The 144,179-nt window shown below is 42.9% G+C and overlaps 2 protein-coding genes and 1 non-coding gene across 3 annotated transcripts; 2 read left to right on the top strand and 1 right to left on the bottom strand.

The window, feature by feature from the left end:
- Positions 1-23,692: 23,692 nt before the first annotated feature.
- On the top strand, positions 23,693-39,949 carry LOC141942371 (kyphoscoliosis peptidase-like). Its single transcript, XM_074865426.1, has 7 exons — positions 23,693-23,746; positions 26,802-27,478; positions 30,194-30,311; positions 30,983-31,100; positions 31,497-31,688; positions 32,982-33,172; positions 37,639-39,949. Exons 2-7 carry the CDS (start codon positions 26,840-26,842, stop codon positions 38,955-38,957), a joined length of 2,577 nt encoding a protein of 858 aa, XP_074721527.1. The 5' UTR covers positions 23,693-23,746; positions 26,802-26,839; the 3' UTR covers positions 38,958-39,949.
- Positions 39,950-57,868: 17,919 nt separating this feature from the next.
- Positions 57,869-142,493, bottom strand: DNAAF9 (dynein axonemal assembly factor 9). Its single transcript, XM_074865425.1, has 37 exons — positions 142,377-142,493; positions 130,757-130,836; positions 124,296-124,415; positions 122,541-122,665; positions 118,895-118,991; positions 117,559-117,665; positions 114,987-115,064; positions 112,693-112,791; positions 111,999-112,054; positions 110,752-110,887; positions 109,050-109,131; positions 107,996-108,032; positions 105,301-105,388; positions 104,835-104,911; positions 104,503-104,547; positions 103,988-104,033; positions 103,531-103,642; positions 102,570-102,640; positions 101,755-101,805; positions 100,847-100,934; positions 96,885-96,988; positions 93,321-93,467; positions 88,903-88,991; positions 88,571-88,669; positions 88,189-88,306; positions 82,865-82,953; positions 81,396-81,554; positions 76,232-76,357; positions 74,206-74,243; positions 69,171-69,306; positions 68,723-68,809; positions 67,495-67,601; positions 66,737-66,811; positions 66,376-66,578; positions 64,602-64,667; positions 63,916-64,009; positions 57,869-62,365 (listed from the first exon to the last, which is right to left on the bottom strand). Exons 1-37 carry the CDS (start codon positions 142,460-142,462, stop codon positions 62,253-62,255), a joined length of 3,531 nt encoding a protein of 1,176 aa, XP_074721526.1. The 5' UTR covers positions 142,463-142,493; the 3' UTR covers positions 57,869-62,252.
- On the top strand, positions 137,517-137,624 carry LOC141943637 (U11 spliceosomal RNA). Its single transcript, XR_012629019.1, has one exon. It is a non-coding gene; the product is annotated as a U11 spliceosomal RNA (small nuclear RNA).
- Positions 142,494-144,179: the final 1,686 nt, after the last annotated feature.

Below are 144,179 nucleotides of genomic sequence, written 5' to 3'. Positions count from 1 at the left end.
AAAGACTTTGAAGATCCTCCAGTCCAACCATTAACCTCACACTGACCATTCTCAACTCCACCAGATCCCTCAGCACTGGGTCAACCCGACTCTTCAACCCCTCCAGGGATGGGGACTCCCCCCTTGCCCTGGGCAGCCCATTCCAACACCCAACAACCCCTTCTGCAAAGAAATACTTCCCAAGAGCCAGTCTGACCCTGCCCTGGCGCAGCTTGAGGCCATTCCCTCTTGTCCTGCCGCTGGTTCCTTGGCTCAAGAGACTCATCCCCCCTCTCTGCACTCTCCTTTCAGGCAGTTGTAGAGGGCCATGAGGTCTCCCCTCAGCCTCCTCTTCTCCAGACTACCCCCCCCCAGTTCCCTCAGCCGCTCCCCATCAGACCTGAGCTCCAGACCCTGCACCAGCTTCGCTGCCCTTCTCTGGACACGCTCGAGTCATTCAATGGCCTTTTTGGAGTGAGGGGCCCAAAACTGAACCCAGACATCGAGGGGCAGCCTCACCAGTGCCAAGTCCAGGGGTAAGATCCCTTCCCTGTCCCTGCTGGCCACGCTAGTGCTGATACAAGCCAGGATACCATTGGCCTTCTTGGCCACCTGGGCACACTGCTGGCTCCTGTTCAGACAGCTATCAATCAACAATCAATGAACCCCACTGGAGGATGAACTGCAGTGCACTGCATCTAATCCCATACCCGCATACTCAGATCTCCCTTAGAAACTCAATGTGACAAGGCCCTGCTGTGTGACATGGAGTCAAAACACAACCAAGATGCACTGAGGAGCCTGGGGACTTTCATGGACCACTGCTGCCCCATAAAGACAATTCAGTTTCTGCTCACCCCTCCCAAGGAAGGAGGTCAGGACAGCCTGTTCTGTGAGAAAGAAACACATTTTGCAGAAATGGCATGATAATATCTGATTATTAGCAGAGATCCTGTCCACTCTAAATATCTAGTGTGGTTTGTGTGGTGTTTTCCTTCCCTTGGCTATTGGGGTCTGAGGATTAGGCTGACATGCTATTCTTAGCCTAGTTCAACATTTACTTTGGATTGGCGTTGTTTATTCAATGCATAGAGAGACACGTGTCCACAGCCCAACAGTTCATGGCACTGAACCTTGCATATTCCTCTGAAAAAGCCTGTGCCAATTTCTCATCCTTCCCTTGCTGGTTCAGCCCAACATCTGCTGCTGCTCTGTGGTCCAACTACCATCATCATCTTGCAGACTTCTGATCAGAAGCAAGACATAGAGCAGCTGTCAAATCACATCAGCATCATCAAATCTTGGCCTTTTCCTTTAGCCAGGGTCAACCACAGATCCTTGACTGAAAGGTGGTCCTTTGCCACTCCTGCAAAGTCGTTGGAATTCCTTGTGGTCATGAATACCGTGGGCTCATTACACAGTCTTGTGGTACTCATCACCTTTTGTCTGTCAACATAAAACTCAATCTCCTAGGAGTTATCCAGCACTAACACAAACACCTTATTCCTTCCCCAATGTCTTCAAAATTTTGAAGTGTGGAAAATTAAAAAAAAAAAAAGAGCCTGGGGTTTACTTCTTCTGCACACACACATGGGGTCTGGAGGGTGGTTGAGCTATGGGTTTGGGCAAGTAAGTGCCAAACAATTCAAGAGTCCATTGACATTCTCCTGGCTTTGGAGAAAATCTTCAGGAGAGGGAAGAAATAAGGTTGGCATAGTAGGAAGACCTGCTATGCACCAGAGCGAGTGCTATAGACCCAAGCAGAAAGGAAAATCTCTGCCCCAAGTGCACATGATTGCTCTCTCTAGCTCTTCAGTAGGAAAAGTATGGAGGCACCATGTCCACAACGTTTCTGCAGTGTTCAACCCATCCCTTCTCCCTACATCCTGTCTCATATTGGCCTTGTCAAAAGCAGACCCCCAGTTCCCTCCTTTTCCCACTCTCCCTTACCTTAGCCTTCTGCAGCAAACAGCCCTGCATGTTCCTCATCACTTCTCCTTCAGTCTCCACATTTATCTCTCATCCAGCCTCTCTCCTCTTCCCTGAGGACCTTTGCCCTCAGAGAAGGCCTCTCTCCTCTTCACTGTAACATCTGTTACTTTGACAGCACAGCCTCTCTCAAACCCTTCTCCTCTTGTCCCTCCTCTCATCTTCTCTGGATCCTGACTCAGCTCTTCTCACTCATTCCTCTTCACTTAACAAGCAGCCCTCCTTCTACTCTGCCTTTCACCATTTCACTCAGGATCTTGTCCCCTCTTCGTCTCCAGCCATCTCCATTGGAGTCCTTCTTGGTCACACCCAGGCACATTAATGACATCTCCTCCGCCACACACCTAAGCCCGTAGGTCGTTTGACAGCCTCAAGCATCACAATCATCTGCTCAGCTGGCCCTGGCTCCCATGCCATATCCATCTCTCTGCTGTTGCCATCATGCCACCCATATGTCCTTAATCCTGCTACCAGGATGGCTTTCTTCTCAGCAAATCCATCTTCCTTACTCCAGCTCTTCCACCTTCCTCACTAGACCGCTTCCAAAATTTCTTTTTCACAAGTCACACCCAAGCCTCACACTTCTTCACCAGCCTAAATAGCAACCACCTTTGCACTGCTCTTTCTCTGCTACCTCGTCTCTTCTGCGCACCCACCTCATCCATGGCCTTTTCAGTCTCAACTGGAACGTTCTTGCTGACAAGCAACACAAAGCCCTTTTACATCTCTCCATGTGGTGGCCAGGAGGGACTTGCTTGGGAGAAAGGCAACAAAGTCCTTCTCTATGGGATCTACATACACATGGTCCTCACTGCACTGCCAAACGAGTGATCTGAATGGAGATGCCCCTCGCTGAATTATAACGGCACTACCAACCCCAACCCACAATGTGTAATGTAGTATAAATGTAATCGTCTCTGCAGAATGAAAGGCACGTTGCCAGGCCACACACGGCTTGGCCCTGGACAATAAAGACGTAATTATGGCTTCAGTGGGTTTGCTTTGCTTTGAGGTTTCCACCAGTGGTGAAATGTTGTTCCATCCTAACCTTAGGGAAGCAGATGATCTCATGAGCTGAAACTGCACAGGCCACGCTTACCAGAGAGCCTACCGAAATGGGAGAGCTGGTAGCTCCAGTCCCCTTCCAGTGGGGTGGAGGAAGGCAGTCTGTGATACACCTTGGCCTCTGGAGCAGCCAGCTCTGTCCTGAATTTGTTTGCAAAGGCGCAGACTTCTGGCTTTGGTTTTTGATTCTCCTGTAACCAGGAAAGTCAACGTCCACTCTGTGGAGGAATAAAACCAGAGGATTGTTGCAGCTCACCAGTGGTGTCACTGCAAGGTATCACTTCAATCCCATGTGTGTTCCCATAACAGTGGTCCCCTGGGGCATGGCAGCACTGTGTTCCCATCAGACGTCTCCATTAAGCAGCAGGTCCACGCTCACACTGGGTCATCACCCAGCTCTTGTCTTCAAACCCTTTGGGTTTCTGTGCCCACGTTTCCCTTTTGCAAAATTTAGCACAGAAGGGAAGAAAATACACTCAGGATGGACCAAGAGTCAATCTTCATCTCCCAGGTTAAACAAAGACTGACTGCTCAAGGTCAAACCCTGCTGACAAGTGTAGGATGAGGAACAGCACTGCAAAGCTTTTCCCTTTGGAGAGACAGGGGAAAACACAGCAACGCATGCCTGTGTCCACTCCAGCTCATTCCAGCCACCACTCAGATCAGCCCCCTGTTCACCACCTCATGGTTGTGGTGTTAAAAAGCCACCTTCTAAACCTCATCCAAAACATACTCCTCCACAGTTCATACCACCAATGCTTGTGCAGACAGTCCGTTATCTTCTGTAACTCTTCTCCTTCCCTGTTATTCAACCCAAACATACCCTCTCATACCCAAGCTCTATAAAAACAATGTGCTAGGCAGGGCAAAATGTCAATTAGCAAATTAAACAGGGCCAGGGCCTCTTCTCTGGCCCTGAAGACAAGTGGAGCAGCATGACCTGTGGTCATAGTCTTCCACTTTACTGCAAAATAGGATAGGTTTTTCCATATTTCCTACAGGTGACAGCTCCTGTCCCCTGCAATATTTCCAGGCTTTGTTAGGGAGACAACTAGTTGGCACAGACCAGCCCAAAACCTACTGGGGAGATTAAACCATTTGTATTATCATTTGACAGTTTTTTAGCCCTTCCTCCATCCTATTTTATTAAGCCATTATGTCTACTTAGTGGTACAGCACACCTTGTAGACTAGCCGGCTGCTGGGATCTCTCTCATGGCTTTCTGTTGGCCAGCAAAGACCTTCATCTTTTCTCTTGCAGAGTTTTTTGGGTTTGTTTGGTGGTTTGGGTTTTTGGGTTTTTTTTTTTTGTAGAATAGGCTCCCTTTAGTGTCACCCTATTACTTCCTCTCTCTGCCTCTTTCCATTTCAGTTCATCTTCCTTGAACAAGGAGAGGAGGAAGAAAAAAGACAAAGTTGATAAATCTGTCTAGATGAAATTTCTCCAGGACCTTGCCAACTACTTGGCTTGGCCTGGTCAGCTATCATTATCACTTATTTCCTGGTAATTATTTATGATGAATTGCTACTCTCCACAGACCTACCAATGTTTCAGTGAGTCTCAACCTTTTTTCCCTGTGCCTTCCCTTAGGTTTGCAAAGGGGGATGATATGAACCTATGGCTTGGAGGGCTGTGAATTGTGCTGTTTGTCTCCATCACAGCCCAGTTTTGCACTGTCTCAACATGCCATGGGATTCAGCTGAGCTTGACTTCACCATATCACTGACACATTCTGCTTTCTGTCTTTGCAGCTGCTGTGACCTGCCTGCAGTGGTCTCTTGTTCTCCCTGAGGGGAAAATTGGAGAAATTAGTTGGATTACATTGCCTGATTGCTAAGGTATTGCATGGAGCCAGGGTTTTGAGTCCAGTTTCCTCTGCTGTGTAAGGATCCTGAAAAGCAGGACGGTGAGACATGCTGCATGACAAAAGTCATGGTTTTGCAACACAGTCCAGGCAACTCCAGTTTGCTTCTAGGCTCTACATTCATTTTCAACTCTGCCCTAAAATGTTTTGTTGTAAAGCTTTTTTCTTTATATGACATTCGGGGATTTTTACTAGACTACAATTAAACCCAGCTTTTAGCAACAACAAACTATTTCCAACAGCACGTTCATATACTCCAGCAAACATTCCCCAGCTCCAGTCTGCCTCTCTGGCTGTTTAACTTTACTCTGAAAACAATGTATTTGTCATGGTAAACCATTCCCAAGCTCTTCCCTTTCCATGGATTTGAATACTCAAAAAAACCCCCAATATAACAGCATCAAATCCCCCAGACACAAAGTGGGCTGAAGAGAACATTTTAAGACCATCAGTCTAAGTCTAATGAGTACATTTCCTAACAAGAAAATACTTTTTTTTTTTTTTTCCACAAACCCAAACTTCACATCTAAACTACCTAGGTTGGTGAGGAAGAAACCATGGTAACTGCACATTTTAATTGGATGTTTGTTGGCTAGAGAGAATGGGAAAGATTGCATAATTGGTGCTTGGGAGTCTACATAAAAATGACATGGTTTGGAGAGCCGAAGGATTCTGCTAAAGGGGAATGTGATATAGCACATCTGGCACTGGGGTGTATCTACTTTATGTAACACAAAATCAGAGGGTGTCAGGAGCTCCATACAGCTCCTGCGAAACAGCACAATGCCTGATGAGTCAGCCATCCCTCACAGCTCCATCAGTGACCCGAACCTGGGACCAGACCGGGAAGCAAAAAGCAGTGGTTCCTCCCAGGTCCCCCCCTCTCCTCTGAGACCCGATCACTTCCCAGCAAGGAGGAAAAGTGTACTGGGCAGACCCAGCACTCAAAACGCAGCTTTTTGGGGATTTGGATCTAACTGTGGCCAACAGATCTCAGATTTCCCAGCTGTGCAAGATGAACTGACAAGCTTTGGGCTGGCTTGGTGCTCTGCCCTTCCTTCCCTCACAAGTTTCAGGCTTCAGCCCCTATTTCTCAGATCTGGCCCCTGAATAATATCTCAATGCCCACTTGGCTAAAATACAACATTTACCCATCACTGTAACACTTCAGCTACAATTCTTCAGCTTTTTGTACACCACTATCTCACTTGCAGCTCACACCAAAACAGGGAATTGCCTTCAGCTCGGTCTTCACTTCTAAGTTGTGTCTAAATATTGTAGATTAAATGTGTATGAAAGATCTTAGAGATTATGTCTGCAGTGCTGGTTGAGCCATAAGTCCCAGTGCATGTACGGAGAAGCTGATATCTGTCTGTACCACTGCTGGAATTCTGCATGGAAGACCTTCCAGCCTAAAAGGGCATGTGGGACTTATTTAGGCAGTGAGCAGGTGAAGTCCAGCAGTAACAGCTCCTATTACTCTGGACGCTGTGTCCCTTCTTCCCATAGCTGATGACAAACCCACAAGGAGGAACAAGAGCACTTCCAAGCAGGGATCTGGTGCTGGAACAAGCAGCACAGCAAGGGTGGCTTTAGTGCACCACTCCAAATAACGTACAGCAGGAGACAGCAGCACGTGCAGCTCATGACGGATGAATGTAATCCACTCAAGCTGACCCTAAATGTCCATGTAGATCTTCTCCGAGCTACAGCTTTTCATCTCCACCTCCACAACTTGAGCTGCTGTTTGGGCTCTCAGGATCTTTACTACGACATTTAGGTTGGGCAAATGCAACCTAGTGTTGCTGATAGACCCAGAAAAGGTAGAGAGAAAGCCCAAATGAATTGAGGGTTACATGAATCAACAGACATCTCCAGAATCACAAGTGGAACTGAGAAAGGGGAGCTGATCACACCAAGAAGACGAACTACAGCACACCCCTGACCTTGACACCAGAATCAAGCCTGTTCTTGTCCAGGATGTCTCACAGGTGCTCAGCCACCCTTGAACCCACTTGTGACTCTCCTGTGGCACTCACTGTGCTCAAAGAGCCGTCGGAAATGAGCTGGCATGCTCGTAGCCAAGCCTTGCGTGTTTGGGGAGTGAGCAAACCCTGCTAAGTGGAATCTGGCTGTGCTGTTTGTGTTGCTAAAGAGCAGCACATGGGCATGGATTCGCTCGCCTCTGCCAGTTGGTGAGGGAAGGCTGGAACCCAGCTGCATTTCAAAACACAAGACGTAAACAATGATTTGCCAACGAGAGTAAAAGTAACTGCCTCCCAGCAGACGCTATAAACAGTCTTGCACATTGTATCCAGAACCGTAGGGCCATTAGCCTTGCTATCGATACCCCAATAATGTGAACCAGGGAGAAATCACTGCCAAACTGCTCTCCTCCACGGCTGTCCTTGTACATCCTCTTCTTGTAAAGGCCGCCCTTCTCTTCCTTGCCCTCAGCAGAAATTGCCTTTTTATGCTTTCTCTGGTGCCTGGGGTTAGCTTCTCCGATGCAGTTAAAAACTCATTGCAAGGTCTTATTAGATATAAACTGCAACTGAACCGAGCGGAGGCACCCAATATCTGTCAGTGGAGGATCTATCCTTTATTGGAGGGGAGGGGGCTGAACCCTCCAACAGTTCAGCAGATTTTAAGACAAATACTAGCTTTGCAAGCATGGCCAGGAGCCTCCTGGCTTTCCTGCAGCACTCGGACTGAAATCCCCACACTGCAGCCTTATTTATTCTTGTACTTGGCTGTACAGGACAGATGGGCTTCCCGAGACTCATCAATCTGCCCATGAGGGTGACAGCACAGGAGGGGATTTCACAATCAGGCGTTCGCCTCCACGCCAAGCCCGTGTGCTGAAACTGAGGATGACCCTGGGCTAAAGGGAGTTGCTGGCTAGCTCTGATTCCTCACAGCTCCCCTTTTGTTGGCTTCTTCTCCCCTGTTGAACCCTAGATCTTCCCATCCAAGTGTGGAAGCATCCTCCCTGCTGCTCACCTCTGTCTCCTTGTCAGTCTTTCTGCTTCATTTCATTACTTATCCTTGGCGTCTGGCCCCACGCTTCGAGGCAGGGTGCTGACAGCCACAGGTCACGGAGCGAAGAGTCAAGGGCTGCTGACAGGGAGATGTTTGTCTGATGGGAGACCACCAGCATAGTGCACCTCAAGGGATGCTGCAGTCCATCTCCAGCTCCCTCTTCAGCAGGTTCTCCATCAGACCTGGTGCATTTCCAAGCCTGGCAGAGACCACACAAAAGTGAAGGCTGCATATGCATCTAGGAGACAGAGGAGTGAAGACCAAATTTCTGTTAAAGCCCCTCAGTACAGAAAGACATATCAGTAAATTCCAGAGCTCCCAGCAGCTCTGAAAGGGGTGGGTAAAATTTGCACAGATTTACTTACAACCAAGTCTATCCCTTCTTCAGAAAAGTTTGGTTTTAATTCTTTACAGCAGGGCTTCAATTAAAGAAGAAAGACAAGTAAACAAGAAACCAGAAATGGCTGAGGATCATCATCCAAGAAGAGGGAGACCTGCACAAATGTTTCCCCTAACTGCAAGATGTAATGCTTTCTTTTACCTAGCTTAGAGGGCAAAACAAATCACAGAGAAAAGACACCTATTTCCTGTGATAGCAAGGCACTTACCCTTTGCTGAAATCCCACGGGTTTTGGTTGTCTCATTTCCCTTGCAGCTCCTTTAAAGTTCTGTTTAGTAACACAACATAATGTTGCATCAACTCTAAAGGATAGGCCCTGCATTTTTTTGGAATTTGTAACTCCAAATGAAGCTAACACAACTGTTGCACTCACAACTGATACTCCAGGGAGATATGGGCTGCATCTGCATGGGATGAAAAGAGTGGCCTTGAAGGCTGTTTGTGTGATGAAGATACTTTCTGTCTACATTACCTGGTCTACTCTATGGATCTGTCTTGACACAGCCATGTCATTCCCAGGAAGCTCTCGGGATGCCTGTGAAAGGTGCAGAGAATGCTGACAATGAGGGCCACATATATGAGAATCGCCTACAGAGATGGTTCTTCACATCTGAGCCATGTATCTCCTTGCCACAGGATTGTGCAGATGCTGACAGCTTATATGAGCTCATAGGGAGACCACACAAATTAACGAAGGAGAAATTAACTAAGAATTGCTAAATACAGAGAGGCCACATTCAGCCTAGGAAGTGTCTGAGACAACATGCCTGGAGGCTGGGAGGATCTGGCTCGGCAGGAGCAGTAGGCTTTCCTCTTCATCCTTCTCAAGGATCCTGCTTTTGGCCATGGTCAGGCACAAGGCATGGGGTTAGATGGATGTCCTGTCCAACCCAGCACTGCCCCTCGAGCTCCTGCATTACGCAGTCCTGCCCCATCCAGCCAGGATAAATGAAAGTACAGATCTGCCTCGGCTTTGCTTCTACAAGAACTTCAGAGATTTTAATGTATATAATAAACAGCAAGACAGAGAGAGGGCTGGGGACTGCGTGTAGCCAGTAGCACAAACACAACCCCTGGGATTATGGTACTGAGAGGCCTCAGAGACAAAAGACAATTGCAAACGATCAGTCTTAGGCTGCTGCTGCTCAGGAAGCAACACATTTGTCAACTCAGTGAAGGCAGGAGCAGGCTCGGTGCAGATCACTCTTTGCCTGACAGATATTTTGCAGTTAGAAGCGGCTGGGCCAGGGTGAAGAGTAAAGCAAGAGGTTGCTTTGGAAAATTGTGGAGTTTGCCAGCAGAATCCACACCCAAAGAGAACTCAGTGCACTTGGAGGGTCACGTTTGTGTCCACATCACAAAGCACCTTTTGTCCGCTCCCCTGCCCTGCCCCACCCCCTGTCTGTGCTCCCCCAGCCGCTGGCTCCCAGCAGAGCCATGGTCCTGACTTTGGGCAGTGGTCTTTGGTCTTCAAATAAGGAGGAGCCTTTAAAAATATTGATGCTGTATCTGAAAAATGCATTTTTAGACCTCCACTTCTTGAAATGAGGATGACTTCAGTGGCCCTAGGTCACCAGCCTCATCTCACCTCCCTACCTGAGCTGCCCCACCTCACACTTACAAAGCCTTGCCAGCTTTTTTGGTCATAGCATCACACTGGGCACTGGGACTCAACAGGTCAACCCCCAAATCCTTTTCAGTCACTGCTTCCCAGGCAGCGTTCCCCACCATACAAACATGGCTTACCTGATGTTTTTCTGGATGTCCAACATCACAGCTGATGGTGTGGAAATAAATGTGTTTCGGCCATGAACTTGTATTTCAGGCTTTTCTGAGATCTCTGAGGCCAGTCTTCTGCACAACATCATGTGCTGTTTTGTAGGACACCAAGCTCTTCATTGAGGAAACTTGTTTCACTCCCCCTGTAGCACTCACCTTCTTGGAATGACACAGAAACCTGTTGGGAATAGTAGGACCACTATACAACTGCTATGGAAAATCCAAAATTCTCATGATTATTATATATTTCTTCCGATTCTTTCTTTCTAGGGTAGAAGGAGGGAGAACAAGATAGATATATGCTCTTTGAGTGGAAGAATTTGAAGAATTAAGGGTTGGTTAAAAAAAAACACAAACAGCAATCGTTATTTTTATACCTGAACTCAGATTATTCTCTGCACATACAGAGCACGTGCTCACCTTTCCTTCCCCTTCCATGTGTTTTCTCTTCACTCATCCTTTAGCAGATGTACATCCTGCTCAGGAAGGGCTCAGTAAAGGGTTTTCAGTCCCCAAAACATTCAGCCAGAAAGAATTTTCCCCAAAGCCACATCTGCTCACTGTGAAGTCCTGCCTATCCTGCTGACAGTGGGCTTGTATTGCCAAACCCTGGGAGATGCTGCCCATTTTCAGTGAAACCCTGACCCTTGGGTTGAGCTCATTTTGGTACCCCAGAAGAGTGAAAGGATTGAGCAAGGAATAGTGATTGAAGAAAATTCATTCATTTATTTCTCCATCTGAAGTATTCAAACCTGGGAATGCAGGGCTTCACAGGAAAGGGAGGACTTCAGGTTCCACTTGCTGGAATTTTTCATCATTTGTTCACAGGAAAAAAATGAAAACAAAAAATATTATTTTCTTGCAAGTGTTCAGCCTGAATCAGGTGTAAGTGCAAGCCTTTCTGTCCTGGGTGGAGGCCATGGGGGCATCCTGCCCTGGATATTCTTTTTTTAAATTTAGAAATATCCATTACTTTGTGATATCTGGGAGTAGCAGCAGTGCTCGTCCTTGGTGGGGGGGTACAGACCTCGGGGGCCACTTGCTTGGCAGAACAGATGTTGCAGAAACTCTCTGTCCTCCACCTCCTGTTGACAGCAGGTGCCCAGGAGAGCTCTAACACCCTGCTGATAGTGGCACAAATTCATCAGCGGTCTGTTAATTAACTGACAACCAGCCAACTTATTCCCTTATCTCACAGCACACAAATGAGTCTGGTGAGGCAATGCTGCCTGGGAGTGGGCTTCGTTAATGCAGTGCTAAGAAGCCAGTCCTGGAAGAAAAGCATCCAACGAAATAGAAAATATAAATTCTTAGTGGTGTCCGCATCCTTTCCACCTGGGGTGACAAAATACACCTCAGTTTGTGTCTGAAAGATTTTATACAACAAGAGACCAGAGATTTAGCAAAGTTGCTCTGTCCTGGGAACCCTCACAAACATGTCAGCGTGGAAAAAATTCCAGTTAAAGAAAATTCAGTGCTCTGAGAAATTTAGCAAATCTTCCTTAACTCTCATCTCACCTTTAGCAAGGGGTTTCTGACCTATAAATTGGTTCATTCCCTAGGAAACATTTTATTTTCATTTGATGTACACACATTCAATATTTTCTTCTCTTTCTGGGGCTATGGTGCCTTGTGGGAAAGTTTATCTGGAGTGGAAGTCTAGAGTCACACTAGAAAGACAGAGGCAACATGCAGCTACATAACATTGAAATGCTGTGGGGATGCAGAAAACTGTAAAACTACAGTGCACATCTTATAGGCATTACATTCTTTTATAGTGGACATCAATAAAAACCTGCAGGGTTAAAACCCTCATTCAGAGGAGAGACTAGATGAAAAATCTGAAGAACTGGATGATATAATTAATTCTCTTAACCAATGAAATGGGAAATGCTTCATGTGAATAAACACCAAGGATACAGAGGAGGCTGAATTTTGACAGTGACACTGGATGGGCTAGGCTATGAATTTCTCTGCCTGTAACCTCACAATATTCTGATTCTTGGCTGTTTCAGTTCTACATTTTATTTGTTGAGCCCCCTGAGCTAACTGGCCACAGAGTCAACCCTCTGGGCTCGTGCATACCTTACAAGCTGCAGATGGTTGTGCTGGCCACCTCCCATCTCATGTCCTGCCAATCCGTAATGACTCTCTGGTCCTTGCATGGTTTGGGGGTTGGGTTTTTTTGGAGTTATTAAGTCATCTTTAAAATGCCAAGATATTTGCCAAGACTTGGCCTGGAGCAGTTCTCTCCAGCAGCTGCAGCTTTAGTGCTTACGATGCAGGGGATAGATTAATCTCTGGCATCGCATCAATAAAATCAGCAAGTGACACAGTGGGTCCAGACCTGGGCTCTCGAAGACTTTGCTCTTGGAAGATCTCTGAAAAGATGGATATCCTGCAGCTCATTGTCAGGTCTGCTGTGCAAAGCCAGGGTAGAAGTCTGCTGAGGAAGAAGGTGATTTCCATAGCCGGTTGAGGAGTTCACAAGCTAATCACAAAATTAAGGTTTATCATGACATTTCTTCCTTGCATGCAGCTCATCAGACCTACTGCTGCCCACCAGTACCTGCTCTCCCTTCTGAGCACAAGGGATTCAAAGTTGCTACAATGGATCTTGCGTCTGCACTGTGGACATCAAAAATGAGGTAGGATGAACCCCAGCTGTTATGGTAGGAAATCAGTTGTTGCTCAAGACAAGCATGTGCTACCTGAGAGCAGGAGCTGCCACAGTTGCTTTCCTCCTATACCTCCTTCCCTAATTCATTGCCATAAAACTGTTTTCCTAGAAAAGTGATATATGAGAGGTCTTCTGCCTCACTGATCTGTTTGCTGATGTCATGCCTGACATCTTATTTATTCAGTAATATCCTGAAAAAGAGGATATGTTTGGAATCTATGAAGATGAGTAAGCACCAAGCTGAGGACAGGGTGTAGACAACAGCAAGTTTTGATGGGAAGGGAACCAATGGATGGGCATATAGTTTCTAATGGAGTTAAAGGTGAGACATTAGGCCCCTTTTTAAAAATATATATTTTCATTAATAGTTTTGACTAAAGAAAGAACAGGGAGCTGATGATTGCTGTGGGTACAGAGATAAAGACTCTGCAGAGGGAAGAATTGGAAACTATCATAAAAGACAAAATGCCTGCGCCTGAGAGCTAAAAAGGGTGGAATTTAATAAGGTATGAGAGTGTGTACTGAGGGGATCAAACAAAAAGTTTGATTAAAAGGGAAAAAAATACAGTTTGGAAATAACGGAAGCAGAGAAAATGTGGAGATATGGGATATTTATAACCTATTGAGACACCTGTGAAAAATGTCATCCTAGGATGTACTGGACAAGGAGTTTCAGTGCTGGTAAGGAAACTTTGATGCCGTTGTATCAGACTTGTGAGATCACAACGAGAGCAACCTGAATAGTTCTGATTATACTTATTTTAAAAGGCTGAGCCCAAACTGCCATGCTTGGAGGAAAGAGATGCTGGAGTGGTACTAGAGTGAGCAGGAAAGGAAAACTCTAAGTTTGCAGCAAAGCTAGGGGACTTGGAGGAGCCAAAACATGTCCTCCCTCTATCTCAGTGTGTCTGGCATCCAGGTACATGCTGCTAGAAGAGAAGTGAAGTGCACTGGCTAGGAGAGGCTGCAAGGTGTCCAGGCTCCCAGCCTGGAATGGCCATGGGTCATCCCAAACCTCCTAAAGACTTAAAGGACTGGTTTTTACCCAAAACCATGAAGGGAGGCAGTTCTGTGTCAGCTAGGGTGAAGGCTTGTTTAGCTGGAGGCGGGCGGGAGTGCAGTGTGCTAGCAGGATGGGAATCTGCTCAAGGGTAGAATATAGGCAGGAATTTAATTGGCAGGAATTTAATTGGGATCAAGACGAGTGAGGATCCTCAGCTGCCCTCCAGGCTCAGTGACTGTGGCATGACCTGATTTGGTTTCAGCCATGGCACGATGCCTTCAAGTTTGTCCAGCACGTTTATTTATGACAGCAGGGTCTCATCCAGCCCTACATAATCCAGGGGTTCCTGTGTCAGGGCACGGATATAGGATTGTTCCCTGCTGCCTTGAATTACAAAGCTGTAACTCTGGCATGTGGCTGCACCCATTGCCTCCGTTACCTGCCTTGGTCACAGCTCTTTGGGGCAGCAACAACTTCTTTCTTGGACTTCATCTGCTCTGCTGATGGTTTGTAGGGATAGCTCCTGTAATAAGGCATTGCAGAAACTTATCCTCATTCCCAGTCGAACAGCACTGCTTCTAGCTGCTGTGTCTGTCTCTAGCACTACAAGGCTTTTTCCCCTGTCCCATAAGGTATGATTTTTCCAAACCAACGAAATGGAAGTGCAGCCCACACCTCAGTACCTGAACAGGGCACTGGTAACAAAGGTTAAGCAGTACCAAACTCTGCGGTTTAGGGTCCAGGCAGAGCTTTTTTTCCATCTGTGATCTACTGAAGAGGATGTGTTCTGGGAGAAAGACATCTCCAAGCACATAACAGCTGGGGAAGGGTCAGCAAGAAGACAGACCGTTGAGAAGTGGTAACACTGAGTTTTTGCAGGAGAGAAGCTGCCAGATCATCCCAACTCACAAAACAGATAGAAACTGAAGATCACTCAATTTTTTTCCTCCTGCTATAGAAGACAGATGCACAAAAGGGGAACCCTTTAAAAAACTCTGTGAAGATCTGGTCAAAGCTTAAATAATTCGTTTGTGTAGCAGTTCCCACAGGCAGAACCACAGCAGAGGACTCCACAGGAAAGGCAACAAGATAGCTCCCTAGGAGTGGCAGGGAACAGAGATTACAGATATTTCCTCTGTTTGTTACTCAAACAATATAAAGAGACTTGGTTTCATTCCTAGCAGCAATGCACAACTGCCCTCTATTTACGTGTGGTGTGCACCCCGCTGTCCCTGGGTCCCTGGCTGTCCCATGGGGACAACACCGAGCAGGGATGAAGATGACTGCAGTGGTTGCAGGATGACTTTCTGACCATTGCTGCTTCAGCAGAGGGGAACACAGAGCCCTCTGGTGATAACAGCTACCCCTCAGACACCAGCACTTGTGGGCTAAGCATCCTACAGCAAGTCTGTCTAGACCTGGAGGAGCTGTCAAAAACCCCCACTCCAGGGAGGTAGGAAAACTCCTCACCTCCTACAGCCAAGAGCTCTCCAGCTGGCTTCCCAGCTTCTCCCGTAACTCCCAGCCAACTAAAACATGCCTCTGCTGCTTCCTCCTACCTTTTTTTTCACCCAATCTGTGGTGACAAAATCCCTCTGACCCTTGCTGCCCACATCCCCTGCACAAGCAGGTAGAAACTGTCACAGGTTGGAGTAGATCAGGAATCCCTCAAATAATTTTTGTCAGAAAACCTCAGCTTGCCAAAAAAAAAAAAAAAAATAGGCTGGGAAAGTGTGGTGCTGACAGAAAGGTTGTCAGGCTGTGGGAGTGTTTCTGATCCATGCCAAAGGTCCACCCACACTCTCCCAACTCAACCCACGGCCACGTCTGATGGCTGGAGCAGTCACTGGACACCAAGGTTCAAACCCCACCTCCAGAGCAGAGCAGAAGGCCAGGTCCACCTTAGCAAATACACCTAAATTACTGTCTCAACACAGTTATATACTGTATTATCCTGGTTTTTAGACATTTTTCACAGCTGTGTCCCTGTAGGGTTGAGGTCCTGCTTGTCTCCTTAGGTGCTGCATGCAAGGCTTGGAGATCCACTGGCATACCTAATTCAGGAATACCCTTAGAGTCTCCATTCGTTTGAGTGCCCACAGGGAATAATTCTGCTTTGTACATACATCGCTCTTGTTTTAATCCCTGACTATGTTTAAACTTAAACTGGGATTTTTTTAAAAAAAAAGATTGTCCCCTGTGAATATTTAGACAGCTCATGTCCATAGCAGGAACTGCAGTTCCTCCAAGCCAGTGGTTAAACACGGATGAAGATTTGGACTAAGACACACCTGGCTTGCTTCTTTGTCTGTAAAATGGACAGAAAACAGATTGTCTTACCCATCTCCTGGGGGCCTGCAGAGGAGCTGCATGTACTTCACTACAAACGGAGTTTCCCTTTTGGCTGCAGGTTTATCAGGGCTGCAGCTGCTCAGGAAAATGAAGTTTTGGCAAGACGGAAATTTTCTCTTGGGAATCAATGGATTTGCCAGGGGAAAAAAAAAAAACCCAACAACAACAACAACAACAAAACCAAAAAAACCCCAAACAACAGAAAAAGAAAAGAAAAAGAGAAAAAATAATTGTACCTAATGGTCTGTCTGGGAAAACAGCTGGGTGCTAACTTCATCTAGGATTTCTCCTGCCTGCCTGCCAGTCCAGCTCCATATTATTCTGCTTTTATTTCAGCCTGCGATCAGTTTTCCACAATATTGAAAGCAGCTACTGCTCTAATGAAACATCTTATCTGCTTGTCTGAGGTGTGTCTTGCTGCTGGAAGGGAATTGTTTGACATTTTGAATTAGATGGTAGAAGAAGCTGTTTCACTCAATACTAATTAGAGTAGCAGCTGTTTTGTGGTGGTTTTTTTGTTTTTTTTTTTTTTTTTAATGTAACTCTAAGAGTAAATAAAAAGAAAAAGAGATGCTGATCTCTCTTAGAGAAGCTCAACATGCAGTTTTCAAAATAGCCAAGAAAGAGGATTTCTGAACTTTTATTTCAGAATCCCTATTCTCCTAAGACTTGGTAATTCTGAATCACTGTTTTCCAGAGAATTGGACTTTCCAGCAAAGAAGGAATTTCTGAGTTTTGCCTGGTGGTAATTGTAATACGTAGGCACTGCTATTAATTTTCATGTACTCCAGGGATCCTACAGATTACAATGGGGTTTAATGGGTCCGTGGAGATCCATGAAGAACAAGAGTTATGATTACAGAACTGCTTGTTACACCAGCAACAATAATTAGTCCAATGAAAATAGTCCTGGGGTGTGTATTTGATCCCTAGCTGATGCCAGCTGGAATTAGACTATTGCTTTCAAGCACCAAGTACACACATAGTCCTTCTAAAGGGGGCAAAACCCCTGGAAGACCCAAAGAACAACCATGGGTCCCCAGAAGCTCTGCATGACCCAAGAGGAAAAGAACAAGGCACTACAGTAAACAGAACCTTACAGTATGTATGAACAGTAAAAGCAGCCCTTTACTCAGCTTGTTGGCCAGAAGTTCTCTGTCCCAGATCTCCTGGACACTGATGGGACCATCAGGAGAACATGACTTTGGACACATCTCAGTCCTACACCTCAGTCCCACAATGTCAGTCGCGCATGTGCTGTCCTTGGTCGGCAAACCAGGAGAGGAGCAAATCTCTGGTTTCAGAGCAAACAACAGCCCCACAGCTGCTAAGCAGAACCAGCCAGCCATGGCCTTTGCTCTTCTTTGCCCAGATAGACCATCATCAAACCACTTGCTCCTAAGAAATGACTCTATTTCATTGCTCCATTCCCCAGGAGGGTTTGACTGAGATGATGTTTCTGTCGAACATCCTGTACTACAGACTGTACCTTTGCCTTATTGCTGTACAACAGAGACAAGATATTTTTTATTACCCACCCACGCCAGATGGAAGTGACTTTTTGACCCGTCAATCCATTTGTGGTGGTGTATCACCCACGCAGCTTATCTTCTCCCTTCCTACACCTCCCCAATAGATGGCATCCAAGGTCTCTTCTCTGTTATTTTGGGACCACCAGGCCAGGAAGGAAACTGTAAGTCAGCATTACAGTTCAAGCACAGCCAATGGCTGCTGTGTTGATGGCCAAGCTCCTGAGGAAGGTGAATCCCTTCTCTTAACTGTTGGAGAAGGGCTGGCTACTTCTGTCAGAGCTTTCTCCTGCCTCGCAGTTGTGCCAGGGACTGGAAGCTGTCCATTTTTCTTACAAAGTCACCTCTGAGCCCAGTCAAGGCCTAAAACCCAGGCTTACTGGTTTTCAAGCACAACCTTACTTTAAAATATTGCTTATTTTCTCCCTCCATATCAATCTGCAAGGATAGATCATTTGTTCTTCCCACACACTCCATCCTTGCAAAGCAGGGACGAGTAAAAATAAACAACAGCAGCACATTTCTGGGAGCGCATCTCTTGTAACAGCCTGCTCTGTCTGCTCTGACTCAGACATGACCCACAGCAGATGAAAAGGAGACAAGAACCAGTGCAAAACCAGAAGACACGGCATGGTGAGCATTGCTAGTGCAAGCTGGGAGGTGTATTTATCGTTACACACCTGGTGGCATTGTGTGGCCTCTTCTGCTGACAGATTTGCTGGTGGTCGTATAAGCAGTTTTGTTTTGCAGACTGTCACAGCCCAACACCGTGTCTCTAAACCTGCTGTGGGGGCCACATGGACCCCATGGACTCTTTGCCTTTGTCTGGCAAATAGACCTCAGGGACTTGGAGGTTTTGTCCATAATTTTCCCCACTTTTTCCCTGAGACTCGCATTTGGAAATTTTCCCAAAGCTGAGAGCCTTACTAGATGTCCAAAACGTCTGATAACTTTTGGGATACTGCATCATCGTTAAGTCTTTCATGGTGCACCAGTTCCTGGGATCTGCAACTGGAGATGAAGGACAGTCATTCTCCCTGGCAGACCTGCACGTAACCTTAGCATGTCCCTACTCATCAGCTGAGCCATGGGGACTTTTTACATCACCAGGCAACCAACCATAGCCAAAACCAACCCTACTGCAGTGTATATCACCAGACCATCGGGAAATCCTATAGGCCATTGGGTGCTCTATATGGTAAGAGATGCTATAGGGTAGCAAACCATGGAAATGCACCAGGGAACATGTATGCTCCAAACCTTGGCTTTGTTTCCCCACTACTCCAACCTCGAAGAAAAAGGTCACTTACATTGTTCCTTCACTTTGTCTGCAGCAGCCTGACAACTTCAGCACAATGATACTGAGCCAGCTCAGTGATGTCAATTAAATACTTGTCCAAGCTTCAAAGATTTTAGTGTCAGATTGGTGCCAGGAGCCAGGCTTCAAGAGGGGATGACTCTTTGCAGCGTTATTAGGCGCTCATCAAACACATCGTCATCGTTGTGAGATGCCAGCGCCATGAGTTCAGAAAGCAGAATTTGCCCAGTCTCTGTGGGATATTATGTGCTTCTGATCAAAAAAAAAAAAAAAAAAAAAAAAGAGTTGACTCATTTCTGGTTCAAGTATTCACCTGAAAGAAATAACAAAACAAAACAAAACAAAGAAAAGGAAAGGAAACTATGATGGAAGGCAACTGTCAAAAACCCTGTGTTCTTCCTCAGTCTGCAAAAAATAACTATTCATTAAGAGAAAGCACATGAAAAAGGTTGTCACAGATGAGGCAACTTGGTGACAGACGTGTCTGATGTATTATTTCCCGTACTGTTCCTTAAAACATACCTTCGCACTACAGCAGCTCCAGATCCCTGTTGCAGATGTTGCTCTACCAAACAGGAGCTCACTCCCATCAGGAGATGTTTTCACAATGCTGTAAATCTGTTCCCTGTGCTACAGCAGTGGGGAAAGGTCCCACCTGAGCTTGGGTCCCATGTGCCGAGCAGGCAAAGGCACAGGCAGAGCAGGAGGTTGTCAGCTCAAGTCCCTACAAGCGTGAAGCAAGAGAAGCTGAGAAACATGGGCATTTTCACCTGTGCTCCTCGTTTGATTGGGAGACACCAGGTCTCTGTGGTTTTTCTTACAGCCACAGATGAGAAAGCAGAAATCCCACATTTCAATTTATTTTTTCCAGTCTCCTAATCTCCTATCTTCATGAATACTGTAATAAAAACTTTAAAATACAGTATTAGAGAGACCTCCAAATCAGAAAACATGCTGAAGAATCACCTGTTTGTCTCCTTTTTCGTTTGTTTTTTAAACACCATGCTTTCAATGCCCACCCCAAACACAAATCTTTCCTTGGCTGGGATTGCTGTAAACTTCTTAGACATGAGCAGCATCACTTAGACACTAACCCCAACCCATCAGGTGTTGTACAAACAGAACAACAAGGTGGCCCTGGCCCACAAAATGTGCACATTTTGGCTAATGGCTTTCGAATCAAGTGGATGGATGGGTGACCAGTGTCCAGCAGCTGTCCCTTGTAGACTGGAAAATTGCAGACTGCAAGCAAATCAGGGATTTTAGCTGCAAGAACAACACGGTGTTAACTTCTGAGTGGCTGGGGAGAACTCAGCCCCTCCTGGATGCTCTGATTTGAGTTGGGGTTCCCTCCTGAAAGACACAATGTTGTTCAAACACAGCTTACTGCTGGTTTCAAAACCAGCTGTGGATTTCCCTGCCTGCTCTGGGCTTGGGATCTGCCAGGCTCAGAAGGCTGCTGGCTTGAAAAGACATCCCAGACCTACCCTAGGTGAAGGTGTTTGTCTGGAGGATTTTAAAATACTGACTTTGCTTTATTTCCATGTATTCATCCCCTCTTTCCAGGGAAATAAACTGGAAAAGCGGCTCGCTGCCAATATCTGAAGAGTGAGCAATTCTCTCTTGTCTCTTAAATTCTGGATCCCTGCTGAGTGCTTTATAAAAAAAACCCAAAAAATAACCCCAAAACCAGCTCCCGGCTTTCGAGCCAAGAGACTTCCTGAGTCTGGAAGCCTTCACAAGCAAAATAAAAAATTACAATGAAAATTACTTTCTCAACCACGCTCTGCATGAGAAGGCTGCAGAACTGCTGCCACGATCCGTATGCCTTGGTCGGGAGCCCACGGCCAGTTCCTCTCCAGTCCTGCAAATCCCAAGTCGCTCGTGGCTCTGCAAAGTTGAAGCAAACAACATGAGACCAGCCTCAGTTTAGAGATAGATATTTGTCTGTCTGAAATTTCTCCTTGCTCTGCAATAATAGCAATGCCATGGCTGAGGGATGGGTATGGCCTAGGGGCTGCATCCATCCCAAGGGGGCAATCTTTATCTGCTCTCCACCACACCAAGCAACCAAGGTGAGCAGAGCACAACTCTATCTATCTTTGTCTGATCTGCAAACACCCACAACTGAATATAGAAATTGTCCCTTCCTGCCATGGGTAGATAATTAGGATGAAATCCGTGGCAGCCTTACTTGGTGTGGGCAGTTTTTCTTACTTAGCTAGAGCCTGCACTGCTTCAACTTGGCATTTCAAAGCGATGCCCTCCCCTGCCCACCCGCACAGCCCATCAGCTCACCAAGGCCCTTGTCTCCGCACAGGGTTACTGCCACAGCCTCTCATCTGGGCTTGTCTGATGCATATTTGCCTTCATTGCACACAAAAAATACCTTTCTGCAAGAGTATTTTTAGCTCCTTGCCTTGGTCAGGTCAACTCTTTCTGCATCCTGATTCTCTCTGCTCTGTTTCCCCCTGAGGAAGGAGGGAATAAGTGATTTGCTTTTGTTACCTAAGGCCTCTGTGCCCTCTCCTGTCTCACCTCTGATCCCAGCTCCATCTCTATGCTCATGTGGTTCATCCTCTGCTGAATCTCCAAGCAAGCAGTCTTGTGGTATTTTCCCTGACTGTCTGCATGCTGAGAAAAGCCCACAAATACAATCACAGCAACGCCTCGTCCCTCTGCGTCAAACCCTCCCTGCAAGCTCCCCTTTTCCAGCAACACCTGCAAAACCCCTTTGTTTCTGTTAGATGGTCAGTAGAGCTGCCCAGCCATGGCGACTCATACTGGCTCATCACTTTTTGGCGAATCCCTTGGTCTGCCCCGTGTAGGTTTTTAACTTCAATTTCAATTATAAAAGCTTTAACTCACCCTTTGGACATCACCTCCCAATAGTCCCACAGCAAGGACAGTGACAACTTGCTGCATATCGGAGACCAAAGTTCAGCCTCACCTTAGGTGTCTGGTGAGCATGGACGAGCCAAATCTGCTTCTGTAGGCAGGGGAAGGACGTGGCCAACACCCAGATGGAACACCACTGATTTCCCAGACGAAAGAACCAGGGTCCCATTGACAGTGGGCTCCACCATGGCCAGACTTCTGTCCGTAGGTCTGCCTAGAGGCTTGAACTCATAGCTTGGCTCCAAAACTACCTTAGCCAGGGGGGTGTACTGCCTTCTGGAGAATTTTGCAGAGTTTCAGTAGGTCTCTGGATTAGGTAGAGTCCAACGTAGGGTCACTAGTTGCAAAACAGATGCATTAATGGCCACACGTAACTGGAAACATCTTTGAGCTATGGCATCTCGTGTTCTCTTCCCAAAGACCCAGGACCTTCCCTTGCCAGCCTCCTGCTGCCAAAACCCACTCGCTGTGAAAATTCCATTTTGAAACCATTTTCTGCAAATTAGAAAGGTCTCATTGCTGGGACCCAAATGACACGTTGTGCTCTCCAGCAGCCGGGTGTGGTGTCCACTGCATCCAAAACAGAGCCAGCCCTGCACTGGGAGGGGAGCCGGGGAGAACCTGCAGCATTGGGAGGCTGTGGTATCCGAACCCCAGGTAAAGGGAGTGAGCCTGTGAGGCTAAGATCTGCAGGGAGTTTAAATGAAATGTTTCTCCTCTTTCCTAAAGTATTCTTTTTCTCCTTTTTTTTCCCCTCCATATTTTCAGCCAAAACCTGGGAAAAATTCTTCCAAAAATACATTTCCATTCATTTGGCAAACATTTTCCCTCCCCTATTATTTCCTGTCTGTTTGATGAAGAAAATTTTCAATATTTGGAGACAGAGTTAAGATGAGTGAACAGAAACAAGGGATATGATGCCACTTAGTGGAACATAGTTAGATAATATTAAAGAACAATATTCCAACAGCCATGTTTCAAAATTTTGGTCACATCTATAAGATGGTGTTCTTAATCGTGACATGCACTGGGGACTTCTCAGGGTACCAAGCTAAAGACAAGGGCTGCAAAGCCTTTGCTGTGCAAAGCTAAAATAAAAAGTTCCCCTTCCAATCCTGCAGATGCAGCTCAATGGTGCAGGAAATTTTGCAGAAGAGAGGGAAAATCAGGGGTACAATAAGTTCAGGGCAGATGCAGATGATTGCAAACGTGGTCCGAATTGCTCCATGAACATCTCACAAGACAGTAAGATCTTTCCAAGCAGTGCTAACAAGCAGAGGGGACAAGAGGACAAACCCACCAGTTTGCTGGATAAATCTGCTCTTGGCTTTCCTCAGATCCTTACCAGGGCAAATCCAGGATGGTGAAATTCAAAGCACTATAAGAACACAGTGAAAGGTACCCAGAAAAAAAAAAAAATCAAACAAGACAGGAGCAACCCTGCAGAAATACCCAAACTGATAGCTGCACTACCTCCCGCAGGCAGCCGCCCTCCCTAGGCAGGAGGGATGGACACGAGCCAGCCAGGCAGAGCCAGCCACTGCTGCCCTGCCAAAGCCTGGCTGCTGATAAAGGAAAGCCTCTTATCTCTCCCCTACCCCTCCTGTAAATACACCCCAGCCCCTACGCTCTGCAGAAGTGCCAGGCCTGCAGAGACTTTGGTTGGCAGCAGCAATGTTAGCATGGTCGTTGGCGCTTTACAGTATTTTTAGCCCTCCTGACATTAGCAAGGTACAAAAATAAAAAAAGCCAGTCCTCATTTGGCACGTGTATAAAAGGAATAGGGGGCTGTCGGGAGTTGCCTGCCTTTTGCAGACGACGGGGAGCCACGGCTGTGTCGCGAGCAGGGTGAGTAGGAACATATTCCTTCTTCAAAGGCTTTGCTGGCTCTGCCGTTAGCCCCCACGCACGCTGCTCTGGGCCTCTCCAGGGACACCGCACAGACCCACTGGAGATCATTTCCCAGGGTTTTGTCACCCCTCTGCATTTCTTCCCTTGGCTCCATCCATTTCCTAGCCTGTACCGTAGCAGGACAAAGTGCCACATCCCCACGTGGAGTGGCCGGGGTCTGCTGTGCCTCTGCTTTGGTGGTCCCTTTATGGTCCTCCCCCTGTCTCCTGACCATCTCTACCTTCCTCGCCCCAAACTCTCCACACCCCAACAGCTATTTTGCCAATTCATCACTCCCCAAGGCACTTCCCTTCCCCTCTCCACCCCTCGCCAGGCTGGGAGGGATGCTGCAGAGATGTCAGACGGTCTCTCTGTTCGTCGTATGGAGGTTTTTCACTCGACCCATTATACCTCTAAGCTTCTGCCATTACAGCTCATAAAGGCAAAGCAATCCCTGTACTCCCGACATTAAAATTGCAGAGCTGCCAGTGATAATGTTGCCCCGTGTACTTTAAAATTGCATTTATCTGCTCATAGCGTGCTCAGGGCAGATCGAAATGCCTGCCTGGGAATGTGAGTCAAGAGCCTGCTGATAGCACAACCGTCCCTGGGAAGGCACAGGGTGCTTCTCCTGTTCAAACCCCAGCAGCAGCCAGCCCTTCTCCCACCTCTCCCTGAGCCCTCTGCAATGACACCTCTGGGCTGAAACATCCCCTCCAGAGCTGGTGTTTCATGGATTAATGTGTTATCATCTCCGGGGCACTACGGGACATGGGGAAGGGGCTGGCCACCCTGCAGGTGTGAGCAGAAGTTGCACTGAGATTAATGATCTCTAAGACCCGTCCTCTCTAACCCCAGATTAAATCTGTGGGGAAAGTAAGAAAGCAGCAATCCCCTGTTATCTTCTTCTCTGACTGTTGGCAAGCAATGATTTAGGGATTTCTGAGATAGGGGTTGTCTATGAAGCATCATGTTTAAGGCATGGGGAGAGGAGACTGTTTAGGCTAATATCAAAGTGGTGTTTTTGCTTAAATTTCTTTTGAAGCCAAAATTAACATGGAACTGAAATAAAACATTTGGTTTGAACCCAAGAAAAAGTGTTCAGATGAAAAAATAAAACTGGGCAAATGAGGATTTTCTCATTTTCAGTCATCTGGAGAGAACCCAGGTTTTCCAGTATTTCTGAGACTGTGGCTAAGTGCTGAGGGGGCATCTTCCACCCTAGTCCCAAGCTACTCCCCTCCCAGATGCCATGCAGGAAGGCAGCACAGAGACTTGTGCTCAGAAAGCACAGCTGTGGAAAAATTGGCCTTAGAGCCCGCCCAGTCCCTCCGATGTAGGGTACACTTTGCAGAAGCAAGCCCTGCCAAAGCAAATGGAGAAGGCTGGGGCTCCTGGCATCTGCTGGGATTTATTTTTTTGAGGTACCATGCCCAGTTCATGTCAGGTAACAACCATGAAGGATTCAGAAGTAGCCTCTTGTTGCTCACTTAGAAAGTGGCAGGCAAAATCCCTCTCTGCCTGTGACAGTGGGTGTCTGCGTCTGGGACGGGAGAGCAGCCCAGCAGCGACCACAGCTCACACGCACAAGGACAACTTGAACATGTCAACAGCTGGGCACGAACAATTCATCTCTTTGGGCTCAGATGTGGTCCTGGAGGAAATAGAGAACGTACGGCCTCCCTGGGCCGTGCAAAAACCCAATGGCAGAGGGGTTGTTTGGGCTCCCGTACGGCTGTCCTGCAAACATAAAGATCCCATGTGCTTAGGAGCTATCTAGGGGACATCTCCCACGGGGGCATCCTCTGGTTGTCTGAGCATCCAGCGCTGGGTCAACTCACTGGTGCAGTTTGTATCCTCTCAATGTTTGTATGTGCATGCATCTGTTAATAAGAAAAAAATTTGGTAAGCCTGGAGTGGTCACAATCTCTCACCCCTTCTGGACAAGGCTGTCCTACCTCTGCAAGCCTCAGTCCCAAGCAGGGAGGGGAAAACCAGGGTAGCAGAGAGAGGGATGGGTGACATCCTGCTTTCCTGGAAGAGCGAGGCCAGTGCCCCAGTGCAGCTGTTGAAAGCCCAGTCTGCTTCCACATGGGAGAGGCTGGATGAATACGGAGAGTGACATTTCTGGGCTATGCTGAGTGGCTCACAGCAGGCTCTGCTATTTGCATTGCACAAATAGTCATTTTATGATTAAAACCAACAACAGCAAATACAAGCTAAACCAAGATAAAACTAGCGAGTGCTGTGCAGATGTTGAGGGCATGCAAGAGCTGGCTCTACCCACAGCTTTAACCCAAACCCCTCATTAATCCTGGATTGCACCTTTCCTTCCACTTTTTCACATTTTCTCCTGCAGACTTCTCACTCAACACACCTACATTTCAAGTGCAAAGCAATAATACAAAGAATGACATTTTTCTGCAGAACCTGAATGGCAGAAGTGAATCTGAGCAAAACAATAACACACTGAGGTGGAGGTCCTCCTAAAGGAAAAATTTTCTGGCAGATGTACCTCTCTCGAGCACCAAAACACTAATTATATAAATTCTTTTTTCTCCTTGATTCCTGATTCTGGGGGAAAGGAGAAATGCTACGTGATTAGTGCTAGCTTCATGTAGGGAAACTGAGGCACCCCCCCCATTCGCTGCACCAGCTTGCAGACCCTTCCAACACCCGTAAATGTCTCCTTGCCATTTCTCTATGAAAGGAATAACCCTGATTTTTCCATTCCCTTCCAGTGCAGAGATGTAACTGCTGATAGCCCACCCCTGGATCTCCAACTATCCAGAAAAAAAAAGTATTTGCACTTGGAAATGGGCCAAGACCTTCTCTGTGGCATTGCCATCCCACCTTATTTCTGGAATTAGGAAAATCTCAGTACTTTTGGCTAAACCCATCTGACCAAATCCTGATTTGCTGTAATTAACCATATAGACAGGCAGACTCTGAAGGAATCAGTGCAGAGCACATTCTTCTTTTGAAAAAAAATCATCTGTCTTTCCATCCGCAGAGCTCTGTGGTTTCTTCACTTCCTTATCCACTGCACGGATGAAGACCAGCTATGACAGAGGCAAGTCATCCAAATCCCAGACGATCAAAGCAAGCGAGACGATTCCCTCCCATCACTCCAGGAACAGCAACCACCATGAAAAGCAAAGCACCCAAAGCACATCGAGACAGGCCCATCCCAGGAATCATGGAGAAAATGTGATGCCGTCCTGGGCAGAAAACATCTTGCCTGGCTGGAGGGAAGCTCAGATGTCAGATGTCTGTAATGGCAACTTTCCCCTGGGACACATATCTGAAGAGATCAGCTGCAAGACCTCAGAGAAACTCCCTCACCGAGTCACCAGCGTGAACAGGAATGAGGAGGGGGTGCTAAAGAAAGTCTCAACTACACAAAAAGTTAGAGATGAGCCCAAGGATTCCCCCTCCAAGGCGGTTTTCATGTTTTGGGCCAACAAAGTTAACAGCAGCAGCAAAACAACTAAGTTCCAAAAGCTACTTCAGAAGTCATCTGTGACTGCTGGAAGCTGCTCTCCAGCCCTCCTTCCCAAGGAAGGACTTAGCAGCTTGGGAGAAGAGAAGCAGGCTAAAATTCCCCAGAGAAAGACCAGGAGAGATCTATTCTCTGACCTGCAAGTTTTCAGCTACATAGACACCCACGTCCTACAAGTGAGCCAGCAGGTAGGTCCTGGTGTCCTTCAGGAGGAACACAGATGGTGCCATCAGCAGATGGTGCCATCAGCAGATCCACATCCTAACATTCAGCTTTTCACCATATGCTCTGACGACAGCAGTGACAAGGTAGTGGCTTAGAGCAAAACTAGGAGATCTCACAAGGCCCTGGGCTGTGAGTTTGTCCTAACCATGGCCAAAGATTGCCGTGCTACCTCTGAAGATCTGCTGCCTGCCCAGGGCCCGCTGCTGCCTGTTTCCAGCCAGTGCTTGCTGCAGCTCACCATGCCAAACTGGGAAGAAAGGCTGGTTTCATCATGGGGCAGGATTTTTTCAGGATCCCAAACAGGATTGCAGTGGGGTAGAGGGATCCTAGAAACCCTTCTAGGAAGAGTTCAAGGGTGACAGGAAGGGACTCAGACCACAGGATACCCTGAGGCAGCTCAAGCTGAGCTTAGGTAGCCTGAGAGCTGGTGAGCCAACATGCTTCCTGCATGAAAAGCACACAGACCCAGCAATAACCCCTTGGTCTGACCATGTCCACTATCCCCTCCATACCTGTGGCAGCCCAAGTTCTGCTTTTCTCAAGCAGGAGGCATTGATTGCGTCCTCTTTCAGGCTGTCTGCTGTTATACGATGCTCCCACTTTCTGAATGAGCTCAGGAGCTCAAAAAAGGAGCACTGAATTTTGTAATTCCTTCCTGTTACCTGAACCATGTGCTGTCAGTGTAATCTCTCCCCCAGGGTCAGCACAGTTTGCCCAAGCAGCGAATGCCGAACCAATGCAGCACTTGCAGCTTATACGTCAACTTGTTAGCGAGAGCGAAGAGGCACAAGGAATAATTGTGCTCTCCATTATTGTTGAAACCTGTAATTTGTACCTAGCCCGAGGCTAATCTCCCTTGGGAAGAAGGATGCTTGAGGATTTCAGAGTCTACCTAGTCTATTAAAAAGAGAAGAGACGGGGAGGGAGTTGGAAGATAGAAAAAAGAGGGTAATAAACAACCAAAAATACCTCCAAGACAGTGGGGAGTCAGGGGAACAACTTGTTTCCCTGTTTATTCAAAGTGCCAGCTGCACTAAAACCTGGTGCACTTTGTCTCTTCCTCTTAGCCATGAATTATTGGTGCCAAGAGCAGCAGTAGAGCAGTTTACTGACCACCTACAAGTAAGGTGTTGCACCTCTGGTGATGGCTTAGCCAGTGGTGCCATGGGGATACAGGGTTGTCCCCTCTCCCTGTGCACCGAGCTCTGCTGCCGACTGGCAGGGAGAAGGTTGATGGGAGAGCCCCAGGCAGTGCAGCCACAAAGCTAAACCTGTTTCCTGGCCGTTTAGGTGTAGCCTGTGGACTGCTTGTATGCATCCGTCTTAACCATGTGAAAAAGTCTTGGCAGGATCATTGCCTGCGTGGTTTTGGAGAAAACAGCTCCATCCTTCAACTCCAAACACTCTGGTGGAGCTCCCAGCTACTGCAACACAAGATGCTCTGACCGATTTCTTCAGGGTCTCACCCATTTCTTCAGGGTCCTCAGGCATAGTCAGGACCAGGATTACTTGGGAACATTGGAACTCTCAGCCTAGGACCTACTTTTTACCATCTCTGACTGAAACAAAGAATAACATGTGGCTGAATTTGCACCAAGATGTGCCAAGAGAGAAGCAGGTAGCTAGATATTTAATGGCTGAGTACCTTTTTTTTCCTTGGGAATAATTCATATTATTTGTTTGTTTAGCAGCTGCACACTCATAACAACCTCATGACAGAAATGTAAGGCACCATCAGGAGCAGCTTCACTTTGACATAGGTGCTCTCCTGGCTGCACTATCATTTTAAAACCTGCATCCCAAGGAAAATCTTCGGCCATTACAAAAGCAACATTTGCCACAAGCAAAAAAGAAAGAAATTTCTATCTGTGTGAAACTATCTTACAGATGGTTGGGGCAGGAAAGTCATTGAGCAATGAAATAGCAGGGGCAGGACGTTGAAGAAATGAGCTGGACTAAATTTAACCCAGTGAAAAAAAAAAAGCCTGCTGCTAAAAATGCTTGTGCTATCACAAAGGAGGGAAGAGCCCAGAAATGTGAGTGTGTGAATGGGAGGAAAGGGACAGAAAGGCTTTCTTTAGGGTCAGGTATGGATTTAAAAGTTAGTGAAATTTTAGTGGTGGGGCAAAAATCTTGTTTCCACTCATTTTGGTGCATGGGTTGGAGTGAGGTTTCACAGCCTCAGGAAGAGCATCTGAGCCACAAGTCCTGTCCTCTTCTGCATAAATACACTGAGATGTTAGTCAGTGTGGGGCTGAAAACCTGCTGTCCCTAGTTAAGTGTTGCAGAGAAGCACTGCTGGAGAGACCCACCTCTAGGACAGGATCTTCTGGGCCAGAGGACACATTGGATTGGACAGAGAGGGCACCAGAGCAATGACACTGTACGTCCCAACCAGCTGCTCCAAAGAAATGGGAAATGCCACCTTCATTTCCTCCAGCTTGCAACTCCAGCCCTCAGGCTTTTATAAAACCATGCCTAGGAAAACAGAGAAAACACTCTATTCTACCACAAACAGTATTTTTGCATTTTAACTTCTTGGGGGAAAAAAAAATGGAGCTATGGGGTTTCTGTGGTGTACATTTTCTTTCCAGCGAGCCCGCCACATGGAGCAGTCACCCACCCACACAGCAGTGACACCCAGATTCACTTTAACTCCCCCGTCCTCTCCATTACAGCTGAAGTCTGGGCACGCCAGCTTGTCCATCCAGGCCATCGTTCCCCTGATCACTGCCAAGTCCCAGAGCAAACTGGAGATGGTGAGGGCAATATGGTTCTGGCTCTGCCACAACATCGGTAAGTCTGGTCCCACTCTTTTGCAGAGACGTGAAAAGCCCTTTCTTCATACGCCACCTCCTGGCTTTCGTCTCTTCATGCCCTGCAGAATAGACTCCACAGTCTTTGTCTTGCAGTCATGAGTTGAAATGTCCCCCTCCTGAATTCAGGAAAGTGCCTGGAGTAGGAAGTGGTTCCCACTATCGGACCTTCCATCCTGGAAATGACACCCGCTTCACTGGCACTCGAGTGTCAGACCCCCAGAGACACCAGTAAAGCCCACCTGCCTTCAGTGCACTCAGCTTCAACACATCGGAGGCTGTTTCCCTGATAATGCAAATTCGATGAGGCTGAGCTGTGCCTGGCAGCAGTCATCTGGGGACACAGGAATCTCAGCACAATGCAGTCGCTTCGTGCTACTTTATCCTACCACATCCATGCATGTGAGACAATGTGATTGTCACTGTACCTCACTTGAATGGCACAACTCTGTTTACATATGCTGGGAACCCAACACCCCCAAGGCTTTGGCAACTCTTTGCTCATATGGGCAATTGTCAAACTCTTGAATAATGATGGATAGAAGAGCTGTCATGGATTCCAGGGTGGGTCAGCAGAGAAATAGGGTTGGGCAGGAGAAGGAATAAGCCCTTAAGTTGGCCTGAAATTGCATGGTATTTTCCCTTTCCTAGAATATGATGTGGATGGCTTCTTGGGGTTGTCTCCGAAGATCCACATGCCAGAGCAGGTCCTGCAAACAGGAAGAGCTGTGTGTTCTGGTTATGCCCATTTATGCCAGGAAATGTGCAGGTAAAACTCACTTTGGGCTTTCTTCTCCTGCCCCTTTGAAGATCTGAGATGTGGACATATATCTGGCATGGCGCTTGCCACACAACCAGCATCATTCACCCACCATGTCCCTGGGCACAGCAGCTGCCTCCCTCCTCCTCTATTTGTATAGGGGAGTATATATGGCTTTGACAGACTAACCAGAACCAGAAATATGAGGGATGAGGGTTGGGAGTAGCTGTGGGGAAAGCAGGAGGCTGGATATAACCTGAATTTGGCCACCAGCTTGCATGAGTGGGGCCCTGGCTTTAAGAAGGAGGTTGTACTTACCATGCAGGTTGGGTTGCTTTCCAAGAAAGCAAGCCCAAAGCAGTGTTTGGTCTGTGGTTATCTCCCCTGATGGCTCTTTCTGGTCAGGGAGGCAGGTTTGAGCTGCGTGGAGGTCCCAGGGTTTGGCCGGAGCCCAGGATCCCACAGAGGCCGATGGTGCCAGCAGCAGAAGAGCAGCCACATGTGGAATGCGGTGGAGCTGGAAGGGCAGTGGTGCCTCCTGGATGCTTGCTGGGGTGCAGGGACCGTGGATACAGAGAGCAGGTTGTTCATACCCAGGTGAGACACCTCTTCCCCTGCCACCACTGGAGACATGGCCCCCAACACAAATCAATGGACTAGGCTCAACCCGACTTTGGATATGCCCCAGAATGGCCATCCCAACCCTTCCAATATACTCCTTAAAGTCTGGGTTTACCAGGCCTTGAGCTCCTAATTTCAGGTACACCCCCAGAGGCTACTCTCAGAGGGTCCACAGAGCTGTTCTGCTCATCCTCAACTATGGTGGGTGCTCAGAGACCTCATGCAAACGTGGACCATCTACACGTAAACATCTACGTTAAGTGTCTTATTCCCTGAGCTGGGGCAGTAACTTTTCAGATGATAACTTCCCCCTGTGACTTGTTTTTAATCTGCAGTGAGTGCTGCTTACGAAGTAACAAATCCTCATTTTCACAGCAACTTTGCTCTTATGTGGTTCCATATGTAATTACTTGAGATTCCTCAGCCCATGCTAAGCAAATAACGACTCTCATGGAAGTTATTTGTACAATTTAATAATTTCCATTAACTGTATTACGGGATTGCATTTTTAATTTTTTTTTCTCTAATAATGCATAATGAAATAATTGTGGAATTTCTAATAGGTAATTATCTTGCTGAGAACAGTTTAAAACCCCAGTGAGTGTGGGTTGTTTTTAGCTGAGCATGGGGAAAAGAGAAGAAGGAGAATCAAACATCACCTAGAGCAATAGGCAGAGATAATAGCTTCTTCTGGGTCCAACACAGTGTCCTCAAAACCTTCAGGTCAACAGATGCAACAGGGCTTCATGGGATGACCCCAATGCATGCATCTACCAGTTGACCCACTCAGCAAACACCTAAGCAGGGGTGACGTTTGGAAAGTCAGGTTAGGCACATTCAAATTGGAACCAAGATGCATTTTTTTTTTTTTTCTTAAATCATATGTAAATTCTTGGAAGAGCTTTAAACCAAAATCAGATGTCATATTGAAATATATCTTCAACTAACAGGCCTTAGGAGAGGAATCACTCAGCAAAATTATCTCCTCTGCAGGTCATAGGGTCATCTTAACTGGTTGCTGGAAGAGGTCTGTTACAGGGCTGGGAACTGCAGTTTCAGCTCTGGGCATCTCTACAAGGAAAATAGAGAGAAAATAAGGGCAGCAGAAAATGAAATGCCAAATGAGAGCTCGGTCCTCCCTTACTGAAGTTGGTGCAGCTCTGATGGTGTGGAAGAAACTCCCTTCCCTTACAATGGTGCATCATGACCACTGGGGATGCCAAGGGTTTTCTTGCTCCTTCCATGGTGTCTTCTCCTCTCACCTTGCAGGCATGATGATTTTTTCTTCCTTACTGACCCTGAGCACTTCATTGAGACCCACTGGCCAGAGGACCCCCAATGGCAGCTTCTGCAGCCCCCCATCGTGCGGGAAGACTTTGAGCAGAGAGTTTTTAAAACTTCAGAGTTTTTCAGACTTCAGCTCTCCCTCCTTTCTCCAAACACTTCCCTCCTCAAAACAGGTAAATGCAAAGCAGGGGCTAAGTTCTAGTAATATAAAAGCTCACTTGCTTCTAAGAAATAAGTTTGGGTTGAGGAAAACATTCCTGCTGCAAAAAATGACCCATCTGTCTATTTTTATGCACATGTTAAACATCTAGTAGAGCAGAGACACATATTTAATCAGTTTCTGAAATCACGGACATTGTGTGATACTGTGATTAGTAAACTGGGAATTAGGATTCATAAATTATAGTTAATTGAGCCAAATCACTTAAGCCCTTTTGTGCCTGGCTTTTCCTATCTAAATTCACCAACAGTAGCAAAATACCTTCAACGTACCTAAGACACAGTTCTCATTGTGTTCATAAACCAGAGAGGGAGACTCCCACATAAAACATGACCTGAAACGTTTGTGTCCCATTTTTTGAAAATGAAGGGAGGGGGGTGGAGTTGGTTTTCCTCGATTGTAGTTTTATGACCATTTTTCAGTTGGATCCAACATGATCTTTTTACCTGGACACTCTTTGTACACACATTCCCCTGGATGGTCCCAAGAGTATATGGATTTTTCCCACAATTTATTTTATCAAGACAGCAAGCTAGGAGATAGAGCAATCTCAGATTGAGGGGAGTTGTCAGGCTTACAGAAAACAAATGTATGACAGACAACACACACTGTAAAGCTTTTGACTGACAGACGTTATTACTTACCCAGAAATCAAACTCCTCCAGTATTTCCAGGATGCTGGGGCTTTGCCGACATGGGCTATCACTCACCCTTTGAGCAGCGAGTGGTCTGTGCAAATCAAATTAAATTGGGAACAGCTGAAAGGCCGATGCTGACTTTTATGCAGCATTATGGGGACTTTGCCACGTAGGTGCTGTGTGACCTTGGGTAGAGGTAGACAAAAAGTTCCCTCCGCAGGATGCTCTGAGGTTCTGTGGTGGAGAAGGACCATGAGATCTTTGGAGACTTGGAGAAACCCCTTTCAGGTCCAGGCACCAGGGAGGCTCCAAGGCATAAAACCAAACAACACAACTTTTTCTGTCTCAGGGGAAAAATAGGAGATTAATAGGAGATTAATAGTCCAACCAGTCCCTTCATCTGTGTGCCAAAGCGATAACTAACAAAACATAGACTCCTACCAAATATCATTAGTGGTGGTACAAAAGCCCGAAGGGAAGAATGAGGAAAAATAAGTATTTCATTATTCTCTACCTTCCCTCCCCTGTTTTTGATAGCCAAAAGTCATAGGGATGGAGCCCAGAAGCAGCTCAGGGCTTTGGATCCTCACTGGCCACTGGCCACTAGCTACCATGAGCCAACACAGACTTGGGGAGAGATGTTAGAGAAGCAAACCTGCCTGGCACATCCCAGCTACATCACTGCCTACATCACCCCCTTGGCTGGAGGAACTCCTGTCCCTCAACCACAAAACTCACTGGGTGATCTGGCCTACAGGCACGGTTGTCTTTTTTCCTCCAAAACTGAGAGGAAAGGAGATTTTCCCATTAGAACAGGAAAAATATGTCAACTTTCCCCCCCCCCTGTGAATTTCTCATCTTGTGGAGGGAACGAACTGTATTCCTGGACCTAACCTGAACAGATTAACTGTTGCAATTAGTCTCAACAACCTCATATCAGAATTGTACTTAAAACACCAAACTGCAAACCCAGATTGTGAACCAAACCAGATGTCTGCTTTTGTTGATGCAAAATTATGGTTATATTGATCTAAGTTGATGGAAGTAAGGCATCACCTTAAAGGGCACACTTAAGCATCTAAGGCACTCTCAGTCTGCTAGAGATCTTTGGTGCAAAATCAGGCTATTTTCCCTCTTTGGCTACTGTAGATCAATTCCTGATCTATTCTATTTGAGCAATTCTCTGTTTAAAATGCTTAAAAGCTTTCAGCCAAGATTTCTCCCACAAATCACTGTCTTATGGGAGCTGAAGGTGGGACACCTTGCAGAGGGACCTGATTTTCAGGAAATACCTGGCTTCCCCCCTCTGAAAACCCAACCTTTTTATTTGTGAACGTTGCCCAGGCTGTTAGGGTTGGTAACTGCAGCGATGAAGGGCATTCAGTCTTATGGAATTAAGACTTCATACGATAATTTTTTTTATAGAAAGGCAGTCATTGGTGGCATGCTGTAGATACAATAGCTAGACTGGGAGAAGGGAAGGGAAGCCTTTGAAAGAAAGCTTTGAGAAATTAAAAACATGCCTGTACTTTAATGGTGTTTTTTTCCCCCAAACAATTAATGCAACATACATTGACCTCCTGCAGCACTGAGCGTGCTGACATGGGAACACATCCCTAGCTTCACCTGGCCTCCCTGGAAACCAGGAATCTCTAGTGCATGGCTTGAATTAACTCAATAAAACAAACAAATGTTTGTTTTAAACGTAGCCATTAATTATCTCCTTGGGTCTCCTTTCCAAAGCGAAATACATTGCTGGCTTCCCTATCTCATCATCGCTGGCTCTGCTACATACAATGTTCTGTTCTTTTCTTTCTTCCTAAAGATCCTAATATGATGCAGCCGGCCAGGCCAGCAGCTTCGGAAACTAGCATAGAGCGAATTTAATAACAAGCAAACCTGCAGTTAATAAAGTCTGTCATCAGTAATGTCTCCACTGAACACTTGCCAGGAGAGAATTGTTTGCACTTACTGTGTGAGCCAAGTCACAGCTTTAACAGGCAAGGCACAAATAAAACCCAGCCTTCCCATTCTTTTCACATCTCTGTTTCAACCTACCAACAAAAACTGTGGGGCAAACAATGAAAATATCCAGATTCAAACAGGAAAAAAAAAAAAAAAAAGTTGTCCCCCCCATTATTCATTAGATTATGAAACACGTTTCATAATCTAATAATTAGCAAGCGACAATTTTTTCAGCATGAATCTGGAGTCTTTTGTCACTTTGTGTTAGCACCCAAAACAAATGAACATTGTGCACAGCACGGGTGCTGATACCAGCCGTGGGCCCCCGCAGTGCCATTGCTCAGTACTCCCCTCTCTCCAGCACAAACGTGGTGAGGATAGGACGATGCAGAGCAGCCGCACTCTGGACGTGAGACAAGCCATCCCTGGGCACTTAGGGACCCCGGGTAATGAAGAGCAGGCTTAATTTCCACCGACCTTGAGGGTGGTGGGTTTAAGCACACGCCTCAGTACGTCTGTGTGCCAGTGCCAGGCTCTGTGAAGCACTCTGGGATCCTTCAAGGGCAAAAGGACTCAAAGTCTAGTTCTCTGTGGCCATTTTTCTCCTGCTTTCATCTGTACCTGGAGAGAAAAAAAGGTATAAAATAACATTAAACCAGGGTTTTCTAGCCAGGCTGCCCCAGTACCTGTAGCTTCACGTGGGATGATGTAGCTCACCACGTGCTGAAAGCAGCCTGCTGTCTGCTGGTTAGACAGTCCAGTCTTCTTCAGGGTCAAGACTTCAGGGCTTGCGAAACCTCGCCCTGCCTCCATTGCAAAACCAACCACCCGCCCCTTCTGCCCAGGAGCAGATGGAAATCTCTTGGGAGGGCTTGCTGCACCGGGAAGTGCTCGCTCTTACTGCCATATGGGTTTACAAGCAGCAAGATGTGGCACATGGAAGGTGGGAGTGAAACCAAGGCCACCACGACTGTTGTCCTCCATGGTGACCTCCCCTGGAGGTGCCTCATTTCTGGGTGTGAAGGTGGGTTCAGATTGGTTTTAAAGTCACCTGCTCTGCTCTGTCTGGGGAAGCAGGTTGGCTTGATGCTGGGGAGGTGGTGGGTGGTTTGTGGTGGCCCTGAGCAGGAGATTGTTTATGTCCACCCAAGGAACAAAAGTCATTGGGAAAGAGCCCCAGCACATACCCACCAACTGTGGTACCACCACCAGGTACCCGTACCAACGCACCTCTCTTTTGGATCTCCTGCTCTCCCCTCCTCCCTGGTTAGCACACACTCCAAGCCAGAACTTGCAGATTTTTGTGATTTGGTGATGCCAAAATTCAGAAAAAATATTTTAATAATACTGATAATGGGAAAAATTAAATTAATTCCTAAAATGTGACAGTGATGTGGGATCTCCTACCAGCCAGGCTGGGATATTTTGATCCTCCCAGCTGCTTTGTTCATTTGACACCACAGTATGAGACCTGCAGCTTAGAGAAATGACACCAGCTCAAGAAGCCATGCAAAACTTAACCTGTATGGGACATCATTAGCTTAGTTTTGGGTGTCACAGGGCCCAAAGGATAATTATTTGTACCTGTCCCCTTCATCTCCAGACCTAGTGGCATCATCGTTTCTCTTTCAGCAAGGGGAGAAAAATGGTAAAAGGTGAAGAAGAGTCTTGCTAAGGTCCTTCAGCAGGTAGAGACAAAAAGAGAAGGAGAATCTCTGCCTCCCGTGCAGATGATTTGGTTCAACACTGCAAAAGTGAATGTGTTACACTGTTGATGAAGGGGTTGTAAAAGGTGTCTTTGTTCACCCTTCTACAGCCCATGGGGAGGTGTCAGTGATGCTGGAGAGCACCCACCCAACAGAGTTCACCTACCAGCTCTCCAAACTCCAGGGCACCACAAATGGAGAGGATGTAGGTGCAGTTCACGGGATGATGACAGTGTCTGAGAACAACATGACCATCAAGGTGACTCCCCCAACCAAGGGCTTGTTTGACCTCATGATCTTCGCACGTCACGCTGACTCTCAGGACCCTTACAACTGGGTGTGCTCCTATCAGATCCAATGCATGGAGCCCCACAATGGAGAGAAAATGCCTGAAAACCCTTTTTATTTCTGGGGCCTTCACCAAAAAGCAAGAGATTTTGGCATCAAGGAGAGCAGCCCCAAAGAGGAGCTGCTTGTTGCACCACAGGGAACTTTGCTCTTGACTCTCCAGATATCCCGACCCTTGCTTGCTGTGTATGAGCTGGTTAATAAAGATTTAGACGCTGCAATGAGCAAGAAATGCCTGGCTGCACAAGCTGAGGAGGAGAAACTGAGTTGCCACGTGCTCTGCCCTTTCCAGGGCTACTACCGGCTCTCTGTGTTTGTGAAAGATTTAGGAGGTATCACGTTCAGGAATGTGGCCAATTTCCTTATTCGTTGTTTGAGACCTGTCAACCAGAACGAACTCTTCCCCTCAGAACTGAGCATGCACTGCGGGAGCGGGATCAGCTCTAGCAGCCACGGCCTCTCCCACCCCAGCCACTCTGTCCCCATCATCACCACCAAGGTCGGGAAGTGCAACATCACCTTCCACACACCTGCCGACGTCGAGGTGACCGCCAGCTTGAATAAGGACAAAGTCATCAGCGCCAAGTACCCCCTGGAGAGGTACGTCCTGGTCACCCACCTGAGGACTAAAGTCAGCGTGTGCGTTGTTCTTCCTGAGTCGGGCATCTACAAAGTGGGGCTTTTTGGGAGAAACAAAGACCACAAGGATTTTGTCCATATTTGTGACTATATTATACGCTGCTTCTCTGATCCCAGCTGGCCTCCCTTCCCCAGGGTGTACAGCCTGTGGAGGAGAGGGTGTGTGTTGCTAGAGCCACGCACGGGGATACTCCAAGAGCAGAGCTGGGTCCGGTTCAGGGTCAAGGTGCCAAAAGCCTACCAAGCTGTCGTTCTTGGGCAACAGAAGACGGTGCTGCAGCAGACCCTGAACGCAGTCTGGGAAGGGGATGTGTTCACCGGGGCTGTGGGGACGCAGGTCAAACTGGCGGCCAAGTTCAGCCAGCACTGCTCCTCCCTAGAGGTCATCCTGGCGTTTGAGGTGGAGGGTGGCTCACCTGCCTCCCTGGGGTGTTCGGGGTAAGCCACAGAAATGCTGGATGTGCTGGGAAGGATTAAAAAAGCCAGGGAAAGAAGCAAACGCTCTCAAAATTGAAGGATGTTGAGGAGACATGGAGAAAACTCCCAGAACTTTATGGCATGTTGGGGGGAGTCTGGGTGTAACCCACAGAGCTTTTCTTCCCGCAGGATATCCAGATACTTTCTGGGGCCTCCTATCCCACTCAGAGATGTTGCCGCCATTTAAATCAGCACCAACATATGGAAGGCTCCTAATATTTTGCTTCTGTCAGAGGAAACCATTGTTCAGCTTCTCTACAGGAAGGATGTCTCACTGCTTATTACCAGCTTGAATAATTGTTTGGAATGTTTTATTTGACATTTATTCAAGAACTTGGAAACCCACATAGTTTCCTTCTCTTGAGAGGATAACAACAACAACAAAAAACAAGCAAAAAAAGCTCAAACTGGAGCCAACAGCTTCAGATGGTAGCAAGATTTTTAAAACGTAAATATATAATAAAGCAAGTAAGACCTCCTTGCAGAGGGACTCTGTGCTTGGGCAGAGGAAAGGGGAAAGGAAGCAAAGAGATGCTGTATTTTATCATCTATGTCTTTAAAATATCTTCCAGGTTTTCATTATCAAGGATGACATGTAGATATATACTTAAGAGCATTGAGGACTTGAAACAAGGCAAGGAAGCAGCTCTGTAGCCAAAGCATCTAATCACTGAGTGGAAAGCACAGGCAGCTCTGCTCTTAAACTCTGACACATGCTGCAAGGCACCACAAACACCGACTTACTGAACGCCAACTCGATTTTCATACTTAGGTGGGCTAGAACGTACACAGTGCAAATACTTCTCCATTTCTGCACTGGATTGATGCTTGAAAGGGGGATTCTGGTTGTAATAATGAAAAGCTGGGTTATTTTTAGATGCTACGCAAAAGATATTGGGGAACACGTTTTGCTTTCTTCAGGTTTGGCAAATTAAATTTGACTTTTTAGCAAAAGTTTACGTAGATTTGAACTTTTTTGGGCCTGGAAATCAGTTAATGCAGATAATGTATCAGGATCCACTTTTCACACCAAACTTGCTGGAACGATGCTGATGTGTTGGAAGATTTCCCTGAAGAACAAAGTACAAGGACTACTTTGAACTAAGGGAAGGACTTGCAATGGTAGACATAGGCTGAACTCTTGCCTGTGGTGCTAGACAACAGTTTAAGAAGTACAGATCCCTAGATCGCTCTCTCCTGACTCATGTGCTGGCCACTCCATATTGGGCCATCCACTTGGATGGATAAGGGAAAGCGAAGCACAGTGTGACTCAGCTCCCTTGTCTGTCTTTCAGAATAACCATAGGCAAAAAAAATCTGCTCCCTGTGACGCTGAGCAGATGATCCAGAGCCCAGCCCCAAAATTCAAAGCTTGGAAAGCTGCTGGTAGTCAGTGCTGTCCTCCAAACTGCCCCCACCAGCTGAGTACCTTTGCATGCACCTTCCATGACCAATGGTCTGACCACACGGCACTCCCTGAGCACTGGGGATGCTCCTGTGCAACTCTCCAGACCCCCTCGGTACTTCCCAACCTGTGCATTGTCCACAGACACCACCAGTAGTGAAATTATATCTGCAGACCCAGCAGGCTCCCAAAGACTGCATTTTTGCTTGTTTTGTGGCTTGGTGAACAAAAATGACTGGCAAGTGAAATGACTCTCAGTTCCCATTGCCATCTTCCTCTCTATGTCCTTTTCCTCTCCAGACAGTTTTGCTGTTACCTTTTGTGAGCTGTGCCCCTCTGGCCTTCTTGAGCCACTCTATGTATCTGTGTGTACACACATGTTGTTAGCTGGAACTGTCCCATCTTTGCCCAAATTTAAGCAGGCAGGTCATGACCATGTGCCTCCAGGGAAAATCCAGGTTCCAGCTCAGTGATTAATTCCTCTTTATCCATCATAATGAGGTCCAGATTAGAGTTACCTTGAATTGGGATCCAAACAACTTATGTCAGAATATAATTACCTGGAGGTGCTGAGAACTTTAATGATACTCCCACGGGGGATTTTTTACTTCAAGGATCTGAAGTCAGTCTACTCATATTTCCTCTCTGTGCACACTCGGGTATAGCATGTAGCCTATTTTAAATGTCATTCTTATTTAGATTTACATACCTCAAAGCCTGTGCCTGGAGCTCTAGGAGCCTTCGCAATAAACATGAGCACCAACTCTCCAAAAATAACAGCCCTGGGGCAAGCGCCACTCATGAAAAAACAATGATAAGCAAAAGAACAAACCTGCATGTCTCTCCTCCTCTTGCCCCCTCTGCCCAGCAAGATTTAATTAGGTAAAGACAGATTACAACACCTACCTGCAGCTATAAAACACATCTAATTCTGAGCAAACTTAGTTCAAAAAGTCGTTAGGAGGCCTCCAGGCATGCATACAGATGTGGACAGCCAAAAACTGCCAACAGGAGTGTGGTGGGTTGACCCTGGCTGGACGCCAGATGCCCACCAAAGCTTCTCTGTCACTCCCATCCTTACCTGGACAAAGAAGAGAAAATATAATGAAAGCCTTGAGGATCGAGATAAGGACAGGGAGAGATCACTCACCAGTTACTGTCACGGGCAAAACAGACTCGACTTGAGGAAATTAATTTAATTTATTACCAATCAAATCAGAGTAGGATAATGAGAAACAAACCGAAATCTTAAAAACACCTTCTCCCCACCCCTCCTTTCTTCCTGGGCCTAACTTTACTCCTTATTTTCTTCACTTTCTCCCCCTGAGCAGCGCAGGGGGGCAGGGGATGGGGGTTGCGTTCAGTTCATCACCCCTTGTCTCTGCCGCTCCTTCCTCCTCAGGGGGAGGACTCCTCACACTCCTCCCCTGCTCCAGCGTGGGGTCCTTCCCACAGCAGACAGTCCTCCATGAACTTCTCCAACGTGGGTCCTTCCCACTGGCTGCAGCTCTTCCCAAACTGCTCCAGCATGGGTCCCTCCCACGGGGTGCAGCCCTTCAGGCACAGACTGCTCCAGTGTGGGTCCCCCACGGGGTCACAAGTGCTGCCAACAAACCCACTCCAGCGTGGGCTCCTCTCTCCACGGGGCCACAGGTCCTGCCAGGAGCCTGCTCCAGCGTGGGCTTCCCACGGGGTCACAGCTTCCCTCGGGCACATCCCCCTGCTCCAGCGTGCGGTCCTCCCCGGGCTGTGGGTGGAGATCTGCTCCCCCATGGGCCTCCATGGGTGCAGGGCACAGCTGCCTCACCATGGGCTGCACCACAGGCTGCGGGGGTGCCTGGAGCACCTCCTCCCCTCCTCCTGCACTGACCTGGGTGGCTGCAGAGCTGTTGCTCTCACATATTCTCACTCCTCTCTCTGGCTACTGTTCCAGTTTTCTCTTTATCTTTCTTAAATACATTCTCCCAGAGGTGCTACCACCATTGCTGATGGGCTCGGCCTTGGCCAGTGGCGGGTCCATCTTGGAGGCGGCTGGCGTTGGCTCCATCAGACATGGGGGAAGCTTCCAGCAGCTTCTCACAGAAGCCACCCCTGTGCCCCCCCAGCCACCAAAACCTTGCCACACAAACCCAATACAAGGAGGCTGCACCCAACTCTACAAGCCATCTTGGTTGAGAGATTCCCTTACAGCAAAAGTCAAAGCAGGTAAGACAAGGAAGGACTGAACCAGAAACCTGCATACTAAAAGCCTTTCCTAAGTACAGTAAGACAGCACTCACCAAACAGACCAAGGTTTTATCTTCCTCCATGGACCTGTATGCGATGTCCACCATGTTGTGCCCAGCATCCCTGGCTTTACAGATTTCCCTGTGCTGTGCTTGTGTTTATCTTGTCGTTAGTGTAAATTATGTTAATACTTGTTGAGGCTGAAGTTATCCAATGAGGCTGTACCATTGAGGCATCCATGTAAATTGTGGTTTCTTTGACTTCTTGTGCTTCTTCACTGTGCTATTAAAACCTGAGACAGCCATCCTTTCCAACCTTGGGCTTCACTGACCATGTTGGGTGGGGAGTGAGGGTGTTGGTGTTTGCAGAAACAAACGGAGATGTGTAATTAGCCATCAGACTGCAGCAAATGAACAGCAGGACAGTAGGACATGAGTCAAAGTCTTCCTGTTTGCATGCTACAGCTGGAGTGAATTGTATGCACAGAGTACAGCCCTGTCCATATGTGTCCATGGGTTTTCCATACCAGGAGGTCACGCCAAGGCTGCAGTACTGCAAGTTGGCATGGCAACATGACGATGCTTCTTCCACCCTTGGAGCAGGTCTTGGCTGTATACGTACACCGACATGTGCTCTGCATGGTTGTGCACGTCATGAACCAGCCTGGCTCAGCTCCAGTGTGGATGTCCCAGCATCATGTGCTGCTTTTAGAGCTCAGGTATCAAGGGTAGGATCCAACTGTGGGGATACCTGCACTGGGGTGGGATTCAGTGACTTTGAAAGACCAGACCAGATTAAATGCCTGCACACAATCAGGTAAGTCCCACAATGACTATGAGAAGAACACAAAAACTGCTGTACTTTGGTCAATCAAGCCAGAGAATATGTCAGGAAAAACAGGCCTTACATTGCCCAAATGTCTTCAAAATATGGAAAGACAAAAAAATAATCTGTTTCAAGTAAAAAATCAAGTAGATTTCCAACTTTTCCTCTTTGGCCTGACAACTGGGATTTCATGGCAAAGATGCAAGAAAAAAATGAGTATAGACAAGAATAATATATGTAAGAAGTGTGTTTCTCAGAGTTGAGCTCTTTCACACAGTCACAAGAGACGTGTAAGTGAGAGCAATCTTGTTCAGCAATTCCCTGGGGATCTGGCTGGAAAGACAAGTGGGAGGGAGGAAGGGTTAAAAATATTTTTCAAAGAAAGCTTGGCTGCTGCTTTGCATCTCCGCAGGCTGGCATACAAGGGGGGCTGGAGGTAAACAGACTTCTGCTGGAGGTACCGCTCCTCCTCTCCAGACTGGCAACGTAGTGTTGATAACACAGAAAAGATGAATCTGGAAAATCCCTGAAGAGGAGTATAAGGATATAGCACAAGTGACTCTGGTTGTGGAAGTCTCACTTTCCACAGAAAAAGGGAGGAAATGATGAGCAGGCATTTCTGCACACAGCAAGGGAGAGACCTTCCAGAGCCAAAGACTGGTGGGAAAGCCACAAAAGGCATTTCTGTAACAACAGAACCGAGAGATTAGCTCCTGGGTAGGCTAAGCACCAGGCAAATATATCTCCCAAATCCCACATTATTAAGGATTTAAGCTTCAAACCCATTTTACAAAGCTATCCAACCATGGACACCTCGTTAGCGTTTTTGTGACTGCAGCCAAAGATGTTTCATCTCTAGGAGCTGCAAAAACAAATCACCATGGGACATAAGTTGGGCAAGGACAAAAGAGAGAAGGAACAACTTCCCATTGTATCAAAGAGCCATCCTCCTTAGGAGAGACTTGCCAAGAGCACTGGAGTGATGAGAAAACCATGACATCACATTTACAACATTTTGCTTGCTTTACCAAAGTCTTCACTGCCCTGGCTCTGCTGTTTTCCATCCGTGGGTACACGGCGTACTCGGTACATACATAAGAAAAGGACTTCTGCTATCAACTGTTCTGTTTACCACGAATAAAAGCGTGGTAACCAAGGTTACTTGGGTTTTGCTCCTGTGATTTTTGTTCCCAGAAAAAGCACTATTTCCCCTCCTTCTTTAGGAGGTGCACTGACAGCAGCTCCCTGGATGAAACAGGACTCTGTTGTACTAAACCCTGAGCGCAGGAAGATGGGGTCCCCCCAACAGACCTTGCAGCCAAGAAATAAGCAGGTACCCTGAGGGGAGATGCCCCCGGGGTTGACAGCCTTCACATGGTGGCTGTGGAGGCCAGTTACCTCCAGGACAAGCTAGGCTGTCCCAGCTGTCCCCTAGACATTGCTGCAATGTCTCCAGGAATGGTGTCACAGCCCTGGGAGAGTCCTCTCAGTTCTTCCCAGGACCTGCATGTGCAGAAGGACACCTGGGCTGTTACGGCCGTATCACTAATTAGCTTTGTCTTGAGGGGAGTGTGGTGCAATAGCTGTCTTGAATCAAACCGAGGGTCCACCAAGGCCGGTCAGGAGCCAGACCCAGTCCTAGGGGAAGGACCACAGCCATATGGCGATGGCCACCTTGCCTTACCCTTCTAGTCTCCAGCAATCTGCTGACCCCACCCTGGCAGACACTAAGTTTCCCTCTCCATTATTCTGCTTACTGGCTCTTGGTGAAACATTTCTCCTGCAAAATGGGCTTTCTGGACCTAGTTACACTTTTGTGTAACGTAGCGAGGAGTTCCTGGGCTGAACTGCAGGTTGAGATCCCAAAGAGGGTCCTGGTAGCTAAACCCAGCCCTGCTGAGAAATACTGCATTGCTTCTGCAGGTCAACCACAGCGAGGTCTTCTGATCTCAAGGCACTGACTGCTGCAAGGAACAGTAAGAACTGACTTGCTCCTTGCATGTAACGATGGATTAATGACAATGCTGCCTATCTGGCTGGAGGAGAGTATGTTGTGTTCTTGTTACTCAGCATAATGATGAGCTCAGATCTGCACAGCCAAGTACAATCTAGTGAGTAAGGACCAAGCACCCATAAACCTCAGGGGAAGAGGCTGGTGCCAAGGGAGCCAGTGGTGAACAAACCTCCTCATTTGGCTCCTTAACCCTGATTGACCCTTCCTTAAATTCCAGGTACAACCAAGCATATCTCTGCTTTCCCACTGCCAAGATATGTTTCAAGAGGACATTGAGGGAACATCCAGCTTCTGCATGCAGACCTTTTGTTCACCTATGCTTTATATACATAGCAGAAACAGTATTTTTTTTTAATCACTGTTGTTAGGTTTTTATTCTCCAGAAATACTATGTTCCTTGGAGAACTTGGCTGTGTGTGGTCAAGGCAAGATGGGACAGCCAGGCTTGGGGTCCATTTTCAGGTCACATTATTGTCACAGTCCCAGCTCCTAAGTTTTGAGTTTATTTCAGTATTTCTTTGCTAGAAATGTGCTTAATCTGTTCATTGTTGTTTTTTTTTTTTTTTTTTTTTTTCCCTGAAGCCTTCCCCAAAGACAGTCTGAATTGAACATTTCAGGTATCTCAAAATGGGAACAAAACATAGCTCAGATCCCCAAAATAGCTGCCATCAAAGAGGCAACACAGAAGCAAGGAAACAGCTGTGCACTTTGTTTTCTTTATCCTACATTCTTTTTATCTTCACTTGGGAGGAGAACGGAGTAACCTCTGCTCCTTGCCTTGCAACACACTGCTAATCTGGGGGAAGGGCTCCATGCAGGGTTTTGCAGCCCCATGTGAACTTCAGACACACGCTGGGGTCTCTCAAACGCTTTGTCCTGAATTTATCACACTGAATCAAGGCTGTCCCCCTCCTTACATCATCTGTAGGGTCAACTAGAAAACAGGATCTGGCAAAAGGGGTTTGGTGCTCAGAGTCTTCTTTAGTTGAGCTTTTTCTGTCAAGCCAGAGAGAAGATTTGCTCAATATCCCCATTATTTTGCTTTTTTTCCTGCTTTCCTCCTATGGGAAGCAGTTCTATGGCAGCACTGAGGCTAAGAGAGTATTTCTAACACAGAAGAAGTGATGAAGACCACCTCTGTGAGGCACAGCAGTCCGAACACACCCATGGAAAGAAGGATGAGTCTTCACATGCGCCGCAGATGGGGAGAAGCAGAGAGGGAAGGATGAACCCAGAGGGTGGCAAAGCCATGCGAGCTTAGGGCAGCCTTCAGCAGCCCTGGTGCTACAAGACAAGTTGTGTGAACCAGGCATGATACAGCGGCAAAAAGCTGGGGACAAAGCAAAGGTGCCAACAACTCGGCACCAGGGTTGTACTTTGAATCAGCAACCATCATTTCCCCCAAGCCCCAGCAGCTTTTCTTTCTGCACAGGGTTCACCCTTTTCTTCCATTGGAAATGAAAGAGGAAATCTGGCTGCGTATGATATGTAATTAATTGAAAGACTCTGACTTACAGAGACAAAGGAAAAAAAAAAAAAAAAGAAGAGAGAAAAAAAAGCCAGCTCAATTAAGTTACAAAAATTAATCTGTTGCGTGATGCCCTGGTTGACAGGTTGAGGCCAACTTTCTGTGAGCTTAAGTCTTGTTCAGGTATCGGTTAACTCTTCACAGGCTAACAGCCTCAAGGCTTGCTGCCTTGAGGAATGCCTTCCTCAGGTGAAGCCAAGAGCATCCTTTGTGTTTACTGAGCTTCCCCTTCGCCATCAAGCACAGCAGCTTCCAGCAACCCCCGTGCTTCATGGCAGGGGATTCTGGGGGCAACGCTTAGGAAGGACAACATGGGTAGGGGTAGTATTGCATGGACAACTGCATGTCCAGAGCAGAAAACCAGGAAATTAAACAATTACAAAAACCTCTCAAATGTCCAGATCATAAAGAAAATATTGATTTTTCTCCTCATCAGCCTGTAAACAGGATATGAATGTAGATCGCTAGCCTGGACAACAGTGGGAAAGCTGCCAGGAGAAGACCGGGCAGAAGACCACAAGCCCCCACACCAGCATCTTCAAGGCTCAGGCTTTGAAGGCTGTCTGCAACAGTGCACAAATTGTCCTTGAAATGTCAGCTGGTCAGGACTACTGAAGGCAGAAAAGGGATAAGAGCACCTCTGTGGCGACCAGGAGACACTTGGCCACAGCCGACTTGCTGCAGACAATCAGAAATATTTGCTTACAACAAAGAGGTTGACCCAGAGCAGGGGGAAAATGCCTTCCTGGCCCACTCCAGCAGCTGTCTTCCCCCGTGGCAGGCTTTGCCAAAGGAATCCTCTGGGCTGCTTTTTGTACACATTAAATTTTGATTGAAAACGATCGTTATTTTCCTACCCTCACCAGCTGCCAAGAAAGCAGCAGATGGGTGAACTCAGCGCTGTCTGGGAGCCAGCTGAATCAGAAGCTCTCCGAGAAGTGAACTCCGTGCGCCCCAAAGGGACCAACAAGTTCAGGACAGAGTTTAACGTACCCTGGATGATGCTGGCATGTCCCTCCTCTGCTACCATGTCCCACGGCATCGAGCAGGGGGCTGCCATCTAGATCTGTAAGGAAGAAAAATTGCGGTTTGAGTCTGGTTGAAGCCGGGAGAAAGAAACCCCATGGCTCTAGCCACATGAAAAGACATTCACCCTGCTTCTCAGTGATGTAATCCCTTCCTAGATATCAGCACCCTAGGCTACATTTCTGTTTTCTCTTCTTCCTACTGGAGATGAGCTCTGCCCTTCACTGCTGCTTTTGGGATACCATGTCCATCCCAACAAGGCACCACCAAAGGAGGCTGCCACCAGGGTGATGCTGCACACCTCAATGCTTCTAGCATCTAGAATCTCTTTCCTCCCCAAACCTAGAAAAGCAACACCATTGGGTTTTCCTGCAAGGGGAATCAAGGCAGAGACTTTCCCACTTGGGCTCATTGATCTGGGCTTGGCCTCACGCTAATATCATCGCAAGGCGCTGGGTAGATGCAGTTATGTAGGCAGTCATGTCCATGGGTTGCACTTCAAAATTCCCTTCCAACCCAAACCAGGTAAGACCATGATAACAATGGTCCCCCATATCTCACATTACTCCAGTGAATCTTAGCAATTCGCCATACCTGACTTACCACAGCCAGTCTTCCCCTCTTCACTCCAGCGATGCTGCTCTTGTCTTCTGTCCACTTTTGGCAGATCTGCAGCAACCATGTTCTCACATCTGGAGCGTATTTCCACTTCGTTACTGAATCAAACAATAGTTTGCTTGTTCATGCCAATGTTGGCGGGAAGCAGCAGCACGGTGCTCCTCAGGGTCCCCAGCAAGGACAGCAAACCTGACAGACAGCTCCACCACTGGGGGCTCACAGGGATCACACCACCCTTCCCCAACCTACACAGGTGATACCACCCCAGCACTCATCTGCAGGTGTTTTTCAAGCAGTGGAACAAAGGGTTTGTTATTAGTGTGCAGAGACTGTGCTGCTGCGTGTGGTGGGGGCCCAGACTCAAACTGCTTGGTTGTATCCAAAGGCCCCCCTTCCTTCTCCTCCTCCTTCTCCTCTTCCTCCAGGGGTTCCCATTCTCTACCATTCAAGAACGAGGTGAGTCAGACACCAAGAAAAGCCTTTTTCAGGGAGGTATAAGCCAATACTCAGTTCAGGCGAAGACTCCATGGTTGGACACCCCAAGAGGCAGCAGTGACCATCTCTTGGGGCAATGGGCATAAACAAGATGGCTTTTCATGGGTCTTCTCACCCTTCTCTTCATCCTTCTCCTCTCCCTCTACACTGCTTTAAGCCCTTTAATGACCACTCAGCTTGGGAGAAGAGGCTGAAAGAACTCAAAAGACAAAGCAATGCCCACCACTGCCCGGAACATGGGTAAGATGACAGACAGTGCACAGGGACAATGGGAAGGAGCACACCGCATTTCTTTCTGTGCCCACCTCATCCTCTCACATTCCCTACAGCAGCCCATCCACCGGTGCTGGCTTGTTCCTCTGCTTTGACCTCTCTGTGAGCCATCACGTTCCCAGGAAAGTTTATTATTAGAGCTTGCACCCACCTAACCTAACCAAACAAACTGCCGCTAGCGGAAGGGACACCCTTCCCAAACCAAGCCAAACCTAAAATGTTTGTGTTTCATTTGCTTTGCAGCAGTGATTTTAATCTGCAGCAAAGACCAAGCAAGTGCAGTCATCCCTTCCCTGCTTCCCTCTCCCATTTTAGGGAGGGGAATTTAGGGTTTTTACTTATTTGTCCAGTCTTGCAGCCAGAGCGAGAAGAAAGCTGTAGGCCTTTGCTTTGAGAAATCTCTTACCAGCCCCACTGTGTCATGACCACGTCTACTGCCAGGGAGCAGGTCCTTGGGCAGGGGGACAACATGGCCTTCTAGCAGATTTATTTCTGCGGAAAAAAAAACCCAAACAAAAAAGGCACAATTCAAGGAGCTTTTTAACCCCATCTCCTGAAGAAACAAAGCTGCAGGGACTGCAGGGGATCATAGAACCATTGAATAGTTTGGGTTGGAGGGGACCTTAAAGATCATCTAGTTCCAACCCCCTGCCATGGGCAGGGACACCTTCCACTAGCCCAGGTTGCCCAAAGCCCCGTCCAACCTGGCCTTGAACCCTTCCAGGGAGGGGGCAGCCACAGCTTCTCTGGGCAACCTGTGCCAGTGTCTCACCACCCTCATAACAAGTTTCTTCTTTGAAGAAACAGAGTGGTTTGTACTTTTCCCACTCTCTATTAACACTTTCTGAGCTCCTGACCAACCTGAACTGGACTGGAAGGAAGGAAGGACTCAGGGCTCAAATAGCTAAGCCATTTCTGCAGAGGAAAGAGATCTAGGCTGTGCCCACCACTGGGGATGTGTCCCTAAACAGCAGAAAACTGGAACCAGCCACTCTTGTGTCCTTGCCCCAGGCTGGACCAGCAGCTAAGAGGCATCGGAGGATGTAAAGATGCTTCCCTGTGAGCAGGATGGCTGCTGCCTCCTCTTGCTGCTGTACTCAGGACCAGCTAAGTCCAGGAACAGCATGCAATTTCTTCATTTTCTTCCTAAAAGAAGATCTGTGTTAGGTAGATGCATGTCATCTTGGTGGTCCCTTCAGGATGGAACACACTGAATAGGGGCAGGTCACCTCTGACAGCACAAGGCATGTAAGAGGCACCATAATTTGTAATTCTGCCTTTGTGTTCTTCTTCGTGCCAACAAAGGGAGAGGGGATGTGTCTGCTGGTACAGGATGAACTTCAGCCCTTATCTCAAGAGGTTCCACAGGGAAATACAACAAAACTCTCTATTGTTGCACAGGAAACACATCTTTCAACAGTCTTCGGCATCAAACCTGCCTCTGGGACCTTCCCCGTCTGCTGGTGACATCCCTGCTGACCCCGAGCAAAGCGCTTCCTCCCCATTTTCCCGCGACGCGGCGAAGCTTGCGGATCGCCTCAGAGCATCGGGAGGGCAGCGATCCCCAACCCAGCGCCGCAGCCGGGACGGTGCGTGAAGCCTCCACACCCTACGCTGGGTTTTAGGACAGAGGAGACTGATGTAGAGGGTGGGCACACGGGGTTAGGACCTGCTTTCCTTCCTGTGCTCATACAGCCCAAGCTCCGGCAGCGGGACGCTGAGCACATCCTGCATGTTTGCAACCCTCTGACTTCAGAGACAACGTGGACAAACCCACCCAACTTCTGATTTGATGCACACAAGCCACCTTAGATACTCTGCATCCCTCTCCAGAAGATCCTGCGACCCATCCTTACCTTACGTCCCTGCAGCCTCCCCTCTTTGCCAGCTCCTCAGTTTTTCTTTCTCTGGGGCTTCACAAAGCAAGCAGAGGTGAAAGGGAAGACCATGGGCAAAAACGGCTCTTAGACTGACAAGATAAAGAGTTAAAGCAGGCAAAGCAAAAGCTTTGGAAGAAAAACGGTTATGTAATAAATCAGATATTAGAAGGCAGGAAGGTGCGCTATATAGAGGAATCAAAGTCCGGAACAGGATGTATATAAAGCAAATATTGAACTAACTTTGATAACACAGAAAAATAGAAGATTTTTGGTGGGGTTAACTGAAGGCTCAATTTTAACTATTATAAATTTCCTGTTTAACTCGTGTCGGGCGGTTTTACAGTGATCTATACAATACATTGTGTGCCTAATGATTTCCTAGCCATGAATGGGTCACTCAGATTTTACTTTCCATGCTTTTTTTTTTTTGTCTGTCCTGAAGTAATAAAGCTATTGAAATCCTCCAGGCCTTGCCCATTGGGTGTTTTCTTTCCTACCAAGACATCAAACTACCCTGAAGGTTTATTTTAAGCAAAATTCAATAGGAGGGATCACACAAGCACCTTGTTGAAAGTGTACAATAGGAGCCGAATCCAGGGCTATTCAATTAACAAGTGCTCCATTTTCATGCAATTCCTGTTGTGAATTCATTACTTTAATTAGGCTAGCAAGTTATGAAGCTAACAAGGCACCATTTGTCTGCCAACACGTAGGCGAAGAGATTCGAGATCAATTCACATTGGAAGGCAGAGGACCTCATGAAAAGCTAAGCAGAACTGGAAACCTCTGCAGATACTACCAGACTTGCCAAAATGAATGAGATAACAGAAAGCCAGGAACAGGACTGAGAACCCTGACTCAAGGGAAATGTTCAGATTCATCTAGGAAAACCTGACTCATCTCTCTTAGGAAATGAAACTCATATAGTAGGCATCCGCATTATCCATTCCCTTTCAAAGCATTTTGAGCTTTTAAGGGTTTTGCTCTTCACTGGCTCCTATTAGTAAGGGAGCACGATGCTCCCGCCGGCCATTTGAGACCTTCCTCCCAGCATTTACTCTGTGATTATCCTTGGCCACTGCATTCCCCCTTTGTTGTCAGGCCAAAGCAAGGCTCATTTTTAGCATCCCCAGATGAGACAGGATCTCCATCTACCCTGATCACTCTTGCTTACACGTTTTTGGAGTATTTATTTTCTGAGCACAAGTGACCAGAAAAGCACAAGTTATCCTATGAGACTCTAGGTCATCTCCTACCACACTGGAAAATTGGTACCATTCACATCTCAGAAGTTATTTGCATTTTTCAGAGATGCGTTTGCAGCAGCCTCACATTCAGCTTTTCTTCATTGGTTCTTTGAGTGATATGAGCTCAAATCCCTCTATCAATATCTTCAATATTTGATTTTCAGTGCTACTGCTAGGTCCTCCACTTTGTTCTCCACCATTTCTTGACCCTGCTCTGCATTTAACGCTCCTCTACATCCTTAGTGAATTTCCTGTACAAAAACTCTTGTGGTTAAGATCATTTACATAAAATGTTCACTGTGCACATTCCTCATGAGCTCTACAAAATAACCTTCTCTCAGCCCAATTCTCCTTGCAACACTGACCACTCTCATTAAATCTTCAGCCAATTCCTGACTGACCTCGTGACTCTTCTACCAACGCTCTCAATCTCCAAATTAACAGCTTCCCATCTTGAAAACATGTATGCCAAATATACTGTCCAAGGCCAGGTAGATGAGATCTTCCACATTTCCTTTACCTAGAAAAGGAGTCACTGAAGGAGAACATCAAGTTCAAAGGGAACTGTGAATGATAAGGGGGACAAACCAGGCAACCTCATGAGGTCCTTCCCAACTGATTCTGCAGCTCCTAGGACACCCACCTGTGCATCCCTTCCATCCATGCTTGTAGACCGTAAGAAGTTATTTTGGACTAGGAAAAAAACCAAACCAAACTAAATTTTAAGATTTTTAAGACCGAAAAGATCTTGAGAGTCTCTGCTTGATCTTTCCTGACTTGCCGCAAGAGATTTTTACCTGTTCTGTTCTCTGTGTCAGCACTGAAATGCGAGTACGAGAGACGTTACGTAAATAAACATTTTTCAGTTGGCCAAACATGGAAGTAGCTGTAGCCCAGGAGCCTGGGGCTCAGCTTCTGGCATCCACGCTACAGGTGAGGCAACCCAAGCTCCACCTTAGCTCTGCCTGCGGGTCCCATCAGATGAGATGACCCATCTGGAAGGGAAAATGGAAGGACAGAGGTGGAAGCAGGGAGATGCACAATATACCTGGAGGTCCTCCTTTGATGAGGAGGAAAGAAGAAAGTCCTCACGTTCAAGGGGACTGGAACAAGGATTTGAGGGGGGAATGAGACCCATACCTTTGAAGCTAAATGGCAATGTGAAAAGAGTAAATATACATTAGCTGGAAAGTTTGATTCTGCTCCACAGTAAGTAGAGAATGAGAGAGAAGAGAATAAGCCACTCAAAACAAGTAAAAAAAAGATGCACCTATGCAGGAGTTTAGTCAGAGGAGATCTTCTTTGACCTTTACATTTTGTTCCTAAAAAAGGAGACTGTAAAAATTACAAGCTTGTAAGTGTGCTCACAATATCTTAAACGTGTTGCACACTCTCCCTTTAAAGTTTTGGCTGCTAAAAATAAATTGACATTTTGACAGGCTCAGCCCGAATAAGAGAGCTGTAGATTAGGGCCCAAGGTGAGGGCAAGGGGGCTGGGCAGTGAGTGGAAACTGCAGCGGGTGAGATACAGCACCGAGTCAGCACTGCCGGCCTGCTCAAAGAATGGCCAAGGGTTTTAAAAATGGGAGCAGATAAAACAATCACACTTTGTGTACTCTCCTGCTCAAAGCTTTTATTGCTTTTTATTTTTTTGCTAATGCACAAATGTAAGGATATTTCCTCTAATCCTATAACACAAGATTTTTCCCCCAAACGCTGTTTTTTTCAAAGATTTGTTGATGCAACTTCACATTCAGATACCTTAAACCCCTCTGCGTTGCAGGAGCTGGGTAAGTAAAAGGTGACAAAACTGAGGCCAATGGGAGCAGAATCAAACTTGAGTCTCCATGGAGAAATCACTGCTCCATGATCACTCAGTGGCCCACTGGGCAACTCAAAGCTTATCGGTTATGACCAACACTTCCAGAAAGTTTTAAGCTAAGTATTGTTGGAATGGAGAAAAATTATTTTCCCTCATTTTTGCCGTGGAGAAATAATCCAATAGGATGGAGCACCCCAGGATTACAATACAGGGGGCAAAAGCAGCAGGTCGAAAGGCACATCTGTGTCATATGGAAGAGTCACAGGAAGCACAGAGAAAGGGATCAGTAGCGAGCAGAACATGTAAAGAGGCAACGCAGTGCTTGCTCTGAAAGCTTCCCCACCAATAATCTGATGGTATATTACAAGTGTATACAGCTAACAAAACTGTAAAGACAGAAATTGGTATCTGGGAAGAAAAAAAAAAAAAATCAACTTTATTTGTAGGTGATGTTTCCTCCTTTTAAGTCCTCCAGATGATTCTGCTGCAATATGCCTTTGCTAAGCCCAGGGCTGGTACCTGCAGCATGGACTTGGACAGAAGCATGAGAGCAACAGATCTGAGCTGCCAACTTTGTTAAGCACCCCACACAGCTACTGCACCTCCAGGTACAACCGAACCTGTGCCTAGTACCACACAGGTGCACAAGAAACCTGTCATTTGTGGTTTTGTGGATGAAAACATCCTGAATTCAGGCCAAGATTAACACTACGCCGTGTTCATGGAGGGGATGATAATTAAGCCAGTGGTCTCCACCAGCAGATGCTCCACAAAGTCAGGTAAGAAAGAGACATGCCTCACTTCTAGAAAAATATCCCAATGCTTCAGTATTGGAGTAGTTTCTAGAAATCCCCAAATCACAAACAGCTCATCACTGGTCACAGAGATTTCCTCTTTACACTCAAGCTAAAGGGCTGTTACGAACAGAGCTCTAGAGATGGCCAGAGCTCCAAGGAGCTACATGTACTGAGCTGACAGTCTAATTTCTGTAGCAGTTCTGTGAAAGCATTTCTTTGCAAAGAACATCTGTTAAAATCCTAGTAAGATGGCAACTTTTAGTTTTTAATAATCAATCACAAACTGATGTCAGGTTAAATCTTGAAAATCCAGAGCGAATGGAAGATGCAGAAACCAGGGCACAAAGGCAGCAGGCAGAGTTAGGCACCAGAGGAAAGAGCAAAATTCTCACTTGAAAGATAATCCAGGCAGGCTTAAAAAAAGTAATAAAGTTGCTTTTCTTTCACTGACCTTCAGCAACTTAGCTGCATTTGTAGAGCATCTTAAGAATAACCACAGGGTAAGACATGAATAAAGCCATGGCCAAGACTAGATTTCCCTACTCAAGCACCAGAGGGATGGTGGAAACCCTCCTCATTACTTGGCCAACACCAAGATCTAGCCCAAAGGCTTGTGCTGAGAACATGTGCCCACACGTTAGTAATAACAGGACCGAATGCTCTTGGCAAAGCTGACACGTGAACCATTTTGCGGGGTCTGTAGTCTAATACTGAAGCGGTAACTAGCTGCTTCTCTCAGACAATCACTCTATAGCGTCATGGAAGGTTGTTCAGTGTTGTGTTCAGAGCACGTACCACAAAATCAGAGGAAACTGCACCTACTCAGCAGTTCAAAAGCAGCGGATACAGCCCAAGTGCATTTACAAGTGGGAGATGCTTTCCAAAACTAGCTGCACAGCAAGGGAAAATTCCTGGATTTCAGTCAGAAGTCACAGAATCATTCAGGTTGGAAAAGCCCCTCGGGATCATCAAGTCCAACCCTCAGCCCAACTCTACAAAGTTCTCCCCTACCCCACATCCCCCCACAGCTCATCCAAACGGCCCTTAAACACACCCAGGGATGGTACACACATCAGAAGCTGTTATTTCTTCTGTGCACACTTGAACTATGCAAACCAGGCTGAATTTAACATGCTGCTTTTACAGAATGTCCTGGTTTGAGTGAGTGGCAGGGGTTTTTTGGTAGAAGGGGAGGGGACCACAGTGGTGGCTCTTGTGAGAAGCTTCCTGAAGCTCCCCTGGCAACAAGTGGGACTCACCTTTGTACCAAGGCCGGGCCAAGTAGCTGCACCTCTGTGATAACGTATTTAAGAAGGGGAACCTGGGAGGAGTTGTGGGAGCTGTGAGGAGAACATTTGTGTGAACACTGAGGTCAGTGGAAGAAAGGAGGAGAAGGGGGAGAGGTGTAGCAGAGCAGAGACACCCCCATATCCCCATGAGCCCCAAGGGGGTCACTGGAGGAACAGATGCCCATTGGCAGCATGTGGGGGTCCCACGCTGGAGCAAGTGACTGCACCCAAAGAAGACCGGGACGCCGTGGGAAGAAGGTCCCACAGGTGTAGTTGGGTGTGGGGAGGATTGCAACATGCGGGGGTGACCCACACGCCTGAGGGAACGACTCACAGAGTTGGTTTGTGGAGGTCTGTCTCCTGGGAGAGGGGGGCCACGCTGGAGCAGAGGAGAAATGCCAGAAGTTCTTTCCCCACCGAGGTGGAAGAAGCAGCAGGAATGACTGCAGCCCCCATTCCCTGCCCCTGCACTGCTGCGGGGAGGAGGTGGAGATATCAGGAGCAAAGCTGAGCCCAGGAAGGGAGGGGTGGGGGAAGGCGTTTTCATGATGTGATAATGCTTCTCACGGTCCTACTCTGTTGTTGTTAGTGTCTGTATTAAATTGATGGGTTTTTTTTCCTCCCCTCACAAGTCTGTCTTTTGCCTGTGCCTTAACGGATGAGATCATCCCTCCCTGTCCTTATCTCAAGTTCCTGGGCCCTTTGCTTTCCTGCTTCCCAGCACTGGGGGAAAGCGGAGGGGGTGAGCAGCATCTTGGCTTATTTTCCCCTTCCCATAGCTGGGGAGGAAGGGGGGAGTGAGCAGCTGCGTGGTGCTCAGTTCCCCTCTGAGCTCAAACCACGACACATAAACAGTTTGTAAAAATCGATCGAGCGTAAAACCTTCCTACAAAAAAAAAAAAGTGCAAGTGTTGTCAAACAGACAGAAACCATTTGCAGATTCAGTTTCATCAGCAAACTGATCTGACTCATGCAGAGCCTCCCACTCAGCGACCGAGGCGGAAAAAGGAGGGTAAGTTGGGATCGCACTCTCCATGGCAGCCTGGTTTTAGATCAACAGAAGCTGATCCTGAAACTGCACCCTCATTTATACGAATATAAGGAGTAGGATTTAGCTCCTGCATTTGTGTACATGCAACTATCAACTTATCCTTACTCACAGCTGCTGAAAGACAGAGACAACGGGCATGAACTGGATTAATATCTGTCATCCTGCAACAAGTTTGAAATTTTACCCAATTAGAAGCCCAAACAAGAAGATCCAAACTTAAAATAGCAGTTTAAAAACCCCAAACCTTAAAGCTTTACATTTTAGTCTTTACACTCTCCTGCCAGTTTAAACAACTAACAAATTTTAGAAGAAAACTGCTCAAAGCTTAAAAATTCAAGTTTAGGAAACAGTGAGTTTATTAAAGAGGTCACAGACAGACAGCAGATGGATACTGTTTATTGGTTCTTTCCATCACATCTGAGTTACAGGTGTAAAAGTCACACAAACTGCAGGTATAAACATGTAAAACAATACAAAAATAAATGGAAAGGTAATTTTATATTTACTGAATCAAGTTGTGTAATAAATACAATAGGCAAAAAGCTTCAATCACACAATTCAGTTTAACTGAAGTTACAGTAGTGTTTGTAAATACAAGTTTTTAACTTAAAGTTGCAAATATTAAAGCATTGAGAACTAGTATAAAAGTGAATTTTGGCACATTGTAAAGTGAGAAGTGTTACATTAGTATCTGACTGTTGTGTAAAAATGAAGCAATTTCTCACTAGCTTTCTGAGGTACATTTTTTAAACAATCTAAAATTAGATCAACAATGCGGTTCTAACAACTCACAGTTTACAATTCACTATACTAGTTACAATTTTTCCCTTTTAAGAATACCAAAGTATTCCAGAGCTTAAATCTGTGCAAATTCAGAAAATTTTCAATTAAAAAATAATAATAAAAAACTTATTAGGGAACTTTTACATGCAACTTAAATCCTCCCTGCGATCGCTTTTGTTAATTGCAAAGTGTAAAATTGGACTAATACCAAATTGCACAGCTTAATATAAAATATTCCCAGATTGCAGTGCAGTTCAAGTTGCAAATGTTCCTCTCCTAAGTTTATCACATTTTTCTCCCTATAACTTCAGTAACTTCTGATCACACTCATTCTTGGTGAAGAAAAAAAAAAAAACACCACCACAAGCTGCTAACATAGAGGTCAGCAAAGCATGTAAACCCCTTGAGGACTCTCAGCACTTCTTCACAATATCAGAAATGCCTGGACACAAAGTTACTGTTACCCATTTTCAAAAGACAGTAAAAGATAAAGGAACAGTGTTAATGGCACTTTTTCTGTATCCAAACATTTGTGGTTTAGAAATGGTGCTTTTTTTTTTTTTTAAGTTTTACAGTAGCTAAAAAAATTTTCAAAACTAGATCCTTACAAGTATCTCAATCCTCACCTCAACTTCAAAAGAGTGAGGAAACCAGATTACCCTACAGATGGGGTTTGATACAGTATAAACATCTCTGACCAGAGTACAAAAGTTACGCTCTTCTAAAAAAAAGTGCTGCTGATTGTTAGAAGTAACTCCAAAATAATCAGCAACTGCTATTAAACTATCAGCAGCATCAGGCATTTACACATTTTAGTCCTCAAAGAGTTTTCTTTTAAACAGTTTAACCATTTGTGCTAATATTCTTCACTAGGTTAATTTTAAGTCCTTTCACCAAAACCGTATTTCCTTTAAAAAAAAAAAAAAAAAAAAAGAGGGTGCAAACAATACAACCCATGACATCCATTTATTTTATGCTTTGTGAATAAATGGTGTCATCTGCAAGGCACTACTATGTTTAAAGGATACCACTGTCACAGTTTCACTACTTCGGTATTTTTTTCTGTTTTAAAGTCACAGTTTAAAAAAAAAAAAAAAAAAGATTGAGGTAATCAATTTATTTCAATACCAAAATATATTAATTGAAATAGTACCAGTATGGTGAAAGGTCTTCATAATACACAGCTATTACCATATAGCATGCAGTACAGTATATAAGTATACTAGGCCTTTGTTCTGAGCTCTTCTGCTTCAGTTTTTAAGGAACAGCTCAATTTGCACAGTAGCACGCCAATTTTAAATACTGATTTCCTTTTTGTTCACAGGGCATCTCGCTCGTAATTACAACTTGCGAGGCCAACCCCAGATGAATTAGCCCCATCAACATTTATTTTTGAGAGCTGCACAAATTGGGAGTTCTTAAAGAGTTCAGCAGAGCAAAATAAGCTACAGTATCTTCATCTATCGCTCAATTGCACTTAAATCTACTCCGTTATTGATTTACAAGTTGAGACAAAGCATCAACGAAGTGCCTGCTGTCCCAACCACTGGTATTTCTTCTGACGTTACACAGTCATACCACTATTCTAGAAATATGGCTTTGCAGATTAGATAACTTGTACTGAAAAGGAGCACACTGGGTTTACACTAAGTTTCTTGGCAAAGAACTATAATTTGTTAAGAATTTTCTAATGCCCCTTTTTATTGCAGTGTTACAACCAGAATTTTGTACTCTAATAATCCTGGCTTGATAAAGAGTTTCATGCAACCAACTGTACTTAGTTTGTAAACACCCGCTAGCCACCCAAATTCACTGCTAGCTACATTTACTCTACCAGGCACTACAGTATATTAAGACTAAAGTATAGCCATGCATAGATAAACTCACGAGCCTTATCATGATGCTCTATACCTGTAATAGGGGTTACCCCAGAAAGCCTAGAAACAAACTAATCACTGGCTTTTACTGTACTTTAACAGGATACAAGGAGTTTATAAAGTCTCGTGGTGTGCAAAAAAAAAAAAAAAAAAAAAAAATTCTTAAATTCAGACAGCTTTTTAAACCTAGTAGGAAAGCTAGTAACGAAACCTTATCAACATCTATATCCCAATCTGCAGCACCTGGAATTCCACCTCTGCACCGTGTAACCCCCACAGCACAGGCACCCAGCCAGCTAGTAGCAACGTGTACTGAACGTCTACCTAAAAGGTGGTTCAGTTTTTAACAGGCTTATTGAAATTTCAGCCATTTCATATTCCAAAGGTAAAAAATATATTTCTTAAGTAAGGCATAAAACTGTATCTAGCCTTAGGTTTGACAGCAGGAATTAAATCTCATTTTTTCTGCCACAAAAAGAGACTGCATGGACATGTTGTAAGCATTTTAAATGTGCTGTAAGAAATTATTCATTCTGTTTCTTACTGCATTACATACATCTGTCCAAAAGAAAAGTTGCAGTTGTATTAAAAGGTTGAGCTCTTCCTAAGGCAAAGGAATAAGAAATTAAAAATTCCCCCTGGACTGTTTTCACTTGACTAAATTCTGAACACACAGCATTCTACAATAATCTGCTTATTCAAATAAGCTTCAATAATGACCTTTAAGTAGCTGCTAGGGTACCTTATGATACTTCAGTCAGTGATCTATGAAGTCTCACTTAAAATTGTACTAAATTAAGTTAAAGGACAAGTTGCCAGAATTCCTGTTACTATATCATTTAGTAATGTTGAGTAAAGGTTTTGTTGCAAGTACTTAAAACCCGGTGTATCAGTTTAATGAAATGTTACGGCATGCAAATTCTTCTAAAAGTTTCACAAACGAGTTCTTTCATATTTCAAGTGTATCTTAAGATATTTTTTACCTTTGGAAATAAGTTGTTTTCATGAAAAGGAATTCTTTACTAAAGAATCTCCCTCTTCTCTTGCTTTACTTAGTTTTTAGCAGTGAAATAAGAACCCTTCAGAGATAATCTTCTAAGCAACAGCAAGTTGCAGATTACTGCCATCAGTTTCATATATATTTTCTAGAACACCAATAACAAGAGTGTGAAGAAAGCAAGGTATCTCCACTTATCTCATTTCACCCTGAAATGTATAAACATCTTTTCTTTAGAAAAGTCACAATTTCGATTGCAGATTCAAACTGTGCAGAGATTATGAGACATGCTGTCCCCTCAGAAAAATGTTGATGCCTAAGTGCTCCCCCATTTCTCGCTTTGGGAACACCCTTACAGCTGCAGGATCAGATACTCTTATGAGTTTTTGAAGTGTTCCCCCATTTCTCGCTTTGGGAACACCCTAAAAGCTGCAGGATTAGGTACTCTTCTGAGTTGGACGTGTTCCCCCATTTCTCGCTTTGGGAACACCCTATGAGTTTTTGAAGTGTTCCCCCATTTCTCGCTTTGGGAACACCCTAAAAGCTGCAGGATTAGGTACTCTTCTGAGTTGGAAGTGTTCCCCCATTTCTCGCTTTGGGAACACCCTAAAAGCTGCAGGATTAGGTACTCTTCTGAGCTTTTAAATGTTCCCCCATTTCTCGCTTTGGGAACATCCCCTAATCCCACATGTTGAAGCACACCACTGCTCATCAATGCTCCTGTGCAACAAGTTTCAAGGGACACCCAGAGATTAAAGTGGTTTGATTATCTGCACAACAGACCAATTCCATGATTACATTCTGACCTACTAGGAAATACAGTTTCGCTTCTTTTCTTCTTCTTTTAAATAAGTTTCCACTACTAGCCAGAGATTCCACGTGATGCTTTTTACATTCTGGAATTAAGGTGAAGTGGAAGCAAACCTGACAGTACAAACAGCTAAGCAGTTACCATATTAAAATGCCAACCTTACAGGAATGATCTCTTAGTTTTAAAAGGAGTGCTGAAAACTGACATTTCACTTAATTTTCTAGTTAACCAGCAAGGACAACAGCATTTTTGGTTACTTACACTAGGTGGTTCAGAAATGCACAGAACACACATGCTTATGTCTTCTGCTCAAAGAGATCGTGATACTCTTGTTCTTCTAGTTCTCTGTTGTACTTCTCTATTTCCCTGTTGGCTTCTTCCAAGTAATCGTTCATGAATTGGTCCATTACTGATTTTGAAAAACTAAGGAAAAACATTTGTGCAAATGGTGTTCATTAGAAAAGAACATACAGGTTTGAAGGATGTGCCAGTTCAGGGACACTTACTGAAAGCAGAAATTCAACCTATTACCTTCCGTGAGTCCTGCAGCCAGACCTAACCACAACTAGTCTGTATTACTGGGGAATAAAGGAGTTGCACAATAGACATTTCCCAGTCAAGAGGAAGAATATAAGAACAGCAACACTACAGCAGGTTTGCAGACGTTTACAGCTGTTTTGGTTAAGTGGAAGTCTAAAAAACTGCCCCAAATTTACGTCATCCGGAAGTGGTTAACCAGGGCCTGGATCTTTTATTGCCAAACACCAAGATGGTGGTGGAGTAAAAGTCCAGTGAATATTGAAGTCCAACTTTGCTGTTAGGCTATTTTCTGCCTGTATACCATAACTAGGAGCTTACCCTGCAGACAGAAGTCTGCTGGTTTAAAATTGTAAAGTTGTCCCACAGGGCACAGAAAATAACTGTTTTTTCTTATTCCAAAACAGAATCACAGAACCCACTTGGATTTTTGTAAGGTTTGTTGAAGTTAAAGTGAAAAGTAAACTGGGAATATAAAACCAAATTTGAAATTTCGATAATAAAACAAAGACAAAAGCAATAGAAAGTTATGAAAACAAGAAAGAAGAACAGGAACACACTGGAACATTGGTGTTAGTCTGGCATTTCTTGCCAAAAATATGATCAGGTTTAAATTTAAAAATAAAAATAATTTCTGGAAAGAAATCCAGAGGACCCTGCTTCAGCTGTAGTTTATATTCTGTAAACTGACACCAAACAAGACCAGCAAGGACAGTGCGTTTACAAAGGGGTATATGCCAGAATTTGTTAAGTAAATCATACTGCTTGTACGCTGAAGTAGTTTTAAAATAAGGCTTTACTTGCTTAAGTGAGTTTAAAAAGTGATTACAAAAAAATGCAACTCCACACCTAATTCTGAACACCCTGCTCATATTACTGCATTGCATTCAATAAAGGTTTTTCTCGTACTGAGTTGCAAAATGAGAGCAATCATTTAATATCAGCTTCACTGCAAAATATGTGGCACAAAAAAGGATACTGTAGTAAAACCTAAGCCAGTCCTGATAGTTTTTACTTGAGCGTGCGCATGCACATGCATGCACACAAAATTATATTCATTTGGAAGTTTTATCAGTCGTGACCGTGCATTAAGCAATATTACAGCACTACTTGGTTTGAAAAATGTTTCTTTGACAAGCTGTGATCCATAAATTATTCTCTGCGCAAGCTCACATACAGTTTTGGGATTGTTTTGTTGGTTCTATTCTGCTTCTTAGATCATATCTCTGAAAAAGTGTTTTAAACAGTAAGCTTCAAATGGCAAGTAGCCACGCACAGATTCAAGGAATAGAACTTTTCACTTCATATTACCACCTACAAATCAAACTGGCTCTCCAGCTTTGACAGCATACATTTTAGATTTGCATAGCCTGTTGCCTACCTAAAACCTTCAGAAAAAAACCTCTACATTTTAAAGGATACATGGATGGTAGTCCATTTTGTCACCAAAAAAATTCACAAATTGAGTCCCGTTGTAAAAATAACCAGCTGGAAGTGGATCCAAGTGGCGTTTCACCTACATTAAGAAAGAATATACCATACATTAAACATTTAAAACTCAAAACTGCTTAGAGAAATCCTAAAAAAGCTTAAATAAATAAAAGAAAAATTCCTATTGCTGAACTTAACAGCAAGGGAGGAAGGTATGGCTCCGTATGGACTAGGGGAGTTAGCAACACTAATCATAGTCATGCCAAACTCTTAGGAACCCAACTCCAGAGATGGTACTTGCAACCTAAAGGTAGTTGATGAGGGCAGGATTAGGCATTTGGGATCCTAATTTGCAAGTGATAACCTGCACAGCACAGGGAGAAAAGATGGGGAAAGGCCATTACAGTAACCAAAAGCATAAGCTCATCCAACATCTTACACCTCACCCTACTTTTCAGAGCTAACTTGAAGCTCTGAGATAACACCGAGATTTCTATCTCAAATCCCTCCTGGACAGCCTCAGCTGTGTTTCAAGTATATCAAAAGACAGTAAAAGCTGTAATAATTTAGTGCTCAGCACGCTTGTTACGGCAGGTATGGGAGGTGCTCTGTCATACAACTGGATATTTAAGAAAATCAGCCAAAAGAAGGGCTTGCTATTAATTGCTTCTACTTACATGAATGTTTTTTATTTCCTGAAGGGTTAGCATTCCTCTGGTTTTCAGGGCTTTCCTCTGAGGTTTCTGTATGAAGAATAAGACCCCAGTTATATACGACTGAGCGACAATGTGATACTACAGTTTAGTCACGTTAAGAAAAAAACAGCAACCCAAACCACAAAACATAAAGTTCTTCCTTGAAAATGTGGATAACGGTAGTGAAATCTATGATCACATGCTATCATGCTCAAGCCCAGCATAGAAGTACTTATTTTAGAAGCATGGATTTTAAAAATTAATTTCTAGACAGAATTATTCAACTATATTAAGGCACTTGCAACTATGGTCTGAAAACAAAGGGACAAATTAAGTGATCTTACACAAAGCACCGGTAGAAGTGACAAATTCTAAAAGTATTTTAAACAATACAACTTAAATACAGCTTTACTGCAAAAAATGAAGAAAACTGGCACAGGAACAGAAAAACAATCTAGTTTTCGGTCTGAAAAGTTTTATAATTCGTTTCTTTTATGCAGCATGAAGTATCTCTCAGAACTACCTGAAACCCTACTATTTGTAGTCTTGAACTGTTTAAAGAGGAAGCACTTCACACTTGAGGTAGCATTTAAATTCCAAGTTTTCATAAAAGTAAAATCATATTCCATAGAGTGCTTGCTCACATGTCAAAGGCATTTGTCTCCATGTATTACCCATGTGATATGTACAGAGCGTGAGATACCATCACAGAAAATGCTTACTTCCCTGAAGTAACACAACCTGCTAGAACAGAGGTGGGAACCTGAAGATGCTTAGAAACAGCTCCAACAGTGGTCTGCAGGAAACTTTTTTTTTCCTTACTACACAGCTTTTTAGAGATACTCTGTAAATCCTAAGCCATAAAGAAGTAACCATGAGTATTTAACCAACAAATGTTCCAAAATGGGCATCACAAAAGGGCACAGTTGGGACTGTAGGCTCAGGTTCCAACCAGAGTGCTAAAATATGCAATTTGTATGGTTGAACAATTTCTGTCCAAGTGTGTTTCTGAATCAAGCCTCAAGACTCGCTTCCTAAGACCTTCATGTGCAGCCTGGCAAAAATAATACCTGCTGGTATTACTTGGTTACGTAGCAGCAAACCATCTTGTCCTGCACTCCCCGTCAGGTCGTGCCAGTCCCTGTGCGAAGTGGCAACACATCACAACTGCAAAACGTGCCTTCTAGGCTTCGTGATGTGCATATTCCCTGTTCCCTGCTCCAACTTCTGTTGCACAGGTACATTAGCCATGCAGAAATACATGAAGTCTTACATAGCTGCACACGGCAAATTAAGCAAGACAAAATGCAAAAAAAACCCCTATACCCTCTGTTTCAATGGATTACTTCCAAGGAGGTTTAATTTAGTGAATCAAAACAGGTTTTCAGCTTTGCAGCGTTCAGGTACTTCAAGAAGATTTATTTCATACTACACTTTAGCTTTTGGCAACCATGTCTCAACTAAACCATTTTGTGTTTATTCTGGACGTTCTCCATTTGCTCAAGCATTCAAGAGCAGCTCAATCCATGAATTAGCTGGAGCAGACATTAAAACAATACACAAATTGCAATTCACATTTGCAAACTGTTAGTTCTCTTTCTGAAATACGTTTACACCCTGGAATGCTAATACCTTGGTAGAAGAGAAAGGAGATTAAAAAGAAAATAAATTGTTTTATCAAGAAACCTTGGATTCCTCCTTTTGTTAAGAAATGCCAAACAGATCACACTGAACATTAGTAAACATGCCCACAAACCTGTTTTGCAGTTTCTCTGAGCCAGTCTTTTATATCCTCTTCCTTAAGAGAGCAGCCAATGAACACAAGGAAGCACTCCTGTTGACTGCTGCAATCTCTGTTATCGCTTCGTGAATCAGGAGGAGTCGGCCCCTCCTGAACAGGCACAAGGCTTAGTGAATTAGACGATGTGTTGTGGCAGACTTCAATCACTTTATCAGCATCTATCAAGAAGATGGAAGAAAAAAAGCATACTCATAATTGCTTATCTAGTTTAACATCAACACATTGGTATGGACAGAATACAGTACATAAAAGTTTTCAAGTGCATTTACATGCAGTGCAATCACAAGACAATATGTAAATAGTAATTTGCCCTTACCTGAAAACTTAACTTTGCCCATGATGTGATAAATGTTTCCAGAAAAAGGACTTGGCTTGAGCAATGACTTAATCGCTGTTTGAAATAGAAGACAAATAGATTATCTCACTTATTTTTCTCCTCCTTGGTGTAGCTTTTGGTCAGACCTATGCTACAGGTCTCTAATCCACATCCTAGTGCTTGAGGGGAAGAAGCTGCAGTGTCCCCCTGAGCCCCACTACGTAACATTTCTATATGTTCTCATTTCTTTGCTATGGTGGGAAATAACATGTTTGGCAGAACAAACGCTTACAGTGTGTGGAAAGTAAAATGGTGCTCCTTAACATTGTTTTGCTAAGGAAAGAAGGAAAGGCATGATTATATAGCTACTCTAGTAGCCTAACAGGGTTGTGCCTATTTTCTAGTAACTACAAAGAATTATTTGGCATAAAAAGTAGGAGCTGATGGTCACTTATAAAAGGTATTTCAACACTACTAAATAAAATTAAACATAAAATAAAAAGCAAACATATGAAGATAAGTGTCTCAGTCTCTAGAAACCAAAAACTTAAATTAGATTTTCATTGGAACAAAAATTTCCAGAGCAGACACTAAAGAAAATAATTTACTGTACTTTAAGGAAGGAAAGCTGAATTTTCAATTAAAAGTTTACTTCAGCAGTAATTAAATAACTGTGCTACATCAGTGCCTTCCTCCCCCTCTACTCCTCAGTATTCCAAACTTGGATTTAAATCAAGTCAGTCAAAGTTCATTTGTACCTTTACATTTGGTCACAAATCGTGTTTTTTCTAGAGGACGATTAAACCACACACAGATCTGAACCATTGGAGGGAAGACAGACCCAGCTCCGTATTTGCCTTCGTACCTGAAGACAAAAACAAGCACACAGCTTCAACTTACAGAAAACACACATGCTTGTGCTCTTCATCTAACAAACTTCTTAAAAGGAACATTTATTATTTCACCACAGGTAAGCCTTGCTCATAGGAAGAAAAATAAGCTTTCTTCTCTAAGACATCCATGAAAATGTAACATTAAGAGCATTAGGTTGTTCAAAGCGCTCAGAACTCCTTTTGATGCTCTTCCCACTGCAATTTTTTTTTTTGTTCTTACATACTATCTACATACTATTCTTGCATACTATGATCACATAGATTAACAGTTGTTCAAAGGTTTTAAACACTTTCCTTTTCCACTTTCTCTCTCTCCCTTTGGCTCCATACAATCCACAGCAGCTCTGACATTCCAAACTTTGTGCCAGTTTACTTTAGGAGCCTCACTTGCATCCAGTTTAAAGCAAGAATTAGGAATAAAAAGATATACATACATACAGGACTGGCAAGGTATGGCAAATAAATTGTGCTTCCAGCTCTATAAACGTAACTAGAAAACAGTCAGCCAAGAGTTATAATGGCTGACAGGTTTATGTTTTCTGCCAAATAGGTGCAGCATGGATAACTGCAACAAGATGTGTAAAGAACCCTGAACCACGAAAAACACCACTCAGTATGAAATGGAAAGCTTGGTACCATGTATTACTGTGCCCTTAGCCTCTGCCAAGACTGTCAGTAAGGTTGCTGGTTTTTATGAATAATTGTTCTGCTAATAGCTAGACTGACACAGCAAGTTCATTCCAGTAAGGCTGAATAGCTGTCAGAACGAAATTACTCTAGTCATTATTGACCTCACCCATCCCAATCCTTCCCAGCTTATTCCCAGAGGGTTCTTTTCTATTCTTCTGAAAAGCAACAGTAATCTTGCCATTGATTTAAATGGTGTCCAGAAAGGATCCTTTTCCCCATAAAAGGACAGCAATCGTGTATCTACTAAGAATACTCATCAGCTCCCTTTTTAAAATGATTTACAAAGCCAATGCCTGTTCCAAATGAGTAGTCTTGAAAAAAAACTAAATTAAGTTACTGAGACTTTTTAATCTTCAAGTTAATTAGAAAAATAGTTTTAATATTTCTCCGTCTAGATACTTGCCAGCCAGGATACATTAAATACCGAGCTCTCATCATCTGAGGATTTGAAAAACTGCTTTCCGAGAGAATTAATTCAATATCCTCATTCCTATAAAGAGATAAAGATCAAGATTTTTAATTTTATAAGTTCAATAAAATGGCCACTATCTGTATGCTACTTACATAAAACAGAACGTGTTAGTCACAGTAAAATTAAGAGTATTTTTCCCTTAGTGTGACAGTAATAGTAACATAAGTCATACTCTGCAAACAAAAACATACATGTGCTAGTCCCTAGACTTATATAACCATAAATGTAAAGGGAAGATGCCTTTTGCATGAGAAACAATTAAGAGAAATCTGCATTTCCTTTGTATAAGTTACCGGAGTAAAACACGAGCATGCAAGTTTCTAAGTGTATGTATCCCTTCTGCCAAAAGTGACAAATACTGGACAGTGATTAACGTTACCTAGTTACAACTCCATTTTCTGCCAAGATGAATGAAACAGCAGGATTTGCCGCTCGGATAAGGCTCTGCAGTTGCATAAGGAGTGGATGCTTCTGCTCTGTAGCATGACTTGTGAAAACCACGTTACTCACTAGTCCTGTGTAAGGAAATCAGAGGATAGTATACAGAAGTCAGGTATGCAACAGTGACTAATAAACAATCAAGCAACATAACAGCCATTCTTCTCTTATTTTCCTTCCATCTTACTACACTGAAGAGAAAAAAAAAAAAAAAAACAACAAAAAAGCAAGGAATCTTTCATCTCACAGAAATAATTCAGACTCAATTAATCAAAAGAATCAATCAAAAGAATCAATTCATACGAGAATCAATTTGAGGACTAGTTTAATAAAAAATAGTAACATTTAAAGCCTTTTGACAAATTCAATGTGTAGGAAGAGAGGCTAAACAGCTAAAAAACCAGTATTTTGGACTTTGACAGTTGCCACTTTCAAAAACAAGAGAAGGTTTTTTTCGGCTCCGTTTTTAAAGAGAGACCCTGAAATGGTATTCAGACAGCAGGTCTGAACCCACAACGCAGCAAAAAAAGATAACAGCGGAAAAAAAAAAAAAAAAAAAAGGGGATAACTATTTGTCCCGAGCCCCGGTTCCCCAAAAGACTCAGCTGCATCACCAGAAAAGCAATTCCTTTTTCAGACTTCACAGTATCGCCTTCACCTTGCACCTAGTGCCACTGATTTTACTGACAAAATGGTGAGCAAAAACTTTCCCAGATTTGAAGATGGCAACACAGTCTTCACGTTATACCTGCTGCCTTGCCAGGTATAAGACAAGTTTCATGTTAAATGAGAGCCAACCGCTGCTACTGCGGATGTCTCTGAAGGCAATCAGAAATAACACACCAGCAATCACAGCCGTCAAGCCCTGGGCGCTGGAAGGGATTCTCATTAAGGAAAAAATGAGAGATGACATATCGCAATTATATCAAGAATATTCCAATTATATCAAGAAGGTGTTACATCAGAACAAATTTCAGCCTAGTTCCTCAAGGAGATTGCAGTGCCAACTCATTGGGACTCCCTAGGATGTCAGTATTGTCCAGAACGTGCAAGGAATGCTATTTCTTTGCTCAGTGTGGGCAGCTCATTTCAGACACTTTCCTGCAACTACAAGTAGAGTGTAAGACAGAACAGTAAATTCTCGAATATCCGTGAAGAACTGAACCAGGACGTATGTCCCCTGTCCCCAACTCATCACTATTTAAAGCAGAATATGTAATGAAGCTCACACCATGATCCGCTGCCTACAGTTATTCCTGATCTTTACAGAAGTCATTGAAGTCCACTATCCCTTGCAGAGAGGCTTCTTTACACATTAATTTCTATACCAAATGTTTCTGGGGTACTTACATTATACCATATGCTCCCAGTCACTGTTACTTGCATCACTGACCCTTTCAAGCAAGAATTTCAATAATAAGCCAAGCAAATTTCCATCATTAGTATTTCTCTTTTTTTAATCTCCCACAGAAGTTTCCACTCTAATTTCAGAAACATCTAAGTCTTCCCCAATACACAGTTACTCTTGAGACAGATGGGGGGTGGTGGGAGAACGGCAAGCACGCTTAGAAATTTAAGTCACACGCATGCTTGAAATTATTATGTAGATCATGCAATTAAGATGAAAAGTATGAATAAGCTAATCAACAACCACCACATTGTGAGTGTGCTATGCACAGTGGGTTTTTTTCCTTAATATCCCCAAACTTGATATTAATTTAAAAGTCAAGTTTAATTAAAAGCATAGTTATACTTTCTGTGAAGTTGGCACAGAACAATAAAAAGGCTGTAGAACATAAATGCTATGAAGCATATATTGCAGTTAGAAGCACTATGCCTTGGAGAGAATAGGGAGTTGTCAAGGACTAAACTGGCAAAGTTGAAAGTTAAGAAAAAGACAGAAGGAATAAAATATCTAGCAAATCAGAAGCCTGTGTATCTTGTCTCACGCTCCTCACCCACACTCTTTCTCCATCACTCCCCATTTCATTTGCGCTTGTCGAAGGGGAACAGCTTTTGGGCACTAGCTGTCATTCTCAGTTGTAAACTCCTTCGCCACCTTGGAAGTAACAGGAGACTGCTCAGAGCCTGGGGAACCTGCAAGCTTTGGCTCTGCACACACCGATGCGTAAGGCTTGTAGGTGCCAGTATCCCACAGAAATCGGTCCTGGGTTAGTGGGCAACAGTCTGTGACACTGAACTGACTGACAAGTGGTGTAATCCAGAAGAAAAATAGCTTTCTGAGAACTGGGAGATGCCTACACAGCTCTAGCAACAAATAATTTTGACCTTTTCTATTTAAATTGTCATTGCCACCTCTGTTGCTACTGCATTTTGAAGACCACCCAGTTTTGTTTAATTCCTTATTTATACACTCATCTAAAGAAAAAAAAAAATATCTTTGCAGCCTGGGGAACAGCACGTTCAATAGAAGCAGTAAAGAAACAGGAGGGATGGATTAAAAATACGTATGCTTTACAAAAATAACAGATCCTCTTTGCTCCCAAATGTGCAATGGGCATATTTAACAATGGTGATGTCTTAATCTGTAAAACAACTTCACACACAACACAAGAGATGCCAGCGTGCCCTTAGACTAGTGAAGTGTCATCTTACAGCTTCTGTGCAAGAAAGGGGGGAAGAAGAAAAAAAGAAAATAAGAAGAGGCATATTGGGAAGGAGTGAGACAAAAGGAAATTATGGCACACAGATGGTGGCGAATCTTTTTTGAAAAGTTTAAACAAGTATGTAAGGGAGAGACAAAGCAAAACTGCTAATGTTGATCCCTCTGCTCAAGGCTTTCTCAGTTCTCCCTGATCCTCACCCATTTGTTAGACTTGTGGTCTTACAAACAGAAAGTGTCAACTCACATAAAATGATGTCCTGCTGCTCACATGCATAGGTACCCCTTCATTACAGAGAAAGCAACAACAGAAGAGACCTGGAAAGCGGCAGCAAAAGGCTAACCCCACTCACTCGCAAAATTGCAAGATAGTTATGTGGACAAGGTAAGTATCCAAAGGTCTAATTAATTCCTACTTGCTTACACCCACACTTGTCTTTTCTTACACCCTCATGGCAAGTTTCTGTTTTCAGATTTGTACAACGCCCAGTATGACACTGTCTTGGCCCACTGACAGTACAGTGACATAAACAATAATACTGAGGCACATGACACACACACACAAAAAAAAAGCAGGATGAATATCTCTCAAAGTGGATGTCTCATTAAATATTGCTATTGTTGCACCAGAAATGATTTCTCAATTATGCAGAAGTAAATTCTCCACTATACATGTGATACAATTCTGCATTTGTCTGGAAAGTTTAAGAGTGTACCACATCTCAGTTCAAAGCATACTTTTCCTCTTAAAACTTTTTACACAAAAATTGCTCCTATTCATGTGAAACAATTTGTTTTACACGAATAGACCTCTAGGCTATCTAATGTCACATTTTGTATCTGAAAACTAGATGACAAAACCTTGCAACATGCAGAAATAATTTGCTGCCAGAAGAACATTCTTCTAACCTCCGGTATTTTTCCTTCTTTCAGTGTTTGGACCATAAGAAAATTAGCTATGCTTGTCCTAAGCATTTTTTTTAGTTCTTCCCTGAAAAATGACAAATTTTCACCCAATCAGGTCTGTACAATTGCACTTAAAAAAAAAAATATATAGCTTTAAGTATTTATTCTTTTTTTATTCTGTCATAGAACAAAAAGGCATGCTCACACTCTTAGTAGTTATTGATACTTCGTTATATTCTTAACTCTCCTGCTCTCCTCAATTTCACCCATGACTATAACCATGATAGTTATCTGTTAGTCAGTTCCCCAATTTGTAGCATCAACATTTTTCTCCAAATAAAAAAAAAGTACTGATTTCTATAATAGCACCTACATACTTTCCAGCTTGTTCATTCTTTTGAGTTCTTTTGGATTTCATTCTTTTGGGCTCCCTTCACACATGAATAAGAGGTGACAAAATTCCAGCAGCAAAACAGAGCTCTACAGAGTCTAAACAGCCCAAAGAAGAGTGCAGCATCCTACTCTGACAACTGCATTTAAATACAAAAAAACTACCATCCTGCAGTTCACTTGGGAAGACATGAGCATAAGATCAGAAAGTCATGCTGCAGTAATTGCAGTCTGACAGTGACGTAAAAAAAAATAAAGAAAAAAAAAATCTAACTACCATTAGTCTACTCAATTTCAGGCTGAGCTTATAGTCTGCCTACAACAAAGATTACCTGACTGGAGAGATGTGTTCTCATATATACATACACATCACATGTACCAGTCTTAATGTTGTAAATCTGCTTTACAACTGTTAAAAACAACTGTAAAGGTGCTATAGCCCCATTTGCTTCTGCTCTTGAAACTTAAAGAACTTATCTGATGGTGGGTCAGGAAGGATGGTATCCCATTTATGCTATTACTTAGCTGCTTTACGTTCCAAGCCTGACAAGGAAGACAACGTATTTCAGAGTCAGGATATAAAACTGAATATAGAGGCAAGAAAAAATTCTTTTGCAAGTGAGCTTTTTTGCCTGCTGCAATGTCAAATGAACCCTGCAAGGATCCTCCACGCTGTTTTAAGGGGGGGATCTGGGGAAAGAGGTAACCAGCTCATTTTTGCCTTTTCTGAATAGCAGAAAGGAGAGCTTCATTTCCTCGTGCCTCCCCAAAAGAGGATGGAACTCAAATCCAATCCATTTTGCTCCTAGATTAACAAAACAGCACAAGTTACAGCAGTTCAAGGTAAGCAGTTTAACTCATGTCTTAGGAAACCCTTCCTCCAGCTGAGGATCAGAATGCATCATGATCTATGTCCATACATTATTTCCAGGTGCCTATGGTGTTTAATAATGTAATGTCTGTTCTGCACAGATGGTTCTTAGCTCCAAGAGTTTATCATGATCCTTTGACTACTACTTGTTCTGTAGAGCTCAAAGTCAAAAAAAGTGACACATACCTTGTGAACACTGGTCCAAGAACTTGGGAAAAAGAAGCCTAAAAAAAAGAAGTTTGTATGTCAAGAATGGATGTTATTATCTAAGTAAAGCATTTATATTCATTTGGACACTGACAGCTAGAGTCTTCCTATCCAACCCATTTTCATGTTTCCTTTCTTCGAGCCATCTAACTGGAACATCCCTGTAGATTATGTCTTTCAGGAGTTCTTCCCCAAGAATTAGTTTTGTAGATGGTTTTAATTCTTTAATGGATTTGAGAGCCAATTCCCACCACACAATCTATTCTGCATTCTAGGAGATCAGAAAGGCTTCAATATTACTTTAATTCCTATTTAAACAATAGGAATTTTAAGCTTGCCCTAAAGAATTTCACCTTCCAAACACAGTGGGGGAACTCTTCATGGAAAGACTTATATACATAATGCTTTCTGTACATATCATACCAATTTCTGCTACTGTGTCAGACAAGGGACTATTCAAAAAGCTCCAGAGAAAAGGTAGTACATTATCTGTTTCCCTTCAAGTACCTCTCCCCTGCCCTGGCTTATTCAACACAGGGAAGAGATTCATCCTAGGCTCACGAAAGAGCTAGATCTCTACAGTAATGAGCTCTGAGACAGGAAAAGGTTTTGATTTTCTTGACTGCAAAAGTTTCAAGTCAGATACTAAAATCACTCTGGTCGATTTGCACAGCGAAATTGTCAAAGCTTCCCAACTGAAAGATTCGTCATGGGCAGTACACGGCTACTCGGTAAGTTCTTATCAGAAGAAACTTCAAAGCGAGACACAAATAGTCCACAGCATAGGCTTTGCCTCTTCCTTCAATTGCTACTGCACTTCAGGAGACAAACAATGTTAGTCAAAGGATTGCAGGCTACTGCTGCTATAAATACAACTCAGTACCATGAGCAGTAACACGTTAGTAAGTTTAAAAAAAACCTAAGAATGGAACTTGTCTTTCCTATAATTATGGAAAGAACAAGTTGAAACAGCACTCCAGCATCAATTCACCAATATTTTATGTAGCCTTTATTATTTATTTACACTCTTTGTCACAGAGACAAAAAGCAGCAGTAAGGTAATGTCTACGTATTGACTAGTGCAAAGCACAAGCAGCATATTGTTTAGTGTCTTAAAAACAGCTAGGAAGTTTAAGGAATGCACTTTTTTATAAAACGATTGGGCAGTTCACCTCTAAACTGATGTACAGAGTTTTATCACAAATAGCAGCAATGCTAAGAACTCTGACAATTGTAACTGCTTTCACTTACTTTTAACAAATCCGCTGCAAGGCATAATTGCAAAATCTAAGTTTTACAATTTTACAGACTGGTCTATGAAATTAGTTCCATGTTTGAAGTGCAGAGCACATACATAAACTATGAAACAGCAACCATACCACACTATTTTAAAATGTCAGCGACTTGGCTTTGCTACCGTTTCCTCCCCACCCTCCCTCTGCAGTAACCCAGGGTATCAGATTTTAATACTTGCGATGCTTTTGCTTCCGTGCTTTGTCATTCCCTTCAACAAAATTTGGGACCGCTTCCCGTAAGTTCCGTATTTTAAATCTATAAGCCTTCATTTAATATTCAAAAGCAATGATACAATCATAATCCAAACTGAGATGCACGTCGCAATTTTAAGACTCACCAAAAGATTGTGAGAAAAAGAATGATTTAAAAAGCATGTGCGACAGGACAGTTCACTGCCCAGGTTTTACGAAGTCCTTAGTCAGAGTGTATGTATTTAAGCGGTATGCTAATGACATTCTTTGTTTATTCTTCCACAAGCTAAACTTTTATTAATATTATATATAATTATATATGTAGTGGAAACCAAGTGTCATCATTATAAACCAAACAGCACTTCAAAGTTCATCCAAGATGGATTACCTAGCAGTTCTATATGAAATTTAAGATAGTTCAATGACAATTAACCATGATATATATCTAATTATTATAAAAGTTCTCTCATAAACTTACATACCTATTTTCAAACTAGTAAAAAAATCTTAAAGTATACCTATGTTCCATATAGCAACTCAGAGGCTCTACACAAGTATTAACTGCTCCAATGATGAAAGACGACTTCACATCTGGGTCAGGATGAGTTTGCAGAGCCTGCACGACATCAATGACATCAGTATATCTGTAAGAAAACAAAATGGAATATGGTTTCAGAGAAACAGAATGACACATCTCAACATCTAGTAAGAAATCAATTATTTGCAAGAAGGTTAGATTTCTAAAAAAGCCTACCAAAAGAGTTATAAAGCAGTTCAAAAGTTGGCAAATCCAGACAAATTAAGCCGACTCCAAGTAACATTAGAAATAAATTATTGACAACTACAGAGAAAAGTAGTATAAATTTTGCACTGAACAACAAGTCTGGCTTTCAGTAAGCACAAAAAGGACAATGTAATACAAATATGTTATGCCTACTGCCAAGCATATTAAACACCAAATACGATTCAAGTAAAAAAAAAGAAATTAAAAAGCAACACCTCTCACTTATCAGCACTCCAATTTAAGCGTGCTTCTATAATTAATTCATCTGTTTTTTATCAGTACTCCAGCCATTGATGCATTATATTTCTGTATGATAAAGTTTAGGTGAACTTGAGTTTTTACTTGAAGCATTTATTTCTCAGTCAGTTACAATCTTCTCTCAAAACTGTACTGTCAGTTATCAAGTTGATGGACTATTTAGAGAACTCCAGCTACTTTACAGCTGTCTACACCAACACTCAACTACCTAGGCAGAACGGAAAACCTGTAATTAGCTGTTCCTGAAGCCAGTGCTGCTACCAGAATATCGGTTATTTTGCACGTCACTGGACTTTATACCACTCAGTCAGTATCTGACTTTAACATGGAAAAAAATATGCTTTTTAGCACTATCAGAATGACCATAATTAAGAAAATCCTAAGCTCCATATTTATGCTCTTAGTGAAAAAGATGAACACTTGGTAGCCTGGGAATCAAAACCATTCCAGCCAGGTTAGGGTAGCACTTCCCTCAGGCTAGTTTATGTAACCGCTAATGACTCAGAAACAGAGTGGGCAAACATACTGCAGCTGATACTTGTTCTCAAATGCTACACTTGAGATGGAAATGTCAAACAGAGACGGCTCAGAGTATTCACATTTATTCCACAAGAAAACTGGTATTTATCTGAAACATGTTAATCAGTCTTGCTTCAATATCACCTGCTGTATCAAGTGAAGAGCATATTTCTGACAGCCTGCTTTCAGCTAGTAGTTTCAGAGGTCATAATCACAGAATCATAGAATAGTTTGGGTTGGAAAGGACCTTAAAGATCATTCAGTCCCACCCCCCTGCCACAGGCAGGGACACCTTCCACTAGCCCAGGTTGCCCAAAGCCCCGTCCAACCTGGCCTTGAACCCTTCCAGGGAGGGGGCAGCCACAGCTTCTCTGGGCAACCTGTGCCAGGGCCTCACCACCCTCACAGGGAACAATTTCTGCCTTACATCTCATCTAAATCTCCCCTCTGTCAGTTTAAAACCGTTACCCCTCGTCCTATCCCTCCCCCGCTTCCTGTAGCCCCTTCCAGTTCCGGGAGGCCGCTCTAAGGTCTCCCTGGAGCCTTCTCCAAGCTGAACCCCCCCAACTCTCTCAGCCTGTCCTCACAGGGGGGTGCTCCAGCCCCCCGAGCATCTTCGTTGCCTCCTCTGGCCCTGCTCGAGCAGGTCCGTGTCCTTCTGATGTTGGTGCCCCCAGAGCTGGACCCAGCACTGCAGGGGGGTCTGACGAGAGCGGAGCAGAGGGGGAGAATCCCCCCCCTCGCCCTGCTGCCCACACTGCTCTGGGTGCAGCCCAGCACACGGTTGGCTTTCTGGGCTGCCAGCACACATTGCTGTCCCATGTTTCATCCATCAGTGCCCCCAAGTCCTTCTCTGTCAGGCTGCTCTCAACTCCATTCCCCAGCCTGTACTGCCCCGACGAGCAGGACTTTGCCTTTGGCCTTGTTGAACTCCATGAGGTTTACACGTCCCACCTCTCCAGCCTGTCCAGGTCGCTCTGGATGGATCCCTTCCCTCCACCACACAGCTTGGTGTCGTCAGCAAACTTGCTGAGAGTGCACTTGATCCCACTGTCCATGCCATTGATGAAGATATTAAACAGTACCAGTCCCAGTACGAGCCCCTGAGGGACACCACTTGTCACCAATCTCTATCTGGACATTGAGCTATGGACCACTACCCTCTGGATGTGACCATCCAACCAATTCCTCATCCACCCAACAGTCCAACCATCAAATCCATATCTGTCCAATTTAGAGAGAAGGATGTTGTGGGGGACTGTGTTAAAGGCCTTACAGAAGTCTCAATATCCAACATCCGTAGCTCTGCCCTTGTCCACTGATGTAGTCACTCCATGTTAGAAGGCCACGATGTTGGTCAGGCAGGACTTGCCCTCGGTGAAGCCATGCTGGCTGTCTCGAATCACCTCCCTGTCCTCCATGTGTCTTAGCACAGCTTCTAGGAGGATCCTTTCCATGATCCTCCCAGGCACAGAGGTGAGGCTGACAGGTCGGTAGGTCCCAGGGTCCTTCTTTCTACCCTTTATAAAAATGGGTGCAATGTTTCCCCTTTTCCAGTCACTGGTGACCTCGCCTGACTGCTATGACTTTTCAAATATCCTGGAGAGTGGCTTGGCAACTACATCAGCCAATTCCCTCAGGACTCTGGGAAGCATCTCATCAAGTCCCATAGACTTATGTATATTCAGGTTCCTCAAGTGGTCATGAACATGATCTTCTCTTACAGTGGGAGGGACTTTGCTCCCCCAGTCCCTCCATTGCGGTCCATCCACTTGAGAAGTGTGGGAAGAGAGGTAGCCAGTGAAGACTGAGGCAAAAAAGTTGCCAAATACCTCAGCCTTCTCCTCATTTGTTGTTACCAGTTTGCCAGTCTTGCTCATTGACAGGGGTTCACTGTCTTTGACCTTCCTTTTCTGGCTGACATACTTGTAGAGCCCTTCTTATGGTTCTTTGCATCTCTTACCAAGTTCAGCTCCTGCTGTGCCTTGGCCTTCCTGACTCCATCCCTACACAACCAGGCAGAGTCCCTATAGTCTTCCCAGAATACCTGTCCCTGCTTCCACTGCCTGTGCATCTCCTTCTTGCCCTCCGGTTTGACCAGCAGGTCTTGTCTCAGTCAAGCCAGTCTCCTGCCTTCCTTTCCTGATTCCTTACACCTGGGGATCGAGAGCTCTTACACTTTATTGAAAGCGTCTTTAAAGTTCTGTCAGCTCTGGTCTGCTCCCTTGTCCCTGAGGGCAGTTTCCCAGGGGGTCCTGCTAATTCCTTGAACAGCTGGAAGTTTGCTTTCCTAAAATTCAGGGTCCTTACTTTACTCTTTGCCTGCCCAATATCCCTCAGGACTGCGAACTCCACCAGTGCGTGACCACTGCAGCCCAGGCTGCCTCCAGTCTTGACACCACCAATTAGCTCACTTGTGTTGGTGACCATCAGGTCCAGTATCACATCCCCTCTAGTAGGCTTGTCTATTACTTGGCTTCAGAAATCATTCTCAAAGCATTCCAGGAGTCTCCTGGATCGCCTACAGCTCACTGTGCTACTTTTGTAGCAGATGTCGAGGTGGCTGAAGTCCCCCAGCAGGACAAGAGCCTGTGAGCTCTTTATGGAGCCGCTCGTTCTGAACTACAGAGGCTCAGAACATACCATATAAGAAGCGATGTGCAAAAACTGCACAAATATTTATTTGGATCGCAACTCACGTACAATATTGCCTCTCTTATCTTTTTATCAGCTGGAACTTTGAAAGTTTGTGTCACATTTTTTGTAGCTAATACTGCCAAAGAATCAAAGCAAGGACTACTAGAAGTGCAAAGGAAAAGCAAGCATCTGTGCACACCAAGATGCTAAATAGTTGCAGAAAAGCAAAGAGTGGTTCTTATGCTTACTGTGGCACACCTGTTCTCTGTTTAAAAACTTCAGTAAAAGTCACAGTAGCTTACACTTTTAAGTTTCTACTTAGAGGAAAAAAATCCTGCAAACTGAATGGACCATTTAATTCTGGAAACTATGAATTTATTTATTAAAGATTCTCTAGCACTCACTGGTCTTTCAAAAGTTCTAGGTATTGTAAGCCCTTGAGAGGTATAATTATAGTCTTTATGTCACACCATATCACACTTCCTAAATTTAAGTTGTATTCTGCAGCAACTCAAATTAAAATTTACCAAAATGTGCTCATCTAATGCCTTAAAGACAATAGATCTTCGTCTGAAAGAAATAGGGAGGTGCTCTACCCCCATTTTTCATCAAAACCATTTCAGCATTTTAGCAGACTTTCAAAGAAAATTATATAGGAAAGGTAGGGCAAGTAATCAGCTAACGTGCTTTTCAGCATTCTGTAAGTTTGTGCATTTACTCCATATTTTTTTTGTTTTGTTATCAGTAAAATACAGGTCTGTTGGGAAAAAGAAGCAATAATTCACTTGTGTATTAACAGGGACTACAACATGTAACACTCCCTCTAAATATTAAGATAATGCTATAGCAGGTAATATTCAGTAATATTTACCTGAAGCTCTGGAGTGCAACTTGCAACAAAATCTCAAGATCTCTCTGCTCTATCACCCTCACCTAAATCTATGGCTTTAAAGACAGACAGCCAGCACTCCAGCAGGCTTTAAAGACAGATAACCAGCATGAAGTCTCACCAGCTTTGAAGGGCAAGTACCTCTATCTAGGACCTCTGGGGAGGGCGGAACAAAAACCAAAACCAAACCACACAGTGCCACACCAATAAATAAAGTGCCATTTAACAACAGTCTAAGACACAGCTGGAAAGGGCAGGAAAACTTCTTTTGAGAAGCCACAAATCACAGTCAATCTCCTAAAAAGGGAAGAGCCACCGAATGTAGTCATTCCTTCCAAATGATTGAAGGAAAACTATGGACACCTTTTTTCCAATGGAGTTAACAAGCAATAAAATTAACAGATTGTAGAAAAGCTGAGTTTAGTGCATATGTAAAACAACTCACAGAACGTAAAACAAAATACCTAAAACAGAATTTAGCACAGAAATTTGACTGCTTCAGAGGGATGGGAAAATTTTAAAATGCCTTAGAAATGGGAAGGGAACAGAAAATCCCTTGTTCCGTGCAACAGTTCAAACAGTTTCAAACATTTACCCTTGCAAGACCACTAAGAGACGCTTGTTCTTTTTAGCATAAGTGGACTGACGGACAGTGTGGTTTTGCTGAGCCTCCAGGACACTGGAGAGGTAACGCTGGAAGTGGGTTGCACTGAAACACTCAGGACTATCCAGAGTTTGCCGATAAACTATCCACCTAAACAACAGAAAACAAGGAAAGAAGTTAATGTTCTATGACATAATATTTGTTTTCTTTTTATTTTGAACCAGCAGACCAAATATAAATTTGACAAGCCCTAAGATTCCACATCTCTCATACCACATGGGAAAGAGCAATTTACTTGGCCTTCTATCATTTCCAGCATAAGCACATTCTTTACATTACTGCCAAAAGGTTTTGTGAGGGTTTGTTGATGTTTTTTAATAAAACAATGTTCAACAGCTTCTTCAAAGCAGCACATCATATGAGTAATTCTGATCTTTGCTAGTGATGCAGTAAACAAAAATTTTATGAATCCAATTCAAAAGACTCTGGGCATGAAAATACTTCACTGCAAAAATAAAGAGTAACAATGACATTTGCAGGAAAACATGATGAAATGTATTATTATAGAACATTCAAAAGTCACCTTATATGTTTGCCTTAAAAACAGAACCACAAAACTGTTCTGAATCAACTCGCTAATATCAAGACAGTGAGTTAAAAGTAATACAAGAAACCAGTCCAGAACATTGCTAAGATTAAATGCTAAGATGTTTGGCTGCAAGATTTAAAAGGATTTCTTTTTTTGATATTCCAGAAGCTATATCATGACAGAGAATGGCAAATTCCTACAGTAGATTTATCTTACTGCCATATAATAGATGTCATGAATATATCTCCTGCTATCGTAGAATAGAAACCAGGTCAGATTAAAAACAATGCTGTCACAAGGATTATTAGTATAGTCTTTTCTCCAATAAAAATGCAGTTTAGACTCGCTACCACAAGTCAACAAACGGAAGCTCTTCACCCATTTCCTTCAAGTTGCGATGACATCCATACTTGCTTAAGGCAGGATTCATTTGGCCCTTCTAAGATTATTCTTAACTGTAGCATCAGTGATTGTTCCAGACACACGTGACAGATCTACAGTGATACCTGTGCTATTCTTAATATGGAATATCAACAATGAAATCTTCTGCACTATTGTTCTTGTCTAAATGTCTAAAATCTAAGGGCAAACCTACCTAGCATAAACACAGTTGAATGAGATACCTGGAATAACAGAACTGAAGTAATGTACCCTAACCCTATGGTGTGTTATGTAGAACTAGTTACAGGGCCTCATAATATTTATTGAATTTATTCTTATAACACATTTGTTTACAAATTAGAAACTGGGATATAAAAATAAATAAATAAATGAAGTGAAACATTGACAGACTCATGTCCTTCACGCCGAGTAGATCTTTGGTGATTAGTACGACCACTGCTTTGGACTGTAAAACCAGAACTGTACGAACCTTCCACACTCCTTGTTAAAAGTGACAAGAAAAGAGCACAGATCGCTGCAGCGACATCCTGGGAGACCCGTTATAATGGTGATAACCACCTAAAACACAGGGAACAGGTAAGAAGTGGGACAACCTGAAGACTAGAAATGAGCTACAACAATTGCACACACATAAGGCTTCTATCTTGATAAAATCTTAAGTCTAAACGCAAAATTAAGTGACACTAACCACAGAAACAGCAAGATAGCGTAGAACTGTAACTGTGTTTATGCAGTTACAGATATGAGTAGTTATAGAAAGATGTGTTCTCTTGGTTTTCATACCTTAAATACTGTGAAAGGATAATTAATAAATACAGCAAACAGTATTATCAAAACTTTTACATTAAAATCTAGTCTGCAGTGTAAGTATTAATGCAAAAGTCAGATAAAACACCACAAGAAACACCAAATAGGTTACGTTTCCTATGATGACCAGGGTACATTCGACAACATAGAACAGTATTTGAGCAAAATGGTTCAAAAAGGGATGGTGTACATCAAACAGTCTTGTCAAACACAAAGAGCGCTCTAGGTTAAGAAATTATGCCACCCTGGTGTCATAAAGCAGAAGTATAGAGCATATGAAAGTTAAAATGAGGGTATTATCCATCACGTGGGGATCTGATGGTCTTTTCCATGTGCATCAGTTGTCACCCATGCATAGAAATTCAAAGGGGTTTTTGATGTCACAGCTACTTCCCCTACAAGAGGTAAATCTACCAAAACAGATTGCCCAGGGTAGAGGAGCAGGTGTTTTGGATCTTCCTGGAAGTAGGGAGGGGGGCTTTGGGCAAAATGCAGTCAGCCTAGGGGTTCTGTTTACCCCCCAGCAGCTATTTACTTTTGCCACCACGTCTGGCACTCGTTGCGGCCATCCTGGTTCATGGGGTGGCAGGGTTTGCTTCAGAACTCCCTTAGTTCGCTCTGCTACTCCATTTCCTTGATGGTAGTATGGGGTGTGCTCACTCCTGGACCACCCCAGCAGTAAAGTGGCTCCTGTTATGTAATTGAATCAATTTGGGTGTGGGCAGGTAGCTAAACCATCGCCTTAACCCCTTCCCTGTATTCTCCCTAGGAAAGAACAAAACAGGCCTAATAAAATCAGACAAACAATACACATAATGACCCATTCAACAGCCAAAACATAAATCCCATGGTGAGCTGCTGAAAACCTGCAAAATATTGCAATAAAGACAAACAATGATTAATAGGATGGGACAATTCACTGGGTAGGAATTCAGTGATCCTTCTCCTGTGCGTCAGTGGCTTTCCACACTCGAATGAGCTTTCCAAGGCCACAGTAGGCATACAGACTATTAAATCCCAGGGAATCCCTTTTTCGATTCCCTCAGCCCATAAGAAAGTCCTTAAGTGCAGGGGTTGATCCTTGAGAGGGTTATGCTCTCCTAATCGAGTGCGACATAAGCCACATGCTGAAACACTGGTGCTGCACAGTTCCCTGGTTACGGACCATCCTGCTCACTGCCTCTTTAAATAAATCTTTGCTCCCTGAGTGACCTCGCTTTTTGGGCAACCACTCTAAGTAGTGCTCCCATTTCTCTGTTTCCTTTATAAATACATTCCATACAGGGACCAACTCCCCCACCTGAGTACTTTCTTCCCCTTCTGTCACCATTCTGCCCCCTGAATCAACGTGCAGGGCTTTGATACTTCCACACTTTCCCCTCTCTCCTAGAAGATGCAGCAGTGAACCACACGTTTTTAAGACTGGGCTAGAACGGAGGAGCAGGTTTTATGCATGAGGGAGAAGGTGCTGTGTCAGGGTGATCAGAGGGTGGATCTTGTCTTTGGAGCACTTTGGGTGTTCCCTCCTGTATCTGTGTGGTGCAGCAATAATGATCTAACTGCATATTCCGCTTCCTTACTGCTTCTTCCTTAGTGACTCCCACAGGAGAGGGGGGTTCCAGATATCATAACCCCTTCTCTGGGCATGGTTTTGGGGAGCTCTTGAGCCAATGCATAGTGAGCAACTGTCAAGGAGTGCCAATATCCCTGGGGAAGACGTGTGAATGTAAATTGGATGCCTTCCCATGGGAGAGCAAAGCGATCTCTGTTTGCTTCCTGCAAAGGGACCATGAAGAAAACATCCCCCACGTCCCAGACCTGGTGGGCGCCCTCCCGCAGGGCTACACCCAGCCCGGCCACACCAGGCACTGCCACTGCTGAAGGACCTGGATGGACATTCAGGCACCGATAAATCAACTGTTAATCGCCATTTTTGGACCAGCCACACCGGGGAGTTGCAAGATGCCCCGGCTGCAGTTTCATTCCCAGGTAACCAACATTTCACCAAGCAGTTGGCTGTGGTTTAGAGCCTCCAAAACCATCTGTAACCCAACTCTGCTTCCTATCAGTAACTATACCACTGCGAAGTGATAACATTTGAGCCCCGGTGTCTACTAAAAATTTGATGGGTGTTTTAAGGGGGCCGAGGGGGAAAGCGATCATTAAATCCCCTTGGTTGTTTTCTGTGACCCTCCTTAAACAGATCCAACCGCTGTCCCCTGTTAACGACACCCTCCACATGTACCCAGTCTCAGTCTCCTTCACAAAGCAGCTAAACTCTTCCTGAAACTTAGACAAGTCCAAGGCTGAGCAAAGTATCTGTTTTGTCACAGCCTCTGCATTTCCCTCCCCAGCACCTATTATTTCAGGTTTTATCAAAGGGCACAATACCGCATTATTTTCCAGATCCTCTAAAGCATAAAGTGGTTTGGGATTTTGGGATTCCCATTCCGCCCTCTTTGCTAGGGAGGAAAATCCAGTTTCACTTTCGGAATTGGAGTCTCCCGCTCTGCTCCGCTCAAGTGTCTCCCTCAGCACTTTTTCCTGATCTTTTGAGTCAAGCAGATCGGTATGAGGTTGGCGATTCACCTCGCACTGCATATCTAACAGGGTCTCTGCCCTCTCCCTTTTAGTCCTTTCTTCCACCAATTGATTTTGCAGTTTCTTCACTAAATCTTGGAGAGGTTTTACGTTTTCTCCCTCAGCAGGTTCACGTACACCCCTATACTGCTGGGCTGCCATCAGAGCGGCTCCCAATGCCCCACATGTCGGTGCCTTTCCTTTTCCTGGCCTCCGTTTTTGCTCTTTTGCTAATACTGTCCTTTCTGCCACTGATTTAGGATCATGCCAACTATTGTGAGTCCGTATCACCCCTGGTAGGGTAAGGCACACTTTTAATTTTTCAGAAATCAGGGAGCAGTCAAGCACTGACATTTCCCAGGCAGTCAGTGCTTGCCACTGCTCAACCCTCTCCTGGCTTATAGCTGAGGGGCCACTTCCTGATTCTCCTCATCCGTGTTTATCAGATAGAGAATGCGTATTCCAACTGAATCCTCCTTGACTCAGGGAATCCTGCCAACTACGCCAATTAAAACGTGACATCCCAAATTCTCGGGACCACGACTCAGATTCACCAATTCCCAGGTCAGGATTCACCCCACCAAGGATTCTTCAATTCACAAAATTCAATTTTTATTTAGTCACAACAGATAATGGCATGAAACTTTGTCAGTAAGCCTTGCAACTTCTGCAACAAGCGATAAACCTCAAACCACATACACTGACAAACCTTACAACAAACTGGACAAGATTTAAACATGTCCCAACAAATCTTAAACATGCTCCGACAAACCTTGCCTTATACACAGGGATACAGGGATAGAGAATGAGAGGGAAAGGAGAGAAAAAGGGAACAAGAGAGAAAGGCAAAAGGAAGATTTCACTAGTCCTGGTTCCAGCATTGGTCCAGCCAGCCCAGGGGTCCAGTTCTGGTGGGACACAGCCACCCGGGGCTTTGACTCGTGTCCTTTTGTAATTCCTTGCCCCTCCTTCGGATGGGCACTTGGGCTCATTAGGCTAATTAGGCATCACGCGCAGTTCATGCTTCTAGAATTCTCCTTGCTTTGGTGCACGTGTAGTTTGTACCTTCAGATTCCTCTGGAAATGGGTCGGTGGGCTTGGGGGTCGCTGAGGAGTTACTCCCCCCCTCCCTGCAGGTGTGACCGTTGTCTGACATTTCCTTTTGGCGTGTGCGTCATGAAAAGGGCTTCTCTATTGACTCTTCATGGAGGAGTCGCTCAAGATAGGGAGGTTCAGCCCCAGAAAAGTGTGGTCCCACCTCCGCAGGAGCCCCTCATCTCACTGCATCTCCCTGCCATTACCTGCACATTCCTGGTGTTTCCACAGAAACCGTTTCCTTCACCAAAGTTCTTTACTGAACATTTGAGACATTAAGTATGGTTTCACTGGACCATTACATCTGATAACCAGTCATCACCCTGCATATCACCCTGTTACTAGCAGACAAATTACCTCTTCCTGTTTCTAACTACATGATATTTGAAGATAGCCATCGGCAGATTATTTGTATCCTATCCTCAAAATCACTCAGGATGCTCACAGCAAGTGAGTATTCATAATAAAGAGAAGCAACTCAGAAAATTCAGAGTATTTCAGAGAAATTTGGTACGAACATTGCAAAAAGATTTTTCTTTTTTTAAACATACAGAGAGACAGGTAAACCAACGTTAAAATCATAATAAACCCTTACAAAAGTTTTAAAATAATTAATACTTAAGTGTCAGTATGGTCTCTGAACTAGATCCCAGGAAATAAGTCTGCCACCATATTGCAATATTCAAAGAGAAAGACTATATTCCTGCTGCTTTGACTTTCTTGCTTAGTGCAGATTTCAAATGCTGGAAAGTTACAAGGAAATATTTTCCCTGAAAATGCTATTTAAAGCACTCCTTCAGTTTGACAATTGTCACTGCCCCTATAGAGAACCGAGTGTTCTACAGATAATATCAGCAAATGTTAAATATCACGTGCTACCTCTATGCTATTTAAAGGACTTTTATGTTCCAGAGAACAATTCAGTTAAATTATTCAGTAATTCATAAAAACAAGCAACTGCTTTAGGGCTAACTCTCTCTGGACATTAGAGAAAACTGCTCACTTGAAGATCTCTGCCTCATTTTCTGCCTCTGTTTTATCAGGCTGAAGGGCCATTAGCACTTTTAAAAGACTGTTTAAATGAAAAAAAATTTAAGTAATGTAATCAGGAAAACAGGGCAGAGCAATTTATTCCAAGAAACAGACTTGAAGCAAGTTCAGTGTGAACTGGTGGCACTGAAGAAGGAGGCAGAGAGCATGGCTAAACACACATCAGTACTTTACTACATTCCCTGCAACAGAACCAATGCCAGACAGAATATTTGCTAAATATTGTTAGGGGTAGGAAGTATTGTTGAGTTGCTTCCTTACCTTATCACTTTCTGCTTTGCTATCAGGAATAATTTCTGACTGTTGCAATAAAACAGGAAGATGTGCTCTCATTATTGGCTCGTGACTGACACTGCTGACTGTAAAATGTTGCACAAACCTGTCAAAAATAGAAGTTTTATTTTCTTACAGTCAAGACCAAAAGATTTCATTGATATAAATAGTTGGGAAATTACTAAAATAAGATTGTTACAAGGTCAAAAAGAGGCTTCCTAGAGAGGAAATAATTCACCTCAGAATAAAAACACCTAGTGTGAAGACAGCTATTCAATAAGTGATTTTTAGATGATTATTACATATATCAACATATTTTTGTATTATTTCTGACAAAATTGATTCCTTGAAAACTAAAATAATTTCTCACCTCTCTAATTCTGGAAGGGCAGCAGATATTTTCAGCTCCCTGCATCTTTCCCCAGAAGGAGAAGACACAGCATTAAACAGCTTCTGAACACTGGAATGCCTAAAACAAGCAAATTAATTAAATGGTTAAAGAAGAAACCTAGAAATTTATCTTCTGTAAACCAGATGGCTACATATTAACTAGTACCAAAAAAAAAAAAAGTGAGCGTTGCACTAAAAATACAAAAATCCCTTTTTGAATCATTATCAAGATCTTTAAAGGGCAGAAGTATTTTCCTGATTGTAGCACACAGTTAATGTATAATTGCACCAGAGTAGGTGACATGAACTTACAGTCTCTTTTGTTCCACAGACAGGAATTCTTCCTGGACAACCCTTAAAGATAATCCTGAGTTTGTGTGGTTTTGCCACGAAGAGAAAACCTGGAACAAACCAGAACATAAGCATCATTATTTTACAAAATTTCTTTAGGAACTGGTTTTGTTCACCTAATAAGTTACATGCATTTATAACTAGCTATTAAACATTTCACAACACTGGTTTTGCTGCAAGAATTCAAAATATGGAGAAAGTCTCCACAGATCAGATTTTGTAAGCTTCTCTTTGGCTAGACTGCAATGCTTTTAGAAGAGACTTTACTGAAACAGTCTAGTTTTCCCCCCATCTTCATAGCTGGGGAAAAAAATCCTAGGAGAAAAATTTACCCACCTAAGTAGGAGCACCATTCACGTGATTCTTTTAGTCATAGCATGCTTCACTGAAAAATGCTAGGTATTAATAGTGCAACTGCTCTACAGCAGGAACTGAATTAATATAAGTCTCCTTGAAGTAGTACTGTAATTTTCATGAGGTAAGATTGCAGCAATCATTTCTAGAAATTTAAGAAAAACTCTGTTCCTTTGTAAAAGAAAAGAGAGCCCTTTGTTTCTCTAGGGAACAGTGTTTTGGCTCGCATCCTACTGCTCTAGCCAAGTCACATTAATATGAATGGCACTCTGAACCTAGAAATCAGATTCAGATGAATCACAGAGTCATTTAAGTGTTCGGTATTTCCCTTCTTTTAATAAGTAAAGGCAACAGCCATTGTCATTTTTCACAATAATTTGCTGCAAGACAAAACAACTGGGGGGGAAAGACTGCTTTCCATTAACAAATCGGCATCCTAAACACAAGGGTACTGAGATAAAAACCATCAAAATAAAATAAACTTTTGATATTAAGACAATATTGCTTATGTAGAAGGATCCATGCAACCAAACAAATAACCACTTCAAAACACGTATAAGAGACTAAGGAAAATGCCTACAAGGGATGGAAAGAAGGATGGGTCAACAGAAAATTGTGTTCTTTAGAAGTCGAAGGGCTAGGCACAAAGTGAAAACACAGGTCAGACTGAGACAGAACTCAATGGAAATAAATCGGTCCTTTTTGTATAACTTAATGAACGTTTAAAAAAAGAGCTGCTATGGCATTAGAGAAGATGAAAAAAAAAAACAGAGGAAATCAATACAACCCAAAGCCTAAGCAAATTTTCCTCCCCTACCAATTCCAGTGAGGACGTGAAAGGTACCATCCTGTCTTCACAGGATCTGCAAACCACATTCCAGTTCTGTGTGCTCAAAATCTTGCAACTGTCTCAGTTACATGGAATTTAATACACTGAGATTTGGAGGAAAGGCCAATTGCCATATTTCAGGGAGGCTTGGAATAATTAAAGCATAGGTCCAGTGAGCGAGGTGGTATGTCATATGATTGTAAAAGAGTAAAACTAGTACATTTTAGTGAATTGTTGTAACTACAGGTCTGTAGAATGACTACTATGCCTGTACAACTTCAGTGGCATGCAGACTTGTAGAAAAAATAGTGGAGGAAATCAATAAATACCTGAAGGTAAATACTAACAAAACACAGTAATATGTTTCCATGGCTTACACAGTCAGGTACACTTGATCTCATGAATAGTTTTCATTCATGAGATAACATCTTCAAGACAAAAGACATGTTTCATCTACTTGAACTCGAGCAAAGCAACTGCTATGGTGCCAGACGAGAAACTTAAACTGCAGAAACTGAACCTCAGTGTAGAACTGTACAGTAAAAAGCTAACTCAAAGGAAGACCAGAATAAATAGCATCAAAAAAAAAAAAAAAAGCAGCAGAAGGCTGGGGAAATTCATCAGCAGAGTTGCTTAGGGAATGTCCCGAGACACCCTTTGCGATGAGTTTGGCATAGACTGAAGTGAATTGACAGCATTTTAGGGAACTAAGTTGGGAGCCAGTCTACACAGCACTGAGATGCTTCATAGAAAAACAGATCTAACTGTAAGTACAGAAGAAACAGAAAGAAAAATAGGAGGAAGCTACGTATGAAAGCAAGAATGAGCACAGAAACATTTCTAGATTCAGATGGAATATCAGTGGGTAGCAAAAGAGAACAGACCTGAAGGAGTTTCTCAAAAAATGAGCATGATCTATTAATTCAAATGGAAAGTAAAGACAAACCAAGGTACCTCTGAACATTTTCACGAGAGAGAACCATTATTGCCTCTGTACAAGAACCAAATACCCTCATTTCTGATACTACACACAGTTTGGATATCTACAGCCAAAAAACAGATCAAAAGAAAAGTATTACAATTATCAGAAGAGAACTTCATAAAAAGATAGATTAAAAAGGATCTGGTTTTATTTTATTAGGCCAGATAAGCCAGAAAGAACAGGTCTGAAATTTTTGAATACCTCAAGGATGTCCACTGTTAGAGCAAAAGAAAAGAAAAAAAAAAAAAAAAAAAACAGATATAAAAGGAGACCTAATAAAATAGGCTGAAAATTCAAACCCGAACAAAATATTCCCAACCACTCAAATAGCAGAACAGTGGGAAGAATCTAAAAACTTAAGATAAAAGGAGGAGAATTTTTATGGTAACATTAATATTACCAGTGGGGACTACTCACTGAGCTAGGTGGTCTTTTCCAGTCCAGTGTTATGATCACATACTAAAACCCTTGTGAAGTCCTAAAATCTCCAGGCTCGTTTCCTCAAAAGTGCTATTGTTATAAAGTTTTGTTTATTAAAAGCCTCTGCATTACAATGCATGAAGCCAATCTACTCAGAGAATAATACAACGCCATATGGGACACTTAAAGACTTTAACAAAACTTCCCTAACAATCACGATCCAAATGTGTCTAACCACAAAAAAACACAATAGAACCTCTGCCACTACATACAATTGCTGTAGCCAATTATACACCAGTGCTACATTTAAAATGCAACTACTAGAAAACAAGCTTTTAGAGCACTCACTGGCTTCAGAAGACAAACTGAAAGCACATGGTGAACATTAAACTTAACGAGCAACACAATCACTAGAAATGCATGCATAAGTTAAAGTTTCTCACACATGCAAGTTCACAGAATCACAGAATCATCTGGGTTGGAAAAGACCTTGAAGATCATCCAGTCCAACCATTAACCTAACATTGACAGTTCCCAACTACACCAGATCCCTCAGCGCTATGTCAACTCTACTCTTAAACACCTCCAGGGATGGGGACTCCACCACCTCCCTGGGCAGCCCATTCCAACACCCAACAACCCCTTCTGTAAAGAAATCCTTCCTAATATCTAATCTAAACCTTCCCTGGCGCAGCTTGAGGCCATTCTCTCTTGTCCTGGCGCTTGTTACTTGGTTAAAGAGACTCACCCCCCCTCTCTGCACCCTCCTTTCAGGCAGTTGTAGAGGGCCATGAGGTCTCCCCTCAGCCTCCTCTGCTCCAGACTAAACCCCCCCAGTTCCCTCAGCCGCTCCCCATCAGACCTGTGCTCCAGACCCTGCACCAGCTCCGTTGCCCTTCTCTGGACACGCTCGAGTCATTCAATGGCCTTTTTGTAGGGAGGGGCCCAAAACTGAACCCACTCATCGAGGTGCGATTTGTTCCTAAGATCAGGAGCAATAATTCTCCTGGGAAGGTCTCCATGGCAGGGCAGTCCACTCCACAACAATTTCGAGTTTGTGAGGCAGATGCCATAGATCACCCAGAGAATCAGAGTTTCTGGTTGGAAGAGAGCTTCTGGAGGTCTCCAGACCCACCTCCTGCTCAAAGCAGGACTATTGCTGGCATTAAGATCAGCTCAGCCATGACTTTATTCAGTCAAGTTTTCAAAAATCTTCCATGTGGAAATTCACTCTCTGGGTGTCCTGCTCCAGTCACTGCACCAACCTCCTACTAATGTTCAGTCTGAATCTTCAAAGCTGCAATCTGTGGTTACTGCCCCTTGTTATGTTACCTGCCACTACTGACAGAGCTATCTGTAAAAGTCCTTCCTCCTGCAACACCCCAATTTTATATAATAGATAAGCAGCCTCAAAAAAAAAAAAAAAAAAATCACACCCTCTGTGAATCCCATCCAGCTTTGTAGAACAGGTTTTCAACATTCTTCCTAACTTGATGCTCCCTCAGTATTAACTGCCCCTTCTCCTTTATAAACAGTGCTTGTTCACTGAGATATAGGAAAAGGTTTCACTTGTGAAGACTGATGCAAGAAAGACCTTGAACTTTAACCTTTCCTGTATTTACTTACCAGGTGACAAGCTTTAGTGGCTCAACTAACTCAAGAAATAAACCCCTTCTTTCCAAATTTAATTAGTTAAGACAGACATCAACAAATTCATCCTTGCCTCTCATCTGAAACACAAAGAATAACTGTGTGCTTTCCCCCCCACCCAAACCAAACTTTTTTTTACTTTACCTGTGAATAAAAAGCTTTATAAATCTTTGTTTTGGGGAAAAGTGCAATCATCAAAAGGTTGTCTTGGGTATGGAATTCAATTGGTAGATGAGCAAGCAAGGAACTTTTGACGTCTATAAAGAGAGCAGCAACAATACTGGTTGAATCCTAGAAAAGGAAGAAACAGGACAAATAATTAAGAGTCATTGAAAGTGAAAAAAGGCTTAATACATTAAATAGCAGAGACCAGAAGAGAACTATTAGTCATAGCTAGGCACGCATGAAGATCTGAATGTTCATTAGCTTGCACAGCGCAGGTATGGAGCAGAAGGATCAACTGCAGCCACTTAAGAGTACTCCTCAGTTTCTACTTTGCAGCTATTAGAGGTGTGATAAGCTTTAAAGAAAGCATCTGAGATTGTTCTAATCACCTAAGCCCTGTCTTGTCTTGAAAAGGAAAGCTTGCAATTCAGTATCTACTCTTTTCCCTACACAAAAAACTAGACCTTTAGCCCCTTCCTCTGCTAAAGCTTCATGACAAAGTCACCTTCATCTATACCCACACATCTCCTCTGACACAGATACCCTGGAAGAATGAATTCAATGTCAGCTAAAAAGATTAGAAGGACAGCATGGTGCTATTGCAAAATTTTTTTTTATACCATGCTCTTGAGTTTTTGACCTGAAAGGAGCCATGCTGCAATTAGATACAACTATCAGACCTGTAATTTAAAGTGTAGGTCACTCGCATGTTGGAAGTGTCCTGTTTCTCTCAGATTCTTTAATGAGCACAAGTTCTACTAAATCTATCGCTTCTTCGCCTGAATTATGTCTTCACCAACAGGAAGCTCAACATCGGTCTCCCTCAGTAACACTAACTCAGGTTGTCCAATTCTTGTTCTAATAAAACACCACTGACCCTTTGTTTTCTGGATTTCAAGATACTTATTTACGTACAACTTGGCCAGATGCTGAAGTGTTTTATGCTCAAGCTCTGACTTCTAACTCTTTTCACACCAAAGTATTAGTAAAACAGTACAATTCAGCAGCATGAAACATCCCTGGAAAATGAGGATTCCGTTACTTGGATAGTACTCAATTTCTGATTTGAACCCTATCTCCCTTTCAACAGGAGAAGCAGGCAAAGAACTCTACTTACTATTTTCAAGAAAAACCTCAATTTGGGGAAACTTATACAAGAATCAGTATCAATTCAGAGACATTTGCAAGCAGAATCCCCGTCCTTTGCTGACTGAGGGATTAATTATAAAAGTAATCCTCTCAAAGTCATTGAGGTTACTGAAGAACATACAAAAATGTTCTCCTAAAAGAGAACAATTTCTCTTAAGAGAAAATGATTTTTGGAACATGGTCCGCAATCCTGATTACTACAGGATAGCTTACAGATTTCATGAGAAGCAACTAAAAGGCCAACTCATACATGCTGCAATCTGCATGTGAAGTGTCCAACAAAACATGCTCCTCCTCCTGGAAAATGTTTAGGGTTCCACAAATGGAAAAAAGCTGAAAAGAACCAGCAATAATCCCCACAGACATTAGGTTAAATGAATCCAGTTCAAAGTTTTACAAGATGTTAATGTAGTGAGATTGAAGGATTACTTAGTAATATTTGTTCGATTGATTAATGGCCAAAATAAATGTTGGATTCAGGTACTTATAAGCTAAAATATTTGGTCTTAAATAAAACCTTAAAACCAAGCACATAGTTATCTTAAGCTCTGTACAGTAAAGACTTCTATACAGAAAATAAAAAGATGATACAGTTTATTGAGACACTGAACAGCTACAGAAGAAAGTCTGGAGACTGGGTGGCCGTGTAGCTGGTTGGGTTTTCTTTTACTCCCAGGATGGCTGGTAGTAAGCTAGAATAGTGCTGCCTTATGAAATGGGGGATTTGTCTTTGACTCTGCTAAGATTGGGATGGTTTCTGCTTTAGACCTTCATCATACAGTTTTGTGAGGAATCTACCCTGTCCTCCATGTACTCGATGTCTGTGAGCCTCAAGGACTTCAGGAGCTTAGGTGGCAGTCAGGTGCCCAGCTTCTCAGAAGAGAGAAGCCTGCAGCACGTGCTGGAGGCAGAAGTGCAGATGTTTTCAAGTTAAAAAGAGAAGCATCTAGCAGGTGTCGTGATAGAGCTGATAAGTAACTGTACTTTGCATCACTTAGATTATTTGTGTCTTTTACTTTAATCCTAGCAATAAATTATCCTTTCTTTTCCATCAATACCGTTGTTGCAATAACTTTCAGAAAAAGCATACTAACAATTACCCTTCTTCTGTCTCTTCTTAACGTTTTAAGCTCTCCACCCTTGTATTATGCCAAGTCAGTTGAACAATAAAATGCTCTCTGTCAAAGTTTAGCTTTACACAAAAATCTGGCATCAGTTCAAGAATGATAGCCAGGTCCCATAAATAGCTGCTTTCATGAAAGTGAGTGTCTTGACTCAAACAATAGAAGGAAGGTCAGTGTTAAAATAGCTTCTGAAACTACCAAGGGGCAATCAATATGATATAGAAGAAAAGGCAGCTAAGGTAAGATTCTCTTCACTGTTGTGTTTTCATCTCAATTGAATCACACACTTTTATTGTATTTTACTGGTTTCCTCCATTATATGATGAAATCATAGCAACACAATGCTTTCTGGAGGTCACCAAACAAATGTGTAATACTGTACCTGAAGAAAATAGAAACTAAAGGAAACAGATTTCCCCCCCCCCCCCCCCCCAGTACTTAGGAAACAATAAACAACCAAAATAATCTCTTTTCCATTCTGAAAAAGTGATAGTTAACTCAGCGTGCCTGCCTTAAAGAGGAAAAAAAAAAAAAAAAAAGCTGAGTTGCTATCATTAAACTAACTCTTAATTCCCACTAAGCCAGAAGACCAAACTATTAGTGTGGGAAGTTGGGCAATCGAAGTGATACAAACTCATCACAGGAATGGCAAAAGTCTACGCCTGGCATTGTGTCTTTTACTGTAATTACTCAGAATATGTGTAATTACATGCAACACGCCTTTCTTTCTCACTTCTCAGCTTGGGAAACATGAACCAGTCATTCCCTTCACCTGTCAGTAACACAACACCCTGTGACAGTAGGCAGACACTGCTCGTGACCTCTCCAGACATAAGTAGTACACTGCCACGAACATTTGACTGGAAGTTAAATATATTTTGAATAGAAAGCAGCATTCCACCCTCCAATACACCATACGACTTCACAATGCCTCAAACTTTTCTCTGTCCATCACTTAAGGCTGCTAGATGTTTTATGAATGCTATGTTCTGCAATTTTTCTTTTAATAAAAACCAATTTTCCACACTATTAAAGACCACACTGATAACTCAGTCTAATACAAAATTCTCTCCTCCTTATAGTTTAGCTAATCAGTAATTGGTTAAGCTAACCAATACCAAAAGCACAGAGATTTGCATCAGTTATTACAGCTTTATGCACACACTTGTAAAACTGCAACTGCAAGAAAAATTTTGTACTAGTACCCTACAGAAGTATTGTTAAAAATTGGGAAAAAGTTTATGACAGCAGGAACAAACAAAGTACTCACCCCATCATAGAGAGAAATGGAACTCATATGGTTCTTTGAAATGGAAATGCTGCCATGGTGGGGATCAGAAAAGAGAATGCCATCTGAAAAGAAGTACAATTTGCCTAGAATTTGAAAGAAAAAAATTCTATTAGGTATATATGAATATCTCAGCATCATGTGACAAACGAAAGGACATTGTAGAGAGGTTGGTGCTGGTCTCTTCTCACAAGGAATTAGTGACAGAACAAGAGGGAACGGCTTTAAACTGCAACAGGGGAGGTTCAGACTGGACATGAGGAAAAAATGTTTCCCAGCAAGAGTGGTCAGAGAGTGGAATAGGCTGCCCAGGGAGGGGTGGAGTCCCCATCCCTGGGTGTGTTTAAGGGCCGTTTGGATGAGCTGTTGGGGGATGTGGGGTAGGGGAGAACTTTGTAGAGTCGGGCTGAGGGTTGGACTTGATGATGCCGAGGGGCTTTTCCAACCTGAATGATTCTGTGATTCTGTGAAATGGCTCTATGTTCTTACAGAGTTTTGTTATATTTAACATGCAGTACATTTGAGTAAAGATTTGGGATGGTATCTAGACAACATTCAGAGCACAACCATTCGATCTTTACTGGATCTCACTCTCAAGGGCAGGAATCACGACTATAATTGCATTTGACTTAATCTTATTCCCTGGAGCCCACTTATCGTAAATATTCTGTGGCTTTTTTTTTTTTAAAGGCAAAAAAATTTCCATCATGTTGAATTGCAAACTTCCAGAAATGTAAAACTGACAAAAGAAGAACTTAAAAAAAAGCTTACCTCCAAAACAACTGAAAATTTAAACACTCTAACAAGTTGGTCAGATTTTCAGCAAAACGTCAATATACTCACAGATACCATGCAGACAGTAAATAAAAAAATATATAATACAACATGGTTTTTTTCTGCTTCCTGACCAAGACAAAGTTTAAAACAGAAAAGCCCTTTACCTGCAGACTTGCATTTTCTTTTGCACATAGAGACAACTGTTACTGTGCTAGCAATTTCCCTGGAAGCTAACAATCTAGTGACAGCCAAGAGAGTCATGGCGTTCATTCTATCCCCGTTTTTCTTGCCATCTTACAGACACTTTGGTTCTTAACAAACCTGCACGACCAGGGAAAGCAGCTGGAAAATGAAAAACAGCAAGGCTAGATGGTATAATGGATAAAAACAAAATTCCACCAAAGCGCTAGTAACTGACATCAGCAAAAAGCTAATTTCCAACAGTCATAAGAAAGCCATGAAAAAATGACTGAGCAGGGGCTGCCAGCTGGACGCCTGCTACCAGTGCTGGACCACGCATTAAAAGTGGGATCACATCCCATACAGGGAAGCATGTGAGTCAGCAAAAGAGAAAGGTTAAGTATTTTCTTAAAGGAAACAAAAAAATAGAAAGATAAAAAGGAAAAAACTGGCATTACTCAAGAGTTCTGTTTCAAAAAATGCAAAGCCAAGTAGCAAAATAACTAGAACATACAGCCAAACTGACTGCACATCTAGCCCAATCTATCAATGCTTGGAAGAAATAATGAAGAAACTAAGACATTTTCCTCTTGAAATGGCAACTTCAAAACTGTTCAGGGTTAAGGCTTCGTTTTAATAAAAAAGAGCTTGATATGAAATCAAATTGCCGTAACTAGATACACGATTTCAACAGCTACTTAAAAAACATACAGGCTCTGCTAACTCTGAACATACCTGTTTTAGACAAGCTTCCAGTTAACACAAAAATTGCACTGGAGAGACAGCTACTGTTAAACTGGGAAACACTACAGTCACAAATTCAAGGTCCAAATTCAGAGCGAGTAGAATAGAGACCGATACATAGTTACAGGTTTAACAGTTTACATATAAAATGTTCATTGCTGATGCTTCCAGCGTTCACAAACTCCAACCCATGGCACAGGTATGTGCCTTCTATTGAGTGGTCGAGGAAGAAGAATGCAAAATACATCTCTTGAAGTACATTTCTGTCAAATCTCTCAGAATATTGCACTTCACAGAGAATGGGTTAATGGGGAAAGAAAGGAAATCAGAGATGTTCTTTTGAAACAGAAAAACAAGCCAAAACAAGTATCAATTAATCCAAACTAAACCAGCTTCTTTCAATGTGGAAGTCAGTGAATTACATCAAGAACAACTTGATATACTACTTGTATATTTTCCACAAGTGATTAATCACAGAAGAGAGTTTAATTGGCAAGACTGATTGACTCAGTTCATCCTACAAAAATCCGTAACACAGCAGATGTATTAGCATACAGAGGGAAAGGTTTAATAGTTCTTTGTTTTTTGATGCATTTTAGCCATAAATGTATACCTTATTACAGTAAGACACAAGTGACAGAGAGAAGATGAGTGCCCGACAGCACCTTTTGCACCTAGTCTTGCCAGATGACATAGTTGCAACCTCAGTAGAGCCCAAATTAGAGCACAGCAAACTGTCTTGCAGTGTACATGAACGGGAACGAGATCAAGTTCATTTTCACTTGACACCTAAGAAAATATCTCGCTCGTTGACGTGTTACATAATAGTCCTTATACCACCTACTTACAACTCTCCATCCCGAGAGTTATCAAAACATTTAACTTCACAAATCTCCCCAAAAAAGGGAAAAAGTAAATTGCTCCATTGGGGCACACAGAGCCAGTTTTCACAAAGCCAACAAAAATTAAAATTTACCATTCTCTAGTTATTTACTGAGTGAACATGTGCCCACAGCACTGTACTGCAAAATAAGTTAAATATGTTATTCTGCATTTACCTTCTTTCTTTAAAATCTGTTCAGTTAGAGCAAAAGCAAATTCCACGATGTGAAGGTTGCTGTTTAACTGCTGTCTACATCATTCTTTATCCTCAACACTAGATTGCATAACTACAAAAACAAAAAAGCTAAAGATTTTCCTCTAAAGTTCGTCAGCTTATACTAAGCACTTGGATGTCAGGTATTAGATATCCTCTGTTGTACAGCAGTACTGTGACAACAGTGCCTTCTCTGTGCAGTGGAATATAAAAATATTATGCCTTAAGAAGTATCTATCAGTCCAAGGCAAAGGAAGGCACGTTAACACATGGCTGTGGACTGAGCGGAAACCCCTCCCAACAGTCCTCCCAAATTCTCTTTAGTTGTTTTACTGGGATATTCACGTTAATTAAGTTCTTGAAGGAAAGAGGAATGATCTAAGATTACTGCTAGTAATCTCGTGTCAGAAATCAGTAATTTGACTGAATCTGAAAAGGACCAAGATCGAGCACCTTTCTGGTGAATATCCATGCTAACAAGCACTGAAGTTCCTGAGTGACAATGACAATGGAAAAAAACTGGAACGACATGTCAACTCCAGGAGGAGGCTTCAGTAGGCGCAAAGAACACAAGGCTGTAAATAAATTTAGAAGCAAACCATTCCAATCCCCTCCTACATCACAGGCAGCGCATCACATCACCCAAAAGGTGCATATTTGCCTTCAGTTCTTGAGCTGGGAGCCCATTGCATCCTGTCACTACTGTAATGCCCAATCTTTCCAACCTAATGCTCATAGAGATACAGAAAAGGCAGAAAACATATGGCACATCATCTATTAAAGGACAGAAGCAGCTTTTGAACATTAACTACGGAAAAAAAGCCATCTCCCAGGTCTGCAAAGCCTCATTGTCAATCATGTAAGAGTCCCACGTGCCTCAAAAGCAAGCCTATGGCTCTGGTAGGAATCCTTCTTCTAGGACCAGGAGTTTCAAGCAGAGGTTGGGGACAAAAAAAATGAGACATGGAGTTTAAGAAGAGAGAGTTGTAAAGGCAAATGGAAGGAAAGCTTCAGGTAACGGTATAGGTAGGCTCACCAAATGTGTGAATCCCAGAAACCGTGAATCTCTCATGTTTAAAAACCAAACAAAAAACCCCCCAAGAAGTGGATCAACTCTGTAAGCAATTGAAAAAAACCCACATCTCACCTTCTGCAGGCATGGCCTGTGGACTGCTAGAATAAATATACGCTCCATCGCCTCCAGTGAGTAAAGTGCCCAGAAAAGATTTGTCTTCCTAAACAGGAAAAACAAACAGTAGATCACAGACTGGATCAAGGACTGTAATCCAGGCAAGACTATTTTCTCATGCTTTTGCTTCAAGACAATAGATTTTTTTAAACAGCATCTGTCAGAACTTTGAAGAATTTTAAACTGCATTTATACAGAACTAGTGAAAGACAGCATGACATGGGTATAAATTTTTAAAGCACTTCCCCCCCCATTTTGGTTTTGCCAGCAGCTATTAAGTTACAAGTTATTGTCACAACCGCAAGGCATAGCTTTTTGGTTTTAGATTGCCAATCTACTGAACTAAAAGTATATTACAGGAAAATAAATCTATTTATAATGAAGATTTCTGGTAACCGCAAATTAAACCACAAATGTGAAACTCATGTGGTTTAAGATGTTCCCAGATTCCAAATTCTTTTCTTTTTCATAGTGCTTAAAGTGTTTTCCTTTAGACATTTAGCATGCTAATTAAGTTAAAAGAAAGTTGCATGTAGAGTGGCATTGAGTTTTTGGGGGTTTTTTTTTGAAACACATAAGCTCCATGGGTAATACATAGTGAGACTTCCATGAAATTGTAGCTTTATTAGAACTCTTTTTGCTCTTGGGTTCTGTTGTTCTTCATAAAAGTTTGAGGCTTTCTTTATTTCACACAATGTATTTTTTTGTAGGTCAAAGTTTGAAAGAGACAGGGTAGAACAGGTAAATCTTCCGTAGAAAAGGAGTAACAAACATAAAAAAGCCAGTTTTGCTAGCAGCTAAGATTTTTTGAATACTGGTTTTTGAAAGTGTAACTTCTATACTTTAACAAAAAGATTTAATTTTACCTTCAATATATGCTGTGCCTTTTCAGACAGTTTCACATCACTATCTTCAACCTGTAGCCAGAAACAGTTTCCATTTGTATTGTTAGTAGATAAAACAAATCTAAGTTAAATAAAAAGCATTAAAGAAGATTGAAGGCAAACAAGAACTCAGGTACCACAGATAAAGTCCTGAGAGCAAGTGTTTCAAAGACAGCTTTGTGCTCTTCAATACTGTGTTACCATGGGACTGAAAGAGTTCCTTGAAACACATTCAAGGGTATACTCCCCATTAAATTGTTTTATAGACTAAAATAGTATTGTATAGACACAAAGTAGTGTATCTCATTCAGTCTTATTCTTTATTACTGTTAAAGTGTTTAAGAAGTATGGATTGCCAAAGGGCATAATGTTGTCCAAATTTGTAACATTCATTGGAATTATACCTCTAACACAGAGTAGTACATCAAAGGTCTGGAAGCAGACCCTTCTTTCTGTCGGGGAAGATGTTCAAGTGGTCTGAAGTGCCCCACAATAGACAGAATTTTCAAAAGTCATACTTTGTACTTGAAAAACAGCCAGGCCTTTACACAGCTAAAAACTGAAGCAGTGAAAATTAAATAATTTAAAACTTGTGTTTTGAACGGAACCATCAGCTTCTTTTCACTTACTAGTTTTTTTCACTTCATGTCCAAATTCAAAAATCAGAAGAGTATTAATATATTGTTTCAATACCCAAGTTCCATATTTTTTCCTCATATATCCATATTTTTACAACAAGTTTTCATTTGTGAATCTGTATGTATAGGAAAAACTCAAATAAGTTTTTGTGTACTAACCAGCCAAGAAGTGTATCTTGGGATAGCTGCAGTCAGTATTATGTGGCTGGTTTCTGAATTAATGCTGCCATCTGCAGGGAAGTAAATGGAAAGCAAAGTAGTATAATACCATCCATTATACTTCAGACTGTTCAATAAGTTACTTTTATGACTTGAAATTTCTTTAGGAAATTATTTTAAGGACTTATTAGTGTTTAAGTGAAGCTTTCACAGCAGACTAGCTCCCAGTCTTCTTGTGCTGTACCACAGACAGAGCTGCTATACAATGCCAAAGAAACCCTGCTTTTATTCTGGTCTTAGTACACAGCTTCTTCCTTTGCTCTCCTCCCCACCAAAAGCGTTCCAACTCCCACGGTTAAAAACCCACAGCCTGTCTGGATAGACGAGTTCATAAATATTGTTCAGACAACCTCAATAACCATCTATCTTTGTCACATGTAAACAATCTGGAAAATATGCACTTCTCTAAAGTTATGGAAATTACCCTGTATCCTGTATTTTAAATGTAAGACTGTTCCAAAAACAAGCTTGCTAAAAATCATATCCTTTTTGAGTTTCGTTTCATCTCTTCCAAACAAAGAGCAACTGAAATTAAAACATTGTATAAAATGTGTGCTACAAAAGCGATGGAATAGAGCTGTCTGAATTTCCTCATAGAATAGAAAACATTCACTAAGATTGAAGAAAATTTAGGAAGGGTACTATTACACTTAAATTTTTTATGCCTCAGCCCTGCTGTATCACAAGGCAGCCATAAAACCCAAAGTCCTTTCAGTGAGATTAGAGTAACTTGACACTTAAGATATTCATTACTACCAAGTTAAAACATTTAAGTCTTAATTAACCCAAAGGCTTAAAACCCTAACGGTAATAGTAATAACATCCATTGGAAGTCCTTTTGTTCTTCCATGACACCAAAGCTAACAGAATAACAACACTGGTGTTAGAATTTAAGAGTTACCTCTTTCTTTTACTTGTATCTGTGACGTTAGAAAGGACTCTGAAAAGACAACAGATCCCAAGCATCCTCTTCCTGTGAGCAAGTCTGGAATGTCAAATACCATCATAGATGCCTACAGCAAACAGTTGGACAGAAACAAAGAGAAAGCAGAACTTGAGACATTTCAATGGAAGCAGCAAAATCTGTATGTTTTAAACCTCCCAAAACAACGCTTCTGTCTTGTGGTGGAAAGTCTGAGATCATAACTCTATCTTAATGTTTTATCCCAAATTCCACTGTCTGACTTCATGTTAAAACTCAATCTTACCTTGGTTTCAGCATCTGAAATCCTTCTCATCTCTCCCCTTACATTTGTATTCACATAAATAAAAATCTCAGCATGCCCCATAAAAAAAGCAGCCCTCTAGCTCTATTTTCTAATAAAATGTATAATCAGAATACTGAACAGCTTACTTACCGTTTTAATCAAACTCAGGCTATCCTCATTATCTAATGGAGTAATTCTAGAACAACAATTGTAATTAAAAATTTAAAGGTTAGATCATTTTGAGTGACTTCATAGCAGCCAAAAAAGCTATTTAATTTTTAAAATAAACCCTTATTTGTGTAGGCCATTTCAGTCAATTAGACAGCATGGGAATTAAAAAAGCACAAGCTTGTGATATCAACTAAGTTAAAAGCACAGTTTTAAAAGGAAACTCTTAATGGGCTCATGCTGTTTCTATTCACTAACAGTTAATAAAATTGGTCTGCCCAGTTCTTTTAGATTTTTTTTAAAATGTTTTTAAGATTCCACAGAATTACAGATATGAAATCATTAAAACTGTCACATACACAGAAGCATTTAATATATCTTGTATGAAATAATCAAAGGCAATGTTCTCTCAGAAGTTCCAAGACAAGAAAAATAAACTTAGTAGTATATTAAAAACATTAATTAATAAAAAGAAGTGTAAAGACAGTGATACAAACCTTCCATGATTATTCACAGCCTGAATTTGAAAAGCAATTTTGGAGCTGTAGAACAGAAATTGTACTGGTGAAAAACGTGTTTTATACTTCTACATGTAAAAAAATAAGCAATAATAGATTTAAAGCAAAATAACTGCTGAAGTGATTAAAAAAAAGCAGGAAAAGAAAAATGAAATAATTATAATGATTTTAAAAGTCTGAATGCATTATGAAGTCTTGGAATTTGGCAGTTATGCAAGCTCATTTTAAAATTAACATTTGACATATTTTCTCCCAAAAGCAGCTAATATATCAACACAATACATCAATCAGTAAGTATTTGAAACACATACCGTAATGCAGTTTTAAGTTGTGTTAAATGAAGGGTGTCTAATGCAGACATGAGCACCTGCTCTGCTACCTCCTTTGCCTGAAAAAAGGGAACAGAATAAATTATCTTCTTCCCAGCAACTACAGCAGCACCCACAAGATAAACAAGAGACCATACACTAAACAATAACACACTGATGCACCAGGCTAAAATTTGTTCTTTTGCATATTTGATTTTCCTTACTATGAGGTTAGGAAAATTCATGAAAGATGGAAAAACATTTGTAGATGGGTAAGATTAGATCTACTCTGAAACTTCTCTTTTTTAAACAGAATTCAGAGCGACTGGTTGGAGGCCATGGTATTAACTTCATTATGTTACGCAGTTGACTGAAACATTTATTTTTTTAATTTTGGTTTGCGTGTAATCTTATATTGCAAGCAATCCAAATCAACAATTACAGCGTACAGAATCGGTGCTTCATTTACCTTGGATTCAGTGGAAGTTTTAGCATAGCACTCAATGCCAGCAAGCACAGCCTCTACAACAGCAGTATATATTTGCGACAACAGCGTACTGAAGAGAAATACAAACACAACATTTACTAGACAGATAGAGTTTTCTTCCTCCTCTGTTTAAAGGAGCAGTTTTTCCACTCGTAACACAACTCCCTTAGATGGAAGGGGTCCTTGGTCAAATAAGCGTAGAAATAGCTTTATATTTAACCTTTCAGTTTATAAAAATAAATTAGAGCAAGTAAATTGCTCAAATTAGAACCTGTCTTGGGAAGAAACCTCTTGGCACAAATGTATCCCTGCTCTCATCAGTCAAGGAAAAAAAAAAAAAAAAGTTTTATTTTTGACTTTCGCTGCAGTTGCGTTGAGGATCACATCCTAAATATCCCAACAAGAAGAGAACGGTAGCCCCATATTCCACCAAAGCAAAACTGGAAAACAGAGTGAACCGACTTCCGAGACTGACTTGTTCTGGAGGGTGTCAAGCAAAAAAAGATACTACAACAAACCAGTCACCACAACCTTTTGAGCACATCTACATCACAGCTTAGTCCAATTCCCTTCTTAAAAGGGAATTGAAAAAATTTTACAGGAATAAAAAAAAAGCCAGAAGCAACTTACAGCTACTGACGTACTTACAGCTCCAGAACTATTGTAAAAAACCACCTGTGCCCAACTAAGAAACATCAGCCTCTGTCTTCCTGCTAAATTGGAACAAAAAGATAAGTCGATTGACAAAACAGTCCTACTTCCCCAAACTAATTCCTCTCATTACTCCTCTGCAACTGCTAGAGGTTGAGGGAGGGAAGGGAGGAAAGAGAAGGATACAGCATTTAAGCTATAGGCAAAGCATTCCTGAAGGATGGAAGAAAAGCATCTGAAACTCCCGCACGTGGAGGAACCTCAAAATGCACCAATGCTTGTCTTTGAACTTCATCCCCAGTAGCAGTAACAGATTTTAATATCGAACCTTCTTACTACTTTTTGAGGTGTCTTCAATGTAATTTCATGTACTAACACATGCATTTAACTTATCTTTTCAGTACACCTTCATTACAGGAAATGTGTATAATTCTTCCTAACTCTGTAACCATTTCTATTTTCAAATTCACGTATATTTGCAAAAAACACCTCACACTGGGCTGTGCTTTACATTAAAATGCTGTAGTTACCTTACTCTTCTTCCCATTTTAAAATTTTAACACTAACAATGCAAAACAGAAAATGGTATTTTCTTAAAAAAATAAAAATACAAAGTCTACCCCATGGACACTTGAAGTTGCACAGTCAAGTTTATGCACTCCAGCCAACCTGCACTCTTGGTTGCAGTTCTGCTTCCTAAATGCAGCCACATTTGAACTGAGAAGTGCTTACAAAATATTTTTTTCCACTTTTTATTTCATTAGAAAACACTGACAAATGTAAGAATCAGTTACAGGACTCCTGCGAACTTATTCTAAAATCACAAGGTCAGGTTTGCCAGAAAAGCTGATTTTGCTGCTGCTGTTGAAACTAGATTATTTGATCCAATACAGGGATGCTTCCAAGAAAAAGATATTCTTATAAAAAATACTGCCTCTACCAACTGACTCTGCTTTGCTTAGAGCTTCTCTAGCCATCTCAGTTAGAACTGTATTTAGTACAAAGTCTTTCAGAAGTAGGACAAGAAATATTCTGTATGTTTGAACAGAACATACATGTAAGCAAAATTACTTGTCAAAGTTAACTCTACTATTAAAAAAAAAAAGAAAAATCTGCTGCTCAGTCTACTAACTTCACTTTTAGGTCTTTGAGGACCATATCACAACTACCAAAAGTCAACAATACTTCACATAAAAGGTCACCACTACTGGCTCCTCTGACACATCTTTAGTATCTTGCTGACATGTCACACAGGCTTGCAAACTGCTCTGCTGCACAAGCAAGAATAGGGTCTTAAAATTATCCTAACTAGCAAGGAGGACAAAACCTCTACGGAAAGGTCTGGTTTACCAAGAGTGACAGCAGTACCAAAGCAGATTATCTACCATGTACTTAAAAGCTTGACAGGTATCTACAACATGCAGAGAAGGGGACATCAACATGGATAAACAAAGTCTTATTTTGTGAAGGTCAAAATGTGCAGAAGCTTTGTAGCTTGCTAACAAAAAAATTCAAAAGTGAACTTTCATCTATCATTTAACATAGTTAAATTTCTTTGCAAGTTTGAGTGCTCCCTGTTGGCATTTTCACTAAGCAGTATAAGTCTTACATATTGTTTAATATAATGAAACTAATCTAAAAATTACTTTTACTTCTATCTGTGGAACAGGCTCCCATTCAGTTATACTTTCCCTGACAGTGTATATGAATTACATTTTAAAGCAATTCAAATAAGCGTTAAGATAAAAAATGTTTTACTAAAATTTAAGCAAAACGTACTAATACTTCCTTCCATACTTCGTTGTACAGCAGAATGGATGTCACACTAACAATTCCTAGTTTGCTCATTGAAACTCAATAGCTTGATGAGCAATTTGCATGAAACCCTCTCACATTCACGTTAGTCTAAATAAAAATGTAGCTCTGCAAATGCCAACAGCCACTGCTGACTAAAAGCGGTTTTGACCTACTGCCACAAGGTAGAAAGAGTGAAGAGTTACGGAATAATAAAAAGTTGACAGCTTACACTTGTTCAGCTTGCTTGTGCATCTCATTGTCATTTCCTGTATTAAAAACAAAAATGTTTGTTTTAAGCACTTTCAGGAGCATTCACACTGAACATCTTGGGCATAGCATTTCTGCTGCGTATCTTACATGACATTTATCTAGTATTTTATATAACTGTGGTTTGCTTGCAGATTTAAAAAAAAAGAAGAAATCACAGGTTAACTGGTACCTGCCAGTATAACCTACAGTCAAGACTAAGACCTGCATCGGGTCAGAACAAAGACCCCTCTCCCACTGTATCCTGTGTCCCAAAGTGGCCACTCCTGGATGCCCAGGAAAGAGCATAACCAGGAACAAACATATGCTGTAATTGCTTCCATTTTGCAAGACTCAAACCACCTTCTCTTCAGATATTTTCTGAGCTGGATATGGTTTCAAGGTAATGTAGTAACCTTGAGGAGAATGATTCTACCCATGGACTCATGCAGCCATTTAAAATGGGTGAGACAATTGTTTTTAAAAATACCATATGGCTTGTTTTTTGTCAGGGAATACAGCTATTATAGCACACTATATTGGACTCCAACCAGAGGATAAAGGATGAAAGCAAAATAATTTTCTCGATCCTTTTAAAAATCCTCAATTATTCGTTAAAAAAAACCCAAAGCAGGTTTATTTGAAAACTACCACTTTGAATTACTATATTTTGGGGGACTGTTTTTCTCTCAACCTGTATGGAACACAGACTTAAATATTTATCTAGTACTTGTAAAAGGCCTGCATGCTCAGGTGCCTCTACCTTCACGCTGAATTCTGATGCAAACACAAATATACTTGTCGACGTCTGAATCATTCTTTGCGAATATCTGACAGGTTTTCCCACGTGAAGACAGGATGTGCAACAGAACAATGTTCTGCTATGACTTCAGGGCTACAGAACTACACAGTATCTACCCCTCCATGGCCTAATGCTCATAAAGGAATCAAAGCCATCTCTTAAATCACTACAAATTTTAAATAATCTAAGAGAATAACTGCCTTAAATTACTGCTTGGTATTTTTAATATACTTACCCAGGAAAGGAATGTGAGTGGTTCCAAAAAAATAGGTCCTTGAACAAGCCAGAGGTCCCTTTGGAGACACACACTGCACTACCTAGTTGTCAGTATTAATGAGATACAAAAAGACCTTAGTAAAAAAAACAGGTGCAATAATTAACAGTAAGCTAAGTTCCCCTTAAGCCTTCTAACCACTGACGTACTACAGGAAGTGTACAACACAGACTTAACTGGATTTTAAAAGAGCAACTTACGTTTTCAAAGGTATATTTCACTTTTGACTTGACCTGAATGGTTGAAAGACTTTGGAAAGGAGACGAGCTCTGACTTCCATAAGCGTTAAGCATCTGTTTTCAATTTCCTATGTCAACTGCTCTTTTCATGAAGAGGAAAGTGTGTCAGGTTCCCATAACTATGTTTGCACTTGGTCTTATTTACTATTTTCATGACACCCTATTAAAACAGTATCACCTGTACCTGTAAATAAACCACCTTTTTAAGAACAATGTCAGAATCTGAGGACAACAGATGGAGCAAGTACATCAGAACAAAATTGTACTTGGCTTTTGAAAGATACCGAATGGGCTTAATGGGAACGGGAACAAGGGGAGAAAAAACAGAATTGGAAGTGTTTTTACAGAAATAGGGTTAGACAGAGTAGCAAATGGAGGATGAGATTTCACCGGTATGCTAAAACAATCCTTTCTCGGGCTTTTGACACATGCAGCGTGTCCAGAATACCCACGTCCATCCATCCCTAAGGCAACTTATGCATGAAATGTTGTCATGACAAGCTCCAACTCATTCCCTCAGCCATACGTTCACTCCACAATGACCTGTACTCCACCACATCCATCATCTCCTCAGCAGCACAGACTCTGGACTCGCACCACTGACGGACACTCCCTGAGCCCACGGGAATGGGCCAGCAGGGAGAACTACACAACGCAAGCTGCACGCTACCTCTCCTCCTTCGCTGCGAGTTACCTTCTTGATGCACCCAGCCCAGCCAGCCAGAGGATCTGAATTCCCTGGGGTCGCTTCCCCAGTTACGTCCCCTGCGCGGCGGGGGCAACAAGCCATCGACCTCATCATATGTTTTAAAACTAAGCTTTTACTTGAAAATGGAAACAAGTTAATCTTAACATTCTTTGAACACCAGAAAGATTTTTCAGTTTCATGAACTGTTCAGCTGCTGAAGCATACACTGAAATTTGGATACGCGTAAGTATCCTGTGTCTACGCACAAAGCCATTATCAAAAAAAGTGTCTTTCCATTTCTTTTTAAGAAATGGCTAAACAATTCCGATTAAAACAAAATCCGTGTGTCAGTTAAGTTCATCATATGCTACCATATTGGGAAGATTTTCACTTTATGGCTAAGACAAATGTCCTCACAAACAGCATTTCCCTCTTCCCCACCCCACACATTTACAGCACCACAACCGTTTAAAAAGTTGTCTTTTTAGAGGGGAAAACACATTTTAAGCCATTCAGCAGTCCCCGATTAAATATCCAGTATAGTTTGACTTGGAAAGGGAAAGAAAAAGGAAATTTGTTCCTTAAACTGGCTGATTGTTAAGGTAACATATGTTTTTATATGTTAAGAGAATTGGGTATTTACCTCATGGAAGGTAAGCATTTTAAGGGCACAAAAAAATATACAAAGAAAATATACGCAGCTTTAAAATATCAGATAATTACTTAAAAGCCTTACCATATGCTTAGCAGTGCTTCCACCAAGGCCAGTGTTTCGAACAAGATGTCCTTCTGATGGAAAATTAAAGTTACCAGAGTTCAAGTTTTCCTTAGTTGAGTGGCTCCCAAAGAGAACAAAGGGCTGCCGGCTTGGGCTAAGGAGAAAAGAGGGTATCACCACCAAAATACTTGAAGAAAACTTACAAGCAACATATGAAATCAAACTTTTCAAGTCTGATGGACCAACTATTGAATTTCTCACTAAAAGAGCAGGACAAAAAAAAATTTACTACAGCTGCAGAAAGCCTGCCATTCAAAAGACCAGGTTCCAAAAAGAAAAAAAACCTTCTTGAATTAACAAGACTATAATTTCTTTCGTATACAACAACATATCTCATGGCTGCTTCCCAAATGCTATTAGTTTTTTTTCCTCTTTTTAGAAGTAAATTGCCTTGAAAAGCTGACTAGTTTAAAATTTACCATCTTGAAAATTCCAAAATTAGTATATTGGAATTAAACAAAAACTATTTTGGTTTTAGTTCTGGCTTTGGGCCCAAGACTCAACTGGAAAGGTCAAGGTTTTTCTTTTCATTATTTAAATGCAAACAACATAGGATGCTGAAAACAATAAAGGACATTGAACTCCACTGCTTAATTCCAAATAAAGAAGAAGCTGCAGAGGCATTCAAGTAGCTAAGCAACCTTTATTTAGCTCAAAACAGCAGAACGCTTGGTTTTGCAACACATAACAAACAACCTTCCTCTCTCGGTTAAAATTCTGCGCTGAAATAAAGCAAAGCTGGCCTGTATTGCCCAGCTTACGTTGGCTAACATTCGGGTTTTTAACTGCCCTGCTTTAAGCACTGGCCTTGTGCATGTGGTGACTCACAAAAGTATACTGACTTCTTCAACCTTCATGTTTTAATTGCTTTTGAGTTTTTCAAACATAGCTGTGCTGTGTACTAGGTTTGTGTATTTGTTTAGGTATCTGAACATAAAGAAATTGATCATATTAGAATGCGTAAGGTGGATGGTTTCAAACATACTGACACTGTATATGTAATAAATACAGCATTATATCCCATGAAAATTCGGCTTAGCCATCCCAGAAGTGCTTTTGCACGTTTTTTTAAATATGCAAAGATGAGGTTTGATATATTGAGATGGTCCCAAAAGGAATTATAAGCATTATGGCATCAGAGATAGGGAAATAACATATTCAAGTACTAGTGACACCACAGTGTCACAGGGAATAATGAGTAATACCTGTTATCTGTTATATGGCTTGAGATCATTCCGTGACTGAAGTAACTTCTGAAAGGCTGTGAAGAATTAAAAAAAAAAAACCACAAACCTTTTTAACAAGTAAATGAACAAAAAGGGTGATATATCCTCACTATCATTAAGAGCAAACACGAATTATCCATCTCAAACTCCCAGACCCTCAAAAACTACTTCCAACCTCCATAAACAAACCCAAACACCATTAAGTCTGAGACATGCTTACAAAGCAACAGGCACTATCAAAATGTAGTGTGCTATTTTCACCTGTGCTGTATGTTACCATCAGTTACGTCTGAGATTTGACATGTGCAACATCAACTTGTGAGGAAGGGCACATCCTGGAGCTCCCACCAAAATGAAAGTCAATCTACCTGCAAACTGGGACCTGCTGTGCAGACATAATCAACTAAGTTCATTTATCAGGGAAGAAACACTCAACTGAATTACACCAGGCAGTCCTAAGCCATCATACCATGGATAGGTAAGGTGGGTGATGAACTTAAAAAAAACAATAGGTTTCTACTCCTCAAACATGAAAGGTGGGACAGTGTAGGGAGAAAAAAAACCAAAGAAACAAACAAAAAAACACCACACAAAACCAAAAAACAATGCTGAATACTTATTACTTCTGCATGGATGACACTAGCATTTCAAAGGACTACGGAAGCAGGCATACCTCTCCCGCCTGAGATTCTGATAGTTCCAGAATGAAGGGAATTTCAGTATCAAAATTAGCAAAAAAGTTGGTCCACTGGTGTTCAAAAATCATTAAATCCTAGAAGAAAAATATTTAACATTACTAAGGCGAGTGTTATTCCAGAGAAAGGAAGTCACAGATTGTACCGAATGAACCCAAGTTACTTCAGAACAACAAGGATTACATTTCACTATGCAGTATATAATACAGCCTGCCCAATGAAACAGGAAGTACAAGAAAATAAAAGATAAGAACTTTTTGCTGGATTTTATGGGATTTTTTGGGTGTGTGATTTTTTGTTTGGGGGTTTTTTTTTTTGGAGAGAGAAGAGGCAGGAGAGGGAAAAGCACCACAGCCCAGCATTATCTGCTTTTAACCTGGGCAAGTAAGCTGTTTGAGATCACTCATAACTCAGACCTCCTGTTTCCCCTAAGACATCCAAAATGAACACTTGGACAGATCTAACTTTCAATTTGTAAATCTCCAAAAGGTTCTGCAGTAATTTTTATCTGACATTAAGTAAGCTTATGGACAGAAAATGAAGAACAGGGTGGGGAATTTGGGAAGCTCATGATAGGCAAGTGACAGACATTTCTTTATCTACATTTGTAAAAAAAATTGGTAAGTGGAAAAGGAAGTATCAGTAACACCTCACTAAAGCAGAATAAAAAAGGAAAATTACTATAGGTAAGTGTTGCATTCAAATTAATTAAAAAAGTCAGAGAATCAATAAAAAGAAAAGTGTGTGCCATACTGATAAAGCAGGAACCTTACCGAATTAGGCAATTTTTAAATGATTACTTTCAGTTACTTGTCACATACTAACTTGGAAGATGAGAGACTTCCCGACTGTAAAAAGTGTAGTATTTCAGATATATAACAGGCAAAACCAGAACTATTATTTCAGTAGTGGTATAAGTATTATGCAGTATTTTACTTCAGCCACTTCATTAATGCAGCAATGACTGAAATTTAGGGAGTGAACATTGATGAAGTCTTACAAGCTTTCCGAAATACTAATACAGCCTGTAATAGGTTTAAAATGAAGCTTTACATTTAGAGGGAGAAACTATCGGTGGAGAATATTCCAGTATTAAATAAGCTTTTCATAGAAGCTAAGAACCAAAAAGTGCTTTTGTCAGTTTTTTGGAACATGCCAATATTGTACAGAACGTTCTTTTAAATCCCAAGGAGAGTTCAAATTAGAATTTTTTGAAATCAAAGCTGTGTTAACAAAAACTTAAACAAGTATAAGCATATACCAGCTTCAAATGCTCTTTAAGATCACCTAACTTCATCCTGAGAAAAATCATCATTTTTAAATCACCAATTTCCATGCAACCAGAGTTGTATGCACCCATTAGTTTTTTGGGGTTTTTTTCAGAAAACATGAAGTCAATTTAACAACAACTTTCAGATTTAAAACTTCAAAATAGGATAAATAAGTCTGTTTCAGGGTAGACTTACCAGGTACAAGAAAAGCCCCAAACATTTATCTCACTTCCACGGGAAGGGGAAAGTGAAATATCAGGGAGTGACTATTTAGACTGACGACAACCATATGACATTTTAATTTTCATTATAGCAGTTGATTAAACAACCAAACTGGTGTGAACTACCAATACTTTATTAATAAATGATACTTACTGCTGAACTTGCTACATATTAAAAGCCTACTTTGCTGCCAAGCTAGAAACTGATAAAAAATTAACAACAAAATAATATATACTAATACTCCTGCATTGCCCTCTTCTCTAGCACTGAGATCACACTGAAACGAGGAATCACTTCACACTGTGTACTTGTATTTCACAAAGCATCAGGGCCGCCACTGTGTGTCACTGTTACCCACTTAAAATAGTTACAAAGCAATCCTGAAAGTGTTTTTTCCTGGAAGAATGGCTGTATGTTAAAGTGGATTTTTTTTTTTTTTTTTTTTGTCCTCCCCTTGCTGCAAAAGGAGGATTAACACACACAAACATATCAGCTTTCTGTATTTTGTTCATCATCCTATGACTTGAAGAATAGTCACACCATTTAGAAAAACTTTTAGGAGAATTTTAGGCAAATTAAGAAATTCAAGGAATCCAAGACAAGCTATTTTAATGTTTTGTGGACTTTGTGGTAGGTTTGAGGAAAGGGAAGAGACCCTGCGAACAACAGGGCCAGCAGATTAAGTCCATAAGCACTATTAAAAACAAAATCATAGTATTTTTGTTCCGCAGCTACACTAACAGACTAGTTGTTGATTCAGAATATTTCACCTGCATTACCTCAAAGAGCAAGTCCTCCAAGGAAACGGGATCCATTTTGCTGTACGTCTTCCACAAATCAACACTGACATCCATTAACTGAAAAAGATTTTAAACACACTTCTGTGAAGAACACCATGAACAGTGCCCCCAATTCAGGTTTTAGCTGCACTGAAACAGACTTGCAGCACGCTACCCAGTCCAACGGTCCTCCTAAATTCTGAATTCAGAAGTATTTTTACACGACTGGCTACAAAAGCATTTACTAGATGCAAGTGTTCTGGATGCTTCAGACTCACCCCCTCAAGTGAGGGTTTAAAGTACGTGCAAAGTTTTGCTTGTCTTTCAAACAAATCATTTGACAAACCTTTTCAAATTGAGTTAATAGCAAAGATTTGCATCAGCTGGTATAAGCAAAAGGGAAAGATCAGTTTTCTGAGACAAGACAGACAAGAAGCAGATTCCAAGGTTACTTGTCCTACTCACCAGCCAATTCCTGCTGTAAGCATCATGTACATTTAGGCTCAGCTAGTTTAACTTCACAATTAGCAATACCTTCTTCCAAGGTAATAATTGGTCCAATAAGACTATTCAAAAATATGTTCTTAAGGGACACTTGTAACTGAATAATTTCTGCACTTACTGAATACTGAATGTATCCAAATAATTACTGCATGGAGGTGGTTTCCCACCACCCACTTCATTAACAATGTAACACTGACTGGAATTTTCTTAAACCACTGCGTTAAAATTATTCCAGTTACTTGTATTATTAGATACGGCAATAATGACATCACTTCCATTCACCTGTAGGTACAGTAAATTCTCTGGATTACAGCATCTTGAGCAACTCTGATTTCTGTAGTAAAAGAGCAACTGCCCTTGAAACACTGAAAAAAATTACTAAGTTATCATCATTAGATTATCTTCAAATCTAACAGCATAGAATGAACAGAGGGAAAGTCAGTCTGAGGAGCTAAAAATACACCGAGAGCCCCCCCTTTTAATAATGGCAGAAGTACTTATAGATGATTTACAGCAATCCCAAATGTACTTCCTCCCATAGATTGGTTTTTCCTACCCGTCTGTGACATACAGCAGCTGCCTAACAGAAAGCCATGCATAAACAGTTACGTAAAAAGTTAAGAATGCCACTTCCCATTTGAAATCCCCTTATGACTTCAAGGAGGAAGAAAGCAAGAACTCAAGCTGGAACTGGCTGAACCACCAGAGATAACACACTCAAAATCAGATACTGAGAATTTTCATTGCTCCTTTTTAAGTCTGCAGGAGCACTGTAAAGACAGTATCAGTTCCCATAATGAAATAGGAGAGACTCTGTCTTTACAAAGTCACTGCCACGCCGCGTCTCGCAAGTTTTCTCAAAGCCTCTCCAAATTGATTAAACGAATTGGCAAGGGTAATTGAAGGCCAAAAAAACCTCCTGAATTCATAGTCAAATTTTTATTGACTAATTTCAGACACCAAGAAGGGCTACTGATACTTAGGCACACCTCCACAAGGATGCTCATCTATTTGCACTTTGTATTTAATGGTTTTGACAGCTTCACACAACAAGATGATTACAGTACTAGTGATGGAATCAAGTAAAAAAAAGAGCATGAAGGTGTCAGTGGAGAGTACAGTGCTCAGAGAAAGGCACACTTGAACTTACATAATAGATTTTTGAGCAAGCGTGTACAATACTACATGTGACTAGACTTTAACAATGGTACTACTAATTCCTTGGGGTTTTTCCAGTTGTCAGAAGTCAGACAAAGAACATTCTGGCTGTAAAAACGGAGGAGTGACAAGAAAAATAGGACATCTGCATTTCTGTGGCAGAGGTCCAAGAAAATTAAATAGAAGAAGCTTCAAATAAGTACATAAATATAAAGCTGTCCTCTGAAGATGCTGTTAGAGTGTATTTAATAAATAAGCAAATCAAATGACCCAAGTTACTCAGAGTGGAACAGCAAATCATTATTAAAATTAGAAGCATCATCCAAAATCTTGACTGTTACCCTATTCAGCAGGCTACGATGACCCAAGAATATATTATGTTGGTGAGAAAAGTAGATACATCTCTTGTGTCAAAACCAGTGATCTAAGAAATAGTCACTTCTTATTTTCCCAGTTCATTTCAAGGCATTTGTCACTAACCAGTTTCTCCTGCACTGCTCTTGAAGATCTATACCCACCTAGCAGAGTTTAAAGAAGTGTTTTATTGGTAGAGGCGGCTCTAGAAGATAAGGAAAAAATTTCTAAATCACAACAGGGAGGCTAGGGGGGCACCAAACAATCATGGTTTATCCAGGACAGTGCGCTGCATAGCTCAACAGTCTCTTAGCAAGACTGCAGTGTCTCCATCCTTGCACATTCAAAACTCAGCTTCACAAGACCCTGAAAAACTTCATCCAACTTAGAAGCTCACTTGAGTGGTGAGTCGGGACTAGATGATTTCAAAAGGTACTTACTAACTGAAATAATTCCATGATTCAATTTCTGCTTCAGAATGAAAGGGGGGGGGGGGGGGGGGGGGTGCGGAAGAAAGAAAGAAAAAAAAAAAAAAAAGAGAAACATAACTACTCACTTCATATTTCATTGTAAAGAAGCCATCACCCCCAATTCCTTCCAGTGCAAAAGCCTGCACTATTGGCCACTTTTCAACAATGAACATATCAAATATCTGTAGATGACCTGCAAAAGAAATGTTTCACAGAAACATTCTCTCACAAATACTGGCAGTTTAACTTCCTGTGAGATCTTAGAGTTGTTCTGAGATTCTAATAAAGGACCCCAATTATCCTGTCTTTGTACAACTTCAAATCTGTAACTGAAAAACCGTTTTTTGTGAAGCTTTTAGAAACTTCTTTCTCTACACCCTGAATTTTGTCCCTTTTTTCCAGCTATCAGTCTAGTAACAGATATTATGTCTCCTTGAAAATTTCATTCCAAGAACATTAGCAAAACTGTGCCTGTTAAAATTTGAGATAATAAAAAGGGAGTTTTGCCTACTTCCATTTCCACAAATATTTGGCCTTAAGTAAAATAGTGTCAACATCAGCCCCATGTTAATCAGATTTTTAAGTCAGGGGAGAGGAAGACTAATCAGCCTGGTACTCATCAGTGAAGCTATAAGCCATCTGACTTGAAGTGTGATTATCATCCTTAAGCTACACACCTTTATCCTTTAGATACTTCCTAACAAAGAACTGCCATCCTTCCCCCATGCCCTGACCCATTAATGGTTCTGCAGGCAGTCAGAGCATATCATCCTCTCTCAAGAGAAGCAATGAAGAACCAGGAATAAATAAAAAAACCTCAACAAAACAAAACTGAATTAGCTTGGTTTGAGCTTACATGGTTCAAAAATAGAAAGCAGTTATTTTTTGTTTGCCTCTCACCTACTGTACCCCCGCCCCATATTCATGCTACAGAGTGAGGTACACGCACTGCTTTTGCATTATTCACTGCTGGGGACACTGCAAAGTACACTTCACTGAACAATGTAAGATTACACTGTTCAGGCTGCAAGGCTGGCTACAGATCATAACAGGAAGTCATGCAGCCCAGTTTTTTCAGTGCTAAAAAAGGAAACTTGCATAACGAAATGTTTATTCTTTCCTTACATAAAGAAGTGTTTATCTGCAGCTCCCATCTGAACAGAGAACTTCTGTAGCAGCAGAACACACTTCTCTGAATGCAAATTATTTCTTTGCCTCATGCTGTGAGCATTCACTCTTCAGATGAAGTCTAAGGGCTTACATTTTTCAGAAAGAAATCCCAAGTAAAAAGAGGCTAAAAGGAAACTATTGACATATTAATCCTTATTTCTTACCAAGGGCAAGGAAATCTTCCTTCCCTGAAGTGCATGACTTGCATGCTGCAAAACACTTACACTGTAAGCACAAAACAAGCTAACCTACCTTGGCAGCTGTATGGAATACCAATGCGACTGCAATCTCGAACCATGTCTACAAAGCTGGAAATTTTGAATTCCTCTGCAGCTTCTTCATCTTCATACTGAAAGAAATCATTTAAAATAAAATTTGATTAGGCATGCCTAATTTGATTGTTAGTTTTGCACTAAAGAAGGTATGTATTCTACTGTTTTAATTCCATAGCAAATCTCATGTAAGCCACTGAAATATTATCTACAGCTTCCAGAAGTTAAAGAACCTCTTAGTCTCTATATTCTGAAAATTCCATCATGGCAGTGATGTATTCAAGCCAATGGAAACTGTTCTTTTAAAAAAAAAAAAACAAACAAACAAAAAAAAAAAATCAAACTTCAAGGTTTTTATTAAGGTTATATGAAGACATAATTATATACTTTGATTTCAGCTTTCAGTGAAGTCTTTCAATATCATCTACTAGATTCTGGACAATTTTTAAACAATAAAAGATATTTTGAGAATACCAACCGATGTATCACAAAAAACATGCCACTGAGGGGGTAAAAAAAAAGAATATTACCAGCTTAACAACACTAAACCAGGAAAGCCAACTGACCAGGTATGTCTCAGGTCACAGAACAAGCACTGAGAACCACCTGCTGTCTGCTGGAGAGGTGTATGTAAGAAAAGAAGAGGGAGGAAAGAAGAGGAGACAGCACCATGCCACACTCTTGCTGTTTCACACTAGTAGCAGACTGAAGTTGTCTGAAGACTTCAGCAGACTCAAGAGCCGGAGTGAAGAACAAATATCATACTTATGGCTCAGAAAAGCATAAAAACTAGACTGAAGAGACCAATCACACCAAAAAAAAATATTCATTTTTAGAACAGACCAAACCATAAAAATGCTCTCTGATTTTTATCTGAAAAGGTTCAGTTTAGCAGCAAGTCTGAAACCAACAGGCCTAGCCCTGCTGGGTACTTCAAGAGTCATTTGCTTTCTGGAGCAAGATCAGAAGGCAGTAGTGTTTCGTCTATTTTTATTTTTTTTTTTATGTACAGTGCTCTGAACTTAATATCAAGGTAAATTACATGATTATGAACTTCTTGTATAAAGCTCTTGTGTACACCCAACAAATTTATTTTAAGAACAAGTTCTTTTAAGACAAGCCTGAATTTAAGATGCAGCCCAAGTTCCTCCATGATGTGTTCTTTCTTCAATCCCAGGAAGGCAGATCAAAGTTTCAGTTCAAAGCCAAGCCCCAAACAACTGCCAGTTTCTCAGGACTTAAAATGCTGTTAGAGTAAGAACTTGGGTTTTGGCAGGGTGCTAAAGGTTTGCTCACTATCTGCTATTGCACTAATAAATACAGCCCGTTCCATAAACAGTAGTCATGACACCCAGAAAGCTTATGCGGTATGCATCAAGTTTCAGTACTTTACCTTATTTAGCCACTTTGAAAATGGGCATTCTTTAGTAACACATTTTTTCTTCCAATAACTAGGATATTCACTTAAATTCCTATGGTCTAGTTAACAGCAAGAGGAAGGAAGAAAGGAAGGAGAGCCTATAGGTTTTGCCAGATTCATCAAGAGCTGCACCGACCCAGGTACAGCATTGATTTATTTCTAAAACTCTTGAGGTTTTTTGGTTTCATTTTTATAAAAGCAAGCAGAAGTTATTTCTGTCACTGAAAGAAAAAATGCTTAAAAGCCACTACAGGCATTCCTCCTGTAAACAGGATGCACTTAAAGCCTGACACAGCAACATTTTTGTGTTTCAGAAGTAATCTAGGAAACTGGCAATTCTTATACATCAGAAATGTGACTGGAAGTGCATCGCTCAGCTCATTCACATGAAACAGCAATGAAGTAAACTTGGCATTTTCAGCCTCAGAAATCAAACTTCTTCATTCATTTCCACAAATAGCAAGGCATATGGTTTACCTTTCTAGTTCCACCATTATTTCAAGCCAGTACTGCGTGATTAAGGTTACTACTTAGCACGATAAATCACATAAAAGCCCATAAGTAGATGCAGCTTAAAATTCCATAGCTGAGATTGCAGTTGTGCTAGCAACAGTGTGTTAAGAACTTCTCCATTCTTAATTCCAAAATGCACATGTTTTACCACTGTCAGGTGTGCTTCAAGATTTGCCCTTTCAGTAGGAATTTTGGCAACAAAAAAGCCTTATGAAGCCAGGCTTTAGATTTTGCTATGGCATGCTTTAACTTGTAGCTCAGCTGTTTGCATCTTAACAAGAAGTAGTTATCCCCCCTCCATGCAGCACTCGTGGGACTGTATCCAGAATGAGTTTGGGACTCGTACAAGGAAGACATCGACAAACTGGAGCAAGTTCAGTGGAGGGCCACCACGGTGATCCGCAGGTTGAAGCACCTGTCCTACAAGGAACGGCCCAGGCTCATTAAGCCCAGAGGAGCAATGGGCTGGAGCTCACTGCTGCCTTCCAACGCCCACAAAAAAACGTTATTGAGATGGTGAAGCCAGTTCGCAGTTGCAGGATGCATGACAAAAATCGAAAGAGGTTCAGACTGGATAAAAGGAAACACTTTTTCACTATTAGGACAGTCAAGCAATGGAGCACACAACCAAGAGAAGTTCTGCAGTCAACATCCTTGGACGCTTTCAATATCCAACTGCAAAAGAACTTGAGTAACCTGATCTGATCTCATCACTAACCCTGCCTTAAGCAGGAGGCTGAACACAGTGATCTCCAGAGGTCCCTTCTAACCTGAATTATTTCATAATTCTGTGATCTAAACTATCGGCCAGCCACATAAAAACACAAGCTATCATAAGCGCCATCACTTTCAAGCTGGAAACTCAAGGGAACAAAAGGTTTCTCTCCTTGACCTCCCCATTCATTCTTCCTCCAGCGTCACTCACCGACAACACAGGCCCCTAACCCACTCCCTTCAGATTTAAGAAAAGGAACCACACGGAACTGAACAGAGGGGGAAGCTTCCCATGATGGCGTTTAGGAAGAAGCACTTCCAGTCTCAACTGGAATAAAAAGGTGGTTCTTCCACACGTAGACAAACTATTTCCATTTTTTACTCCTCTAACAGTACTTCAGTATGATAAACATAACTTTCCTAAGGATACCTTGACTTTTAAATGCAAGATGAAAATCACATGGCCCAATGAAATTGAGGGTAATAACTCTTGAAAGGAAAAGTTTAAAGCTGAAATGAAAATACATAATAAAGCCTCTTGATTTTAAATGGCTTACTAAGTCAATCTCTTCTAATATTCTAAAACTATTGGCAAACACCACATTAAAACACTGCTTTGGTAGCAAATAAGGCTATCACTAAAAATCTCAGTGTTGACTGTGGTACTTGATTCAGATTCTGCATCTTTCACAACCCACATGTTTCTCCTCATTAAAAGATCATTGACTCATGTCAAAACAATAGTAATTAGCAGGAGAGGGGAGCAATTTGTCTTCATGCTCCAATAAATACAAAGTATTAAAAACATATTCTTCTCGCACACATTAGCGAAACAATTAATACCCATATATATATGCAGATCACACCCCTGCTGAGTATGAAAAAGAAAAAAAGACTTCTGGAAGGAATGTTAAAAAAAAAGTTCCACTTTGAATATCAGCTCATTAGCAATTCTCATCTGCATTCATTTTCCACTTACCTCATTTTCAGTTAGGCAGTGAAAATGCAAGTTCCTCCAGTATGCCACATACGGCAGAAGATGATTATAATTCACAGGGTTACAGTACAGATGGACACTGTCAGGTTTTATTAATATGATTATATCTGCAACAAGCACAACAAATATTATTCTACCACTAAGACTCCATACACAGAAGAATTATATGGGCACAAAAAAAACCCAAAACACTGAAACTGAACAGAAAATACTTTTCCTATAATGGGAAAGAGGTGGGCTCATGCAAACCTCATGGAGTTCACAAGGTCAAAGGCAAGGTCCTGCCCATGGGTCAGGGCAATCCCAAGCACAAATACAGGCTGGGAAATGAGTGGATTGAGAGCAGCCCCAAGGAGAAGGACTTGGGGGTGTTGGTGGATGGAAAACTGACTGTGAGCCAGAAACATGCACTCACAGCCCAGAAAGCCAACCGTGTGCTGGGCTGCACCCAGAGCAGTGTGGGCAGCAGGGCGAGGGGGGGGATTCTCCCCCTCTGCTCCGCTCTCGTCAGACCCCCCTGCAGTGCTGGGTCCAGCTCTGGGGGCACCAACAGCAGAAGGACATGGACCTGCTCGGGCGGGGCCAGAGGAGGTCACGAAGATGCTCGGGGGGCTGGAGCACCCCCCTGTGAGGACAGGCTGAGAGAGTTGGGGGGTTCAGCTGGAGAAGAGAAGGCTCCGGGGAGACCTTAGAGCGGCCTCCCAGGACTGAAAGGGGCTACAGGAAAGGGGGGAGGGACTCTTGATCGGGGGGAGGGATAGGATGAGGGGTAACGGTTTTAAACTGAAAGAGGGGAGATTTAGATCAGATGTAAGGCAGAAATTGTTCTCTGTGAGGGTGGTGAGGCCCTGGCACAGGTTGCCCAGAGAAGCTGTGGCTGCCCCCTCCCTGGAAGGGTTCAAGGCCAGGTTGGACGGGGCTTTGGGCAACCTGGGCTAGTGGAAGGTGTCCCTGCCCATGGCAGGGGGGTGGGACTGGATGATCTTTAAGGTCCCTTCCCACCCAAACCAGTCTGTGATTCTATGATAATGTACCTCATTAAAAGATAACTGTTTAACTATTTGAACACACAATCATTCCCTGCTTCTTTAAAAAAGAAACAGTTGACAGCCATATATAGTACTTCTTACTGTCCAGACAGTTCAGAACAATTGTGGGTTTATTCTGGAGTCTTGCACAGAACTTGCATCAGCCTGTCCTTTGAAAAGCCAAGAGTGTCAGTGATGAGTCCCAGCAGAGCACTTACAGAACTGTAAACTATAGCTGCTCTTGCCTAATATTACATCAGAAGGTTGCTCCAACTACAGCACTACAGCCTATGGGGTAGATATGCAAAGTTTCATGCAAATAAGGGAATAATAATCTACGATCATGGCAACTGGCCACCTTTCAAATATTACAGAAGCGAGTTAATATGTTAAAGTAAAACACAGTTCAAGTATTTTAGAACTCCGGAGGTGTGATCACACAATAATTAATAACACATTTACATATATACCATGACTGAACTAGGACTTCTCATAATGGGCTGTATTTGTCCAGGTTTAGAACACTCGGGGAATGTACGGAGGGGGGACGTTTTTAAAAACAAGAGTTCTCCAACAGCATTTTTAAGAACAGTTTTTCAGGTGTACCTACACAATTAGACATTTACTGCCTTTCCGGTTTTTTGAGGTATGCCCCTTTTTCTGGCTCCAGAAAGACTAAATAGGTAAAAATGTTGAATACGCTACTCACCATCAAGAACTTCTTCAGGAAACCCAGTTCTTTCAAAGTCATTGTTACTCTGGTTATACAAGCCAAAAAGCAGATAGTTGGCCAGTTCCCGGCAACCTTCATTGTATCGACTATCTATTCCTGCAAAAGCAAAACCATATGCAAACGGTTATGTGTTGTAGCACTGTACACCTGAAAAGGCTGTTTTCTTCCCTAGTAAGAAAACTTTAAAACAGGAGTATTAACTCAACTCCCTCACATAGTCAGTGGGCACTTATGCCCGTTGAACACACTGGGAACAGAGGGTAGGGAAAAAGGAGTTTTGCAAGTTTATTGCTACATACTGACATTCCACTCTTGACCTAAATCCACAGGCTTTGCTCTAAAAAAATTTAAGTAACTCTAGTTTTCTGTAGTGCTCTGCATCAACAAAAGCTCAATTTTATCCGGTAATTTGATCTTAAACATCTGTCCGGATGCAATATGCTTTCTAATTAGTATGTTCTTGATTGAAGCTTCCTAACAAACTAATCCTGTGACCTAAATCTCCTGCTTTAGAATACATGATTAAATGTTATCTTGTCAGTATTATAGTGCAATCCCTGAGTCACCAGAAAGCCAGTGTGGACTTCTACCATATCATGAAGATATTCTGACAAAACATATGGTATACAAACTGAGTCCAAGGAAAGCCTTTTCTGGTCCTCGGGAAAATAAAACAATTGAAGATCTGGAGCATGAAGAGATAAAAGATAAATACAAGAGGAAAGGAAACAGGCCACAGATTTAGGAATTATTTGCATCTCTCTGGAAGACAATCACAGTCATAATTCTTAATTCTACTGTAATAAATCAAGATTTCTCCACAAGTAAAACCATGCATGAAACAGCATCCTGAACACCCACACTTGATAGAGGTCACTCATCTTGACTGCTACAAAATTTCTCATAAACACCAACGTCAAGTTTTCCTACCAAGTTATATTAGGATACAGTTGGGTGCCTGCCAACAAATCAAGATTTGTTACCACTGTCCAAAGGACAGATCTGTACACTGATAATATAACAACACAGCCTGCATGTCTGGGTTTCAGGACTTGCACTGGAACCAAACTAAAGAGTCTCCTGAACTTACCAGAAACTGGAATAAACCCTCGGTTCTGCTAGTTATGTTCCTTTTTTAATGTTATGCTTCAGCTTTAAAGTGCTAACCAGATGCCGTGTCTGCATCCAGCTACTGAACCCCACATCTTAATAAACCCCTATGTTTTGTTTAGTAAATGGCCTTTGGATAGCTCATGTATATTTCAAGGTATCAGATATTTGGTGTATGGCTTCAGAAGAGACAAATTCAATCACTTCAAATCTTGCTGAAGCTGTGAACCTCTGTGGTCCTGCTCCCTGTTCATGGCTTCACAGTCATCAGCACTAGTAACACACTACAGGGAAGGAGGGAACCTGCGTCACACCTGCCCCAGCTTTCTCAGCCCTCAAAAACCCTTCCTACTACAATCTTTGCCACCCTCATTCCTCTGCTATCCAGCTTCTAGCACTGATTTCCCATTCATTTACATGCATCCTTGAAGCATGCTCTTTTTAAAACAAATCACAATTCTCTGTGTTCAGAGGCATCCCGAGACAAAGGGAGTATCAAGAGCCTTAGCAGTCAATCTGGAGCTCAAGTCATGGCAACGATAAGACTCAGCTAAAGGGTGCTCAGACCCAGTTACTCATTTTCCCCCCCACTGCAATGTTCTGTCTTTGCTATGCCAACAATTTTCTGCACACCCAGACTGCCCCGGATCTGGGAACTCAGAGAGAGCGAGCGCAAAAGAGGAAGAAGAGGGAGAACGCTCTGCCTCCTTTTATTTTATTTACATTTTCAGCCCCCTGAAAGCAGACGTACCCATGTAATATAGAATTCAGTGGGACTCAACACACTACTAGTGGTGCTGAAGCCCCTGTCTTTAGGTGGGATTTTAGTTACAATCAAGTGTGGAGACAATGTTCTTCCAGGAAGCAAGGGTCCCATTGTTCTAGGGAACCCTATTTAAACTAATCAGTCTCCTTGAAATCAGCTGTAGCCTTAGGACACAATGTCCTGAAGATAAGCTGTTTTACTGATTACTTGCCTAACTGAGGCAACTTCTGAAGTCGATCAGATGAGCAATAATCTGACACAAAGTAGGAGTTAGGGTAGCCCCTTTCAGTGGCAGCAAGCTGTTAGATCAGAAGTTCTGCAAGCAGTATTACCGGTGTTTCACAAGCAAACATCCCCTATCCCATCAAATGGTAATCCTGGGAGGTACAACTACAGGCCAGACAGCGTGGATGCAAGCAGCCATGGCATTTGCACTTTTTCCTATCAGGCTCATTGCCAGGGTTTCCAAACGCTAAACAGCCAAGGTGGTGTGCTCAGGGGTTGGCTAACAAGACTTAACATGTAGTGAAGCAGAAAACTGAACAGATGATTATAAAGTCTGGAAGGTCAGGAAAAAAAAAGAAAAAAAGAAAAAAGAGAAACTGTCCTCATTAAAAGTTAAGATGTCGCCATCACTTGAAGAGTTTCAGGTTTTATCTGGGTACATCAGCTCTTCTCCAGGCTTGACTAAGAGAAGATCTTCAAAGCTAAACACCAAACCCCTGCTTTTTCAGTTAATGACTGGAGGAGGAGAAGAGCAGACAAAAAGATGTTAACGAGGGGGGCAGCTGATAAGCTTAACTCTTATAATAGAGGACAAGGGTGAATTTATTGCTTGCAGAGCACTGACAGGCTAGCAGGGAAGAAATTAGCTTCCCATAAAAGAATTAACTCTGCAGAATAATTGTTTTTAGTGGTTTTGGTTTTGTTTTTAGTATCCAGTACAGACAGAAGCTTTCATACTGGGGCTTTAATACTATTCTACAGAAACATATGGAGTTAAATGAACCGATATAGCTGGCGGAAAATAAACAGGAAATGAAACAATGACAAAGATAAGATACCTCCAGAAAGCATATTAGGAGTCCTCAACAGAACAATGGGGCAAGCTATTAATTAGGAAACCCCCACGCCTGTCTCCAGCTGAGCTGGGAGTTCAGTAACTCCCAGCCTGTTCCCAACTCATCACAAGGGTGCAGTTAGACAATGACTCAGTCTAACAGTTCACTGCTGCCCAAAGAGCCATTCCTGCTCCTTCTCCTGCAGCCAGTGCTCATCTGACCTCCGAGCGCGCCGATTCAGTTTGCTAAATTGGCAGAAAACTAGTCTGGCCAAATAAGGGGGGGGGGGGGGGGGGGGGTATAAAAAAATCTGTCTGCTCAGTAAGATGAAGCAGGTAGAAGATATCAAACAACCACCAGCACTGATGCCAAATGCATGTGGGGAGGAAAGGGAAGAGGAGCAGTCCAGGGGCAGGCAGAGACGCCTTCTGCACAGCAAAAAATATTCAGCTCAACCATCACTCTATCTGATTTCACAGTTGCTAAACTGACACAAACATAGCCTACAGGTAAAAAAAGTCCTGCTTTTTATCCCAGACATGTATTTCTGACACACCTTTGAGTATCAAAACAAATGGTTGTTCCATAACACATTAAACTGCCCCGTGAGCTCTAGGGACACCAGGGAGGTAGCAGGAAGGTGAGGCTGGAGAGAATGGACCTTTAGACATTTGCCCAAAACCAACACACAGTTGTGTGTCACTTCTGACAGCAGTTCCAATCATCATTAAAATAGTCTCTATGTGGAAAAGGAATGTGATGAACTATCAGTGAAATGTACTAAATGCTGGGAAGGTTTCTCCCATGTCCCAAGAGCAAGAGCTCTGTGTAGGATGGACATAATGGAGAAAAAAAAAAATTACCTAAACAAGTAGTAATACATGAACAGAACCAAGCTAAAATAAACTTAAAGATTTACTGGTACAGCCTCTGAAGTAGTCCTATCCTCTTCAGGAAGAATAAAAAGTAAATATCAGGGTCTAAAAATTTAGCTTAGCTATGCTGAACTGTGAAACAGTTTGATCTACTATCAGAACAGCTACAACTACAGTCAGATTTATAGACATACCCTCCTGAAACTAAACACATATCCTCAGAAATCAGATCAACTTAACCGTGAGCTGAAAATCTCCGTTGAAAGGTAAGATACAAGAAACATCACTGTTAAAAAAAAAAAAAAAAAATAGTTCAGAGTATAATTTAAGGAGTTTGATATACTGTTTTCTTAGAGCTTTAACAGCAACACACTCCGGCTGAGACATCACAGCTTTTTTAAGATGACATGTCAACCTCCAAATTCCTTTTTTCTGTCAGCTGTGATGCCTTTTCTCCCTGGCAAACAATGCAGGAATGCTACTGTTCAACCACTTTAAAATAAGATGACAAGATTCTTTTAAAAAATCAGCTGTACCTATATTTAAATAATTGTATCAGTAATTGGTCAGTTCACATCCCTCTTTGGAGTCTCACAATGCTGGTTTTAATGTCAGTGTAAATATTAATCTACTGGAAGTGGTCTGTATTGTTTATATTTATATATTATATAAATTTGTATATGTAAATATTAAATTTCTATTATTTTTATCTCACAACCCAGTATGTAAATTAAAGTTGGGGTGAGGGAAATGCACTAACTCTAGGTCATTAAAGACAGCCAAGCGAAATATAACATGAACTGACTGTAAGAAAAGGTAGTTATGAGCATCTGCTTTCCACAGAAGTCAACAGTACTCAAAATGTAAGACTATATATTTTTTGTCATCTGAAGCTTGTATTTGAAGACCGATTTAACACATTTATAACAGAGTGACATGCCTACTTAATCAGAAGTTACGGGAGAAATTCTGCAGGCTACATTAGACAGGTCAGATGAGACAACAACAGTCCCATTGTGGGTGCTGAAAGAGATTAGTGCAAAGCACAAGTCCAGTAACAAAGCACACTTCCTATATTTCCATAGCATAAATGCTTATTTATTAAGAGGTATGGTCTTATGCATGGACTTAACTACTTCACATTACACTGAGGATTACACAAAGCAATTCCTTTTGCCTGTAATGCTTTCCCTAAAGCCCTACAATGTTTGAGTGACTATTCTTTGCTTGAGACTGCAGCATTAGAGCTGACATCATCTAGAAATACTACAGTGTCAATGGTGAGATGGCACAGTGACATATTTTATGAAATTAGACTAGCATCAAAGGCAAAAAATAACTACTTTATCCTGTATGATTAAGTTTCATTGAAGGTTGACACAGTGACCTTACAGACCTTCCAGCTGTAAAGTTACTACTTAGCCAAAGAATTCTTAAACTCTTACCGTAGAGAATGTGTAGGAAGAGTCATGTTACACAGCTAGCACAGACCAAAAGAGAACTACGTTATACAATTTACAACTTCTTGCGGTTGGGAGAATGAGCTTCTTCAAGTTTTCTTGCTACATCATTAAAAAAAAATAACCCAAAACCCAAAATAAAACTCTAAAGAACCAGACTGTTGTATCATTTCTTAATGCAAGCCCATTACTACACATAACTTCTTTAGGGCTACATTAGATTTCTCCATCTTTAACTGTAACACATTATTTAATCAATCACTCCTTAGTCCTCTAAGGAATTTCAATCATCATTCCACAATTTTTCCTTTAATATCTTGATACTGATTATGTACAGAAATTATGTTAAAGCACTACAAAACCCCTGTTACTTTCCTACAGCATACTTGCACATGCAGCTTTATTTCATATCGCCCTTTTCTCCCAACCCCAGAAGAAATAAAGCACTGAAACTACATGCTGTTTATATGCCACCAATTAAGTCGTAACTGCTTCCCGGGTTTCTCATGCGACTCTTTAAATGCATTTTGAATTACTTCACCTGAGGCAAGACCTCCCTCCTCCTAAATTCAGGTTTTATTAATTCTGTCAGTTTTCTGATTATTCTCCCCACATCTCTTCTAAGCCAAGTCTCAACCACCACCCGCCATCGCTCTGCACATCACGATCCTCAGTCTTGGTGCTCCTCTGCTCTTCTCCACTCCCTTAACCTCAGCACCTCCTAATCCTTTCCACTTCCCCACCTCCACAGGGAAACCAGCCACAACGCATGGGCCTTCAGCCTTGAGCTTTTAAGCCAAGCACCAGCTAGAAAGCCAACACTGCCTAGGCAGCTGAATGTTCACTCCAAATAGATAGGGACTAAATTCTCTCCACCCTTCCTTCAATTTGGACATTAACAAAGATTCTCTCTTCCCTCCAGCCACTGAATTTTCATAAGACTTGCAAGAATGCTGATATTATTACTTTCATAGCAAGTTTGCCTGAAATTTGTGAACAGGTTTAAGAATTACTTAGGGAGAAAAGAGTGTAATAATCAAACTGCTGTCCTTTCACTGGGAAACAGGGCTGGGGCTTCGGACAGGAACATCTTTGCTTTCCTGAAACTCATGGTATCTTTACCAGTACAGTGAGAACAAAGGGGCGGGGGGGGAATAAAACTAACCTAAAATGCAAAGGATTCCATCAGGTTGAGATTTGCTGCTCTGCGTCAGGATACTCTGAATGTTTCGAAGGCGGCTGCAGCTGCAAAAGAAAGAGAATTCGTCTTTAAGGTCAGTGTTTTGAAGTGCTCAAATTTGGTAGGCTAAAGAGTTGGCATAGCTTATATAATAAAGAAAAAAAGCTAAGTGGACATGCTTCAGCTTGGATATCTTTTGTTTGAAATACATTTAGACCTCATATCAAACCATCCCCAGATTATTAATTTTTGTCCACTAAAAGATGAAGTACATATAGCCCTCAGAGAAGACTACAAGCCGTAACTATCCCTTCTAACCAAGCGCCCTGTTTAACCTCTATAACCTCTAGCAAAAATTTCTGTTCAAGTTTCCTCTCACCAAGCCAGCAACACTCCTTTCTCCACCAAAGAAGTAGAGAGCAAAGCAACATGGAGCAAAGCAACATAGGGCAGGTGATGCCCAAGGAGGAAGTTGATAAGGGAAGGGACTGAGGTAGCTCCGTCACCTCAAGAGGAGTTTGCAAAAGTTGAGTTTCAGCGCCTCCAGCACCATCACATCGCTTCACTCTGTGTAACTACGTTATATGGACACGTCCCAGACCTCTCACAAGATCCAAAAGCATGACATTCGTGTAGGGGAGAGGGGAGGAAGGCACAGAGAACTCTGCCTCTGCTCACAAACCTGCAGGGCCTCATCCACGTCCTCTGTTAATAAAAGAATCATCATCATGCCAGCTGCAGTGTCGCAGTGATGCTTTTGCTTACCACTATCACAAAGACTCAAACGGGTCACCCTGGCTTTCTTACAAGCACATACATAAGCAGAAACGTGGAACCAAGGGAACTTTCAGACAGAAAAGAGAAAGCAATTTTAGTGAGCATTCTCAGATAGACAGCCCCTAACCAGAGGATTTTCTCTTATTAAGCTCCAGGCGCTACAGTTCTGCCTTGCATCTAGCATTACTCTCTATAATTTTATTTAGTCGGTAATGGAAAAATATACAGCAGATACTCTCATTTAACATAACAAAAGCTGAACTCCAGATGACCGTCACTTTTTAAGAAGGATTTTTTTTTCTGCAAGACAAATTAACAAATTGAACTCATACCAGTGGGTTTCCAGTCAGAAAGCAAACCACCGCTCAGAACAACCCTAGATGAATAATACTTAATGCAGTCACAGAAGCAGGAACTTCTTCCGTTCTATACCCAAAGAAATACCTAGATCATTTTCATAAGATGCATGTTGGGGTTGTTTAGTCTGGAGAAGAGGAGGCTGAGGGGAGACCTCATGGCCCTCTCCAACTGCCTGAAAGGAGGGTGCAGAGAGGGGGGATGAGTCTCTTGAGCCAAGGAACCAGCGCCAGGACAAGAGGGAATGGCCTCAAGCTGCGCCAGAGCAGGGTCAGACTGGCTCTTAGGAAGGATTTCTTTGCAGAAGGGGTTGTTGGGCGTTGGAATGGGCTGCCCAGGGCAGGGGGGGAGTCCCCATCCCTGGAGGGGTTGAAGAGTCGGGTTGACCCAGCGCTGAGGGATCTGGTGGAGTTGAGAACGGTCAGGGTGAGGTTAATGGTTGGACTGGAGGATCTTCAAGGGCTTTTCCAACCTGGATGATTCTGGGATTCTGATTCGATTCTGTGATTTTTTTCATGTTACCTCTCTCACGACTTCTGTATTAAAACCATGAAATTTTTCTAAAATGAAGTTAGGGAAAATTATAAGCCTAAAGTATAATCCTCAATAATCCACATTAAAAAGAAATGAAATAATACCAAGTCTTGCCAAGATTTCCATAATTAAAACAAACTGTTTATTATATAAAAGTTTAATTTAGTTGTCCAATACACATCTTTAAGTCAGGCAAAAAATTCAGCTACAAAAGCCAGAAAGCAACATAAATTGTGCTTCTAGGCAACATTTTGTGATATTGTTTTAATACAGATAGAAGTCAAGAAATTTCACTGCTGATATTACTGAATGTGTTTTCTTGTTTATAGTCTTGTTTATGTAACTATGAGCTGTTCAGCTCTAGGAAACAAATGTCTCTCACAGAAACACTTAGAGCTAAATTTACAATCAGCTCAAACAAACAAGAAAGTAAGGTCAAATATCTCTATTTTCATAGTATTTCAAGCCAAGTAAAAAGTAAATAGATTTTTTCAGTAATACTACAATTATCATGCTCTACTTTCTCTGGAAGACAGAATGAACATGCAAAGTTTACAATATAGCTAATCTAAGTGCAATTCTAACACCCACGGTGCGGACAGACAACAGTTGAAGACACTTTTGTAAGTACAAAATCAGTGCAAACAACCCCAGTTTTATTTTTTCCTGTTTTTAGGTTCCCTATTTGAGTTCTGAATCCCTTAATTTTTCTTTCTGCCTGAAACTGCCCAATTCAGACTATACACTGTACTGTATCACAGTCCGCCATATGTATGAATAGAGATTTTGATCCAGTTGTAGATACAGAAACAGAAATTAAAGCCACTGATGACACCAAAAAGACACCACATCAGGTACTATCAGATGCTGTTGCCCATGTAGGTGATGCTACGAAGTCACACACAGAAGCATCTCGGTTGGAAAAGACCTTGAAGATCCTCCAGCCCAACCATTAACCTCACACTGACCGTTCCCAACTCCACCAGATCCCTCACCGCTGGGTCAACCCGACTCTTCAACCCCTCCAGGGATGGGGACTCCCCCCCTGCCCTGGGCAGCCCATTCCAACGCCCAACAACCCCTTCTGTAAAGAAATACTTCCTAATAGTCAGTCTAAACCTTCCCTGGCGGAACTTGTCCACGACAGAAACACTGAACTTTATGCTGCACATTTTAGCAACTTATAATTATTAGTTCTTTAAAACCTAACCTAAAACAGAATTTCACAGCTATCCAAACTTAAGGTTTTGTATCTTATTCTGGAAGATTTTCGTCCCATCATTAAACAGGACCCCAAACCCACTAGGTGAAAGATGATCCACTATGACAAGCTATACAGTGCTTGCATTTTTACACTTCCCATGTCACAAAATCAAGAGTAGAAAACAAACTCTACCCACAGCAATAAGTCTAGCAAACAAATTTGACTTATTTCATTTGTTAGTATGCAAACAAGCCCACAATCATTTAAGGACAAGCTGCAGGCAAGTAGACTTGCTAGAGCCTCTGTAAAACACAAGAAAATGGAAGCAACTTTACGTACAAAGTCCGCATGAGAACAAAAATGCTTCTCAACCTATCTGCAAAGGACTGTCTAAGAGAAACCCAAGCTCCCGAGACTCTGAAGGACAGATCGAAAGGACTGTGAGAAAGCTTGCCCAAGGGCTTCTGCACTGACACAAAAAGCAGCTTCCAGGCTGACTTCTATTAAAAATATTTACCATATCAGAGGATGCATCTTCCTGCTTCTCCTCAGAGTGAGAAAAGAAACTGTCATCAGAAAAAAATATTATGAACACTTCCAATCTGAAGGCACAAGAGGTAGATTTTCAGTCAACTTTTCTCAGAAATAAGATGCAAAAATCCCTCTACTATTTGTGTTCGGCTTTCACTCTCAAGGCAAATCTAAGTAATTCTCCAGCCAAAGACAGGTTTTTCAGGATTGTGAAATACTTTTGAAACCTTTTATACATTATAAACACAGCATGAATACATACCTTGATTTTGCAATCATACTTCCCCCTATACTGATCACTTTTAAAAGATAGAAATGGCTAGAACTCAATTTGACAAAAAACAAATATGGAAACTCCTTGTATGAAACTCGTGGGGAAAGATACCCCCATTTATTTAAAAACATCATTATACGATACAAGATAAGTTATTCCTAAGACCTTTAAATTTTAATTTCACACTAACGGCTTCAACAAAAGGGAGACCTGATCAAATATGCTTATAATTTAAAAGCAAAAGTAGTGTTAGGAGCCTGTGCAACAAGGCCAGAGCAGAGCAAAGCAAAATACACCACGTTTTCTTCTTCTTGAGCTCTGTGAAAGTATTTTCTGATCTGTTCAAGTAAACTGCGGTGGGGGGAAAAAGGGGAAGGGGAACTGGGAGAAGAATGTACTTGCATGTTTGTGCTGGGTTGGGTATTTCTTTCCCTCCTTAAGTTTTGATTTAAGGTTAGGAATTTTACTCTCCTAGAATTACTTTCAGTGTTTTTCACAGAAATTATAACTTTGGTGCACTCCTTAAAAATTATAAAGTTCTCAGATTAAGCTGCCAAGAAATTTCTGCCAAGTAAAGTTGAATGTCAGCGCTACATTTCGTTCAGGAGATAGTCCTGACATAACAGGAAAAAGCGTAGGGAAAATTATATGTTCATTATTTCATAGTAAGATGTATGACCATAAAGATGTTTATTTCAATCTTAATATTAAACAGCCTTCAGCAGAATATTTTCCCTTGCCTCATTTAAAGAAGTGGTTTCTATGAAAGAAATCTTTGAAAAAGCTTCTTCACAGAAATATTTTCAGCGTCATTTCAAGTGTGTATAAATCATTACATTCACAGGCTGACATTAAAAACAGAAGACTTCTGTGTCTGAAGAAAGAGGTTATTCAGAAATAGTGAAGAGAATAATTAGAATTCTTACTACATGCTTTTAAACAATACAGGCTAAACTGTGTATAAAGTCAGAGAAAGAAAATAGCATTTTCTTGCATTTCACATTAAACAAATCATCTGACAAAAACAAAGAAATTGTCCTGGGAACAAAAATCCATGACTTTTCCCGCTTCCAAAGCAAGCGCCCTAGCAAGGGTACTGACTTTTTACTCCTTTTCATTCTACCACAGTAACACAATTTCAAACAAAAAGAACGAAGAACAACCTCCACACAATGGCATAACCCTCTGGGCTTCTGGATGATTTCCTGGAAGATGGTGGTTCTGGATCCACCCACGTACATAACCACAACTAAATTTTACAGTAGCTTGCTGCTTAAAAATCAGCATTAGGTGTGTTCAACGGCACAATTACATGAAGCCCTTCTAAGGAAACCCCAAATTCCTGGACTTCAGCGAGACTTGAACAAGACATGAGCTGCAAGCAAGCTCATCTGAGACAACCACAGATAACCAGGCTGCTTTAGAAGTGAATAAGAAGTTGAAGTAGGTGAAGTGAGAGTTTTTCCTGTGTGCACTTTTGAACAGAAGATGCGATTTCGACATCATCTTAAACCAGTATAAGAGCCCACGGTGCTGCAAGGGATGGTCTCGCCCTTCTCACTTCCTTTGTATCTGCACTAACAATCTTGAAGCCATGTGTCAAGTCGGTTTGGTTTACAGATCCAAACAAACTCCATCCCAGGAACTAAAAAAATAACACTTTCAAACATCAGCAAGCTGATCTGACTGCTGATGAAGGCAGGTCAAAAGGCAAAGCCACATTTTGGTGTGGCATCTGGCAATAAAGTGTGCTTGGGCCAATTAAGAAACTATGCGTTGAGGTACTTGATATTCTGCTAATCTTGGACTAGATCCAAAAAAAGGGGGAAGATAATTGACAATCATTAACTTCTAAGAATTAGTGCTCATCTGTTCACATGTCTTCATACTAATTATGCAAAGTACCTTGCTTTACAACAGTCTAGCCTGTCACAACTTGGTAACAGACACGGCGCTGCAAGCCATGTATGTTGGCAAATAAAGAGGATATTAACAACTGTGCCTTTCTCAATCAGAAAGAACAAATACATTTTTTAAGTAATGCCTCACAGTATTTTGTGTTTCCACAATGCGTTCATTTTTTCTGCACCCCTTGCTGCTAGCTGAATTTATTCTACGCGCAAGCTTCCTTTTCTTGACCTTGTAATCCAGCGCTACTAGTGCAGCAACGATATTAGCATTGATCCCTGATTGATTCCCGATTGATTCCCACAGGCTGGGTTACCATACGGCTGGGACAGCCACAGCTGTGATCAATGTGCAAATTCAGCTGACAAAGGATGCGATTTCACTGTGTTCAGTATGTTTTGCTTCATATTGGCAGATGTTACGCTCCTCCCCCACAAAGGCCAGGCAGTCCTAAAAACCCACACGTGGTTTTTAAGATAGCAGCGAACAACGGGAAAAAACTGAGACACGCCTGGCAAGCTTGTGCAAACCCTCACGTTAGCAAGGCTCATCTTCAGGGAATGGCTTGAAAAGATTCACGCTGTCTACCTAAGACAGACACTGGTTTTAATGTTAAGTACTTGATTTAAAATAAATAAATGAAACGGAAAGATAAAGCAGTTTATTGTTTTCCAAATCTTGTTAACTTGCTGCTACTACCATCTGTTTCCACTCTACCCCCAAAAAAAATCAAGTTTATTTTTCATGGGCCTTTTGTTGACCTCACAATTTCTACCAGAAACATTATTATTGTCTGCTTATATCAGAGTACAGGATTTCCCTGGATTTCCCACAGTCTGACATTATGACCATCTCTAATATATTTGTGAAAACAGAATCCAGAAGTCAGACTGAGTCAAATACTCTCAGAATTTCATTAATTTCCAAAGCAGTGCATTTGAAATTTACTATCTAGCTCAAACAATAATATGACTTCTCAGCTGTTTTTTCTTAGCTCACCAAAATAACTCTGTTTTACTGCTTGGCCCTCACAAAAGACAATGGCATTCACCCACCCTAAAATACATTTTCCATCTATTTTCAAAATTTCTCCTCAATGAATAGAGGGAAATTGACTGTAAATAGGATGCCCAGCAACTTTAAAAACATTTTGCATGTTCAAAAAGGGCTTCTGCTGTGCCCACGGCCGCCCCTGCAGAATCAACATCAAGAGATTTTGGAAGCACAATTTTTGTCATACAAGAAGTGACTGGGGGGGTTTAGTCTGGAGAAGAGGAGTCTGAGGGGAGACCTCATGGCCCTCTACAACTGCCTGAAAGGAGGGTGCAGAGAACTGGGGATGAGTCTCTTTTACCAAGTAATAAGTGATAGAACAAGAGGGAATGGCCTCAAGCTGCGCCAGGGCAGGGTCAGACTGGCTCTTAGGAAGGATTTCTTTGCAGAAGGGGTTGTTGGGCGTTGGAATGGGCTGCCCAGGGCAGGGGGGGAGTCCCCATCCCTGGAGGGGTTGAAGAGTCGGGTCGACATAGCGCTGAGGGATCTGGTGGAGTTGGGAACTGTCAGTGCTAGGTTAACGGTTGGACTAGATGATCTTCAAGGTCCTTTCCAACCCAGATGATTCTGTGATTCTGTGATTCAGCAAGTAGCAAATATTAAAATTAAACGTAAAGAAAGAGATTTCAATGCTGTGTGCATTTTACAGGACCAAATCCCCTGCTTCTTGACTTTAAATGGACAGCGATACTCAATTCTGTATTTCAGAGACCTCAAAGCACACAGGAACAAGCATGAATCTCTCCTTACCAAACGTTTGGGGCTACCTGATGCCATTTGCAAATTACAAGCTTGTTCAGGATCTTTGGCACTTCAGCACATCTGAACAGGAACACTATTTATTAAGAAAGCACATCAGTATTCATACTAGTATTTTCTATGACCACGGGATAGTGCAGCCCGCTGACATACTTGTTTACTGTCAGCAACTCACAGATTGGCCCTCACCATCAGCTCAGGGGCTGGAAACAAAGTGATGTTCTTCCATGGGTGCAAACAAATGACAGGTTGCCCATCACCTACACACACATACAAGCTAGTCAGACGTCCAGCCTTGATGCACGCTGTGTTTAATGGGCTGATATACGAACACCAAGTCTGTATTTTCACTTTCTTAAATTGCAGCGTGTTATCGAGGACACCAACTATTCCCCCTCAAAAAACACTATTACCTGACAAAATGACAATATTTGAAGAAGTAGGAAAGACTAGTAGCTCCAGTGTAATTCTTCTGCCATCAGTCGATCTCTGATCAGAAGGACAAGGCAAGTGTCCAGCACTTCAGCAGAAATCAGAAGTTAAGGGACGGTGCCTTAAGACTAAACGGACTTTCAGAGCCCATTCCTGGGCCACAAGCGCTGCAGCCACAAAGCACGAAGCCAGATGTTTTGCCACCAGTTCAAGCTGAACGAGAGCAAAGGGGTAACTTCGGCTGAATCTCCACAGGCAGCCAAGTTAACGCAACAGCTCTGCTCCCCTCCTTGGCAACTTTTCCTTCCCAAGCACTTATTCTACCTTCCTATCCATATCAACCACATAGTCCCACATCCCTCTTAACTTTGGCCACAGCTTAGCACTCAGCAGACACCAAGTCACCTTCCCTAACATGGTAGAAACCCATCCGTATGCAAGGAATGGGGTTTGTTTCTCTTTTTTTTTTTTTCCCCTCCTTCTGTACTTCAGCAAGTTAAATTAGCTGCCTCTTTGCATAGCTAAAATACAGTGCATTCCTTAAAAAAAAAAAAAAAAAAATTGGTGAAACAGTGCTATTACAAAATCCTGAACCTCAGTATAATTACATAAGGAACACATGGATACAAATTGTTAATCTTTCAACAGACACGTCCCCTGCTAAAACTGGTTGGGAAACCACAACAACTCTTCCGTCCCCACACCACCATGCTCCCAAACACCCCACCGACTGCTCCTCTGAAGCCGTAGGAAAAAAGCCACATACTAAACCATTATGCAATTAAAATCAGAATGGTTTAGAGGATGATAGTATTAGGCGTATAGGCACAGAGGATGTAAAAATTAACCCAAGTACTCATTTTGCATTTCCCCACATAGATACAGAGAGAACCAATCTGTATTATGTTACAAACATGGGTAGTTAATAACGAGGATTTGCCTACTCTGTTTTACTTAAAGGTAACGCAAACTGGGGGGGTCCAGAGCGCTACCAAATACAACAAATTTACACTGATTTTAGATAGTGATATCTAACAAAAGCATTTAATAGAAATTTTTTTCATAAATGCATGTATTCTTAAGGACAACATTCACCAGCAGACACAGACACATGAAACATGACATCACCTTCTAAAACGACAAACACTTTTTTGGGCAATACTCTTAGCTAAGGGATTTTTTTTCTTTTTATTTACAAAACCATTCTTTACTTGCTTTTGTTGTTACAACGCCGAGGGTCGCTGTGATAAATGCCAGCTGCCAACACACCATACTGCAAACCAAAACTCTGAAGTATGTGGAAGAACTCCAAGAATTATCTCTGGCCGTTTCTCTATTCTTTATATAGTCTTAAGAATTTTTCCATTCCTGTTTGGGACTTGGGGGCAGGGGGAGGAGGGTAACGGATTGTTTTGTTTTAAGTTATTTTTATTAACTGCCTGGTATCTGGTGACTGCTTGGGAAATTTATTGCAAACACTGGCCTCCCTGCCTCCATCTGGCCTGAAAAAAAAAAAGCTGCACAAGAACAAATGTTGAGGAGGAAAAAAATTAACGGATGACACGCCTCCTACAAACACGCCCAATTACAGATGCTGTCTGGATCTCCCAGTGGAGCTCAAAAGCTTGCAGATGTTCACAGAGAGCCTGAATGTTCTCATTGCAACTCTAAAACAGGATCTCAGATTACAAAAATCACTCATAAAGAGAGAGGCTTCAGTGGAAACCATTTTCTCTTTCAGCTTTTTTTTACCATCTTGGTATTGTGTTACTGATCATGAATTTTTAGATACTTTCCAGCTATAAACAAATACTAAGCCCTTTCTAAACAAATAAGATTAATTTATTCAGTGAAAAAAATATTTATAAAGGTCACTTTTCCCTCCCCTTTAGGATTAATTCAGTTTCGAACTGCAGGCAGAGAGGGAACATAATCATCACAGAACAGCCATGTTCATGTATTTCAAACAAACAGAACGACCTCCATTTCTCTCTCACAGTGCAGAATTTCTCATTTCACAGGCATATTGTCCGAGAAGTGGAAACATTTTTACTCCCTTCTCACACCAAATATAAATTTTATTAATTTTTTTTTAAATTAAAAATCTACAGCAATCATAGACCCACTTTAATACTCAGGTAGCTTGACCAGCTGTTTGTCTCCCATTTGCGTGCAGTGTCCCAGTTCCTCTATTATCTGACTTCACACTGATGAATACTTCCATGTATTGTGCTATAACTACTGAAAGCATCAAGCACTTCAGTTCCTGGGTTGTTCTTTGTGATAATAGAATCACAGAATCCTTTAGGTTGGAAAAGACCCTTAAGATCATGGAGTCCAACCGTTAACCCAACGCTGCCAAGGCCACCACTAAACCATGTCCCTAAGCACCACATCTACACGTCTTTTAAATACCCCTGGGGTTGGTGACTCCACCAGTTCCCTGGGCAGCCTGTTCCAGTGTTTGACAACCCTTTTGGTGAAGAAATTTTTCTTAATATCCAATCTAAAGCTCCCCTGGTGCAACTTGAGGCCGTTTCCTCTCTGCAGACGCTTCAGACAATACACTGTAGCCTAATACACACAGGAGTGCACCTTAAGTCTTTAAAAGGAAACAGAGCTCTAGCAACCTAACAAAGCTCAGCCGACACCCGAGCTCCCACAGAGCCAACGCTATCATCTAACATGTCCCCACACCCCATCTCTTGTCAAGCTCTATCCCCCATATTTCTGAAGCTCAGAGCACGTTATTGCCTTCATACCCTCAACAGGGTCTCCACAAGCCACCCAGCAAGTGCCCCCACAAATACACAATCTCCTTTCTCTCCATAATCCCTCAAACCCTCCCAAATCTCTGCTATCCCTACCCTAATTCAGCTTTCCTACCTTTCACAAGTCTTTCTTCCCTACTTCCAAGGTAGCCCCACACCCATCCGCTCCCAAACCAGACCCAGGCTCAGGTCCCCACAGTCCCAAACCCCCTCTCTCCAATCCAGCCCCTCTCCAAGGTCCCCAAAACCTCTCTTTTTGTCTCCCTGCCCCCAGTCCATCCCCCACACCCTCCTCCCGTGGGATTCAGGATTTGCCAATCCCTGCACCCACAAGGTCAAGTCAGGCCCCTGCCTGCCATCCTGCCAAGGCCATCAGTGCTTCTCTCCCCACAGCCACCTGCAAAATTCGCCTGCCCCCCATGATGCCCCATCCCTTCTCCCCATAGCCCCAGCCCCTCAAACGCTGCTCCTAATGCTCCAGCCCCCCACAATCACCCCAGCCTCCTTAAGGGCTCCAAATCCCCCTGCAATACCCCCCAAAACTCCTTGCCAGGCCCCCAACACCACAAAACCTCAGTGTCCCCAACCCCTCCATTCTAGCCTACCTCAGCCCCCCCAAAGCCCTCAACTGCCCCATCCTTCCCACCAACCCACCCCAACGCCCTTAACATCCTATTTTCCTCCCAGGCACCCCCTTCAGCGCCCACAGCTCTCTGAACACCCCACTTCCTCCCACACCAAATCCCTTAACACCCCCAACCCCTCCCCATCAGCTCCCCCCAAACCTCCGCACCACGCCCCCTCGCCCTTAACACGCCATCCCCGCTCCATCCAGCCCCTTCAACACCCCCGGCCCCTCAGAGCCCCCCAACACCCGGCCCCACCCCACCAACCCCCTCAGCGTAGCCCAAAGCCCGGCCCCGCCCTGTCAGCTCCTCAGCGCCCCCCCCCTCATCCTCAACACCCTTCCCCGCCGGTTCCCCCCGCATCTCCCCCCCCGGTTACCTGACGAAGGCCTCGGCGGCCCGGGGCCGGCGCGGTGAGGGGCGCGGGGGCGGCAGGAGGAGCGCGGAGCGGCCGCACAGCGCCATGGCGACGGCGACGCGGCGAGGGGACGAGGCAGCCGGTACCACCGCGGCCGCTGCGCCCCGCCCCGCGCCGCGCGCACCACTGCGCCCCCCGCCGCGGGGGGGGACGACGCGCCACAGTGTGCCCTCTGCCCGCGCTCTTCGCCTTCTCGAAGGCGCAGGATCCAGCCCGACTTGCTTCTCTATTCACACGGAGCCGGGGCGGGAAGGATTCTACGGCTGACAGACAGCTGGGCGTAAATATAGCGGGGGATACGGGTGGCTCCCCCCTCCGCGAGGCATGGGCTCGTCCAACTCCTGCCGCCCCCCCGCGCACGGAGCCCCGGCGCAGCGCTCGTTCCATCCCCCCCCCCCACCGCTCGTGGGCGCGTCCGACCCCACCACAGACACCCCCCCCCCGCCGTGGCGTGGGCTCATCCGACCCCCCCGAGCCATGAGGGGCGGTAACACGGACGCCACGGACGCCCCCGAGCTATGGGGGGTGGTGACACGGACCCCACGGACCCCCCCGAGCTATGGGGGGCGGTGACACGGACCCCACGGACCCCCCCGAGCTATGGGGGGCGTTGACACGGACCCCCCCGGACCCCCCCAAGCTATGGGGGGCGGTGACACGGACCCCACGGACCCCGCGAGCTATGAGGGGCGGTGACACGGACCCCACGGACTCCGCCGAACTATGGGGGGCGGTGACACGGACCCCACGGACTCCCCCGAGCTATGGGGGGAGGTGACACGGACCCCACGGGCCCCCCGAGCTATGGGGGGCGGTGACACGGACCCCACGGACCCCCCCAGCTATGGGGGGAGGTGACACGGACCCCACAGACCCCCCCCGAGCTATGGGGGGCGGTGACACGGACCCCACGGATCCCCCCGAGCTATGGGGGGCCGTGACACGGACCCCACGGACAACATGGAGCCGTGAGAGGCGGTGAGTCGGACCCCCCGAGAACTCCACGGGGCGATTTGACACGGACCCTCTGGAGCCCCGAGGGGCGGTGTGATACAGACCCCCCCCCACGGAGCCCCACAGAGCCCCGCGGGGTGGTGACATGGACTCTTCGGACCCCCCCGAGCTATGGGGGGCGGTGACACGGAGCCCACGGACAACACGGAGCCCCACAGGGCAGTGTGACACGGACCCCCCCGAGCTCTGAGGGGTGATGACACGGACCCCACCGACCCTCTGGAGCCCCACAGGGTGGTGTGACACGGACCCCCCCTAACTCCACGGGGCGATTTGACACAGATCCTACGGACCCCCTGGAGCCCCAAGGGGTGGTGTGACACAAACCCCCCCATGGAGCCCCACGGAGCCCCGTGGGGTGCTGACATGGACCCCCTGGACGCCCCGAAGGCCTGTGGTGTGACACGGACCCCACAGAGCCCCGTGGGGTGATGTGCCCTGGCCTCCCCCAAAGCACTGCCCCCCCCAGCCTACAGCACACCCCCTATGTCCCCCAGCATTGCACCCCCATGTAAATGCCTCCCGACTCACCATTCCTGCACCGCCGGGCCCCAAAACTGCAGCAGCCCCACCCAGGCACCCCTCTGGGGTGAGTCGCCAGCACCCCCACTATCTCCCACAGTCCCTCTCTTGTTCCTCCCCCCCCCCCCCCCATTACCCCCCCTTTCCAACCAGCATCATCTGCACATGGCCCCCTCTGTGCTGGCCATGTCCTGGTACCAGCACAACCACCCTCACTGACACCTTTTA

Source organism: Strix uralensis, chromosome 4, assembly GCF_047716275.1.
Source record: "Strix uralensis isolate ZFMK-TIS-50842 chromosome 4, bStrUra1, whole genome shotgun sequence".
In the NCBI taxonomy this organism is placed as follows: Eukaryota; Metazoa; Chordata; class Aves; order Strigiformes; family Strigidae; genus Strix; species Strix uralensis.
The sequence above is the reverse complement of the archived record's forward strand: the minus strand, read 5'-3'. Positions and strand labels throughout refer to the sequence as shown.

Bases quoted from the DNA above. Each gene is read 5' to 3' on its own strand.
- LOC141942371 (XM_074865426.1), top strand. From the start codon at position 26,840: ATGAAGACCAGCTATGACAGAGGCAAGTCATCCAAATCCCAGACGATC. The intron at 27,479-30,193 runs GTAGGTCCTGGT...TCTCCATTACAG, and splicing joins TCCTACAAGTGAGCCAGCAG to CTGAAGTCTGGGCACGCCAG. The intron at 31,101-31,496 runs GTAAAACTCACT...CTTTCTGGTCAG, and splicing joins TTATGCCAGGAAATGTGCAG to GGAGGCAGGTTTGAGCTGCG.
- DNAAF9 (XM_074865425.1), bottom strand. From the start codon at position 142,462: ATGGCGCTGTGCGGCCGCTCCGCGCTCCTCCTGCCGCCCCCGCGCCCC. The intron at 105,389-107,995 runs GTAAGCTGTCAA...ATTTCTCTTCAG, and splicing joins CACAAGCAAGCTGAACAAGT to TACGCTGTTGTCGCAAATAT. The intron at 100,935-101,754 runs GTAAAATTAAAT...TTTCCTGTTTAG, and splicing joins AGGCACAGCATATATTGAAG to GAAGACAAATCTTTTCTGGG.